This window comes from Schistocerca serialis, chromosome 3 (assembly GCF_023864345.2).
Source record: "Schistocerca serialis cubense isolate TAMUIC-IGC-003099 chromosome 3, iqSchSeri2.2, whole genome shotgun sequence".
Lineage (NCBI taxonomy): Eukaryota > Metazoa > Arthropoda > Insecta > Orthoptera > Acrididae > Schistocerca > Schistocerca serialis.
In genome coordinates this window covers 494,084,475-494,228,653 of record NC_064640.1, presented here as the reverse complement: position 1 = coordinate 494,228,653, position 144,179 = coordinate 494,084,475, and the positions used below count along the sequence as shown (strand labels likewise).

The 144,179-nt window shown below is 43.6% G+C and overlaps 1 protein-coding gene across 1 annotated transcript; it reads right to left on the bottom strand.

Moving 5' to 3' along the window:
• Positions 1 to 44,873: 44,873 nt before the first annotated feature.
• Positions 44,874 to 129,935, bottom strand: LOC126470945 (RYamide receptor). Its single transcript, XM_050098995.1, has 6 exons — positions 129,884 to 129,935; positions 122,281 to 122,385; positions 120,045 to 120,271; positions 104,377 to 104,639; positions 57,084 to 57,231; positions 44,874 to 44,879 (listed from the first exon to the last, which is right to left on the bottom strand). Exons 1-6 carry the CDS (start codon positions 129,933 to 129,935, stop codon positions 44,874 to 44,876), a joined length of 801 nt encoding a protein of 266 aa, XP_049954952.1.
• Between the last annotated feature and the right edge of the window lie 14,244 nt (positions 129,936 to 144,179).

Sequence of the window (144,179 nt, the reverse complement as noted above, 5' to 3'; positions counted from 1 at the left end):
CAGACCATGATGCACAAATTTTAACACTAAAAGGCTTTTTTACCCAAACAAATGTCTCGTACAATTACAGGAAAGTTAATCCAACGGCAATAGAGAGTTTTTTAAAACTCGTTCAGGAACAAGAGTGGCAGGATGTTTATAGTGCCGTTAACATAGATGACAAATATAATGCTTTCCTTAACACATTTCTCATGCTCTTTGAGAGTTGCTTTCCATTAGAACGTTCTAAACGGGGTAATAGCAGTAAAAGGCAGCCTTGGTGGCTGACTAGTGGGATATCATACAGAACAAAGCGCGAATTATATCAAAATGTTAGAAGTAGTCAGAATTAAGCTACAGTTGTCCATTACAAACAGTATTGAAAGGTGCTTAAAATGATATTAGGAAGGCAAAGAGTATGTAGTGCGCAAATAGAATAGCTAATTAACAGGATAACGTTAAAACTATATGGTCAGTTGTGAACGAAGTGTCTGGTCAGCAGCACAAGTTCGATGATATAAAGTCAGTTCGTAGTAAAAATATTTCTGTTACTGATAAATCAGATATCTTTACAGTATTTAACAATCATTTTCTGAGCATTGCTGGTGAATTAAATAAAAATTTAGTTTCTACAGGGACTCATATGACTCTCTCGGAAAATGCCTTTCCGAGATTGATGTCTGAAATACTTCTCTTTGATGCAGGCAAGAGGGAGACTGAGTCAATAATTAAATTACTGAATACTAAGGACTCTCATGGATATGATAGAGTGCCTAGCAGAATACTGAAGTACTGTGCTGCACACGTTAGCCCTGTACTTAGCCGTATTTGTAATTTTTCCTCTAGGAATGGTAAGTTTACTGAACGATTAAAGTACTCAGTTGTAAAGCCGCACTATAAAAAAGGAGAAAGGGATAATGTAGAGAATTTTAGACCTATTTCTATGCCATCAGTGTTTGCTAAAGTTATTCAAAAGGCTGTGTATGTAAGGATAATTGATCATTTTATATCACATATTTTCTATCAAATCTACAGTTCAGATTCAGAAGTGGTTGAACAACTGAAAATGCAATATTCTCTTTTCTCTGTGAGGTACTGGATGGGTTATTCTAAAGGCTTCGAACGCCAGGCACATTTTTTGATTTAACTAAGGCGTTTGATTGCGTTGATCATAACATATTGCTCCAGAAGTTGGTTCACCTCTTACTTTAACAACACACATCAAAAGGTCATTATTGACAGTGTTGAGAATGGCTATGATGTGGGGTCTGAGTGGGATATGGTCAAATGGGGGGTGCCCCAGGGATCAGTGTTGGGGCCTCTCCTGTTCCTTATTTGTATAAATGATATGCCCTCTACTATTACCGGTAACTCCAAAATATTTCTGTTTGCTGATGACACTAGCTTGGCAGTAAAGGATATTGTGTGCAACAGTGGCTCGGTTTCAAACAGTGCAGTTCATGACATAAGTTCATGGCTTGCAGAAAATAAACTAACGCTAAATCACAGTAAGACTCAGTTTTTACAGTTTCTAACACATAATTCAATAAAACCCGACGTTATAATTTCACAGAGTGGGCATATGGTTAGTGAAACTGAACAGTTTAAATTTCTAGGTGTTCAGGATCTTGTTCAAAGACTTAAAGCTGCCATTTTTACTATTCGAACTGTATTCGAAGTGAGTGATCATTGGACACGAAAATTAATCTACTCTCTTATTTTCATTAGCTTATGTTGTATGGTATTGTATTTTGGGGTAACTCTTCCCATTCTAAAAGGGTATTTTTGGCCCAGAAACGGGAGGTTCGGGCAATAAGTGGTATAAGTTCGCGAAACTCTTGTCGACCTCTGTTATTCCACTGCTTATTCCCAAGAATAAGCAGTGTTCACTCAGTTAATACTCGGCAGAAATCCAACCGCATTTGGATCAGACTTCCTTAACTTTTGTGCAGAAAGGTGTGCAGTATGTGCAGTATTCTGCTGCATCCATTTCCAATAAGCTACCACTCGAATTCAAAAATCTTAGCAAAAATCACGTGCTTTCAAATCGAAGCTGAAGAGTTTCCTCACGGGTCACTCCTTCTATTCTACTGAGGAGTTCCTTGAAAAATTAAGCTGATTCTTATGTTATATTGTTGACTGCGCTTACTGAAACTTACGGCTTGACTTTTTTGCTTCATAAATATTTTATTTTTATCTGTTATTACTTTTATGTTGTAATTTCATGTACTGACACTTTGCATGACCTTGGAGATTTGCTCCTCAATTTGGTTCTACGGAACTTGACGTGTAAATATAAAAAATAAATTCACTAAAATGTTTGCAGACTGTCTTACAGTTGGGACAGAAGCCCGTGTTCGGAAAAGTCTTCAAAAGATGCTACAGAGCGCCGAAGTTACAGGAACCAGCGTCTGTCACAAGGCCACCCCTTGGGCAGGAAACGTAACTTTGCACGCTGACAGACTGTAGGCAGAACGTCTCGCAATGTTGTTTATTGTTCAGTGATCACGACTGATTGTCACTGTTCCCAGTGGAGAAGATGGAGCTATCTGCTGTGTAGAAAGGACTTGTCTCCTATGAATGCGGTGCCCTGTTGCCTCAGTGGATGACGGTTTTTTTCGGTATACAGGAGAAAAATAAATTGCAGATGAAAACCCTTTTCTGAAACCATCATTCACCAAGGCAACAGAGTGTCGCATTCATAGGAGACAAGGCCTGTTGTGGACTGGCAAGACAGCCAATCCACTAGGAGAGGAAGCCGAAAGGCACGCGTTTAAGCTCACGCAGGCTGGCGTGAGGTCTGGAACTGTTAAAGGAATAGAGACTAGCAAAAAAGTACGTAGCTTCTGGAATACTTAACTTTAATCCACAATTGGTAAACATCGGTCTGACGGTACATGCATCACAAGATAAGTAGCAAATGATAATGGCGCCTTGCTAGGTCGTAGCAAATGTCGTAGCTGAAGGCTATGCTAACTATCGTATCGGCAAATTAGAGCGTAATTTGTCAGTTAACCATCGCTAGCAAAGTCGGCTGTACAACTGGGGCGAGTGCTAGGAAGTCTCTCTAGACCTGCCGTGTGGCGGCGCTCGGTCTGCTATCACTGATAGTGGCGACACGCGGGTCCGACGTATACTAACGGACCGCGGCCGATATAAAGGCTACCACCTAGCAAGTGTGGTGTCTGGCGGTGACACCACAAGGCCTGTCTACGCAGCAGCTAGCTCTGTCATCTTCTCTGGTAGTCGTAGCAATCATTCGCGATCATTTGAGTAACAAACAACATTGGGAGACGGAACGCCTACGGTCCGTCAGCATCTAAAGTTGCGTTTGCTGCCAAAAGGGTGGTCCAGTGGCAGGCGCCCGCGCCTGTAGCTTCTACACTCTGTACCTTCGTTGGATGATGTTTCCGGATTCGGGTTCCTATCCTCGATTTGTTCCTTAAGGCACCCTCTACAATCCCAAGAAGTTTGTCGCAGCATTTCTGGGGCACCCTGTGTACACTATTGAGCTAAGACATTGAGCACTATACATCGCGAGACTAAACGCTGCCTGCTTTCGTTCAGGGCACGTGACGCGGTAAGGAAATAATGTGGATCAGAAATGACTGAGGAATCACTCTGGCGATGGTAAGGGCCGCAAACGTGTCAATCTGCTGACATAAACGCCTTAGACAAATGGCAGAGTGTTAACACCCCGCACCTGAGAACAAGTATCTCAGAAAAGACGAAGCTGATCGGCTTTACACGTGCTACAGTCACGAGCATCTATGGACACTTGTTGAAAGACGGTGAAACCAGGAGTAGGCGACTTTGTGTTGGACATCCACGTCTCATCAGAGAACGTGGAGGTCGGAGGCTAGACCGCTCTGTAAAGTACACTACTGGCCATGAAAATTGCTACACCAAGAAGAAATGCAGATGATAAACGGCTATTCATTGGACAAATATATTATACTAGAACTGACATGTGATTACGTTTTCACGCAATTTGGGTGCATAGATACTGAGAAATTAGTACCCATAACAACCACCTCTGGCCGTAATAACGGCCTTGATACAACTCGGCGTATTGTGACGAGCCAGTTGCTCGGCCACCATTGACCAGACGTATTCAGTTGGTGAGAGATCTGGAGAATGTGCTGGCCACGGCAGCAGTCGAACATTTTCTGTATCCAGAAAGGCCCGTACAGGGCCTGCAACATGCGGTCGTGCATTATCCTGCTGAAATGTAGGGTTTTGCAGGGATCGAATGAAGGGTAGAGCCACGGGTCGTAACACATCTGAAATGTAACGTCCACTGTTCAAAGTGCCGTTAATGCGAACAAGAGGTGACCGAAACGTGTAACCAATGGCACCCCATACCATCATGCCGGGTGATACGCCAGTATGGCGATGACCAATACACGCTTCCAATATGTGTTCACACCGATGTCGCCAAACACGGATGTGGCCATCATGATGCTGTAAACAGAACCTGGATTCATCCGAAAAAATAACGTTTTGCCATTCGTGCACCCAGGTTCGTCGTTGAGTACACCGTCGCAGGCGCTCCTGTCTGTGATGCAGCGTCAAGGGTAACCGCAGCCATGGTCTCCGAGCTGATAGTCCATGGCGCTGTAAACGTCGTCGAACTGTTCGTGCAGATGGTTGTTGTCTTGCAAACGTCCCCATCTGTTGACTCAGGGATCGAGACGTGCCTGCACGATCCGTTACAACCTAGCGGATAAGATGCCTGTCATCTCGACTGCTAGTGATACGAGGCCGTTGGGATCCAGCACGGCGTTCCGTATTACCCTCCTGAACCCACCGAGTCCATATTCTGCTAACAGTCGTTGGATCTCGAACAACGCGAGCGGCAATGTCGCTATACGATAAACCGCAATCGCGATAGGCTACAATCCGACCATTATCAAAGTCGGAAACATGATGGTACGCATTTCTCCTCCTTACACGAGACATCACAACAACGTTTCACAAGGCAACGCCGGTCAACTGCTGTTTGTGTATGAGAAATCGGTTGGAAACTTTCCTCATTTCAGCACGTTGTAGGTGTCGCCACCGGCGCCAACCTTGCGTAAATGCCCTGAAAAGCTGATCATTTGCATCCTCTTCCTGTCGGTTAAATTTCGCGTCTTTGTGGTGTAACAATTTTAATGGCCAGTAGTGTAGTAGAGTGAAAGTAGTCTGTGACAGATCTGACCACAGTGTACAATGGCGGTGCAGATACCAGTGTTTCGAGATACATTTTTCAGCGCAAACTGTTGAAAATACTGCTCTGCGGCAGACGACAGCTACGTTTTCCCATGTGAACCCAACGACATCGTCAATTACAACAGTTGAGGACTCAGTGTCGTCGAGGTTGGACTGTGAGTCAACTGAGACGTGTAGACTGGTAGGATGAGTCACATTGTTGTTAGATCAGGTCGATGGTTGTGTCCTCTGCAGGCCAAGGACGCACGGACGCAGGAATTATGCAATGGGATACACTAACCTGGGTTCCACGAGACCTGTGGTAGTAACCGAACGCACAACTGCAGCTGTGGATTACCTGAACACTATTATGGCCACCACAGCTCTTAATTTCTGGTTACTTTCCGATGTAATACAGGATAACTGTCCGTGTCACAAGGCAAGTGATTTGAAGAGCATGATGAATTTAGCTTAATGTCTTGGTCTCCAGATTCACCCGATCTGAAGCCGATGCAACGCAACAGGGACACTATCGGGCGCTAGCTCTACGTCCACAAAGGACCGGCCCGTAATTTAGGAGTATTACTTGACCTGTGCGTAGACATTTGGTGCCACATATCTCCGAAAACCAACCAAGGACTTGTCGAAACCATGTTTCGCTGAACCGCTGCTGTATTGCTTTTCGTAGGTGCACCATCACGCTGTAAGCAGGTCGTCATAATGTTTTTGCTCGTCGGTATACCTCCATCGTAAAAGTTTTCCAGCTATGCGGATCGGTAAAAAAGCTGACACCTGAAGTTTGTCTCATACATTATCTGCTTGGGATCAGTTATCACCTGTCACACATGTAGCACTGTTCTGTCATTATCGCTGTGTCATTCTGAGCCATAGATTTCATCAGATGAAGTGCTCCCGCTCTCTATCATTAAACCATCACACGGGCTCCCGTATGGACGACATAGTAATAGGTATTTCTGGGGCAGAGAAAAAACTTTAAGGGTTGAAAGCAGATAAATTACCAGGTCCCGATGGATTCCCATTTCGGGTTTTCAAAGAGTACTCTTAGTCGTTGACCCCTTACTTAGCTTGCATCTATCACGAATCTTTTGCCAAGCGCCATGACCCAAGCGATTGGAAAAAAACGCAGATGATTCCTATATAATATGGGCAAAAGAACGGATCTGCAAACTTACAGACCAATGTCATTGGCATCGGTTTACTCCAGAATTCTAGAACGTGTTCTTAGTTCGAATACAATAATTTTCCTTGAGATCGAAAAGCTTCTGTCCCCCAATCAGCACTGTTTTAGAAAGGATCGCTAGTGCGAAACTCAGCTTGCTCTTTTCTCACATGATATACCACGAACTATGGTTGAAGGGCAATAGGTAGATTCCATATTTCTAGATTTTCGAAAAGCATTTGACACGGTACCCCACCGCAGATTGTTAAACAGGGTACGAGCATATGGAATAGGTTCCCAGTTATGTGATTGGCTCGAATACTTCGTAATAGAACCCAGTACGTTGACCACGACTGTGACTGGTCGTCAGAGGCAAGGGTATCGCCCAGAGTGCCCCAAAGAAGTGTGATTCGACCGCTGTTATTTTCTGTATAAATAAATGATATGGCGGAAAAAGTGGGCAGCAATCTGCCATTGTTTGCTGATGATGCTGTGGTGTACGGGAAGCTGTCGTAGTTGAGTGACTATAGGGGGACACAAGATGACGTAGACAAAATTTCTAGTAGATATGATGAACGGAATCTAGCACTAAATGTAGAAAAATGTAAATTAACGCAGATGAGTAGGAAAAACAACCCGTAAAGTTCAAATAGTGTGCTGCTTGACACAATTACATCGTTTAAATATCTGGGAACAGCGTTGCAAAGTGATCTGAAATGAACAAGTATATGAGGATTGTTGTAAGGAAGGCGTTTGGTCGACTTCGGTTTATTTGGTGACCTGTAAAGGAGGCCACATACAGGACGCTAGCGAGACCCAATCCTGAGTACTGCTCGAGTGTTTGGGATCCGTACCAGGTCTGATTAAAGGAAGACATCGAATCAGTTCGGAGGCGGGTTGCTATAATTGTTACCGGTAGGTTCGCACAACAAGCAAGTATTACGCAGATGCTACGAGAACTCAGATGGAAATCGCTGGAGGGGAGGCGAAGTTCTTTTCGAGGAACATTATTGTGAAAATTCAGAGAACAGGCATTTGGAGCTGACTGCAGAGTGATTTTACTGCCGCCAACATACATTTAGTGCAAGTATGACGAAGATAAGATCCGAGAAATTAGGGCTCATAAGGGACACACAGACAGTCGTTTTTCTTTCGGTGTCTTTGCGGGTGGGGCAGAAAATGAAATAACTAGTAGTGGTACAGGTTAGATTCCGGCACCGTTGTATGTTTGTAAATGTAGATGTAGCCCCTCCGGTCTCGGCTGCTCGTTTCTTAACACTCAGTGTAATCTGCCTGCCGCTGTTGAGAAGAGGAAAAGTCTCTCACTCTCCTTGCTATTCGTTAGCGTTTTCTGGTTATTAATTATCTCTGGCCTAACCAGATGGATCTTACATTTAGACACGACACATAAACTGTGTAAGTGCTAACTTGACTACCTAATTTGTTCATGATCCTCTGTTTCTGAGTCAAATCGAAATGAAAAGTTCTTATGTTTCCTTTCACTTTCTCATGGGAGTTCTTGCGAAGTTTTATGGCGTACTGACTCCATTTCACAGCATTCCCACATTTTCGTACTTGTTTTCATACCTTCTAAATATTTACAACTTCTTAATCTTTTAAAACATGGATGCATTTTCTTTTCGTTGGTTTTCTTTCTCCTTTCCCTCCTACGTGATGACCTAGATTTCATAGATCTGTATCGAGATCATCATCTTGAGGTATCTTTCGTCACACTTTCCATTTAAATAGACAAAATGTCGGATTTCATTCCACATTTCAGTGCACCAAATTTTACTACTGCATAATTAAATTAAACCGCTCTTGAACTCGGCAGCTGCAAATTATGTAATAGGTTTAGGAACGCAAGCCACAAATATGTAAGGAGATTAGTCATAAATGTTTGTTTGTAGAAGCAAGTAATGCCTTTGGACTACGGTTATTCAAATAAGTTTACAGATTACATGTATTCGTAGGAGAAGAAAATAATAAACTACTCGTTATCAATTACAAAATTTTCAGGGTCATTAGCAGGGTGTTCGTATTGTGGGTGCTGGCAGATAAACGAAACTGGCACTCAGACATAAATGAGAGCGACAGCTGAAGTGAATTTTACCGGGCGGTAGTCGTTTTGTTTCCGGCGAAGCTGCCGGCGCGCTGGGGTTGATTAGCAGCTTATCATAACAACGTTAAATGGATAAGTGGGTAAGCTGCAGACTGCGGCCTCTTCTCTCGCAGACTGGCGGCACGTGTGCGGCGGACATACCGAGTATGAAAATCTATGGAGTGGGCATTCGGATGCGCAAAACGAGAATTCTGCCCGCAGCATCTCCTGCAGCTCGAGCTATAATCACCCTCTACACTTCTGGTTAATAAGGTCGGGAACACTGTACTTATAGTTGTCTGGAAAATGCATATACTCCGCAGAACAAATTAAATCCGTGGAACGTAGTTGCAGTTATAATCGAATCGCCAGTGCTCAGTACTTGCAGCAATTTTCCTAACGTATTGAGCTGAAGACCATTAATTTTCATTAATTAACTGGTTAAATATATACCACTTTACAAATTTAACTAATCGCTGCAATTCCATCCAGCCCAGTTTCATATTCACTTTAACCGAGTTTTCATTTCTTGAAACTGTCTCATGCAGAAATACTTAGAAACCCACAAGAGTTTGAAAACCTGCATAACTTGAAGGAAATTAATTAGACTGCCATGTATAAATTTTATCTGTATATTAACGTAGCACCAATACGTATTCACTGACTTGTAGTTTACTCAAACACACTTGCAAATCTATGTAGCACTTGATTCGTAAACACAAGGGCATAAAATCGCAGAAATAATCTCTACAATACACGACTTTATAATACCGTGCCTCGATATTTTTCATCATATAAACTGCCGCATATCAATGTGACATTTACAACTATACATTTGTTGTACACACCTATGAAAAGTTAATAGTCCTTCTTTAACGTACTTCTCGACATCCGTAGCAACGACAATACTGAACCATAGATGTTACTAAAATTCAGACATGCAGAAACACATATCAAGCAAGGAGAATACGTGTAATATTCGTTTTACTATTACTGCAAATTGTAGAGAAGCAGCGTCGTCACAGAATCACGTGACTAGCCCGGCTTGATGTTGAGAACATACGCAGTAGGCTATGCTCACTCGATAGATACATATACTCTATGGACGGCAAGTGCATGTCTTTGGCTGCTACTGGCGCTGGGTGCGAGGCTCAGACGCCTAACAGGAATTATTGCTGTTGGCGTCTGGATCACAAGTGTTTCTCCAAGGTGATCTCTTTGCGTTCTCCAGAGCTATGTCCCTTGGCTTCGCCATAGATTCCGATGGACTGGGTCATATTCTTCTTCTGTCTAATCACATTTTTATTTACTGTCACTGTTCAACATTTTTGTACCGCCCACGACTTCTTAATTCTCCTGGTAAGAAGGGATGGCCACACGCCGACTTAATTGTTGATAGAACCCTTTACTAAATGGCTCTGAGCACTATGGGACTTAACATCTGAGGTCATCAGTCTCCTAGAACTTAGAACTACTTAAACCTAAATAACCTAAGGACATCACACACATCCATGCCCGAGGCAGGATTCGAACCTGCGACCGTAGCAGTCGCGCGGTTCCGGACTGAAGCGCTTAGAACCGCTCGGCCACAGTGGCCGGCGCGATGGTTCTAATAGCATGGTTATTCTGGCGAACGCGGAGGTAGAATGTACCAATATTAGGCTGTTTAACCTTCCGCCCGAAGTTGATGACTGTTACCTCAAGACTGTCCTGATTCTGTTCGGGGACATACGGAATAACCTCGGGAACGCTTGTCCGCTCAGTCTCATTTACGGGTTTATAGCGGTGTCCAATGCGTGGACATGGTGGTTCAAAAATGGTTCAAATGGCTCTGAGCACTATGGGACTCAACTGCTGAGGTCATCAGTCCCCTAGAACTTAGAACTACTTAAACCTAACTAACCTAAGGACATCACAAACATCCATGCCCGAGGCAGGATTCGAACCTGCGACCGTAGCGGTCTTGCGGTTCCAGACTGCAGCGCCTTTAACCGCACGGCCACTTTGGCCGGCACGGACATGGTGGTCAGACGGAATATTCCTTCTCATTACTAGCTAAGCTCCATGTCGCCAGTTAAGAACAGATATCCTGTGTTCCATTCATTTGTGACCTTCACCTTCCCCTCTGTTAAAGTTCCGTTACGATTTAGTGCGATGTTTCCCACACTGCCTCCCACCATGACAGCACACGCAAACACTACAAAGGCTTTTATAGGATGCATTCTTTCCCTTGGAAAACTGGATATTGCCCGTTTCAAATTAGTGTCTCATGTCCTGTGGAGGCATCCAACCGTCTCCTCCGGTCCTTGATCTGATACCGTGTCCCTTCTACTTAACAGTTCAATATCACAGAAAAATATTCTCGCTTACGATGGCGCTGATGTCCCGTGGGGGGAAGGGAGGGGGTCTCTCTCTCTCCTTCTCTCTTTCTCTCTCTTCTGTCCGTTGGCTGCCTGTCCGCCTCCCACAGAGAACTGAGGGTAGAGGTGGCTAGGCTGATACCCTCTGGTTCATTAGAATCAGGAATTTTAATTTGTTTTCATGTGTTTATAGCTTTGGCCGAAATGACAGAGCGGTTAATACACACGACACGTTCCCGATGGGATCAGAATCGAAATTTCAGCCTGTTCCTGCTGCTTTATATTCATCGTTGTTTCCTCCAATCACATCGAAGAAATGCGAAATGGTTTCTCGAACAAGACCGCGGGGATTTCGTTTTCAGTCTTGTCAAATACGACCCGGTGCTTCACTCCTGCGTCCTTATCATTGGCATAACCTTCAATCTTAGTCCTTTTTAACGTCCACTTTCTACTTTTTTTGTGTTCCGCACTATTTTCTACTTTCAGATTTTCTTCTAATGACAGGTGGAAGGTGCATCTGTATTTCAGCTTTTGGCCGCTCGGAACGTGAATAACGCAATGAACTAATGAAAATCTGTCCTCACAGATTCTAAGAACATGTAATATTCTCCTTCAATGTTGGATGGATGGAAGAACCACATCTATTAAAACGGACGAAGTATGACAAAAACACAAGCTTAGAGGTTGTCACTTTTTTTCGTGTGACGAACTAACAGTGTCAGTCTATACTCGTGGAAGTGTCCTTTCACCGAACACCGCACGGCGAATTAAACTAAATAAATCATGCTTTTATTCGTCATAATGATTGAAGACAATTTTCTCTGTCGTCATAAAATGTCATATCTGCAGGTAAAATATTCTGAAACTACAAAATGTGTTCTGTCATAGTTGCTGCTACTTTCATTAATACCTTCACGCTTGACAGTGATTATTTTCGTACTTCTCAATGGTTTTAGATATCCACGTGCTTCCGTTATTGTAGCCTGGCTCATCAGTTATTGTATCACTATTTTACAGTGGTGTAATATCGTTAGCTAATCTTCTGTTTCTTCCATATTTTCAATGGTCACTTCCGTCTAGTTGACATTATACTGGCTCTACAATTGCCCTCTTTCCGTTCCTCTCAGTTTTTCAAGTGCTCCATACATGTTTCGTCAGTCTCGTTTCACCAGTTTTAATCACTGGTCTCCTTTTATTTTATTCGGCGCCACCTCCGTTCCTCTAGTGACATTCTGCATTCTGGTATTCATATTATCTACCATGGTGTATAGAATTTTCCGTATTTCGGTTTTTCAAAAAAATAGTTCAAATGGCTCTGAGCACTATGGGACTTAACTTCTAAGGTCATCAGTCCCCTAGAACTTAGAACTACTTAAACCTAACTAACCTAAGGACATCACACACATCCATGCCCGAGGCGGGATTCGAACCTGCGACCGTAGCGGTCGCGCGGTTCCAGACTGTAGCGCCTAGAACCACTCGGCCACCCCGGACGGCTCGTTTTATTCACAATGCCGGGTTCTGAGCTGTGTGTCGTCAGTTCTTTATTTGTAACGTTCTTCGCAAATGTTTCCAGACCTCTGCTGAAGCCATAAGTTATTAAAAGTTATCATTCAAACGCTAACAATTTTTACTCATCTTCCTTCTTGAATGTTAGTGATTCACATACGTCCTAGTCTCTGAGTTGTATAGAAGTTTAATATGAATTTTGTATACTGCTATACAAAATAAGGAAGCACCCAGAAGACATAGTCGGTTGTCAGTTTAGCTTCGTACACTAACACAGCATCGGTGTTATGTATATCTACATCTTAATGCGTACTCTGTAATTCACACTTTAGTGCCTGGGAGAGTGTTGATGGAACCACCTTCAGCGCGTTTCTCTACCGTTCCACTCCCGAACAGCGTGCGGGCAAGACGAACACCCATCCCACGCTTTGGATGCCGTTAATGCCACAATAAAAACGGCTGCGTTTGTAGTGCTGCTGTGTCTGGGATGCACAGACAGCTGATGAAAGTACTGCACTCTGTTCAGCGATCTGCATTACCAGGGATGATCTCCGTCGGTGAGTACGACGATGACTTAGCGAGACGGCCCGTTCTTCCAATGTCTTTGAGAGGCACTGCAGTGTTACTCGTGGTGCTCTGAGCACTATGGGACTTAACATCTGTGGTCATCAGTCCCCTAGAACTTAGAACTACTTAAACCTAACTAACCTAAGGACATCACACACATCCATGCCCGATGCAGGATTCGAACCTGCGACCGTAGCAGTCCCGCGGTTCCGGACTGAGCGCCTAGAACCGCGGCCGGCTAGTGTTACTCGTGGCAACATAGTGTGGAGACCCATTGTGTATGACTTGCTAATGACTGAGGGAACTATGATGGAACAGATACGTGTTTAAGACATCCTACGTATGTGACAGTATTTTGATGCCATTTTCCAATAGGACAATGCGTGCCACTTATTGTACGTGTCTCTATGAACTGTGTCCATGACGCTGAGGCACTCCAGTGGCCAGCAAGTTCTGCCGACGGCAACCGGTGCTCCACGCGCTGCACGTTGCTACATGGGAGACGGCACAATGAAATCTGCCAGCACGTCACCAGCGAGCGGCGAGCTTGCTTTTCCGTCGCTCGCTATCTCCGATGGATGGGATAGGTGGGGGGGGGGGGGGGGGGAGCAGAACGCACACACACCACCAGAGAACGCTAAACGCGCGTGACCTCACTACCTGCGATCTTCTTAAGCAGCCACACTCAGAATTTCGACCTAGATTCAATGTGTCTTCAGACCTGTATTAATCTTAGTACCGAAAACTGCAGTGAAAAAATTACATCGACGTAGCACGATGCTACCAAGCATTACTACCTGTCAGTGACGTACCTGATCGCATGACCACTGCAGACTATTTGTTTCTCTCAAGAACAGTTCCCTCAGTTGTATATAAGACAACGTTGTAGAAGAATTCACACAATTTCAAGTTATGTATATTTCAATTTTTTAAGTACCTTGTGGTTAGTTGCGGGAGGGATGAAGGCAAAGGGAGAAAAACCCGAAAGAAAACCTGGGGCCCCAAAGAAGATTGGAAGGCGTACTACGTCCCCTCCCGGCAGCTCCTGCAACCGAAGTGATACCAGCCGTATTGGCTTGCCTTTCCTCTGGACATTATCATTTAGGTCGAGAAGGAGACCGTGATGCATGGGCGACTCACGTGTCTTCATATTTATCGCCTAGGTATGTAGCATCCTGGAGAGGACACTTCAGCGACGTCTAAAGACATCGGAACACCATGGGAAGAGGCAGTCACTGGTTATAAGTTCTGTCTGATTGAATAAGACTTGAGCGCCAGGGGCCACTTCCGACGGTGGGAGAGATCATTGCATTTCACTAGACAGCTACCACCTACCTCAAGCTGGGCAGCTCCCAGCCAATAAGGTGCTGTCCCGCCACTACCTGCCTGCTTCATAGGGTGTGTGGAGCTTAGAAGTATTCAACAAGCGGGTAAATAAGATACACCTACGAAAAATAAAAAGGAAATAATAAAGAAACCACCATTTCGTACTGCTACCTGGAATGTCAGGACCATGTGTCCAAGATACATTGACGATACCCAAGAGGTTGATTTCATTCGTAAGACTGCAGTTACTGATAGGGAGCACCATCGGTTGAATTTGGACATTGTGGGACTGCAGGAGACGCGGCTGCCAGACACGGGATCTATTAGAGAAGGACACGTTCTTCTGGCAGGGGAAGTCACAAGATGAGCCAAGACTTCACGGTGTAGGATTTGCGGTTAATAGTATTGTGCCACCATCTGTTGCAACAGAGCGGATTCCTACTTTATAAGTATGCTCTTCAAGTGGAATTTGGTTGTGTGTGTGAAATCTTATGGCACTTAACTGCTAACGTCATCAGTCCCTAAGCTTACACAATACTTAACCTAAATTATCGTAAGGACAAACACACACACCCATGCCCGAGGGAGGACTTGAACCTCTGCCGGGACCAGCCGCACAGTCCGCGAACTTGGTTCAAATGGCTCTACGCACTATGGGACTTTGAGGTCATCAGTCTCCTAGACTTAGAACTACTTAAACCTAACCAATCTAAGGAAATCACACACATCCATGTCCGAGGCAGGATCGAACCTGCGACCGTAGCAGCCGTGTGGTTCCGGACTGAAACGCCTAGAACCGCTCGGCCACTGCGACCGGCCAAGTGGAACTATCAACATCTTTAGTGTGTACGCTCCCACCTTATCATCCAGCGTAGATGAGAAGGATCTGTTTTACGATTTACAGAATAGCCAAAGTACCTGGCTCAGAGTCACTATATATTCTAGGCGACTTTAACGCTCGAGTTGTTTCAGATAATGACATGTGGTGGACTTGCCTGGGTCTTCATGGGGTGGGAAAAATAAATGATAATGGCCAGAGACTGCTAGAAGTGTGCTGCTTTCATGGTCTATGTATCACAAACACATATTTCCAACTTAAAGATCGATACAAGGTGACCAGGAGACATCCCCGCTCTCATCACTGGCACCAACTTGATTTTGTCATAGCTAGGAGTACAGCTCTAAAAAATGTCCTACTGACACGGAGTTATCATAGCGCTGACTACAACACTGACTATGCTTTGGTGGCGAGCAGACTGTGGCTCACCACTAAGAAATATCTCCATGCTAAACAGAGAGGTCAACCGCGGACCAACACATATCATGTCCATAGCTCGCATCGAAATCAAGAATTTGCCAGTAGTTTTGAAAGTGCTTTGTCAAGAAACCCAAGAACAGAAATGAATATTGATATCAAATGGGCACAACTTTCTGACGCCATCTAAAACTCGGCAGTATTGGCCTATGGGATGAAAGAGAATAGAAACAAGGACTGATACGAACAAAATCTGGAGCAGATGGAGCCATTCATTGAGGCAAAATGGAAAGCCCTGCTTGCTTAAGAAAGAAATCCAAATGGAAGAACTCTGTATAACTGGCTAGAAGCAAAGAACTGGGCACAACAAACACCTAGGAGATGCGCAAATAACTAATGGTGAAATATATGTGCAGATATACAGAAAGCTGCCGATTCTGGGGACATTAAGGCAATGTACGATGGTATTAAGAAAGCAGTTGGTCCAACTGTCAGAAACACAACTTCTCTGAAGAACGCAGACAGGAGAAGTTATTGCTGATGAAGACGAGCAGATGGAGCGCTGGGTTGAACACTAACCCGAGCTGTATTCAGCTGAAAATGAAGTATGCAAGGATGAACCTGATGCCATCAAACAAATGCCAGTTATTGAAGAGCTTGAGGCATGGACTTGGCAGAGCGATAGATTGCCTAGTTAATGGAAAGGCTCCAGGTGAAGATGGGATCCCTGCAGAGATTATTAAGTATAACAAGCCTGTCCTTCTACAGCACCTTCATTTACTTCTCACAACCATCTGGGAAGAAGGCTACGTCCCACTAAGTATGTGAAATTCAAAGATTGTTACTTTGTAGGAACACAAAGGAGACAGAAGTGATTGCAACAATTACCGAGGCATTTCACAGTTGAGTGTAGCTGGGAAGGCTTATGCAAGAGTCATCCTAATGCGATATCAATTCCTAGCATCTAGAATCTACCCAGAATCTCAATACGGCTTCAGACCTGGCCGATCGACGGTGTTCATGATTTTTTCTCTACAACTGCAAGAGAAGTGCCGTGAGCAGCAGAGACTACTGTATATTGCTTTTGTTGACCTCGTCAAAGCATTTGATTTAACGAGCACAATTGGGCTCTTCAAGATGCTGCAGAAGATTGGATGACCACCTAAACTACTACGAATAACTGTCTGTCTGCAAGCAACAGTCTGTTTCAACGGCAAAACATCAGAATCATTCCCTGTCAATAGCGGTGTAAAGCAGGGGTGTGTTAGCTCCTACTCGTTTCTCTCTTCTGCTGAGATTTGCTTTTGAAGACTATGAGGAGGGAGTGTATTTACATACAAGGTCTGATGGAAATCTCTTCAATATTGCTCGTCTCAAGGCCAAGACCAAAGTCAATACAATTGTTATTCGCGAGTTGTTATATGCACACAATGCAGCTCTGGTAGCAAACTCAGAGGATGATCTGCAGTATCTAATCAACAAGTTATCACAGGCATGTGGAAAATTTGGTCTTACCATCAGCCTCCAAAAGATTAAGATCATGACGCAGGGAACAAACAATCGTCCGTCCATCAGCACTGACGGCAATCCTCTCCAGGTAGTTGATGATTTTATTTACTTGGGATCTACAATATGCAGCAACTTGTCTGTGGACACTGAGATTACCAACATTTGCAAAAGCATCCGCTATCATGGGTAGACTGAAAAACATAGTATGGAAGAATGGACTACTCACATTTAAAACTAGGTTGCAGGTATATAACGATTGTGTTATCAACACCCTTTTGTATAGTTAAGAGACAAGGACAACTCTTGCTAAACGCGAATCTCGACTGAACTGCTTCCATATCAGTTGTCTCCGGAGGATGCTTCAGATCTCTTGGAAGGATAGAGTACCCAACACCGAAGTATTACGGCTCGCAAGCACAACCAGCATTCATGCACTCCTGAACCACCGACGTCTAAGGCGGCTGGGACATGTCAGGCACATGGATCCTGAGCGAATACCGAAAAAAGTGCTGTACGGAGAATTCCGAGATGGTGTGAGGCCAGCAGGAAGACGGCACCTTCGCTTCAAGGATGTCTGAAAGAGAGATCTGACCAAGGCCAGCATCGATCCAAGTCAATTGGAAAATACAGCTGGTGATCGTGTCAAATGACGACAAGCTGTGCGCAATGGGGTTGAGCTTGCAGAGAACGAACGCATACAAGAAGACAACAGCAAGAGTGCAAGACGGAAGGAGAGAGCGGCCTCTGGTGGAAGTCCTTCACATTTCAAGTGCAGAAACTGTTGTAGAGATTGCCACTCTCGAGTGGGACTTGTCAGCCATTGCAGATGTTGCAGAGTCTGAACCAACTATGCTACACCATCATCCTTCGAGTATGGACGGATGCCATTATTGTGAATACACTTAATGATATGGCACCTCAGTTACCGACACATCAGACATCCGTTGGTGATGAATGTGGTGCGTAAGTGTGGCAGTTGTCGAAAATTCGTAAGACTTAATTTTTTTGTGAGGAATATGGTTTGGAAAGTCTTAAATTTGAATATACAATGGCAGCCTCTTGAGATTGATCACGCTCTGCTCTTATCCAGTTTCAGTACCAACGAATCAATGCATTACTAACAACTACTGACAGATGCACAACAAACCCAGCAAACAACGACGATGACTGAAGTGCAGAATGCCAGCGGCCATGTGCCGTTGCCTCCATGCCGCTCTTTTGACGCAAACCAAGAGAAATGGACAGCTCGAGCAACATTTTGTAGCGTATCAGGTGAATCGTGACGTTCTTTCTTTTTTCCGTGTGAGTATTTTTTTAGTTACAGCCCCAAACTCTACCCCATGAAGACTTACTTATTACTTAATACGTTGGCCACATAACCTCAGTCGGGTTTTGGCCCTGCCAGTCTGCCTTCTCAACCGTCCTCGGTCCATGTTGTCTTCGCCAATTAGTCCTGTCGTACACATATCGTCTCTGATCCCGTGAAACCATCGAAGCCGTGGTCTTTCCATCGGTCTGTTGCCTCTGAAGACTACTTCAACCATCTGCCTGGTGATCTGGCTTTATGGACGCGTTATGTGCCACTACCACTTCAGCCTACTCCCTCTAATCACAGCCACTACGTCCAGCGACTTGAACAACTACTGCAAATCGCGATGTTTCCTTTTTTACAGTCGTCTCCATTCTTCATTGTCCCAAAAACCTGTCTCAGAACAGCATTTTCAAATGTCAGGAATTTTCTTTCTCTTTTTTGTGTCACAGTCCAGGTCTCTGTTCCGTATAGGACGACAAGTTGTATTACTCTCCTGTAGGTGTTAATCTTTCTAGATCTCAATAGAAGCCGGGTCTTCAGCAGCTTTCCGAGTGCACACCTGGACCTGTTTTCTGCCTAGATTCTTACCATTATTTCCTGGTCTATCTAATTGCTTTCACTGAGTACTGCCCGAAGATATCTTAACTCTTTTACTCTTTCAGTGATTTTACTATCTACATCTAACGGTCTGTCATCGTTCTATCTACTCACAACGAGGTATTTGGTCTTGTCGATATTCATCTTCGGAGCTGTTCTCATTGTGTCCTCCATCAACGCTCTTGCCATCCGAACCAGATCTTGCTTATTATGTGCCATAAAAACTACGTCATCCGCATAGGCCAGAGTGCTGATCCTTGTACCCAGCTGTATTCCTATCTCCAGGCTTGTTACGCTTCTCAGTGCTCTTTCCAGATCCATTTTAAAAAGAGGGGGCGAGAGGCAGTCTCTATGATGTACTCCAGTCTTCACCTTGAATTTTCCTGACATCTTTCCTTTCACATTAACCGCACATTCTTAGATAATTGGATGACTTCTTCGTAGCTCACATTCATGTACCTACTCTTTACAATCTTTTTTGTACGCGTCATCATAATAATCAGTGTTGCAAGGAAAGGATCGCTGAACTTAGGTGCATAATTTAACTGCTGTTGTGGAGCCTCATTTCAAGGCTAAATGATTTACGATGATGTTATTCAAAACCTTGCTGATAACTGAATATGGGCTGAGATTCTAGAGCAGATCTAGGCGTGTGAGTCGCCCGCGGGCACTGTGGGCATTTGTATCCCCGTGCGGGCACGATGCGCGTGCAGCTTGCATTCTCTTACTCGTGAATAGGATCAAAGACTGCCTACAACACACGATTGACAGCTGACGCTTTAATTTGTAGTCACGTTAGATTGTTGGAAGTATTTTTTTCATTATAGTTATTATAATAGGACAATACAACTATAACAGGTACATAGTATTTGCGGAAGCGTAGCCTCTCTTACGTTACACAAATGTACCATCGAATCAACAATTAACAACAATTTTGTCATGAAGAAAAGCAGATGAATTTATGCTAGTGTGCATGCTTTTACGCGGTACCTCGCCATTCATGTTGTTTTCATACGTTAGTCAATGAGGGGAGGGAAATTTAATTTTTCATTTTTTTCCTGTGCGATCAGCTCGTATTTGATGTTCCACTTTCTTCTGAGCTCGAATGTACCGTTCTCGCTACATTCGAAAAAACTGAAGGCAGGTACACGTTCAGATATCACCAGCATACAATAGGAAAACTATTGAACCTTGCAGCTTGACTGATGTAGAACGTAGCGACAAAGAAACAAAGAATAATGTTTTTACTTCCAAATGAACGCAGCAGCGCCGCAAAGTAATACACTGTTGCAAATATCCAGATTCTGTCGTTCTCTTCAGTGTAGAACGGGGGAAATGAGGGGTGTGGAGATGGCCCAGGGATAAAGCAAATGAGAATGAAGTATTACTATCACCGACAAAATTTCTAAGTCACAAATACAACACCGACACAAAGTAGTAAGCAGAGAACACTTGCTTTTTTATTAAACATCTGTTAAGTGAACGTGTGATCTTACTGAGAACTGTTAAGTTCGGATCAGCCACGCTTCGCCGCAAACGCGCCGGTAAACAAACGAGCGATGTTAGCTGAAGGGGTGCACGGGGGGGACTGCTGGCTGACAGCGCCCGGGGGCGGACAGTACGAGCGCCCGCGTTAGCGCATTTGCCCGCCCTATTGTTAAGCGTTGCAACCATACTCTCACAGACGTGCTTAAAGTAATCGAAGTTCAGAAAGTGTCAGACTTTGTTGACCTTGGCCTAAATGTGACTGCTGTTGTATTGATGACTGCTCACTGCGGCCCCAATTTTGCACAGTCCAGGACAACCGCAACAACAGGCGACAGCACAAACACAGCGAGATGTGCCCACCCGCTTCGTCGGCTGAAGTGCGCGTCATTTATGTTGGCGGCCGAGTTTAGGTTCGTTCTGCGCATCTGACGTCACAAAACACAGTCAGCCAGTGAACAGAGAACGACGTTGCCACATCTGGACTGCAGTGCAGAGCATGGACGAGTGTCTTCAGTTTTAGAAATGTTCAGTCATGAATAAAGTAATAGAACAAAAGCAATGTCTTGATAGCAGACATTCTTTTATAGAAAGTTTGGAAAAAGCATTCTTTATACCAGTTGCTTCATATTCTATTAATTAATTAAACCAAACAAGCAATAAGGCTCCTAATTCAGGCGATAGCAAGGGAAGGTGTTTGTATCACTCTCACGAACCGCTTTTTCGCAATAAAGAACAGCAGTAATTGTCTATTTCCTATTGTACTTCGACGAAGCGTGAGTAATTCATAGTCATACCAACAGTGTTTGTCAGTATTTTGCGTGACGTGTTATATTCCTCATGGCCTTACATAGTCAGACAAACTGCGTTAGCGTAATGGTTAAGGTGTTGGGCTAGTACGCGAAAGGTTATGAGTTCAAACCTGTGCAGTGTGTAATATTTTCATTATTTAAAAACAATATCGAAGTGCCTTACTTAACGAATTATATTCGTTTGAATGCAATTTTTTTGAAATTCTAGTACTGTGTCTCTTCATTAACCCTTTCGCTGCTGCAGACACGTGCTCGTCGCATTCCGCGCTGTGCGCGATTTTGTCATCACTGCACTGCTCGCCTGTGCAGGCACATGGTGTTCCCACTGCTTTGACACACTAACTATTTGGCCCAAAAATTTGATTTTTACACATCTTCTTGACTGATACCTTCCCCCCATAAATGGCTTAATTTTGTTTCGATGTTCAATGCAGTTATTATGCAGCGTTAAATGTAGTAAACTACTGCACAAAATTTTGAAGAGTTTGCAGAGGTAGAAGTCCATAGCGTATACTTTCCGTATGGTCGATTTTAGTTGCCACAATGTTGAGAATGAAATGTGGACAAGATACCTAAATTTCATATAAAATTTACTGTATAGCAATATCTCACTTAATTTAAGTAGGACATAGGTGTCATACGTAATATTGAGAAATATTCCGTCTTTCGCGACTGTAATAAAAGTATTATTTACACTGGACGTGTTTGGCTTTAATTTAAAGCACTTTAATCAAGGAAAGGTATGGCACATACACAATGGTACTCATGTTCTCTTTCTTGTTTTTGTTCCACAGTCGCAGTTTTACCAATGGTACTGAAATATATTCCTCTTCTGCAACTGTAATAAGGGACTTATTTAGGCCACACACGTTTCTCTCTTTTGAAGCATCTTCAGTGGACAGTATTTTGTCTCCTCCATTACCAAGTCACTTTTCGTAGTTTTGTGCTGCGGTAACACAATATTCAACATTTGTGTTGGCAGATCAGTGTTTTAGCAAATAAATGATGTTTGTGTGTGCCACACACAAAAATTATATTTGACATAGCTCAGAGCACTTCACTGATAGACGGTATATTCAAGTCCTAATGTTTTTGTAAGTCCACAGTTTTGTTTAATGTATTTTGTCTACTTCCTTTTGATTGATTGAAGTGCTTTAAAATAAAGCCAAACGTGCTCAGTGTAAATAAAACTTTTGTTAGAGTCGCGAAAGACGGAATATTTCTCAATATTACATACGACACCTATGTGGTACTTAAATGAGGTATTGTTATACAGTAAATTTTATATGAAATTTAGGTATCTTGTCCACATTTCATTCTAAACATTGTGGCAACTAAAATCGACCATACGGAAAGTATACTCTATGGACTTTTACCTCTGCAAACTCTTCAAAATTTCGTGCAATGGTTTACTATATTTAATGCTGCATAATAACTGCGTTGAACATCGAAACAAAATTAAGTCATTTATGGGGGCAAGGTATCAGTCAAGAAGATGTGTAAAAAATCTAATTTTTGGACCAAATAGTTTTAGTGGAATCGATTGATAAGAGTGTCAAAGCAGTCGGAACACCATGTGTCAGCACAGGCGAGCAGTGCAGTGACAAAATCGCGCACAGCGCGGAATGCAGGGAGCGCGTCTTTGTAGCAGCGAAAGGGTTAATGCGGCCGTGGTGGCTTTACTTCATGAACTGCCCGCTCCCCCCTAAACGTAAGCTTGCGAACTATGCTATACTATGGCGCTGCTTCTATTGGCGCGTGCGTCGTGTGCAACTGGCAACGCAGCAATCTCCCACGTCTGGGCGTGCATGCGCGAGCCGCCAAGATAAAAGAATTGAACTATAGTTAAAATCGTCCGCAGATTCTCGTGAAATGTTATGTAATGCATGACGGCGAATCCTTTACCACCACGCAGAATGCCGACATTACTGTAAATTAGGACACACGCGGCAAGTGTGCATGCAAAAGAAGAACAAAGCAGACACTGTTGCATACAAATCTTGACTCAAGAAAATGGAAATTAATACGATCTCTCATTCTGAATCTGTACCCACTTCTCCAGGCAATTAACAGGGGACTATGGATGAAAGCGACAATTGAACAGTGGAACATACAGAGCAGAATTTGCCTCATTCTAGCCAGCTCTCTTCTCATAGACGGACGACTGAACTCTTCGTCAATCACAATTCAGCCAGACAAGGACAGTTCTCCAGAAGTCAGAATAGATAGTCACCTTCAGGGCACAAACTGCAAACTATTCTTTTCTCTGTAGGTTTGCAATCAGTCTCTACAATTTCAACTAGATACTAACTTGTGCTTGATTAATCAAAACAGTTACGAGCAATCGGGATAGCCTTAATTACAAAAATCGAAATGCGTTCAATTCATTTAGTTTAGATATTCAGGGCACTGTGAATGCTACTGATATGCAACTTTCACGTAACAGTATTCATAAACTGTGTGAAAAATATGGACGTTTTATGGATGGCACACTTTGAAATGTGAAGAATTTTAATGCGCACAGTGCAAAACCTAAGGTTTATTTCGCTCGTCCGGTACCTCATGCCATTCGCGATGAAGTTGCATCTGGACTCAACAGATTAGAGCACATCAGGGTTTTGAAACCCATTTCTGCAAGTCAGTGGGAATCTACCCTTGTGATGTCAAGAGTTCTTGGTCTTGTGGCTTGTACTGCTGTCTCTCGATCTCGAAGGCCTGAGTTCGATTCCCGGACGGGACGTGGATTTTCTTCACACGGAGCTGCGTGTGCGTTGTCCTCATCATCGACGCGGAAGTCGCAGAAGTGGCATCAATTAAAAAGACTTGCACCAAATGGCCGGCCACAAATGCCATACGCACATTGTATTTTCCCCTTATGATCACAAGAAAAGTAACATGGCAAGATCAGACCTTTTGCTGGCTTTAAAACCACAGTTAATGCTCAAGCAGTCACCGATTGCTTCCTGCTCCTCGTATTGACGAACTTTTGGACGGACTAGCAGGTGGCTGATTCTTTTCAAAAATTGATTTAGCCAATGTTTATCTTTAACTTCACCCGGATAAGGGAACACGAAAAATTATATCAATAGCAGAGTCTTCCCTTCGGAAGTGCCTCTGGGCGTGTCTTACTTCAACGCTTTCTTGAACAAGCGGCATCGAAAGTTCCATCCTATTGGCATTACATAGATGACATAACTGATCCGGCTAACCACCGGAATAGCGTCTCAAACATTCGAAGTCTCTTCTCAAGTTTTAACTGATGCAGAACTCAAGTATAATTTACAGACACTCATTTTTCAATACTAAACTCGAATATTTGGAACATATCATTGGCATCCACAATGCCCGTCCCTTAACTAAGCTATTAGAGACCTTATGGAGATTGTCCGCAGCTCGTGGTCGTGCGGTAGCGTTCTCGCTTACCGCGCCCTGGTTCCCGGGTTCGATTCCCAGCGGGGTCAGGGATTTTCTCTGCCTCGTGAGGACTGGGTGTTATGTGATGTCCTTAGGTTATTTAGGTTTAAGTAGTTCTAAGTTCAAGGGGACTGATGACCATAGATGTTAAGTCCCATAGTGCTCAGAACCATTTGAACCCTTATGGAGTTTACCTTCTTCAACAAATGTATGGGAACTCCAAGCTTACCATGCTAAACTGACATACTCATTAAACTCATTCCGAACGCACCGCAAATTGTGGCTCCTTTGCGTCCCCTCTGGTGTAGAAATGTTCGTTTTGGAAAGACTGGTGAATGAAAACCATCTTTTCAGAAAATGAAACACGCATTGCTTAGTCATCAGTGTCTTATGCTTTTCGATTAGAAGAAAAAGCAGTAGTTCTTGCAGAGAACGTATCGTCACATGTTCTCTCTCAAAGGGTTGGCTACATGGAATTCCCCGTAGCTTTCACGTCTAAGACAGTGAACAAAGCCCAAGTCAACTACAGCAAGCTGTAAAAGGAAGCTTTAGTCACAATTTACGGTGACACAATATTTCGCCAGTATCTGGCTGGTAGAAATTTTTTCTTGTGACTGATCATAGCCGCTGACTGCTCTTCTCCATACAGCGAAAGATGTACCTGAAAGCTTAGCCTAGAAGCTGCTTGGCCACAGCTTCTTTCCAATTATATATATATAAAAAATGGCTCTGAGCACTATGGGACATAACATTTGAGGTCATCAGTCCCCTAGAACTTAGAACTACTTAAACCTAACTAACCTAAGGACATCACACACACCCATGCCCGAGGTAGGATTCGAACCTGCGACGGTAGCGGTCGCGCGGTTCCAGACTGTAGTGCCTAGAACCGCTCGGCCACACCGGCCGGCCTCCAATCATCAGTTTGAAATTATTTATCACCGTAAGGCACAACAAGCAGACAGGCACAGTCCTTGGCTTATTATTTATTTACTTATTTACACTTCAAGTTCCGTACAAACAGAGGAGCAGATCTCCAAGGTCATGGAACGTGTCAATACATGAAATTACATCATAAAAGGCTCACATGTCCAGACTCGGTGCTTGTTGTTTCTGAGCACCTTTCACACTATGGGAAATGTTCCGGAATTCGAGGCTTCAGAAGTTTCTTGTCTTCAAACTGATGATTCTGCATCTCAAGCAGTGCAAGCCTTTCGCAATGATTCTCGGCAGATCACAAAGGTTGTTGAACACAGTCAGTCACTATGATTGTCCAAGTACCACATTAGGATGGGTTGGCCTCATAATCTGAAATCAATCCCAGATACAGTAGTTTGTGCATATCATGCACAGCGCATTAGCATTTTTCTTCAGAATGGTGTAATTTTATTGCAGTCTCCTAATGAGCAATCATGAGCTCTCATTTCCACATTTGCAACGAATTGTGTTGAAGGTATTACATAAAGGTCACTGGGCAATCGTTAGAACTAAGCAGCTAGTGGTGCAGCATTGTCCGTGGCTTGGGCTTATAAACAAGTAGAAGGAATGACCGTCCGCTGTCACGCATGCGAGGGAAACTAGACAGCGCAGCGCCACGAATTTTTCAATTGGCCTCGAGCTGACGGATCTTGGCGACGTATTTATATTGATTTTATTGGCCCTTCCTCGAACACACGAAGAGTCATTCTCGTCAACGTATACAGCAAATATCCTTTTGTCATTCCATGCAGTCGACTACTAACGGTAATATTATTAAAGCACTTGCTCCTGTCTTTTGCTTAGAAGGTTAGCCACAAACAACTGTTTCTGACTATGGTGCGCAATTTTTTTCGTCGAAATTCCAACAATTTTAGTGGCCGAGCGATTCTAGGCGCTACAGTCTGGAACCGCGCAACCGCTACGGTCGCAGGTTCGAATCCTGCCTCGGGCATGGATGTGTGTGATGTCCTTAGGTTAGTTAGGTTTAAGTAGTTCTAAGTTCTAGGGGACTGATGACCTAAACAGTTAAGTCCCATAGTGCTCAGAGCCATTTGAACCAACAATTTAGCCAACAAAATGGAGTTTATGAAGTTCCTATATACCAGCCACTTGGTATGAAATTCAGTATATCCGAGCGACACCATTCTATCCTCAATCGTCCAATGAAGCCGAACATTTCGTTCATACTTTCATGGCCCACATGTTCAGACTCCGTGCTTGTTGTTTGTGAGCACCTATCGTACTATGCTTATTCACTACACTTCACGAGCAGAGCTCTTACATGCACTCTACTGTATTTCTTTCACCCTCGCCAATCTGTTTCCGGCGGTAACTCTACAACGAAGATCAGTGTGAAGGACCAAGTTTTCTATCATATCTATAAGAACCCTGACAACTGTGAATCCAGCTTCGTCATTCAGATGTCTGACTGTGCTCGTTATACCATTGAAGAAGCATCGGGCACCCATCGACGACTCCAGAACCAACTTCGTTTCCGTGACTATGATGATAGTGCTGCAGATCGTCCTTTTTCAGAAACGCTGCCTGCAACCCAGTTTACTGCTCCCAAGGAGCCCTTAGCTGTTCCTGACGTCCGGCTGCATAGGTCTACCGATGATTCTCCCATGGAGATCATCGACCCCTGCCCGCCTAAGCAGCCGACGCCATCTCTGAAGCTGCAGCCGCTGCACCCGTCGATATTCGCTGCCACGGCAGTAATTGGCATTGAGCCTGCATTAGCCGTACAGTCTTCTGCGTCCTCAGCAGCATCAATGCAGTACCCACCAGTGACGTTGGATGGTCTTCTTTCCTATGGTTTTTTCAGCCATGTTCCTGGTACTTTGTAAGACGAATGTCGGGACGCGGATTGGTTGGCACCATTTGTCATCGTGGCAGAACCAACCCCATCAGCAGCATGTCCATTATAATTATCCGGGCTGTTATGCCGTGGTCGGTTGGTGAATTCTGTGTCGATTCCCAACGTTTCGTCTCCGACTGCGGGAGACATCTTCAAGGGGGTCCGTAGCTCAATGAAAGGTGCAACACACCCACTGGCTCGCTACTGACTGCCGCTAAATTCCGTGTCCGCACGCTCCCACGCCGCGGCGTGACGTCACGTGTTTTGAAATCGTCAGTGCAATTAGCCACTGTCCGTCGCCGTCGATCGCCGTTGCCATCACCCAGTAGTGGGCGGGTGGTACACATCTTCTTTAACACCGGCATCCATATGCCGTTTAATTTCACACCCTCCTCCTTACAGTAAAATTATTTGGGTGTTTAGCGATTTCGATTGCCTCCCTGTAGAGCCTTTCGTAATATCCGCTTGTGGCCGCTAGTACTTGCGTCTCCTCGAAACGAATATTGTGGTTCCCTGGCTGATAAGCATGCTCCGCAACAGCTGATCGTTCCGTTTCTCCTCTTCTGCAATTTCCCTTATGCTCTTCCAAACGTTTAGAAACAGTTCTTTTAGTGGTACCTACATAAACATCACCACAGCTGCATGGGATCCTATACACTCCAGCTTTTTCCAGTGGTTTGCGAGCGTCCTTGGCAGGCTTAAGGTATTCCTGTATCTTCCTGGTGGGCTTGTACATTACGGTAATATTCCGCTTCGTCAAGATCCTCCCTATTCTTTCCGTTACATTTTTAACAAACGGCAGGAAAACCTTAGATTTTGCAGTAGCCTGTACGTCAGTATGATTTCTGCGTGGCTGCCTCAACGCACGTTTTATTTCCGTTCTTCATTAGTGCATTGTGGAGATGTTCCATCTCAGCGTCGAGCAACTCAGGTTCACAAATATTTCTAGCTCTGTCCGCTAACGTCTTGATAACACCCCGCTTCTGTTGTGGGTGGTGGTTCGAATCCCGGTGCAAATAACGGTCCGTGTGCGTGGGTTTGCGGTATACTGAGTGGCCCAAACTACCATTTTCGTTTCTAAAAAGAAGCACATCGAGGAAATGCAACTTGCCGTCTACCTCCTCCTCCATTGTAAACCGAATTCTCGAGTTAATACTGTTCAGATGTTCGTGGAACCGGCTTAGTTGCTCCCTACCATGTCTCCACAGCACAAACGTGTCATCCACGTATCGGAACCATACATTTGGTTTTTTGCTGGCAGTACCTAAGGCCTGTTCTTCGAATTTCTCCATAAAGAAGTTTGCAATTACGGGACTTACGGGGCTTCCCATAGCCACGCCATCCGTTTGCTCATAAACTGTTCATTCCACTTGAAGTATGTGGTCGTCAAACAACACTTAACCAGTTCTGAAATATCGGCAGGAAAAATTCGATCCAGCCGTTCCAATACATCATTAAGTGGAACCATGGTAAACAGCGATACCACATCGAAGCTGACCAATATGTCCTCCGGCTGGGCCACTATGCCATTCAATCTGCTGATGAAATGTGTCGAATTCTTTATATAAGAGTCCGAACGTCCCTCATGTGGTTTTAGCAGCGTAGTCAAAAACTTGGCTAACGAGTAAATACTATCGTCGCCATTCAGGAGTTTTAAAGCTCTTCTCTCACCCACAGTTATATTACTTTTCGGCGGTTTTGTAAGTTAATGTCTCTCCATATTACGATCAGTAATAAACTGTGCAGCGGTGACTGGGATAAAATTGATAGACTACTGCATGATACCATGGGGAAGCTTATGTTGACAACGTCTAGTAGACAGAAGAAGTAGTTTGATAATTTGCTACCTAATCAGACTGTTCGGCATTTAGACGTTTCTCGGACCGTTATCAATTTGTCCAAACGTTCGTTATCTGACGATGAGACATCTGTGCTTGCCAAGGGAGGAAATTTTGCTGTTAATACGCGTTTTGTGCCCACGGAAGAAATTGTAGTATTTTGGTTCTCCCAGCTGACAAAGGAAGCGCAACGGTGGTTATGGATGTGGCCGACTATCGGAGTAAAATTACTGATCTACTGGATCCGCAAGCATATAGGAAGCTGAATAAGGACCCCACTAACAGCGTTCTCAGAACTGTGTCGCGGTTAATAAAAAAGTCCTCCATTGAAGAGAGTGTACAGAAAGGTCTCTGCAATTCGGTTGCGCTATCACCGAGGCTTTATGGATTGCCCAAAATTCATAAAGAAAATGTGCCGTTAAGACCGATACTAAGTGCCATTGGTTCGCCCACCTACTCGTTAGCCAAGATTGTGACTACGCTGCTAAAACCACATGAGGGACGTTCGGACTCTTATATAAAGAATTCGACACATTTCATCAGCAGATTGAATGGCATAGTGGCCCAGCCGGAGGACATATTGGTCAGCTTCGATGTGGTATCGCTGTTTACCATGGTTCCACTTAATGATGTATTGGAACGGCTGGATCGAATTTTTCCTGCCGATATTTCAGAACTGTTTAAGTGTTGTTTGACGACCACATACTTCAAGTGGAATGAACAGTTTATGAGCAAACGGATGGCGTGGCTATGGGAAGCCCCGTAAGTCCCGTAATTGCAAACTTCTTTATGGAGAAATTCGAAGAACAGGCCTTAGGTACTGCCAGCAAAAAACCAAATGTATGGTTCCGATACGTGGATGACACGTTTGTGCTATGGAGACATGGTAGGGAGGAACTAAGCCGGTTCCACGAACATCTGAACAGTATTAACTCGAGAATTCGGTTTACAATAGAGGAGGAGGTAGACGGCAAGTTGCATTTCCTCGATGTGCTTGTTTTTAGAAACGAAAATGGTAGTTTGGGCCACTCAGTATACCGCAAACCCACGCACACGGACCGTTATTTGCACCGGGATTCGAACCACCACCCACAACAGAAGCGGGGTGTTATCAAGACGTTAGCGGACAGAGCTAGAAATATTTGTGAACCTGAGTTGCTCGACGCTGAGATGGAACATCTCCACAATGCACTAATGAAGAACGGAAATAAAACGTGCGTTGAGGCAGCCACGCAGAAATCATACTGACGTACAGGCTACTGCAAAATCTAAGGTTTTCCTGCCGTTTGTTAAAAATGTAACGGAAAGAATAGGGAGGATCTTGACGAAGCGGAATATTACCGTAATGTACAAGCCCACCAGGAAGATACAGGAATACCTTAAGCCTGCCAAGGACGCTCGCAAACCACTGGAAAAAGCTGGAGTGTATAGGATCCCATGCAGCTGTGGTGATGTTTATGTGGGTACCACTAAAAGAACTGTTTCTAAACGTTTGGAAGAGCATAAGGGAAATTGCAGAAGAGGAGAAACGGAACGATCAGCTGTTGCGGAGCATGCTTATCAGCCAGGGAACCACAATATTCGTTTCGAGGAGACGCAAGTACTAGCGGCCACAAGCGGATATTACGAAAGGCTCTACAGGGAGGCAATCGAAATCGCTAAACACCCAAATAATTTTACTGTAAGGAGGAGGGTGTGTAATTAAACGGCATATGGATGCCGGTATTAAAGAAGATGTGTACCACCCGCCCACTACTGGGTGATGGCAACGGCGATCGACGGCGACGGACAGTGGCCAATTGCACTGACGTTTTCAAAACACGTGACGTCACGCCGCGGCGTGGGAGCGCGCGGACACGGAATTTAGCGGCAGTCAGTAGCGAGCCAGTGGGTGTGTTGGACTTTCCATTGAGCTACGGACCCCCTTGAAGATGTCTCCCGCAGTCGGAGACGAAACGTTGGGAATCGACACAGAATTCACCAACCGACCACGGCATAACAGCCCGGATAATTATAATGGACATGATATTTCCGGCCGTAAAAGTCTACATTTTAGTACCCATCAGCAGCACCACGGCACAGACCTCCCCCTCGTAGTCGTTCGCACCCACACTAAGCGACGACGATGGGCAATTTTTGTGGGGAGGAATACGGTGTCGATGGCGTCTTCATCGTTTCATCGGCAGTATCCGGTGCGCCACATGCCACACGAAGCTACTAGAGAGACGGCACGTTTAAATGTCCCGTCAGTGTGCCGCCGACGGGCTCCCTGCTCGCTCTTCCATCACTTACTGTCTCCGATGGAGGGCACCACGCCACCAGAGGACACTGAAGTCACATGTCGTTACTGTCAGCGACTCTGTCTGGTCGGCGTACACAATCCGCAAGCTCCCATATGGGACGTGGCGGAGGGTACCCTGTACTACTGCTAGTCATTTCCTTTTCCGTTCCACTCGCAAATAAAAGGAGGGAGAAACGTCTGTCTATATGCCTCAGTACGAACCCGAATCTCTCTATACTTATCTTCATGGTCCTTACGCGGAATGTATGTTTGTGACAGTAGAATCGTTCTGATGTAAGCCTCAAATGCCAGTCCTCTAAATTTTCTCAATAGCGCTCCTTGAAAAGAACGTCGCCTTCCCTACAGTGATCCCCATTTGAGTTCTTGCAGCATATCCGTAATACTTGTGTGACGTTCGACCCTACCAGTAACAAATCTAGCAGCCTGCCTCTGAATTTCTAGGATATTTTCCCTTAATCCAAACAGGTGCAGATCCCAAACACTCGAACAGTACTCAACAGTGGGTCGCACTAATGTCCTATGTGTGGTCTTCTTTACAGACAAACCACACTTTCTCAAAATTCTCCCAGTAAACCGAAGTCGATCATTCGTCTTCCCTACTTCAGTCCTTACACGCTCACTCCATTCCATATTGCTTTGCAAAGTTACGTCTAGATACTTAATCGACGTGTCTGTGTCAAACATCACACTACTGGTATTGTATTCGAACATTGTGGGTTTGTTTTTCCCGCCGATCTGCATTACCTTACTTTTTTCTGCATTTGGAGCCAGCTGCCATCCATCACACCAACTAGAAATTGTTTCAAAGCTGTCTTGTATTCTCTTACAGTCACTCAACGACGGCACCTTGCTACACACCACAGCACCATCAGCAAACTACTACTTACCCTTCAGCAAGTCATTTATGTATACAGAGAATAACAGCAGTCCTATCACACCTTAGTACAGATGGCTCCAGTGAGAAATTACGTATCAGGATCCTACTAAGCAATCTTGTCAGTGAATTACCTGATTGCTTCAGAATTCAAGACTTAAGAATTCACAACATTTCAATTTTTAAGTGTACGTATTAGAAATAAGCTCAGTGACATATTATCTTTTTGTAGATGTCTGTCTTTCTTGGCCACCTCAGTTACCGACGCATCATCCAGATCAGTCCCCGATAGAGCGTGTGTTGAACCAAGTATGACTACACCTCTATCCGAGTCCCAGAATCCAGAATATCAACGACCAGTTAAAACAGTTTGTGCCAGCTTGCCTCAGGAGAGGGTGCAACTGCTTCTCAACCGGATCAGTACGTACACCAAGAGGGTGTGCATCGTCATAGAAGTCGGCTCATGTTGCCAGGTACTTTGTAAATTTGACTCGATTTTGTACCCACTGAATCAACATTACATAATGTGAAGATCCATCTGATATCATCCTTCCGTTCTGTCCGCCTCGATAGCTGAGTGGTAGCCTCCCGTAATAAAAAAACTGAGTTAATCGATCAACAACGAACTTAAATGGATGTCTTAAGACGTCCGCCCCGAGAAGATACAACGAACGAAAGCGAACAAAGCCGGCACGATAGCTCAGCGTGTTCGGTCAGAGAGCTGGTTGGCCTCTGTAATAAAAAACTGAGTGAAAGGATCAACAACGAACTTGAACGGATGTCATGTGACGTCCGCAACGACCAAACACAACGATCAACAAAGAACAAAATGAAAAAGAAAAAGAAAAAAAAGTGGTCAGCGTCACGGATTGCCGTCCTACGGGCCCGGGTTCGATTCCCGGCTGGGTCGGGGATTTTCTCCGCTGAGAGATTGGGTGTTGTGTTGTCTTCATCATCATTTCATCTCCATCCGGCGAGCAGGTCGCCCATTGTGGCGTCGAATGTAATAAGACCTGCACCAAGGCGGCCGGACCTGCCCCGTAAGGGGCCTCGCAGTCAATGACGCCAAACGCTCATTTTCATTTCCATCCTTCCGTTCTGGGTGCTTCACCTTATGGTCAGGATGTGTATTTAAACATCGATCAAATGATTTGTTTCTCAGTAGGCACAGATATGTGAGACTAAACCATTTTTATTCCTTTAAATTCGATCCCATATGCAAAAATTAAATGAAAGTTGCTTCCTAAGTTTCTTAAGTTGTCTATTCTTTTGAATGTTAGATGAAATTATTGCAGTAGTCTTCCATTTTCCACCTTCCATGTTCCACACTACAGATGATGATGATGATGATGATGCGCACTGTTTTCTTCTATATGATTTGTAATTATGATTCGTGTGAGATTATTCTGTGTATGTTAGTCAAATCAGTTAAGATCTGCCGGGCACCCTTATAGCCGCGCGGGATTAGCCGAGTGGTCTGCGGCGCTGCAGTCATGGACTGTGCCGCTGGTCCCGGCGGAGGTTCGAGTCCTCCCTCGGGCATGGGTGTGTATGTTAGTCCTTAAGATAATTTAGGTTAAGTAGTGTGTAAGCTTAGGGATTGATGACCTTAGCAGTTAAGCTCCATAAGATTTCACACACATTTGGAAATTTGGCACCCTTATTCGGCGAATATCGTCTGCTTAACTAAGGAAGGATACTATTATACTGCCTATTGTTACCCTCTTGGTTGGCTGTTTCAGAGAACCCTGGAAACAAGTTAAGATTATTTTTGCCTTTTGGTTATAAGTTCGCATCTGCCTACTATCGAATGGGGCCTCCGCGAGCAGGCAGAAGTACAGCAGTACGATGTGGCATCGCCTCGACTAATTTCTGAAGTAATGCTAGAGGGAACTGACACCATGAATTCTGCAGGACTGTCCATAAATCCGCAAGACTGCGAGGGGGTGGAGATCTATTCTGATACTATAATGTAGACTTTCACGGCCGGAAATATCATGTCCATTATAATTATCCGGGTTGTTATGCCGTGGTCGGTTGATGAATTCTGTGTCGATCCCCAACGTTTCGTCTCCGACTGCGGGAGACATCTTCAAGGGGGTCCGTAGCTCAATGGAAGGTCCAACACACCCACTCAGTAGCGAGCCAGTGGGTGTGTTGGACCTTCCATTGAGCTACGGACCCCCTTGAAGATGTCTCCCGCAATCGGAGACGAAACGTTGGGAATCGACACAGAATTCATCAACCGACCACGGCATAACAGCCCCGATAATTATAATGGACATGATCTATTCTGAACAGCGCGTCGCAAGACATCCCAGATATGCTCAATAATGTTCGTGTCTGGGGAGTTTGGTGGCCAGCAGAAGTGTTTAAACTCAGAAGACTGTTCCTTGTGCCACTCTGTAGCAATTCTGGAGGTGTGGGGTGTCGCATTGTCCTTCTGGAATTGCCCATTACGTCGGAATGCACAATGGACATGAATGGATGCAGGTGATCAGACAGGATGCTTACGTACGTGTCACCTGCCAGAGTAGTATCTAGACGTATCAGGGGTCCCATATCACTCCAACTGCACAGAACCATTACCAGGTTTACCCTGCTGACGTGCAGCGTCCATGTATTCATGAGATTGTCTCCATACCCAGACACGTCCATCGCTCAATAGAATTTGAAACGAGACTCGTCCAACCAGACAACATCTTTCCAGTCATCAAAAGTCCATTGCCGATGTTGACGGGCCCAGGGGAGGTGAAATGCTTTGTGTCGTGCAGTCATCAAGGGTACACGAGTGAACCTTCCGCTTCGAAAGCCCATATCGATGGTATTTCGTTGAATAGTTCGCACGCTGACGTTTGTTGATGGCCCAGTATTGAAATCTGCTGCAATTTGCCTAAGGGTTGCACTTCTGTCACGTTGAACGATTCTCTTCAGTCGTCGTTGGTCCTGTTCTCGGAGGATCTTTTTCCGGCAGCAGCGATGTCGGAGATTTGATGTTTTACCGGATTCCTGATATTCACGGCACATTCGGGAAATGGTCGTACGGGAAAATCCCCACTTCATCGCTACCTCGGAGATGCTGTGTCCCAGCGCTCGTGCGCCGACTGTAACACCACATTCAAAGTCACTTAAATCTTGATAACCTGCCATCGTAGCAGCAGTAACCGATCTAACAACTGAGACAGACATTTGTTGTCTTATATAAGCGTTGCCGATCGCTGTGCCGCATTCTGCCTGTTTAAATATCTCTGTATTCGAATACGCATGACTGTACCAGTTTCTTCGGTGCTTAGGTGTGTTTTTTAATCTATATGTAGCTGAACATCAGTTTTAGCCCTATTTTTTTTCCAGCAAGGTGTCTCATAAAAGGATGGAAAAACAAGAGGCTTCTGGCCTTCTGACCCATGACGCAACAGCAAGCAAGCAGCAAATAATAAGAGACCACACCACAGGTGGCTAAATTCATGAATTTATTGATAAAATCGTTGTTCTTTACTACAAAAACATTATACGTTCAATCCGGCCTAGAACAGTTTCGCTTCCGTGGCTGACAACAGAGTTACGTCTGATGGGGGTGGTTCTATCGGAAGTTTTTAGTCAAATCAAACGCCTGAACACAGCGAAGATTACAGGAAAGTGTGCGCTTTTTAGAAAGTTTGCACAGTATCCTCATTCGAAAACAATTGTTCCCTAATTTCATTGTATATTTGAGTGCATATATACGTGAATAAACACACATCGCTATTTTCAAGAATTTGTTGTGAGTGTTGCGCGTAACTTATTTCGTAGTATATTGATGTTTATGAATTACAGTTACCTAGGATCTCGTGTCACACTACTCTCTTCTTCTAACATTAGTATCTATTGTTAGTGTTTGTTGTAAATTAACGCTATTATCAAATTTGTTAGTGTCTATAACCTTAAAAACGTCTATGAGAAATAGTGAATTTTATACAAAGTTTTTCTGTTATCATAATAGGTACCTATTTTTGGTGTTAACCGCTTCAGCTCTTAAAAGCGACTAGAATACTTGCAGTATATGAGATCCGTAAATTAAAAGAGAATCAGAAAGCTTAGTTTAAAGTTATTTGTATTTTGTATAGACTTCTCTGTCTGTTCACCTAATACTTTTATAGTGCTCAGATCACACTCAACCTCACTCATATTCAATACACTGAGCACACATCTCTCTTACTCTATTCGTACTTTTTGTATAGACTTCTCTATCTGTTCACCTAATACTTTTACAGTGCTCAGATCACACTCAGCCTCACTCTCACTCAGTACACTGAGCACACATCTCCCCTGCTCTATTCGTACTATAGTTTCGACTGTATACACGCTTGATATTACACCTTGCCTTGGAATAATCATTTGTTTTCCTGCTACACATCATAAGGAATATAGAGACCTTTTCTTATGACATGAAACTCGATGTTTACCGTAACTTTCCTTGTTATTAGTAACTGCTGATCTACGGTTCCCAATTTGTCTACGGTATCATGCGTACCGGTGGCACTAGTACCGAAAAAGCGGGATGCCTTTTTAATATTGAAATATAGGTTTGTAACGGATTATAGAACGTTGAAAGAAATTTCAGTAAGGGAAGCCTTTCCTATCACCAACACAAGTGAGATATTAGACCAGCTAGGGAGAGCCACATATTTCTCCACTTTAGATTTAGCCAGTAGATACTACCAGATTTTAATGGAACCAATAGACAGATAAAAGACAGCATCAGTGAAAATTTTCAGCAATGTGAATGTAATGCTGTAAGGAATGTACCAAGTATATTTCGGAGAATAATGACTGTTGCTTTGACACGATTGCAAGGGACAAATTATTTAGAGGAGCTGGATGACATAATTAGCTATGGAAGTTTATTAAAGCAACAGAATAAGAAGTTGCATAAAATCTCGGCTAGATTGTGGGCACATAGTTTAAAGTTACAACTAGATAAGAGCGAATTTCTAAGGAGGTAAATTTTTAGGGTATAAAACAACGGATGAAGGTGTGTAGCCAGATGAGTGTGATGTGGAAAAGGTAAAGAACTTTTCAGTTCTAAAACCTATGAATGAATTAAGAGGGTACTTAGGGCTTGCTGGATACTACCGTCAGTTTATTCCATAGTTAAGTAAACTTGCGAATCCATTACATAAACTACAGAAGCCCGAAGTCCCATACGAATGGAAGGATGAGCAACAAGCTGAATTAGAGGAACTGAGAGAGAGATTAACGAATCCTCCCATATTGAGATACCCACATTTAGAGAAACCTTTTATAGTGAATACTTATGCCAACAGAGAAGTGTTGGAGCAATTATGTCATAGAGAAAGATAGGCTCAGATTTGCTAACTGCCTATGCTTCACAGCCATTCAATATGGCGTTAAGAAACTATTCTGCTGCTGAGTCAGAGAGCTTAGCGATTCTGTGGGTCACAAAGCACTTTTACCTTAGTAACTGATCACAAGTCACTGATGTTGATTTTCAGTGTCATCGTCAAGGTTACTAAAATAGAGGTTGAAACTGGAGAAGTATTCTTATAACATAGTGAATAAACCTCGAAAACTCAATCCAGTGCTGATGCGTTAAGTTAAATGTGGCCTGTGATGAAGACAATATAAGCCAATGTACAGGATACATAAGAGCGGTCAGGGAAAATGATGAACAGGAGGAAATTAGCGCAGAGGAAAACGATGAAATCATGAAGGATATCTATGATAATCTGTTAGACGGACATGAAAGGATGCACAGAATCTTAGACCGAATAAAAATTATAAGCTATGGAAAGGTATGAAAAGAGATGTAGAAGAATACATTACGAATTGTGACAAATGTCAAACGATTAAGTTCACGCAGAACAAGACAAAGATCAGTCCACAGAACACGATGGTGTCAGTGATTAATAAATGCAACATGGACCTTGTAGGTCAATTAGATACAACAACAAGTGGCAATCGATACATCTTTACATTCCAAGATGACGTGAGCAAGTTCACAAAAACGGTGCCAGTTGAAGGGCAGGACGCCAATACAGTAACGAAGAAATTTGTGGAAGAAATTGTGTTGAGGTACGGAATTACGTCAGTGCTGCTGAGCGACTAGAGGTCGACTATTTTAAGCGAAGTGTTCAAGAGGGTATGTAAATTACTAAAGATCCGGAAGGTGCAGACCACAGCGTTTCACTCATAGACAAATTGGACCCTCCGGAGAACACGCAGGGAAGGAGGGACAGAGGACCCACAGGGCAATAAGAAGCAGATCTACATCTACATCTACATCGATACTCTGCAAATCACATTTAAGTGCTTGGCAGAGAGTTCATAGAACCACCTACACAATTCTCTATTTTCCCAATGTCGTATAGCGTGAGGAAAGAACGAACACCTATATCTTTCCGTATGAGCTCTAATTTCCCTTATTTTATCATGGTGACTGTTTCTCCCTATGAGGGTCTGCGTCAACAAAATATTTTCGCGCTCGGAGGAGAAAGTTGGTGATTGAAATATCGTGAGAATTCCTCCGCAACGAAAAACACCTTTGTTTTAATGATGTCTATCCCAAATCCTGTATCATTTCAGTGACACTGTCTCCCCTATTTCGCAATAATACAGTACGTGCTGCCCTTCTTTGAACTTTTTCGATGTACTTCGTCAATCCTATCTGGTAAGAATCCCACACCGCGCAGCAGTATTCTAAAAGAGGACAGACAAGCGTAGTATAGGCAGTCTCCTTAGTAGATCAGTTGCATTTCCTAAGTGTCCTGCCAATAAAATGCAGTCTTTGGTTAGCCTACCCCACAACATTTTCTCTGTGTTCCTTCCAATTTCAGTTGTTGGTAATTGTAATTCCTAGGTATTTAGTTGAATTTGCGGCCTTTATATTTGACTGATTAATCTTGTAACCGAAGTTTAACGGATTCCCTTTAGCACTCATGTGGATGACTTCACACTTCTCGTTATTTAGGGTCAATTGCGAATATTCGCACCATACATATATCTTTTCCAAACCGTTTTGCAATTTCTTTTGATCTTCTGATGACTTTACTAGTCGATAAACGATAGTGTCATCTGCAAACAATCTCAGATTGTTTACCAAATCGTTTATATAGATAAGGAACTGCAAAGGGCCTATAACACTATCTTGGGGAACGCCAGAAATCACTTTTGTTTTACTCGCTGCCTTTCCATCAATTACTACGAACTGTGACCTCGCTGACAGGAAATCACGAATCCCGTCACATAACTGAGACGATATTCCATATGCACGCAATTTCACTACAAGCTTCTTGTGTGGTACAGTGTCAAAAGTCTTCCGGAAATCCAGAAATACGGGATCAACTTGAAATCCCTTGTCGATAGCACTCAACACTTCATGCGAGTAAAGAGCTAGCTAGATGTGTTTCACAAGAACGATGTTTTCTAAATCCGCATTGGCTGTGTGTCAATACACTGTTTCCTTCGAGGTAATGCATAATGTTCGAACACAGTATATGTTACAAAATCCTGCTGCATATCGACGTCAGTGATATGGGCCTGTAATTTAGTGGGTAACTCCTACTACCTTTCTTGAATGTGAGTGACCTGTGCAACTTCCCAGTCTTTGGGTACGGATCTTTCTTCGAGCGCACGGTTGTATAGGATTGTTAAGTATGGAGCTATTGCATCAGCATACTCTGAAAGGAACCGAATTGGTACACACTCTGGACCAGAAGACTTCCTTTTAGTATGTGATTTAAGTCGCCTCACTACTCCGAAGATATATACTTCTACGTTACTCATGTTGGCAGCTGTTCTTGATTCGAATTCTGGAATATTTAGTTCGTCGTCTTTTGTGAAGGCATTTCGGAAGACTGTTTAGTACCTCTGCTTTAACAGCGTTGCCTTCGATAGTATCTATCGCACAGAGAAGGCAGTAATTGTGTCTTACCGCTAGCATGCTTCACATACGACCAGAATCTCTTTGGATTTTCTGCCAGGCTTCTAGACAGTTTCGTTGCCCAAACTATTAAAACCATCTCGTATTGAAGTCCGCGTTAAATTTCGAGCTTCTGTAAAAGATCGCCAATCTTGGAGATTTTGCGTCTGCTTAAATTTGGCATGTTTCTTTCCATCTTTCTGCAACAGTCTTCTGACCCTTTTTGTGTACCAAGGAGGATCATCTCGGTCGTTTGTTAATTTATTTGGTATAAGTCTCTCAATTGCTGCCGATAATATTTCTTTGAATTCAAGCTTTATCTGGTCTGCACTTACATTGTTAATTTGGAAGAAGTGGAAATTGTCTCGAAGGAAGGCGTCAAGTGATCAACTTTTTTGAATGGGTATATTTTTCTTTATTTTTGGAAGATTTGGGTGTTACAATATTCAGTCTCACTACGACAACCCTGTGTTCACGAATTCCTGTATCCGTTTTGTTTGATGCTCGTTATTAACTCAGAATTATTTGTTGCTAAGAGGTCAAGTATGTTTTCGCAATCGTTTACTATTCGCGTGGGCTCATGAACTAACTGCTCGAAATAATTTTCAGAGAATGCGTTTAGCACAATTTCGGATGATGTTTTAAGCGTACCTACGGAATTAAACACATATTTTCGCCGACATATCGAGGGTAAATTAAAGTCACCACCAACTATAATTGTAGGAGTCGGGTACGTGTTTGAAATCAAACTCAAGTGTTCTTTGAACCTTTCAGCAATTGTATCATCTGAATTGTGAGGTCCGCAAAAGGATAAAATTACTATTTTATTCCGGTTGCCAACTATGACCTCTGCCCATACAAACTCACAGGAACTATCCACTTCAATTTTGTGACAAGATAAACTACTTCTAACCGCAACAAACACGCCACCGCTAACTGTGTTTAGTCTATCCTTTCGAAACACCATTAAGTTCTTCGCAAAAATTTCGGCTGAACTTATCTCCAGCTTTAGCCACCTTTCAGTGCCTATAACGTTTTGAGCACCAGTGTTTTCTATTAGCGCTTGCACTCTGGTACTTTCCCAACACAGCTGTGACAGTTTACGACTATTATACCGATGGTTCCTGTATCTACGTTCTTCCTGTGTTCGGCCTGCACCCTTTGTGACTGAAGCCATTTTTGTGTTTTGCCGAAATCCTCTAACGTCAAAAACCGCCCAGTCCAAGGCACACAGCCCCTGCTACCCGTGTAGCCGCCTCCTGCGTGTAGTCAACTCATAACCTATTCAGCGGAACCCGAAACCCAATCATCCTATGGCGTAAGTCGAGGAATCTGCTGCCTATACGGTCGGTGGTGTTGATGCAGATGGCAGTGGATGCATCGTGAGAGGATGGATTAAGAGATCTTGCTAAACACTGGGGTGAGGCAGATGGGGTGATATGAGGAGGTGTTAGTGGGGGGGGGGGTGTTTTTCGGTTTGAGGGAAAGCAGGATTTTGGAGGTTTTCCACAGGTCAGGATAGTACTACGTGGTTGAAATGGAGACGAGAAAGGAGATAGGGCATTCTTTGAGGTGGCGATAGGTAATACGGTCGTGACCAGGGGATGTGACGCGTTTTCTGTTCACTACTTTTTGTGTCCTGTGCTGGGATTGGGGCGTTTAATTCTGTTTCTGGTACGTTCTTCAAGTACCGGAAGCTGGGAGACAGGGGTGGGACTGTGGTATCTGTGCGTTCTTGAACGTCAGGGCCCTTGCGCTGCTTGCTTTTGTAGCGTGGCCACGGGGGGGGGGGGAGGAGCGTGGAGGGGGACCGCGGCTAGTGCTGAGGAGGCGACAGCAGCGGTCGCAAATATTAGGAGCGCCACCTAGTGGCTGTCTTCTAGGTCCATGCTTTCTGACGGCCTCTCAGACTCCTTGGGCCGGGGTACTAGTAAATTATAGGGAGTTGAAAGGTATGAGAAGAGACGTAGAAGAACACATTAGGAAGTGTGACAAATGTCAAAGGAATAAGTTCACGCAGAGCAAAACAAAGATGCCTCTAGTAATCAAAGATCGCGATGACAATAGCGTTTTATCCGTTAGATGCAACAACAACTGGCAATTTGTATCTAGCAACTCTTAAGGAAAAATTTGAGACAGCACACCAACTATCGACTGGGAAAACGGCACTGATAACCATTCGATAACATTTCTATTACCAACAGAACCCGAGGTAAGAGCCCCGAAAAAAATCTCGTTTTATGGCGGCGTTTCGGAACATATTCGTAGCGCCAGCTGTCGCATGTGTACCTATTTTGGCACAAACATCTAAATACTGAAAAAGTGTCTTTAAGAGAGGTCATCGAATACGCACGAAGGACAATATCAACAAACGGGACTGCAGATATAATCTCAGCAAGGCTTGGGAACCGGCACTGGGCCTGATTAAGAAGAGACTCTGCAAACACAGCGTTCCGTCGAAAAGGGCTGACGGATTAATTACACCCACGCCATCGCAGCCGGGCGGTACACTCACGCCATCGCAACAGGTGGGTGGGTGGATGGGCGGGGTAGGGGGTGGAGCGCCCAGTCGTGCGCCGCCGACCGCAGGCGCCGCCGCGATCTCCTCTGCAGCCGGCGACGAGCGCGACCGGCTGCGGACCACATACAAAACCTCTAGCGGAGGAGGGAATGTAGGACGGCCGTGCCTGATCGCCGAAATGTTGTGCCCCTGAGTCACTGTGAACGGTAGTACATCTCTGGACTGTTCGACGACATACTCTCTTTTCTCATGAAACTAGGATGCATTTATCAGGATACGTGAATGCGCGGAACAGTCGATGTTTTCACATAGTCCTATTTCCGCACACTGCAAAGACTGCTGGCCTCGTTGAGAAATTTGTAATAACTCTAAACACAAAGCAATAACCCTTACGCCATTGTATACCACACAGCTATTACAACGCGATCGAAATCCAGCTGAAACACACTGACGATAAAAAAAATCGCAACACCAAGAAGGAGTTGTGCGACATAAACGAAGCATGATAGGCGGTGTTTCTACATCTGGAAGATGACTATTCAATTTTAGCGCCAGTCGCGTAAGAGTGACGCTAGTAGCGCCACTATGAAGGTGTGAAACAGGTTTGCTTTAAATACACGCTGTAACGGTCGTTAGCGTTATTTACCTTTCAGGTTGGACGTGGTAAGTTTATGTTAGTCAAGAATGCCTTTAAGGCGACGAAGATGCCATTATCAATATCTTACTGAGTTTGAAAGAGGTCGTATAACAGGGCTCCGAGAAGCTGGATGTTGCTTCTGCGGTACTACTGAAAGATCTGGCAGGAATATAGCCACTGTACTTGAATGCTGGCAGCGGAGTCACGAGAATCTACCTTCGCACAAAGACAAGCCTCCAGACGGCCACGTGGCACTATCGAAAGACAAGACCGTCGTGTTCGGCGCATGGCTCTGACACTTCCTACTGCATCTGTAGTAGCAATCTAAGTAGCAGTTGCCACCACAATGACACAACGAATTGTTACAAATCGGCTACTTCATGGATAGCTTCGAGACAGACGCCCCATAACGTGCATTCCACTAACCCCAACCACTGCCGTCTGCGACTTCAGAGGTGTCAAGATAGATCTCATTGCAGGGCGGGGTGGAGGTCTGTTGTGTTTTCTGATGAAAGTTGGATCTGCCTCGGTGTCAGTGATGGCCGTGTGCTGGTTGGAAGGAGGCCAGTTGAGGGCCTGCGACCAGCCCGTCTGTGTGGTAGACACACTGGACCTACAATTGGAGGTATGATCTGGTGTGCAATTTCGAATGTTAGCAGGGGCATTCTCGTGGCTATCCCATGGACCCTGACTGCAAATCTGTATATCAACCTGGTGATTCTAAGGGTTGTGTTGCGATTCATGAAGAGCATTCAAGGGGGAGTTTTCCAACACGGTAACGCTCGCCCACATAACGCTGTTGTAACTCAGCATGCTCTACAGTGTGTCGACATGTTGCTTTAGCCTCCTCGACCACCAGATCTGTTTCCAATCGAACACATATGGCACATTATCGGACGACAACTTCAGTGTCATCCACAGACAGTATTAACCGTTCCTGTACTGACCGACCAAGTGCTACAAGCATGGAACCCCATCTCGTAGACTAAAATCCGGCACTTGTGTAACAAGACATGCACGTTTGCATGTTTGCATTGAACATTCTGCCGGCTGCACCGGTTGTTAATGTACCAGCATTTCACGTTTACAGTGGCTTATCTCCCTCTTATATTACCCTGTGCTCATGCAAGGTTACTTACATATGTTATCTATACAATTGTGATCTCGAAATTTCATTACTTTACATTAATTATATTTTAGTCTTGCGATTTTTTTCCCCGTCGGTGTAGATGTCATGAGAAGAACGAGTTGTATAGGACTTTAGAGTAACTTAATGTTGAAATGTGCAATCATTAGTCCTCTTTATGTTGATACATTAGTTTTTATATTGCATATGAAAAACAACTGATTACTCCTGTAAAATATATTAAATTATTTTAAAATTTTAGAATTCAACTTATGTATTTCTGCTTCTCTATGTACAGGGTGGCAATTGTTGAACATACGAAATAAAATCGTCATGACTTCTGAACGGTTTGCGTTAGGACGTTCAAACTGCAGGGTTTGCCGCGGGGCATGATGGGAATTGTATGGTCTGTTTTAGAGACGAAGCCACTTTCAACTGGTGGGTGGTCAAGAAAAAAAATTGGGCCATTTGGGGGACTGAGACTCCTTTTTTCGCGATCGAGAAGTCTCTCCACTCTCAACAGGTGACTGTGTGGTGTGCAATGTCCAATCACGAAGTAATCGGTGCGCTATTTCTTGATGACACGGTGACTACCGAATGGTATGGGAAGGTTTTGGAAGATGATTTCAACCCCCTTATCTAAAGTGACCCTTATTTTGACAAGACGTGGTTTATGCAAGAGCGAACTCGACGCCATTGAAGCAGGAGAGTGTGTGATGTCCTGTAGGAGCACTTTGGAGACTGCATTCTGGCTCTGGCGTACGCAGGGGCCACTGGCATGGGCCTCGATTGGCCGCCATATTCTTTGGATCTGAACACATGCGACTCCTTTTTTCGGGGCTATATTAAAGACAAGGTATACAGCAGTAACCCCTAAACCATTGAGCTGAAAACAGCCATTCCGGTGGTCATCGACACCACTGATGTTCCGACACTTCAGCTGATCATGCAGAGTTTTGCTATCGTCTCCGCCACATCTTCGCCAATGATGGCAGGCATATCGAACAGTCATAACCTAACTGTAGTGACGTTTACATGTTGAATAAAGTGCGTGCACGCTGTAGTTTGTAACTAATTTACGTTTCTCTTCATATAGTTCAATAATTATCACCCTGTGTATATTAGACGGCCGCGCGGTGTAGTCACGCGGTCTCATGCGCTTTGCCACAGTTCGCGCGGCTCCCCCCGTCGGAAGTTCGAGTCCTCCCTAGGCATGGATGTGTGTGTTGTCCTTAGCGTAAGTTAGTTTAAGTTGCATTAAGTAGTGTGTAAGCCTAGGGACCGATAACCTCAGCAGTTTGGTGCCACAGGAACTTACCACCTACCTACCTCTACATTAGACCGAAGTCGCCTCCTCGCGTTCGTCTGCATGTACAGCCTAATCTCAGAAACTTCTGTGGGGGTTTTGATCTGGTTTTGACTAACTGATGCACTGATTTACGAGGAAGGTTTCTGTGTATAATTTATAAGAATTTCGTACAAATTGTCTGAATTATGATGAATTAAAGTTTCGCTGTTAAAATGACGCCATTGCCACCTAGTGTACAGCCGTCATAATTCGGGAGAGGAGCATTTAAAATTACGTTGTCGTGTTGGAAGTCAGATCTGGAAGCTAGAGAGACCTGTAGAGATTGAATAAGAGTCCCTAACCGTTCTTTCCTCCAACCTGTCGTCTTCTAAAGTTGTGTCCCCAGCGCAGAAGACAGCTCGTCGGTGGTGGGATCTTCTTCAGCGGAGGTTGCTAGGCTGTCATCTCGAATTTGAACCTCTGATTGTGCTTTTTATGGGATGCCACTTGCCCAGGATAGTCTCTGTATCTACAGAGGGCAAGATTTGTAGTACTGACAATGATGGTAGGCGACACCTCTCATTAATGCATCCTGTTTGTTTATATTTTAAATTATCACTTTTTACACTGTCTTCTACAACACTTGACGTAACTTTCTCAATAGTACGATAACTTTTCCGACAACTTCCACATACAGTACGACATGTCCTTCCGAAACAGGAATACACGTCCGGCTCTGAAGAACGCCCGAAACAGTTTTGCGTGTCCGGCCCTCCGAACTTCCGAAACGCAGTTGGGTTACCGGACCTTCAGAACGCCCGAGACAGTCTGACTAGTGTAGCCGAAAGTACTTCGTCTCTCAGGCGCGCCAAACCTACCCGAAGGTGTCCGAAGCACTCTTGCGTTTCTCAAAACTAGTGAAATTTAATAAACGAAAACGGTGGACTCGTAGGGTAACTATGACAGACTGTCATACTGAAAACTGGGTTAAATACACTGGTAAGTATATAAATAATTAATAAGAGAAGTTAGACGATTTGGCGCCCAAGACTCGAATTTGCCGACCAATCAGAAGCAAGTTTGGTACAACTGGCGAATTCTCCCACGGAATGGTACATTTATACCATATGCTGCTTGTACCTCACTCCACTTTTGTACCATATGCTACTTCACGTGTATGAAGCTGCATCAAGGCGAGCTTCTAGCAAGATAGGCGGCCACAGCCAGGAATATCACAAGCAGCTACTTTGGGGAGCGGAAAGCGTAACACACTTCGCATCTGGAGTGATGATCTACTGGTCGCTGTCTGCCTTCGGCAGTGGTGAGATCCTTGGGATCATGCAAGACCAAAAGTATATGAAGTCTAACAGTTTATAGGGGACGAAATGCATCTCCCACCGCAAGATTTCTTCGGGATTCATTTTTCAATTACTAGTAGGACTGTGTATATCAAGGTAGCGAATAAAGAGCTGTGAGCCGGTGTTGTGCGGTGCCATGCTAACGGTCTCAGATTCTGATACTCTGATGGTCATATAGGAGCTATCGTGGTTGTTCATGCTGGTTTTGTTCTCTGAACGTTGAGGGTGTTCGAACTGCTGTTTGAGGTTCCGTCGGACTTAGTGGTAGCTGCCTTTAAAACTTAGCCGGCCGGAGTGGCCGAGCGGTTAAAGGCGCTACAGTCTGGAACCGCACGACCGCTACGGTCGCAGGTTCGAATCCTGCCTCGGGCTTGGATGTGTGTGATGCCCTTAGGTTAGTTAGGTTTAAGTAGTTCTAAGTTCTAGGGGACTTATGACCACAGCAGTTGAGTCCCATAGTGCTCAGAGCCATTTTCTTTAAAACTTACAGCAATGTCGTCAGTCACGTTGCTGAAATGTGGAAGACTTGACAACTACCATATTCTCAGTGGTATCTATCAGATAAAAATTGAACTGAGGAATCACATCCCTTTTTACTTGGTTATTGCTGGCTGCATGACTGTCGTCATGTACGATGGCCAGCTGCTCATTTTTTCAGGTTGTGGCCGGGAAGCTCATGCCCGTTTTGAATGTCTCCGATACAGATTGGTTCAGAAGCCGATCGGAGATGTCATTCTCCCTGAGGTGACCAGTGTGTTACCTCTATCGTACGTGTCCGCTGCGGGGCCGCCTACTACGCCCAGTTTATATCAGTTGGCACCACCTTTGACTCATTTCGATAAGTCTCTCCTACACGGCCGCTGGCGAAAGTACCAACGGACGATGGTTGTCATCAGCAACAAGACGTGTGTCCCGACCTTATGGTTGTTGATCATGAGGCTGTAACGACATCCTCTTTTCTGCCATCTGGCCACATGTCGGACGACTACCATCCGCCATCTGACATGTTAGGAAGCAACGGTCACGGAGGAAACGAAAGAGACAGCATCATATGCCTTCTGATGACTGCCTCCACCGGATGTGTGCATAAGATGATGGCCCTCCTATTGATGGTACACTGTCCTCCGACGTTCTGGCATCGGACAACGCGATGTCTTTTCTCGCCAACATATCCGGAATCCATTTACAGTCACCAAGGTCCCCCTCCTGCGTCTGACGCAGTTGCCCCCTTTCTGTGTCTGACGCTACCTGTGGGCACACCTCTGAAAGGGTTCCACTGAATTGGACCAATGAGACGTCTGTGTCCTGGAAGGACGACTTTGATGCAGAGGATGGACGTTCTGGAGACATACAGGGTGAAGGTGCCCCTTAGATAGAGGCGACTCCCTTCCTGTCAGTGATCTGCCCTTCCATAGAGGCCCAGTCAGGGGCTCCCCATACTTCCTCCTTGCCTGCATTGCCTGCCTAACTGGCGATGGTAGCTCTTCAAACTTATCGCATAGCCACGGTCAGCACCAATACCATTAACATGTGCCATAAACTGGCTTTACTCCATGAAATGCTACGTGTTGTGGACGTTGATGTTGCCCTCCTTCAGGAGATGCATATTGCAACCTTTTGTGTTCTTGGTGGCATTACGACACATGTCTCCCACGCTTCTCATACTGATAGTGGGGCGGTCATCTTCTAACGTGACGGTATCCTCGTTGATGGAGTTGCCTGTCTCCTGCATGCCCAAGGTGAGGCTTTCGCGTTTGGTGGCTTCAGGATAATCAACGTCTATGCGTCATCTGGTTCAGGCTGCCACCGCGAACGTTCCACTTTCTTCTCACAGGCAGTCACGCATCTCATCCTGGATCGGCAGGACCCACTGATTATAGCGACTTCAACTCCACCCAGGTGCACAAAGACCAACTGCCGCGTCACTGTCTGTGCCCAGCGCTAGCGGCGATTTTCCAGGGCTTCAGCCTTCTGGACTCTTGGGAACATGTTCATGGAGATTGTCTGGGGTCTATCCATTTCACTAGCCATTTATCCAGTCTCCTCGATTGTGTTTATATCTCCCGCGACATTGTTGGCGGGACGCAGGTTGCTGCAGTCTGGCTCGTTGTGTTCTCTGACTACGGCGCCTTCACCTGTGCCGTCAGTTTCTGCCGCCAAAAGGTGTCGTGTGGTTTGGAATCATTGAAACTGAGCACACTTTGTCTTACTTCAACAGACTGTCAGTTGTTCATCGATACCACATGGGTAGCCTATCGTCGACGCCGCGATGCATATCAATCTGTCCTGTGGGACCTCTGCACAAAGCCTGCTCTCTGCAAGGCATTGGTTGGTTACGAAAGGGAGGTCGCTTCGATGGGGCGTTGAACCTAGGATTTCTACTTCTCCGGGAATGTCCTTTGATGCCACATTCGTCAGAGAGTCAGGCGATGGTGAATCCTGCGAAGGCACTGCTGATGACCCTCTGTCGACGCCGCCTTGAAGGAGCTATGGTCAAGGTGGGCACACACTATGGGCTAATACTGGATCGTCCGTCTATGTATCACGTGATAGTGGAACAGCGACACCGTCAGAGACTAAGATTAATGTTTTTACGACTGATGATGGACGGCGTTTAGATACACAAGGTGTTGTAGGATCTGCCCTACATGCACATTATGCTACGCTGTTCTCTGCACAAAGTCACCACCCCGCCATCACTGCAGCGGTCTCCCAACTCTCTTTTGACACAGTTCCTGTGATTGCAAAGATGGATCCCCTAGCCGATGTCTCGGAGGACCAAGTCCATAGTGCTATCAAGGAGGGTTCTATGAGCAAGTCGTTCGGTTCTGACAGCCTCCCTCTAGAGTTTGATCGAGTTTTACAGAACATTTCGTCCCCTGCTGGCGCCAGTGTGGACGGAAATTCTTCGAGACCTTATATCGCCTATCGGGAAATATCCGACGGTTTCTCGTCATTCCCGTTCACAAGACTCGGGGTACATCGCGGATTTGCGATTATCGCCCTCTAATGTTGTTCAAAAGCGACACGGAAGTCTTTACTCGGATGTTGGGTGCATGGCTTAAACAGTCGACCAGTACGTAGTTTCCCTGGTCAAACTTTTTTGGGTGGTAGCAATAACATCCTCACTGCCCTCTGTCATTATGGAAACATAATTACTCTTGCTCAAGCTCATCGTATGCTGGGCTTTTGGCCGCTCTTGACTTCAACCAGGCGTTCGATCGAGTCGATCACGGCTACCTGGAAAGGATACTCTGCAACATGGGATATCCTGATACTAGCGTCGACGTCGTAATGCGTCTATTTCCCAGAGCGACGTCCCGTGTACTCTACAATGGCCATCTCTCTCCTCCCATCTTGATCTATGGTTTGTCAAGGCTGCCCGCTATATGCACTGTTGTATGCTTTCGACATGGAACCGTTGCTCTGCGGCCTCCGGCAACGCCTCTTTGGAATGTCTCCATGTGGCCATGTCTTTTGCTGCACTGTTTATGCGGACGGTCTCATCTTCGTTCTTTGTAGCAGTGTCAGGGAATCCTCGGCATGGGTTACAGCCTACGGCGAAGCTTCTGGTACCCGGCCGTAACGTCCACAAATCTAGCGCTATGGATATAGGTGCGGGGCTTCCTGAGGAGCGCGCTGCTTCAGTGCGTGTAGCTGCTACTATCCGATGCTTAGGATTCGATTTCACGGGTGATCGGCTGCGCACGACTGCTTTCAACTGCCGGCTCGTACGTTCACAATTACGAGCTGGGCTCCAAGATCATCGTTTACGAGCTCTCGATCTTCTGCAAAAGAATATGTTAATGTATATTGGGCTTCAGTTATTCCTCAATGCTACAGACACTCCACATTTCGCCATCCATGGCCCGCTTCATGCTACCGGCATTGGGTTCGTACGTTTTCCACTACTTGCTGTTCAAGATTCAGTACGAGACCATCTCCCTTCCGCGGTGCAGGGACGGTTTAATCTTGTATCATGTCCCTGACGGAGTGATAGCCCTTTTCGTCAGCTCTCAGATGGTGCTGCGGTGCCGTTGTCCCATGAGCCTCACCAGCCTGTTGCTGCAGACCCGTGCTCTACGGTCTCTCTCGGCCACTATCCAGATTTCAGATGTCCCTCCGCACTTCTTTTACTTCCGCTTTTTCTTCTCGCACTGAGCTACGTCCGTAATGCGCTATTGCAAACGTGCTTGGTGTTAAGGAGGGCGATGTATGGCTTTCTTCAGCAGAACAGTGCACCGAATGTGGGTGAGGGGAAGCATCCCCACGTCGACTCGAGTGCCGTCTCGCGATCGGTGTGCGCTCCTTATCTTGCCACTGGCGTCCAGTCTGGATGGTACCTTACGATCAATGGGAAGGAAGCATGCCGGTCACGCCTTCACAGGATTCACGCTCCACACACCCCAATGTGTATCACCTGTGATGTTCTGGAGACGGACGGGCATCGCCTCGTGTGCGGATGGGCTGAAGGTGTCTGGTTCTTGGTGCAATTGGTGATGGCCATTGTTACGCGTACAGCTCTTTATCAGATACCTCCTCACCTGCTCCTCTCTCCGGACTCGGGATATTTCACACAAACGGAGACGAACTCCCTGAAGTTGATTCGTGGAAACGCAATTCACTACATGTTTCCTGACGGCGAGAAAAATGCCCTTGATTTTTGGCACTTCCTTAATAAACGACATTGTCCAGATATTCGCATTCCCAAATACGGCAATTTTTCTCTAATTGTTCTGTCGTGTTCTCCTTACCCCACCCCGGAGCTGGGGTCTTTCAGTAATGAGCAGTTGATCCATGCATTTTCCTCTCTTAGTACCGATTATTCTCTGGTCCACTGGAACGTTCTTCTCCAAGGAACTATGCATCAATATTCCCACCGAGTGTGCGAACTGACGCTCCCTCCTCCTCGAGATATCGGTTTCCTGTTACACGTGGTGACGTTAAAAAGAATCTCATATGTAAGATCTGAACCTCTACTACTCCGCGTTCCCTACGCTGTCCTTGGTTCCTGATGGAGGGAACGGGACATGGTGGCCAGATTCCTGCCAATTTTGCCCCCATCTCTCCCTTTGGGTGCTGGGAAGGTTCCGCTGGAAAAAAAGTGCTAGCGTAACGGATAATTTCGTGGTTTATGGTGTCGACGGATGTAAGTTTGCATCCAGCTACACACAATTCTTTTTATCTTAGCATTATTAATAGATTATGGGATTTTCTTATGAATGTAATACAAGAAAAATAAAATAATAAACAAAAACTAAAAAGTGGTAAAGCGACTGGCTACAAATCGAAAAGCTGTAGTACCCAAAATCAGTTGGGTCACTTTTACTCATTCTGCATTTTAACCTAGCACTCACCTGTCACTCATGTGGAGATTCGCCAGAAGCGAAATGTAACTCGGATTCCACGATACGTAGCTCCCCATTTCCCGAATTGATAATTGGCTAGGGATGTGCATGTCACTTAAGTGACATCCAATTGATTGCAAAAAATGGCTCTGAGCACTATGGGACTTAACTGCAGTGGTCATCAGTCCTCTAGAACTTAGAACTACTTGAACCTAACTAACATAAGGACATCACACACATCCATATCCAAGGCAAGATTCGAACCTGCGACCGTAGCGGCCGCGCGGTTCGAGACTGTAGCGCCTAAAACCACTCGGCTACTCCGGCCGGCAATTGATTGCAATTGTTTCGGAACAACTGCATAGCGAAATTAACATGCGAATCCAAAACCTGAGGTTTTTATTCCTAATGCATAAAGCAAAACACGGAATGGGATGCAGCTTTGCTTCGTTTATGTAAAGGAAGTTTAACAGTAGTGCAGCATATGACTCAACGTTCAGCTTTCTACTTTTCATGACTCAAACGTAGATGCGAACACTATACTCCTCATCGTAGGCCAAAGTTGTTATTTATTAGGACACTTTAAAACTATGGAGAAGACCGGTAAACGAATCTCCACTAGCGACGCATTTCGAAATATGACGACAATTTCAGACAACGGGCTTCTGCTTCGCCCACGTTAGCAATTGCACTCTTAATTCACTGCAAATCCTTTGAACAACGGGCAGTGAGTTATCCAACTTTCAAGTATTCTAGTAAATATGGCCAATAACGAAAAGGTAACCACCTCATTATGTGATGCGCCACTTACAATTTGAAATAATCAAATATTTTTAACCAATGGATTAGCTGCAATCGTTTGAAAACGAGGATAGTGAAAATACATGCGAATCTAAAATGTGTGCTGTTTTATTGTTTATGCTCCAAGTAAAAATTATTTCGAAAAAATACTTGTTGTGTACATAGTTCCGCGTAGTCAGCGCGTACACAACTTTCCCAATAAAGCGCGCCCCGCTAAGCACAACGGCGCAGGTGCAGTGCTCGTCTGTCTCCGCACTACGAGATGGCGCTGTCTTAGAGACGGACCAAATTTTGCTTCCGCCGATCCGTGTATTAATATGTAACGCAGCCAATGAGATTGCTGCAAACGTAGAACCTTTTCTCCTCGCGGATCACACTCGCGCAGTGATACCTGAACGCTCAAGGTATTGTAACGAGTGTACAGACCTCCGATTAGTCAGTCTGCATTAGTCAGCATTAGTATATAGTCAAGTTTCAGTCTGCGCCTAATAAGGTACATAGCCATGAAGATAAATGTATAGACACTTTGTCAAGTATCAGAGATATGTGAGAATAAGATTAACGTACCAAGACCAAAGGAACTTCAGATCGTCAATTGTAAATAGCATCCAGAATCAAGTTAAGTAAGGTTTATGATTTTTATTATTTTAATAAATGTGTGTGAAAACTAATCAAGTTCTGTTTAAAGTTGGTCACCGTCAATCTGTACTCTAAGCGTGCAAGTGGCATTTGTATCGTCTGACCTAACGGCAGAAGACAAACACGCCACGATAAGACCACGAGACATATTGCTAACACTCGCCTATTTCGTTAGAGCGACAAGTCAAATAATCTAATGGTGTGTGTACCGAAGGTCTTACAGTACGCACACCACACTACTTCAGCAACCTAGCTTCATTTACATGCAGTACGTTATTTCAGCAGCGCAGGAGATAACTCAGCTTTCATTTTTCTGCTTGTCTTGAATCAAACCTAGGTGTGGACACCATTCTTTGCATGGCACGGCGAAGAAGTCTGCTGCAAAGAGTCTACGACAAAGAACTGCGGCAGTGATGCTCAACAATGCATAGCAATACGTACTGATCTTCACAAGAAGTGTGCTCTAACACACTTTTATTTGTGTCACATCAGCCTGAGGTACGTATTGAATCACTCCCACATGCACTGACACTCACAATATTTACATTGGTTGCAAACACGTTACTTACACCATGATGTGCTTCCATCATTGCTATGAGATACCACTTTGAACGCTAGTTCTATGTGGAACACGTAACATGCGTGCCTCTAGACAAGTTTCCTGCCGTGTGCTGCTTACATTGCGTAAGTTACGTGAAAGTAATGATATTCTCTTACTTAAAGTTGTTCTCTGAATAATTTTATCCTTGGCCCGCAAGCAAAGTACGTTACGCCAGCCAAGTCAACTGGCTCTAGGTACTGAATGCCACCCGTGCGAAGCCGGACTGGGTCTCTAGTAATTAATAAACTAATTGAGGAAGTGCTATAGCGACATATACAGGGTGGTCCATTGATAGTGACCGGGCCAAATATCTCACGAAATAAGCATCAAACGAAAAAACTACAAAGAACGAAACTCGTCTAACTTGAAGGGGGAAATCAGATGGCGCTATGGTTGGCCCGCTAGATGGCGCTGCCATAGGTCAAACGGATATCAACTGCGTTTTTTTTTAGATGGCAACCCCCATTTTCTATTACATATTCGTGTAGTACGTAAAGAAATATGAATGTTTTAGTTGGACCAATTTTTTCGCTTTGTGATTGATGACGATGTAATAGTCACAAACGTATAAGTACGTGGTATCACGTAACATTCCGCCAGTGCGGACGGTATTTGCTTCGTGATACATTACCCGTGTTTAAATAGACCGTTTACCAATTGCGGAAAAAGTCGATATCGTGTTGTTGTATGGCTATTGTGAACGAAATGCCCAACGGGCGTGTGTTATGTATGCTGCTCGGTATCCTGGACGACATCATCCAAGTGTCCGGCCCGTTCGCCGGATAGTTACGGTATTTAAGGAAACAGGTAAGTGTTCAGTCACATGTGAAACGTCAACCACGACCTGCAACAAATGAGGATGCCCAATTACGTGTTTTAGCTGCTGTCGCGGCTAATCCGCACATCAGTAGCAGACAAATTGCGCGAGAATCGGGAATCTCAGAAACGTCGGTGTTGAGAATGCTTCATCAACATCGACTGCACCCGTACCATATTTCTATGCACTAGGAATTGCATGACGACGACTTTGAACGTCGTGTACAAATGGTTCAAATGGCTCTGAGCACTATGGGACTTAACTTCTGAGGTCATCAGTCCCATAGAACATGGAACTACTTAAACCTAACTAACCTAAGGACATCACACACATCCATGCCCGAGGCAGGATTCGAACCTGCGACCGTATTGGTCGCGCGGTTCCAGACTGTTACAACCGCTCGGACACACAGGCCGGCCGTCGTGTACAGTTCTGCCACTGGGCCCAAGAGAAATTACGGGATGATGACAGATTTTTTTGCACGCGTTCTATTTAGCTACGAAAGGTCATTCACCAACAGCGGTAACTTAAACCGGCATAATATGCACTATTGGGCAACGGAAAATCCACGATGACTGCGACCTTGGCGGGTTAATGTATGGTGCGGCATTATGGGAGGAAGGATAATTGGCCCCCATTTTATCGATGGTAATCTAAATGGTGCAATGTATTGAGATTTCCTACGTAATGTTCTAACGATGTTACTACAAGACGTTTCATTGCATGACAGAATGGCGATGTACTTCCAATATGATGGATGTCCGGCACATAGCTCGCATGCAGTTGAAGCGGTATTGAATAGCATATTTCATGACAGGTGGATTGGTCGTCGAAGCACCATATCATGGCCCGCACGTTCACCGGATCCGACGTCCCCGGATTTCTTTCTGTGGGGAAAGTTGAAGGATATTTGCTATCGTGATCCACCGACAACGCCTGACAACATGCGTCAGTGCATTGTCAATGTATGTGTGAACATTACGGAAGGCGAACTACTCGCTGTTCAGAGGAATGTCGTTACACGTATTGCCAAATGCATTGAGGTTGAAGGATATCATTTTGATCATTTATTGCATTAATGTGGTATTTACAGATAATCACGCTGTAACAGCATGCGTTATCAGAAATGATAAGTTCACAAAGGTACCTGTATCACATTGGAACAACCGAAATAAAATGTTCAAATGTACCTACGTTGTGTATTTTAATTTAAAAAACATACCTGTTACCAACTGTCCGTCTAAAATTGTGAGCCATATGTTTGTGGTATTACAGAGCCATCTATCACAAAGCGAGCGGTCCAACTAAGTGGTCCAACTAAAACTTTCATATTTCTTTACGTACTACACGAATATGTTCGACCTATGGCAGCGCCATCTAGCGGGCCAACCATAGCGCTATCTGGTTTCCCCCTTCAAGCTAGACCAATTTCGCTCTTTGTAGTTTTTTCGTTTGACGATTATTTCGTGAGATATTTGGCCCGGTCACGATCAATGGACCACCTGTATAACTGAATATCAAGGAGAGTCACAGCAGGTATGAGCAAAAAGGTGTCTGAGCTGTCTAAAGTGGTTCCTTACCTTCCTTCGGGCGTTCAGCGCGCGTACTTCCCTAAGGTGGTATTCCTCACCAGGCTGGGCTCGATTCCACACCATGTACACAATCATAGTATACGTCACCAGCAGACATATTACTGGGAAAATGTATTGGAGTGTCAACAAAGTTATTCTGAAAAGAAAAAAGAAATATACAACTTAGAAAGCATAAAGAAAATAGATCCCGCTCAGAATTCTGCTACATTAGGCTCTGAGCACTATGTGACTTAACACCTATGGTCATCAGTCCCCTAGAACTTAGAACTACTTAAACCTAACTAACCTAAGGATATCACACAACACCCAGTCATCACGAGGCAGAGAAAATCCCTGACCCCGCCGGGAATCCAACCCGGGAACCAAGGGGGTGGGAAGCGAGAACGCTACCGCACGACCTGCTACATTAATTAGGCTGCGCCATGGCAGGAACTAGTAATAGTTAGCCAAAGTGCCAGTACCTTTAACGGTTAGCATGCTGAAAGTAAGCTAAAATTTAATGCTAGAAAAATAGTTTTTTAATAATAACAATGGTGACTGTTTAAAGTACTCTCATGAACAATTAGCTTGGCTGTAGCTGTTGGCTGTTGGGTGTTAGAGAGAGAGAGAGAGAGAGAGAGAGAGAGAGAGAGAGAGAGGGGGGGGGAGGGAGAGTGATTTGGGGGTCGAATGAGGGGGGAGGGAGACTGACAGAGAGAGCGCTTAAGCCGACATGGAAAGCAGAATAGTATGGCGTGTGAGGTGCTGTCATTTTTTCAGAACATGTGCTCACTGTATATGTGCATTCGAGCCCCGAATGAGCATGACGCGCGGTATCACCGAATTTCATCGCAGCCGAGTCGTGCAGACAGTCAGCGTTTCACGTGCCACAGTTAGGTAGTTAGTCAGTTAGTTAGTTACATATTCCATAGATCATTTTTATCGAAATTATGAGAAACAAGTCAGTTTATGGGATATGTATATATGACACTAAACTCCCCCGGAACAGGCCATGAAGACCCAACGGCACGTGCTCAGCACACCGCTCTCCCGGTCGCATGTCGGTTTACGAGACCGGAGCCGCTACTTCTCAATCAGATAGCTCCTCAGTTTGCATCACAAGTATCCCGCTTGCATATAGCACTGGACAGACTAGACGGTCACCCATCCAAGTGTTAGCCCAACTCGACAGCGCCTAACTTCGGTGATCTGATGGGAACGGGTGTTACCACTGCTGCCTGGACATACGATTAGCATCAACATTTTTAAATCCCATTCATGCAGCTACACTTAAAAACAATTCTTTTAAGTCTCTACCAGTTTTTGCAGGCTACCAAATTTTAATTAGAAATTCACCCATGGGATAGTAGGAGATGTCCAAGAGAAATGATTTTAGGTTACATTTAAAATTTGCGTTGGTACCTGTCAGACATTTTATGTTATTAGGCAAATGATCAAAGATTTTTGTTGCTAAATATTGAACTTCTATTTGTCAGCTTTAATAATGGGCAATAAAAGTCATATATCCCTCTAGTGATGTAGATGTGGACCTCATTGTTCTTCTTAGTATCGAGCTACAAAATGACACAGCCCATCGATACAGTTGAGTATCACGCGGTAATTCGTTTTCTGCTTTAGAAAGGGGACAGCGGTGCAACAATCCATGTTGTATTGTTGGAAGAGTACTACAACAATATTCCGTTATATGACACACCTCTTAGGTGGTGCAAGCGCTTGTAGTTAGGTCAGCAAGTCAAAATGACTAATAACGAAGTGGCAAACCATCTCTCTGTGATGAGCCAGGAATGACAAAGGAATTGAGGGCCCTCATGCTCAAAGACCGGCTTATCACAATCAAGTCTATAGTGGAAAAGGAGATCAGTTTTCAACAACATTCTTGACTTTTCTCGAGGTGACAATTAAAACTTCTTGATTACCCCTCGCATTATTACTCATGAGGGTTAAGCCTTATGAAGAGGTAATACGATTGCGCAACAGTTTCACAAACATGCAGACTATATAAGCAGCACAGATACATAATGAAGGATGTCCCATTTCAGTACAGTTATGATATTCTGCGATATCACGAAAAAACATTGATCTTTTCAAAGATAAACAAGGAAACAAAGCATTTAAGCGCATTTGATACAAATGCTAAATCTCCAGATCTACGTTTTAGGTTAACAAGTAAACAATTGTATGAGTCCGTCTTTCCACAAAAGTTTGGGTGGGACACTAATATCGATCCAAATCAAATGGATTTGTACGTAAGGAACTCAAAACATGGGCAGTTTAAGATGGTACAGCAACGAACTGTCATATCTTCCTCGAAATATCGGAAAAAGTAAAGGGGAGAGAACTTGAATCAAAAGAAAGTGTCCGCACATTAAGATAGCGAAATGGGGTCCCTTACGTGTATTGCCGAGGTCACCAGCACTACTAGGAATGGATTATGATGTTGACGACAATGTTTTTGCATTGGTGAGCTCAGTACAGGATGTTCAAACGATGGCAGCGCCAATAACAGTGAAATTTGTAGGAGTAAAGCGGTAAATATCTTGAAAGTAGAGACGCGGATGAACAGAAACTTCTATCAAGAGCGTTGTAGCGAACGGAGAAGTTTGATACTTTTATAATTATAGACAGATGAGTAAACAATTATTAAGAAGAGAAAGTAAAAACAGCACTGGGAAAAACTTAGAAAAGAACAATTTAGAGCATATAGTTGGTGTGTGTCCAGAGGAAACAGTGCTGGAGAAAATTAAGTTGACATGGTCTCGTCCGCGCTGGAAAAAAGATGGCAGTTCCAAGACATAACGATGAGAAAGTTCAACAGAAGTACTTGTGAAAACTTTGTTCCATGCTGGTAAGATTCAAGCATGTAACTTCTATAAAAGCGATGGCAACTTATGCGTAAGTCCTCTTAATCCTGACAGTAATAGACTTCAGTACGAACTTAGAGGGTAGTATTGATATGGTCCTACACTAGTGGCCATTAATGCTGCAGTACCAGGTAGGCTGGCCGAAAACGAAATTTAATGTTGTACTTACGAGTATACAGAATAGTAGGGAGAATGTGCGAGTGAGTTTGTAGGTGTACAGGATGCGGTGTTTAGTAATCAGAGCTGCCACCTCTAGCAACAACATTGGCGCCAAGCCGACTGTGCACCGTGTCGTATTGAACTAGGATAAGGGTACGTCATTCCTTACTACATCAACTCAATGCTAGACTTCATCAATCGAAGTGTGTGGTAAGTGCTGGTATGCCTGTCTCTCGGAAGCCCATGACCAGATGTTTTCAGTGGGTGAGAAAACTAGAGAAACTTTATCTTGTTGACAGATATCGCCACAGAGAGTTCAGAGCTACAGTATTGCCGTTAACACATAGGATATGTAATGGTTACTGTCCAAATTACCGGCGAAAACCCGTAATCTCGATGGACGACGGTACTGACGTTGTTGAATTCTGATCGTCGTGGTAACATTTCTCCGTCCTGCATAAGGCATAACACTATCTTCCCACGAACAAGAAACTTAAAACTCGATTTCTGAGTGAGAATCCAACTGCGTAATTTTTTCTTGTACGTGATGCTGCGCATATGAGATACGAAAGTAACTCGATCTTCAGACTTATATCCAAACGGTAAATTTCCGGATCTGATTCCTTATGCAAATTTTGTCTACTAAGGTCCCTCTATAACCCTTAGAAGCCTGAAATAGGAGTAGCTAAACCCCCTGCATACACAGTGTAGTGATTACTCCACCCTATTTTGTGATGTTGTGCTGAAATATTAACCATCCAGGCATATCAAGTTGAAGTTTGTTCCATGCTGCCTTCATAGCGTTGCAATTTTAATGGCCACCGGTGTAGATATAACTAAGTTCCTTCAACAACAGACTATATATAAGTAACTGCTCCCAAGATAGTCTTACTTAAATGAAAGCTGCCAAAAATTCGAAGTCATGCTGAGAGTGAGATGAGAGACAACCACGAAGAAAGAAATGAGAAGATATCTAGGCGCCCTGCTGGATGGAAAACAAAATTATCTCGATCAAATAGCCTAAATTTTCCAAAGGGCAACAAAGGTCACGAAAGAAATTTCCATATACTGATAAAATGTGTGACAACGTATCAAAATGGTATAGTTTTTTGCTACGCCGGTCTTGGAGCTATCACGTGGGCGCACAAGTTGGATAAAAAGGAAGAAAAAACCTCTGCATAGGGCGCAAAAACTAGTGTTTCTGAGGCCCATAGAGGTATACAGAACGTTTTTCGGTGACGTCAGGTCTGCTTGCTAAAACGCGTTGTGTATATGTATCATCTTACTGGTTAAGGAGGGCGTCATTCGGAGGTCAGCATCGTCTACAGCTAAAATCGAGAAACTTTTCACACTTTAATAGCATCACACATGGAAAATTCTAAACAAGGGAAGAAGAGTGAATCAACTTCCGCCAGCTGCACAAACAAGGCAAAGTGTGTCATGCATGGGTCCGATAGAACAAATGAAAGACTTCATTTTATGACATGGTCTATTTTTATATTACAGAGCGAGGTGAAACAGTGATAAAGGCAGTCAACACAGGTCGACAGGAGAGGGTTTAAAGATCTTGTCCAGCAACTCAAATTTAGGTGTGTCCATTAACTGAATGCTAGGATGATTTAGTTGTATAGGACATGAATGACTTCCTTCCCCTCACTTGTCCTATCACAGATTTGATCCGTCTTCAATGACCTCGTCGTGGACTGGACGCTAAACTCCACTTTATCTTCCTTCATTTTCATTTCCTACCTTATCTCCACGGAATACAGATAAAAGGCAACACTTTACGTGAATGTGGGGGAAACTGGGGCACCAGAGCACCAAATATGTGAGTGAAGTCAGAAACGAATCGCACAAGAATACTGTCTTCCAGGGAGGGAAATAACAATAGTTAAGTGCTATGAGAAGAATTACTTGAACTATTAGTGGATAAACATTCTTCACACCTGCCTGAGATCGGCAAGACTACGAAACAGAAGAAGTAGGTTGAAACGAGAAGAGTATGCTGATGCGATTGGGAGTGGAAGCTGCCGACACCTATTGTGAGAAGGTAGACGGAAGGTGGGAATGGAAAACACACTGACAGTAGCAACGAAAACCAGAATGAAAGCTAGGCAAGATGACACGTTTGCGTAATCACTAGAAGATGCCACAACAGTTAACAATGTACAAGTATATAACGTTTTTTGCTATTACAGATTGGTTGGTTGTTTGTAAGAAGAGACCAAACAGCGAGGTCATCGGTCTCATTGGTTTAGGGAAGGTTGGGGAAGGAAGTCGGCCGTGCCCTTTCAAAGGAACCATCCTAGCATTTTTGTTATTACACTAATTTCTCTCTATGTTATGTGCTTGTATCTGTTTAACAGCCAAAGCAGTAGTTAATTTCTCTTATGAAATTTTATTTTAAATTATAAATTTTTATTTCCCTTCAACCTCACCTTAATCAGTCAGAAATGGTTAGAGTTTCCATTTTGGGTAAATTATGAAAAAAACCTTCTTCTAACAGCGTGTACAGAATCTAACGTGCCACATGCTCTTCTGAAACTGTTTCTTTTTCCTGACCTGACAGAGGCTTAATGTTTTTCTCTCATATTATCTCATAAATACTACAAAGTTTAGAATTTAGGTGAGATGTCTACTGTAATTCTAGCACTGACAGATTATGAAAAGTGCTGGTACAGTCTTTTGTCGTATCACGATAGTTAAGAAGAGAGAAATGCTAACGTAACGTAATATGAGAAATAACAAACTAGTGTTTAGAGTTGTATTGTTCTAAAATGGCATTTTTAATCTCCGTGCCTGTGTTGTAAAATAAAATGGAAACTTTAAATTTCAAGCACAGTTTGCTACTGTAGGACACTTATCCTGAGAAGTATATACTTTACTGTTTATCGTCCCTGTATTTTATTTTCATATGAGACTACAAGGCCATGTAGCCTTTATGTGCTGCGTACTGTTATATTGCTAGAGAAGGCCGAAATGCACGCCATAAGCTCACGCAGGATGGCATGAGGTCTGAAACAGGATACGTAATGAATGCTATAAAGAAAAGTACGTAGCTTCTGGAATACTTAACTTTAATCCATCATTTGTATACATCGTTCTTGATGAGACATGCTTCATACGATAACTATCAATTGCTATGGCGCCTTGCTAGGTCGTAGCCATTGACTTAGCTGAAGGCTATTCTAACTCTCTTCTCTGCAAATAAGCGAGGCTTCGTCAGTGTTGCATCGCTAGCTAAGTCGTCCGTACAACTGGGGCGAGTGCTAGTAAGTCTCTCTAGACCTGCCGTGTGGTGGCGCTCGGTCTGCGATCACTGACAGTGGCGACACGCTGGTCCGACATGTACTAATGGACCGCGGCCGATTTAAAGCTACCACCTAGCAAGTGTGGTGTCTGGCGGTGACACCACACGTACAAAAACTGTTATTGCTAAAATCTTGACAAAATATAGTTTTCTCTTACAATTTGCATTGAAAATCTTCGAGTGTGTTTTTTGTTCTATGAAATGATGCTAAAAATTCGCTGCAGATTTAAAAATATCCGTAGTTATATCTATTTTTGCTCTGTAAGGGTTCTTACACTAACGACCAGGTCAGCCGTTTTAAATGAATACAGCAAACCGGTTTGATACGTTCGAAACTAAACGCATATTCAAACACAACCTTAATAATTGTTATGGCAGGCATATTATTGTTTGATGACTCAGAGTTGGAAACAACGAAAATGGAAATCTGGATGGCCGAGGTACCTGAGCCTCTCTCCTCCCGAATGAGAGTCCAGGGTCTTAACAGTAGTACTACCTTGCTCGGTATATACCCTTTAAGTAAATTTTTATTGTTTGTGTGTAGGGTATGGTGTAAAAACGGGGCAAGTTCTGTGGACGGATCGAGTGTTATATGTAAATATAGCTGCTAACAAGTTTTGAGACGATATGATGAGATTTTATCCCTCACGATGCGAAACAGTGTATTGCATATCGAACGCGCTCACGATTTTCGGTAAACAGCTTGCCGCTGTTTGGATATACTCGCCAGCCACCGAGTTCCTGGAACTTTCTCTTCCGCTTCTCCAACGTCGTGTGGGTAAAAATGAATTAAAGCAATCGCAGCGCCAGAGGTGCTGTAAGCACAGGAAGTAAGACACGTTGTTTGCTGTTCCAGGGATTCAGACTTCTGCTCACACGGGGCGAAGGCTCTGAGTTGAGTTGTTTATGACAGTAAACTAGAACAGAGGAGCAGAAATCAGGTCTAATCGAGACTACCGAAAATACGACGTCGTGTCCTCGCTTCTTTGTGCGTTCTTGTTACACTGAGTATTTACCGCGTAGTTCTTGAGACAGAAACGTAGCAACTTAAACAACAGGCAACCATTTTCAGAATTATTCGAGTCAGAGATATTCTAATAGCCTTCCATTGCTTTACGCCGTTAGTAGCCAGTTTCTCTTTGTCGTCGAGAATGTATTTTGATGTGCTGCCGCTGTGTAGACCTATGTTCACATCAACAGCAATGATTTGGGGAGACAGAAAGTATTACTTAGTTAAAACTGTAGTGCTGTACGAATCTACCACACAGAAATCGGTGGCGTTGCAATTTGATTGCTTCGTCTGTCCATAACACACAGCAGGATATTTTAGAGAACAGGTTTTGTTTTTGTAAGACCACACCTGCCCTTATTATAAAAAGTACGATAATATATAGGGTATCAGACGTAATGTGTGACTGGATTGAAGACTTCTTAGTAGGGAGCATGCATCATTTTATCTTAGATGGAGAGTCATAGAGAGCGAAGAGTGTTGCTGTTCATGTTTTACATTAATGATGTTGCGGACAATATTAATAGTGACCTCAGACTTTTCGCAGTTGCTGCAGTTATCTACAGCGAAGTACAGTCTGAACGAAGTTGTGCAAATATGGAGTCAGACTTTGATAAGATTTCAAAGAGGTACAATGATTGGCAAGTTACATTAAGTGTTCAAAAATGTGAAACTGCGCTCTTCACAAAACGAAAAAGAAACATAGAATCCTATTAATATAATGTTGTTGTGTCAGAGCTGGAATCTGTAAACTCATAAAAATACCTGGGTGTAACACGTAGTAGGAACTTGAAGTGGAACCATCACATAGACTCAATCGTGAGTAACGCAAGTAGAAGAGTTCGATTTATTGGTAGTATACTGGGGAAAAGCAGTCAATCTACAAAGGAGATTGCTTGCAAATTACTCGTGTGACCCATTGTAGAAAATTACTCAAGCGTGTGGGACCACTACCAAACAGGTCTAGCAGAAGGTATTGAGCGTATACAGAGAATGGCAGCACGAATGGTCACAGTTTTGTTTGATCCGCGGGAGAATGTCGCTGAGATGTTGAAAGAGCTGAACTGACAGTCTCTTGAAGGTAGGCGGAAACTGTCCCGAAAAAGTCGACTGGCAAAGTTTTAAGAACCGGCTTTAAATGATGACTCTAGGAAATATTACAACCTCCTATATATCGCTCCAATAGGGATCGTGAGGATAAGATCAGACTAGCTTCGGCACTCAGAGAGCTATCTAAAAAATCATTTTTCCAGCACTCCATACATGAATGAAACGGGAAAATCCCTAATAACTGGTACAGTGGAATGTACCCTCTACCACGCACTTCACAGTGCTTCGCAAAGTATAGATGTAGATGTAGATCGAGAGGAAATAACTTGTGTAGACAGTTTTTTGTTGAATGGTATCGAGTAATTATTTACAATATTTATGATAATGGAGGGCCATTGTCAAATTGCTGGCAGGTGAATCTGTCACAGTCGTTATACTTCCTTTTGTTCGTACTAGACATGGCAACAATTTCGAACAATAGATTTGGAATCTAGGTAAAGATAACGAAAGATCCTGACTAATAATTTTAGCTGTTACGAAAGAATAGGCTTGTAGCGTTGTTATTTGCTTTTGCTGCAAGTCCCAGAAGAACATTATGTTACTACTGGGATGCAGGACTTCATGTAGAGAGAGTTATACAAGACGACTAAGTTTGTGCCACTCCTCTTTCAAGAGAGGAGTTAGTTACTACAAAGGGTACGGTAACGTATACTGAGAACAGTTGACCGATAGGGGGCCGTTCTTTACACCAATCATTTTTCGTTTAGCTTACAAGCTGGCACTAACTTTTATTGTCTTGCTGAAGACCGTACCGCACTATCGTGTGTCAGTGGTGGGTGAAAGGTTTTCCATCTGATAAGAGCACTAGCAACGTCTACATCTACTCTTATTTCTACACCTACTTCTTTTACCACTATCTGTTTCCCCTTCCCCGTTCCATTCATGAATGGGACGTGGGAAGGGTGAATACCGTTGAACCTTGTATTAGCTCTAATTTCTCAGATTTTCTCGTTGTGGCAATTTCGCGGACGTGTGAAGGAGGAACTAATATGCCGTGCTGAGAGAATCTTTTGAAGAGAAGTGAAATTTTCTTCGAATGAGACTCATAGACACCAATGATGTTATATGTGTATACTTCAACATATTACACTGGTTGCCATATATACATGTAACCTCTATCGTAACGCAGTCAGGCAAACCAGTACAACCAATATGACAAATGATTATCATAGTTGTCATAGACACTATCCTTACGACAATCACACTTCGCTGTATGTGTTTTATTTTCACTCAGGATAGTCACATTAGTGATATTAATTATGCTAGATGGCAGTGACAACTCAGTTTTCTATATCTGAAACTTGCTTTGTGTTCGAATTTTACGTCTTAAAATGGAACTGCCTTTTTGTTAGTTTACACCATTTCATGTGTTATACATTTGTAGATGTTTCATTACTCTTTCCACATCGCTTTTCACGTTGCAGTAATTTTTCCATGAAATAAGAAAAGAAGTGCCATTTACTACCAAAATGCCTGGTATCGTATGACGCCATCCATGCCTTCGAAGAAATGTCTTTAAGTTAAGACATCAAATCAGAGAGTCGTTTTACCTGTTTTCGAGATATTAGCGTTTGAGACTTTCCTATTCGCGCCTACTGTTCGCTGGTTGTCACAGACGGAGGACGCTGCGAATCGCAGTGACGAACAACCGTGTTCATGTACGTTTTTAGAGGACAATATGTCGGAAAAATGGCCAAGATTAGAAGAAATTAGTATATGCGAAGAAGAATGCTAAAATCCAGTCAGTACGTTATACTTGCTTTTGCTGATATGCAGACTCGGACTGTGGAAAATGACTCTCCTGTGTGTAATTTTTCATACGAGGCATTTACTATTTGTGACAGTCTAGGTGGCGATCACAACTAATTATTAACCATATTCCTGTGTCATGTAAATCCCGAGACAGTTTTGGTACAGGATTACGTTACATTATGTGTTTTTGAGCCCTACACTGGACCAGCAACAGGGTTTTATACTGTTGGCTGCTATGGGTTATCATGGAAGATCAGAACAGCTACTAGTATTGGTATGATTCATAACCTAAGGAACAATATACACTTCTTCTGTTGGGTACGAAGTCGAATGCCAGGGCGCTGGCGGGAGCTCAGTTTCAAATTCAAATGACTGAGCACTATGGGACTTAACATCTGAGGTCATCAGTCCCCTAGACTTAGAACTACCTAAACCTAACTAACCTAAGGACATCACACACATCCAAGTCCGAGGAAGGATTCGAACCTGCGACCGTAGCAGTCACGCGGTTCTGGACTGAAGCGCCTAGAACCGCTCGGCCACAGCGGCCGGCTAGCTCAGTTTCAGCCTTAGTTTTTGCTCCAATCTCCTCAATGCCACCTGCATCCAGCCCCCCCCCCCCCCTATCGCGTCGTCGTTCGCTGAACTTCACTACATGACGATCGAGAGAAAATTCGGAGGGGGGGGGGGGGGGAGGTGCTAGGGATGTGTTACGACGTATCGATACCATCCTGTCGGCGCATCATAATTGGCAACGGAATCGCAAGTTTCCGTCCTACACCAATAGTGCTCGTGTGGGATCCGGCAGACCCAATGGAGCCCGGCTGCTGAGCAATGGCTCCCGTGGCTTTGGACTACGAGCGCTCTGCCACCATAACGTAGGCCTGCGGCAGCGCTTGAAGCCACTAGGCTACGACACCTTCGACTGTGCTTCTTCCTTATGACATTAATAGTTGGACTCTACTTCTTGTTGCATCATTTGTAATGAGTCTTCGTACGTGAAGTAAATCTTCTGTTTGGTGTGTCAGTTGTTTACTAAACATTTCTGCACCAGTCCAGATTTACTACGACAGTTGCCACACACCTCTGTGGCCCTCCTCTCCTTACCGTTGTGTATGAAGTCGTACACAACATCTGCCGGTAAAATCCAACCACACGTCACTCATTCAACACGTCTTCTGTGGAGATAAAAAGATGGAGATCCTTCCTTGAAAGATTCGTTTGCCGCGATATACTATGTAGCAGTCCTCGTAATGTGTTAGACGCCTCGCTTGAGAGGGATGTCGCTCCCTAGGATGAGAACAGGCGGCGCCTCATGATGTGTTCTCGGTGTTGGAAGTTTTGAGACGGAGTACGGGCTGTATGCATAACACAGGTCTTCCAGGTGCTACCGCGGTAATCACCTTGTCTGTCGGGGACGAGTATGGGTAAAATTGCATCTCCAGCGCAGAGAAGCCTGCTGTGACTGTTCTGAAGTCTGAAACGACTTTTAAGGTAACCCTGTAGCGGTCCGTACCAGCACACTTGACGGTGAAGGTCTTGTTGCCGACGAGTTGTATGAGGAACCTGTGGAGCTCGTCATCATCCTTCTCATATGTAACGACAATCGGCCCAGGTCGTGCTTCCTTTGCCGCGACTTCTGGTTCCATGTCTAACGCTTGGGAGCGATTTGTGAGCCTCGCCGGAGAGAGTGCCTCGCCTACTGGTTTTCTTCGCTTTGATGAAGCCGTCTGCATCTGGAACAGGGTTTGTTTCGCTCTCTTCACCCTGGTTGAACCCCGGACGCTTTGAATTGATGTGGTCGCCTCTCTCTTGTGTAGATACGACGTATCGGATGTAGGATGTTGTGGCGAGGCATCTTCCGTAGAATCGGGTAACGGTCATCGACAGCATTAATTTTAGCAGTTGTGTCTATTCTCGAGGCTTGTCATTGACCTGGGACACGGCGTCGGTCGTCAAAGTGGGAGGCCGGATGGGGCAGCCGACAAACTTGGCTCTGCCGCTTCGACATCTCGGCGCGGACTTGAGAGCACACTCACTTTCCTGCGTGAACTGGGACGGATTATGGGACTACTGCCAACGCAATATTTCTCCCCTAAGCAAATATCGAGATAGTTACTTTGAGAGGAGACAGCACGCCGATCTCCTCCATTATCCTCCCTAAATTGAACTCGTGCTGCTCCTCTAACGATCTCGTTGTCGACGAGACGTTAAATTATAATCTTCCTTCCTTCCTGCTTTCCTTCCTTTGATATTCGTGTGTCTGCCTCTCGTTCAGTTGAAGGTGCCCCTGTGCATGTGAAGATGTAACTGATTGAACTGCAAGGTAATTCCAGTTTTAATTACAAATATTTGTACGTTAAAACTGTCCAGGAAGTGTACATCGCTTTTCTCAAGTACAATTTTCGAAGTCTCCATAATGAGGCTCCAAGAGTGCTAACATTTCGATCAACATATTTGTATGATAGACCATTTTTCAGTTATGAAACTAAATAAGTCACTATTGCGTAGCAAATGGATTGTGAAACTGAGAAATTGTCTGCGTCTGTGCGAATGCCGACAGTTTGTACTAGACAAAAACTATATTCTATCGTTTGCGCGCCAAAAATAATTAATTAGTACTGAAAACTTGTTTGTGATCTATCTTGTTGAGAAATGTGAACTACAAAACCAAGTCGTATGCAGTACGACTGCACTGTCGTTTAAATGCGGTGCTTTCGCTGTTTTCCCCTCTTCCCTCTCCACGCGCCCAGACAGCGCGGAATGGCGCCGGGGGGGGGGGGGGGGGAGGGGGGGGGAATGTGAAGCAAGGCTGAGCGCTTAGGTACTCGGGCTGCGGCATGGCCCGCGAGCCGAAATCTTGGCCACACCTAACGTAAAGCTTTCCGTGCGATTTCTGATTTATCTTATTTCATTGCGATAGCCGTCTCCCCGTGAGTATGTGAGAGTCAGCAAAATACTTTGGCATTCGGAGGAGATAGATTATGATTTAAATTTCGTGAAAAGATTTAGTTCTTTGTGTTACCAACTGCCAATACAGCTCACGTATCATATCGGTTATACTTCCTCCCCTTTTCCGCGATAAGATAAAACTAGCTGCCTTTCTTTGAACTTTTTCGATATTCTCTTTCAATCCTATGTGGTAAAGATCCAAAACCATGCAGCAATACTCCAGAACAGAATGGAGAAGTATAGTGTAGGCAGTTTCTTTAGCAGGTTTTTCACAACGTTGCGCGTGTGTGTGTGTGTGTGTGTGTGTGTGTGTGTGTGTGTGTGTGTGTGTGTGTGTGCGTGTGTGTGTGTGTGCGCGTATGTATGTATGTGTGTATGACTGGACAAGTACGACTGATGCTATTGCGCAAAACTCTTATTGTTATTCAGCAGTAAGTGATAATGAAACATACACTTTTATAGAAGTAGACAGTACATAAAAGCATTTTCCATATTGAGACCTACATTATGTTCAAAATGGTTCAAATGGCTCTGAGCACTAAGGGACTTAACATCTGTGGTCATCAGTCCCGTAGAACTTAGAACGACTTAAACCTAACTAACCTAAGGACATCACACACATCCATGCCCGAGGCAGGATTCGAACCTGCGACCGTAGCAGTCCCGCGGTTCCGGACTGAGTGCCTAGAACCGCTAGACCACCGCGGCCGGCCTACACTATGTGATCAAAAGTATAGACACCCTAAAAACATACGTTTTTCATATTAGGTACATTGAGCTGCCACCTACTGCCAGGTACTCAATATCAGCGACCTCAGTAGTCATTAGACATCATGAGAGGGCAGAATGGGGAGCTCAGCGGAACTCGCGAACTTCGAACGTTGTCAAGTGATTGGGTGTCACTTATCTCATATGTCTGTACGCGAGATTTCCACACTCCTAAACATCCCTAGGTCCACTGTTTCCGATGTGATAGTGAAGTGGGAACGTGAAGGGAGACGTACAGCACAAAAGCGTACAGGCCGACCTCGTCTGCTGACTGACACAGACCACCGACAGTTGAAGAAGGGTCGTAATGAGTAATAGACAGGTATCTATGCAGACAATCATACAGGAATTCCAAACTGTATCAGGATCCACTGCAAGTATTATGACAGGCGGGAGGTGAGAAAACTTGGATTTCATGGTAGAGCGGCTGCGCCACCCATCACACATCAGGCCGGTAAATGTCAAACGACGTCTCGCTTGGTGTAAGGAGCGTAAACATTGGACGATTGAACAGTGGAAAAACGTTGTGCGTAGTGACAAATCACGGTACACAATGTGGGCATCCGATGGCAGGGTGTGGGTATGGCGAATGCCCGGTGAACGTCATCTACCAGCGTGTGTAGTGCCAATAGCAGGCGGTGGTGTTATAGTGTGGTCGTGTTTTTCATGGAGGGGGCCTGTGGCGGACTGGTTACACGACAATAACATCCCTGCAATGGACTGGCCTGCACAGAGTCCTGACGTGAATTCTATAGAACACCTTTGGGATATTTTGGAACACCGACTTCGTGCAAGGCCTCACCGACCGACATCGATTCCTCTCCTCAGTGCAGCATTCCGTGAAGAATGGGCTGCCATTCCCAAAGAAACCTTCCAGCACTTGATCGAACGTTTGCTTGCGAGAGTGGAAGCTGTCATCAAGGCTAAGTGTGGGCCAACACTATACCGATGGAGAGCGCCACGAAATTGTAAGTAATTTTCAGCCGTGTGTCCGGATACTTTTAATCACATAGTGTATATTAACTATTCATTTGTCAATGATTATTTCATGGTGTTGCACTTTTCTTTAGCTTATGACACATCTTATCTTAAGGTCCTAAGTCGATCAACACCCATTTGTATAATTGCTTATCTTTATTCTTCATTTTATTTAATATTTAATTTAATATTTAATCATAGAGTTTTTAATTCTGCAGTTACAATGGTTCATGCATTTCTGTTGTGAATAATTGACAGGTTTACAACTTGACGTTCTTGCAGACGTGAGTAGTTTTCAGGGTGTTTCAGAATTATATTGGGCAATTTTCGCATAAAACAGTCAAGCCATATCATCAAGGAATAATAATACTGACTACTTTGAGCCTCTTCCGTGAAAGGAATGGTGGAATATGTCAGTAGTCTACATATTTTTCTCTGCAGTGGATTGTTTGTTATTATGAACATCTGGAGCGATTACAACTGAGCGAACAGATACACGAATCTGATCCGTTATGATTTGCGTACAACGCACTTGTGATAATTTCGTCAAATTGACTTGCTATGCAGAATTTATGTCGAAAAAGCTTTTGGCGTAAATATGTTAACATAAGATAACGGTTGCAGTAGTAGTAAATTATTAACAAGGAGTACTTTACTTACATTGCATACTACATAGATATCACCATCTGTAATCATCGCGGGTGCAGGAAAAGCAAACATCAATTAAGAGTTTGGCATTATGGTTGATAGATTAGTGTGTTTCTCCACCATTTAGCGTTACTGCAATGGAATGATGAGGATGAAAACTCAATTTTGAGAATTTTCGTCGTCTGTCATGATTCTAAGCCATTAAACAGTGTGGCGAAAGCCTGATGAATATGGAAGGTAGTCCAGTGAGAAATAACGCGGAAAAACAAATAACAGATGGTTTTGTAAAGGAAGAATCAGCCCAGTAAGGGTAATGCATAGAGCAACCATGTGAGTAGTAGTACTTCGTCGATATCTCGCAGCATACTCCTCCTGAACTGTGAGATGTTGAGGAAGCCTAAGGGATATTCTTTAGTGGCAAGTGAATCTGAAAGATGTTTCAGTTGTCTAGCGGTGTGCTGTGAAATTAGGCTCAGTGAGTCAGTGTTCAAATAGCAGCCTTTTTTGTTACTGATCTTGTCGAGGCCGGTGAGCCAGCCAGCCTGGATGAGGTTTTTAGGCGATTATCCACCTTCAACTACTTGAATACCGGGCTGGTAACCGTGCCCCACCATAGATACATGATACGTGTACATTTAGAAAACGTTTTCTCGCTTGAACATGAGATTTAATCTCGATACAGACAGATGGAATACACAGGTCTCGGTCTAGTTCTGGCGTCAGGAGGCATCTGGCCAGCAACTGTCACTAAAGTTGCCGATCCTGCAGAGTAATGGGAAAAGGCAGAGAAAAAGAAGAAGAAGGCCTAGCACATTTCTAATTCGTTTTGTCGTTTTGCAAAGGAGCTTCACATTTGACACAGCGAGATGGCGCAGCAGTTAGCACACTGGATCCACATTCAGGAGGACAAGTGTTTAAATCCACGCCCGGTCATCCCGATTTAGATTTTCCGTGATTTTCATTAATGCGTGCATGGTTCATCTGAAAGTGCTCAGCCGATTTTCATTCTCAACCTTGAATCAATCCGAGATTCTTCTCCATCTCAAATGACGATGTCGACAGGATGTCAAACTTTAATTTTCCCTCCTTCTCCCTTCCTTTTTTCCTCATCTTGATTTAGTATTCAACAACTCAATAGTGAGTCACTGGCTTTCTTAGAAACCTGGGGCTCTCACATTCGTCCCAAATTCAGTGTTTCTCCCTCGTTTGACCAGGTTTGTCCAAGTACGAAAGATTGTTACTCTCCACGACGCTCGGAGGGTTATATTCTTGCTTTCATACTCCGCTCAAAGATGTAACATCTTGCATGGCAATCTACTTGTTTGTATGAAGTACCACTGTCCCACCATTTTGAATGAAAGGCGTGTCTGATATTCCACTGCGAAGCGTAGCTCGGTCACGATGTCGTGTTCCCGTGGCCACAGGGCGCGGGCATAACTTCCCTCATTTCCAGATGCCGTTATTGAGCTTCTCTCGCTGCTATTCCCTGGGCCCTTCTGAAATCGGTGTATGTCTGTAGCTTGCTCTGTAATAGCCTTCGTGTTGAGTAGTTTACTGTGGTCCGTGGAATACAAAGTATTCTAGCGTGACGCTTCTAGTTAAATTTTCCCTTGTGCTTCATTATAGTATACTTCATTTCTGCACAGAAAAAGCATGATTTTCCGGATGAACATTGAATAATTTTCCCATAACGTGTTGTGCTCATTATACTTTGAGTTTCTAGTCATTCCACATACTAAGGCGGTGATACAGTATTGTGTTCAGTTTCCTTACACTAGGGAATAGTGTATGAGAATCTTACCAGTTAGCGCTAGGTTTAATACAAGATGTTTTACGTATGTCGCAAGCACTGAGTCAAGATTTGCGCAGGAACAAATATCGAAAAGGCAGGCTGCTATCGTTGTATACGACAGGGCCCGTTACTTGGAATCTGGTTGGTGGCGTATCGGTTTTAGCTGAACTACTGGAGTTAGAAGCGGCCTTAGAACGAATTAAGACGAAATTATTACACCATTTAGTTCTTAAGGTCGTTTTGTCATTAGCATTTTGTCACAGAGCCATACATAAACTCAAATGGAAACCTTACAAAGTAAAGGTAGTGCATAGACTGGCAAATTCTGATACTCTTCCTTGACGTCAGTATCGCAACTGATTATTTCGGTCTGTGCATGATGAAGGCTTTGATCCCAAAATTATCCTGTTTCCGACAAAGAATGGGTAAATTTATCGGGTAGGTGAATTGGTAGAACAATGACGTAGGACATTGCATCAATTACTTCAAGAGTCTCTGCATGATGTGAAAACAGGAGCATGATGTACAGTTAGTGCAACAATGATTATTCGACCGATTTATTTCATTCAGATTATATCTGATAGATACGTTAACTACATACGCGACCTTTTTTCAAGGAACTAACAAGGATATTTGCTGTCTTCATAAACAACTCGTATGAAACAACCCCATTTACGCGTCACATGCACTCTGTTCCCCTAGGAAACACTTCCTTTGTGTTTTGCACGCGTATCAATTGTTTAGGGGAGTTACTATTGTCTATCCGATAGCAGCGGTAGAGACATCCGCATCCGAGATCATCGCAGTATCGCCTGAACCTCTGGTTTATTTTCCGCTCTGTTCCAAGCAAGAGACTACGATCGATTCCGAGAACGATGCTGCTTTAGTGAACCATAGTTCCTCCCCGTGATTGGGGATAGCTGTCTTCACCAATCCATCTAACCATACAAAGCAACAGAGAATTGTTTCAAAACCCAAACGGCAAGCGTCGTTCGTGCCGATATGAACTAATATTTCCAACGGGTTGCATCCATTCCTTTCAAAAACCGTCGGAAAACCTCTTTTCCAAATCTGACGGGACCTTCCGACAAATATACCAAGTGCACACTCGCCTGCTTTCCCGTTCTGCCCGCTTTTTCGGTGAAGGTTCAAATGGCTCTGAGCACTATGCGACTTAACTTCTGAGGTTATCAGTCGCCTAGAACTTAGAACTAATTAAACCTAACTAACCTAAGGACATCGCAAACATCCATGCCCAAGGCAGGACTCGAACCTGCGACCGGAGCGGTCGCTCGGCTCCAGACTGTAGCGCCTAGAACCGCACGGCCACTCCGGCCGGCTTCGGTGAAGGGCTCTATTACACGTCTACGTTTGAGGTCCCAGTGACCAACACATCCAGCCGCTGAAATTGTCTGGACGCCGCAAGTAAATCGGCCACTGTCCAAAAGACGCAGCACCTTGCGCTAGCTCAAATGTGTTGTCAACATTTGGCAGCACTTCATTCCTATTACCGAGCGAGATGGAGCAGTGTTCTCGTATGCGGGAAGACGTCAGTCCACATCCCCGTCCGGCAATCTGGTGTCAGATTTAACATCATAAAAACAAACTGCTTAGGGCGGCAGTCTGAAAGCTGTAGGCCATGCCCGATGGAGCTACTAACTGTTTCCAGCCAGTAATCAAATCCCTTTGTGTCTGCGCGAAACAAGACCAGTCACACAAAAAATTTGAATATTGTCTCACTGAGTCTAATTTCACAGCACACCGCTAGACAACAGAAACATCTTTCAAATTCACATGCCACTAAAGAATAGCCCTTAGGCTTTCTCATACATCTCAAAGTTCAGGAGGAGTATGCTGCGAGATATCGACCAAGTACTACTACTCACATGTTTGCTCTATGTATCACCATTCCTGGGCTGATTCTTCCTTTACAAAACCACCTGTCTTATGTTTTTCCCTGTTATTTGTCATTGTACTATCTTCATTTTCATCAGGCTTTCGCCACATTATTTAATGGCTCAGAATCATGATAGACGACGAGAATTCTCAAAATTAAGTTTTCACCCTCATTTCAGTAACGCATATTGTGGCAAGCTCATCTCCCAGAATCCCGAAAGTGGCGCGTTAACGAGTTCGGCTTCTCTGACAGGCCGCCAAATGTACTAGACTAGATTAGCGCCTGCTGCTTCGTTTGCGTAGTCTGTATGGTCTGTACACACTTTCTGTTTTTCTTTAATAGAACCTATATGTTGTTATGGTCATTGCTCATGAGTAAATCTACATACTGTGCAAACAGCGTATTTAGTCTACGGAAACAAAGCTGCAGACAGTATATTAGAATTTAATTAAGCAGTTCTTCGTATATGATTTGCATATTTTTTAAAAATTTAACTGAATTTATATATTCTTACACACATTGTTCATGTAAATATCAACAATCTAGAAACAGTTTGCCTGGTCACATCAAACGAATGTTCCTGTACATGGAGTCGTTTTGTCATGAGTAGCGCTTAGTTTGCGAAGTAATTACTACAAAACTAATTTTATAAACACACAATAGGCCTAATGAAAAATTATTGCATTCAAATCCGTATCTTTTTCTATGCCATTCTGACAAAGCCGATTTGTCATTGTGACTGCTAAATAGCTTTCTTCGCTTTCGTTCACAAATTGCAACACCTTCTAAACTTTTCACTATAATTAATGCCACAGAAGCATTGTCTTTTGCGAATGTACTTCTAACCGAAAAGCGACTCTGGTAGCTAGGACCGAAGGTTTTTGTTAATCACTACTTTTGCGTTCTTTTGGTGATATTTCCATAGAAACCTTCATCCCCAGGACATACTTCTTTATTTCTGACCGAGAAAAAAAAAAAAAGTTCAAATGTGTGTGAAATCCTATGGGACTTAACTGCTAAGGCCATCAGTCCGTAAGCTTACACACTACTTAACCTAAATTATCCTAAGGACAAACACACACACACACCCATGCCCGAGGGAGGACTCGAAGCTCCGCTGGGACCAGCCGCACAGTCCTTGACTGCCTGACCGAGAAGTCACACACCAATTTCCATAGATTTCGCTTTTTAACAATGCTATCAAAATGAAATATTTTTATAAAACTTTGCATTCCCTATTTTACCTCTTAGAGGTTGAATTTCCAGAAACGCTGAAATATGTAGTTTTTAAATTTCTGCCCAAGAAACCAAATACCAATTTTCGTTGTTCTAGCTTCAAAATTGCCTTAATAGCGACGTGTTTCCAAAAAACCTTTCATCCCCTATTTTACCCTCTTATGGGTGGAATTTCGAAAAATACATTGTTAAACTATGTCTGCAGTATAAGATCAACACCCTCTCCAAATTTCAAATTTCTATCCGTAGCGGTTTTGGCTGGATGATGGTCAGTCAGTGAATCAGTCAGGAAATTCCCTTTTTTATATGGAGATTTCCGTCTTTAAACACCAATTTTGCCTTCCAGCACTCCACTAGCTCTTCATTGTCACCGTTATGTGTATGATTTCTTTTCGATGATATTTTTAGACATTTCCGTTTTTTGCCTTTTGGGAAAATTTATATTAAGAAACTCATTTTACATTCGGGAGGAGGAGTCATCTACAGATTAAGTTAGTTTAAAAAGACAATAAAGGGGTGATATTTTACTACAGATTATGTATTTTGGCCCGAATTCATTTATAAATTTCAGAACGCAGATACATGTCAGATGTAACTGAAACCCTCTGGTCTGGATACCAAGACCTTGCTAGTTATGATGATATCATTTTTTAAAAGGGATAGATCGAAAAAATTGTTGTTCATGGTTTTATAATAATAATAATAATTCACTTAAATCTACAAACCGGATGGACAGGTGTTCTCAGGTAGGCATGGAATGGCAGAGAATATTAGAGAACACACTATATAATAAATAAGAAAACTGATGTGATACGTTTTCTACCTTTCTGGTTCTCTGTAAAACCACGGATGATCTTCTTCTTTGCTTCTCAGGAAGCCTTCCATCTCTCTGTCCTTCTCTCCGACTATTCTTCTGAGTTCATCAGCATGCTCTCCTCTTGTCTGCTCCTTGGTTGAATCACTACCATTTTTCCTTATCCTTCTGTGTCCTTGAGCTGTGGCACAGCGGTTACAGCATATTTACCTTTGCAATTGCCCTTTCTGGCTTCCTCTCACAATCTTCTGGTCGTCCCATACGTTTTCATTCTGATCGTATAACTATCAAATCTAACCGCTTTTCGTCTGACAGTGTCAACATAATGTGATATAGTTTTTATTTGAGCTTCACTCTCACCTATCCCCACCTATTTTTACGCTGAGTATCTTCTAATGGTTTCTTTTCTGTTGTTTTTACTGTATGTGACGTGAAAAGCTCTCCCGAGTGCCTGGTGCGACCAGCAGTAGAGGGGATGTGGCAAAGCCGTCTAAAGCTGTCAATGCGGCTCCTGGCTGGCCATTGTAGAGGTGACAAGGGGCCACACAAAAATGCTAAGTAATGGCACACCCGGAACTTCCGCCACCCTGGTCATCTGAGTATGTGTGATGGCAGCGTGTTACTTAGCTGTCTGTTCAGCGCCAGCCATGCGAGATACAGAGAACCATGATACATCATTTTAAAGAGGATGACACGTTGATCATTTTGAGACAATTACAACGAAGATCGTATTAACCGATAAATCTTTGAAAACCTATAATTATTTAACCAAGACTGGTACAGTAGCAATCAAGCTGTCAGTTTAAAGAACTTGGCAAGATGCATCTTCTGAGATAGGCCTACCTAATTTTGTTGACAACTTCATACTGTGCCAATAAAATATATTTTATTTAACAGATAGTCTGTTTAATTAATCAAAGAAAACAGCTTCACCTAACAGCAGTCATACACACAGTTCCTGGTTGAATACATGTTTTACATAATTTATAAAGATACTTTCAGACAACTTATGTTTGAGTGATTAAATTCATTTTTAATTGAAATTCTGTTAAATATACAAGGAAACGAATTTCATTGAAAGAAATGACAGGCAGTTTTCCATTACGTTGGTCTCCTGTTTTGTTTGTCAGCAATACATTTTAAATCCTATTAGTAATACACTATAATTGCGCAGTTGTGCAAATTACGTTTTTATTAATGAAAGGAGATTTATCAACTGCGACACTTAGTGCGACATCTTGAATTAATCAGCAGAACAGTGTGTGTCCTTCTATATGATTAGACTATAAGTAACACTAAGGACATAGACATTATAATTTTGTGCTTTAACAAATTCTAAGTCTGATAATAGGTAGTTACAGAAATTCAGCCTGACGGTATTGGAGGGTCAGCTTGACGCTAGAGAATCATGTGAAGTTATTCTAAGTGCCTTATCCGAGAAGTATCTTAAGCAGTTAATCAGAGAACCAACTCGTGAAGATAACGTCTAAGGCTTGCTGGTGACAACAGATCCCAACTTTTCGACTCAGAGTAGGGGATCATACATAGAGGTGACAAAAGTCATGAGATAGTTATATGTACATGGTACACAACATATAAAAGGGCAGTGAATTGGTGGAGCTGTCATTTGTACTCAGGTGATTCATGTGAAAAGGTTTCCGACGTGATTATGGCCGCACGACTGGAATTAACAAACTTTGAATGCGGAATGGTAGTTGGAGCTAGATGCATGGAACATTCCATTTCGGAAATCGTTAGGGAATTCAATATGCCGAGATCCACAGCGTCAAGAATATGTTGAGAATTCCAAATTTCAGGCACTACCTCTCATCACGGACAATTCAGTGGCTGACGGCCTCAACTTAACGACCGAGGGCAGTGGCGTTTGCGTAGTGTTGACAGTGCTAACAGCCAAGCAACACTGCGTGATATAACCGCAGAAATCAATGTGGGACATACGACAAACGTATCCCTTAGGACAATGCGGCGAAATCTGGCGTTAATGGACTATGGCAGCAGACAACCGACGAGAGTGCCTTTGCTAACAGCACGACGTCGCCTCTAGCGCCTCTCCGGGGCTCGTGACCATATTGCTTGGACTCTAGCCGACTAGGAAACCGTGGCCTGGTTTGATGAATCCATTCAGCTGGTAAGAGCTGATGGTAGGGTTAGAGTGTGGCGCAGACCCCACGAAGCCATGGACCCAAGTTTTCAATAAGGTACTCCGCAAGCTGGTCGTGACTGATGTGTTTACGTGGAATAGATTGGGTACTCTGGTCCAACTCAACAGATTAATGATTGGAAATGGCTATGTTCGTCTAGCTGGAGACCATTTGCAGGCTTTCGCCGATTTGATGTTATGGAGCACAATGAGTCATGTCACAGGGCCACTACCGTTCACGAGTGGGCTGAAGAACATTCTGAACAATTTTCACGAATGATTTGGCCGCCCAGATCGCCCGACATGAATCCCATCGAATGTTTATGGGATATAATCGAGAGGTCAGTTTGCGTACAAAATCCTGCACCAGCAACACTTTCTCAATTATGGACGGATGTAAAGGCAACATGACTCAGTTTTCTGCAGGGGATTTCCAACGACTTGAGTCCATGCCACGTCGAGCTGCTGCACTACGCCGGGCGAAACGAGGTTGGAGGACCACCACATCAACTGGAACTCGCCACTGTATTCCTCGAACCACTCCATCACACTCCTGGCCTTATGACACGGCACATTATCTTGTTAAAAATTGCCACTGCAGTCGGGAAACATGATCGTCATAAAGGGGAATACGAGTCTTTAACCAGTGTACGATACTCCTTGACCGTCATGGTGCCTTGCACGAGCTCCACTGGGCTCACGGACGCCTACGTGATTGTTCTCCAGTGGTGTCAAGAAGCTGTTTCCCTGGAAGACGACGGATTCAGGGGATCCCATCGGGATGCTGAAGAAGGTATCGGAATTCATCAGACCATCCAATGCTCTGCCACTGCGGCAACGTTCAGTGTCGATGGTCACGTGTCCGTTTCAGTCGTAGTTGCCAATGTCGTGGTGTTAACATTGGCGACTGGGTGGGTCGTCGGCTGCGGAGGCCATTTTTAGGAGTGTTCGGTGCACTGTGTGTTGAGACACATTTGTAATCTGCCCAGAATTAAAGTCTGGTGTTAGTTCCGCCACAGTTCGCCACCTGTGCTATTTTACCAGTCTGTCCAATTTACGACGTCCGATACCTGTGATTGTTGTTGGCCGCTCAACACCATGACGTCTGGACGTGGTTTCGCCTTGGTTTCGCCATGTGTTCAAGACACTCGCCACAGCTCTCCTCGAACACCCGACAAATCGTGCAGTTTCCGAAATGCTCGTGCCCAGACTCCGAGCCATCACAATCAGCCCTCGGGCAAACTCAGATAGGTCGTGCTCCTTCCCCATTCTACACACGGACAGCACACTCACTGATACTACATGCACCGTGCGTGTGCCTGACTAGCAGTCATTCCTCGCCAGGTGATGCTGCTATCGCCTAGACTGGTTTATATCGATAGTAGGTTGGTCATAATATTCTGACTGATCAGTGTATGTGTCATTTATAAATTCATTTCGTGGACATCCATTCGAATCGCGTCGACATTTCGTTCGAAATTGTAAATCAGCACTAAATAACTTGGACAATTTCATGAATTGTAATTCGAACGATGATTGTTTTGCTAATTAAAGCCCAGAACGAAAATAAACTGCCTTCCGACCCAAAGAAAACTTATGCAGTGACAGTTTTCAGTGACAAAGAAAAAGACTGTACCGTAAATTTCTAGTTAAATAAATGGAGGGGGAGGAAGCTTAAGCAGTGTGCAAAGCCTGTTTCGTTTAGTAAAATCTGAACATGAATCGTATAAATGGAAGAAAGATTTACATGAAGTAGGAAATATGTGCCAAAAGAAATGGCGCAAAAGTGTGGAAGAAAGTTTATTCGAAAGATTTAGACCTGCTCGTGAGAGTCAATGCACTGTACCAGGGGAGATGTATGAGACAGGGCGCTCTGAATTACAAGTGAGATGAACGTTACTGATTTCCAGGCTTTTTCGACATGGTTAAACAGATTAAGAAAATTATTTGAAGAGGGAGTTACAACATTATTAAGTTTACCTCAAGTAAACGTAGAGAGGAGATGGCATTAATGGGTAATACTAAACTCTCTCATAGCTGATGTTAAAGCGAAATTTCTTTTTTTTCCGTGAAGTGCTATGTACAATGCCAGTCACTCAGGATTCGTGCAAGAACTGTGTGTAAACAACACTTCATCATTTAGAGCGAAAAGACTGTAGAGTCCCTTGTGTAGTAGATAAATGCTATAATACATGCATAGAAAATATACCAGTGTTAAGTACCGGTACATTATTGGTTCCACAGATCTATTTCTGTCTTCAGGAACATCAAGGAAAGTTACGACCAAAACGAAAACGAGTGTTTACTTTCAAAAGTTTTGCAATCTATGTAGCAAAATCGCGAAAAATGGGAGACAATAATTTTCAATGTTACATCTGAAACGTTCCTACTATTTGGAGAAAATAATTCATTCCTCTTGTTGCACTCTTGGTCTGAACATAAAGATACTCTGTCTTTGGAAAGACGACGGAAAGACTGCTAATACGCACATCAATAAAAGTTTTGCATCACCTCGTTTCCGAGAGTTCCGGAACCTGTACAGGAAATTGGAATAGAAAATAATGGTTCAAATGGCTCTGAGCACTATGGGACTTAACATCTATGGTCATCAGTCCCCTAGAACTTAGAACTACGTAAACTTAACTAACCTAAGGACATCACACGACACCCAGTCATCACGAGGCAGAGAAAATCCCTGACCCCGCCGGGAATCGAACCCGGGAACCCGGGCGTGGGAAGCGAGAACGCTACCGCACGACCACGAGCTGCGGACAATTGGAATAGAGATCAACATAAACATCATTTCCGCTCTTTTTATTGCTCATGAAAACCACACATTGTATGTTGTACCACCATACAGCGAGACCTTCACGTGTGGTGGTCCAGATTGCTGTACACACCGGTACCTCTAATACCTAGTAGCACATTCTCTTGCATTGATGCATGCCTGTATTCGTCGTGGCGTACTATCCACAAGTTCATCAAGGCACTGTTGATCCATATTGTCCCACTCCTCAACGGCGATTCGGCGTAGATCCCTCAGAGTGGTTGGTGGTTCACGTCGTCCATAAACAGCCCTTTTCAATCTATCCCAGGCATGTTCGATAAGGTTCATGTCTCGAGAACATGCTGGCCACTCTAGTCGAGCGATGTAGTTATCCCTAAGGAAGTCATTCACAAGATGTGCATGATGGGCACGCGAATTGTCGTCCATGAAGACGAATGCCACGTCAATATGCTGCCGATATGGTTGCACTATCGATCGGGGAATAGCATTCACTTATCGTACGTCCTGTGGCTGCACGAAAAGTGTTATTTAACATGGTGGCGTTGCTGTCAGGAAAGGAACTGTTGTTGGGCTTCCACCTCTCAAGCAGGTAAGATATTGCAATGCCTGTTTTATTAAGAAGAACTGTGCACAGTTCCCTCGGAAATACATGCATGTCCGAAGGAATAGGCTTTGCGGCGTCTACAGCTGTTATGAAATACATGAAATGTATTCGCAGTTGCGAATATGAACAACCATCAGCTGTATGAGGGAAATGAGGACAATGAAAATTTGTGCTAGAGCGGGACTCGAACCCAGATTTCCTGCTTTTCGTGATCGGTCGCCTTTTTTTTGTATTTGGTCGTAGCGGATGTTACATGCCATCCGTTGAAGTTCGTTGGTGACCTTTTCACTCAGTTTTTTATTACAGAGGCCAGCCAGCTCTCTGAACGAACACGATGAGCTACTGAGCCGGAATCTTAAAGACTTCGGCTATCCGTACATGACTCACGGCCAGACCCAAACTTCCATACGTCGTCGTTCTCGTGTTGTCATTTCCCTACACATCTGATGGTTGCTGGTATTAGCACTGAGACTACATTTAATACATTTCGCAAAGGCTGTATTGCCGCAGTGCCTGTTCCTACGGATAAGAATACACGCCCGAAACAATATTGCATCGTTCTTTTTAACAACACACGTGCTGCAACATCGTATTTACCCGCTGATGGCAGGCAGCGATTTTCCAATTAAAATGTCCTTCCTTGTACAGAAATTACATAACGTGTGTACGAATTTAAGTTGCGACGTAGGAACGAAGACATTGGAAATTTTGGTCTGGCCGTGAGTCGTGCGCGGATAGCCAAAACGGCGGTGTGTCTTCGGCAGGTGAACGGCGGGGATGTGTTGTCTGCGTCCCGTCCGCAGAGTCGCGAGTGCGCGTAGTTGGTTGCTCCCTCGCCGCAACTAGTACTCGAATCCGTTGACATTGCGTCACTGTGACTCACTCTTGCAAAAAAACCACCATAAGATCAGCTTCTAACCCGACCACACAAGACCACGAGTCTTCGAAATCGAACGCTTTATCTATGACGAGGTTCTAATAGAACCACAGCACGTCGTGAGCAGATTTGTGAACACTCTCACGTTCAAAAGCTCCAATGGCCACATTGGGGCAGTTACCACTGTCCATGCAGGGCTAGGATAACGCACACTAAAAGTCTTCGAAGTAACGTTCGAAATGCCGCCAGATGTAGCCACCGTGGCTTTCCGACCATATGGAACGGTAATTTGGCACGTGACAGAAAAATGGAACACGTTCGACACGTAACTAGTCCTCAAAGGCATACCCCAAGTTAAGATTGAATTAATAAAACACGTGCCGTCCTACCTATTCATAGGTGGTTGTCGGGCGATCGTGATATACGATGGTCAGCCACGTACTTCTTCTGGTTGCGGGCAGGAAGGTCCTGTACGTTCGGCGTGTATTCAACATCAGCTTACACAAATTCCGTTAGATATATCGGCGCCACCTCTTACGATGACGGCTCTCCCCATTAATTACGCAGAGGTGACACTGTCAACCATCACGACAGACAGAGGACCACTTGGAAGACGGGGAACGTCAGAGTGCACACCTGTAACAAGTTTAGGATTGACTGACACCATGACAGAGTCGTCACAGATTGAGGGAGGTCACCCATCGACTCCGCAGGGAGATTCGGGCGAGCAATGGGACCTCGACACTAGGTCTGTGCCGACCTCTGCTTTTCTCCCTGAGAGGTGAAGGAACTACACACTCATTCAGACACGGAAACCCATTCCCTCAAGCAGAGGATACACTTCGTCAATATTTACTTATCATCATGCATTTCATATAAAGAACATGCACTCTCAATACCGTTACTGATGGGCCGACGTATATTAGCGGCATTTGGTGACTACGTCAGTATAGGCATGCTCTTCAAAATCAGGTCACCAGATCGCACCTCCACAAGGTACATATGGCGGACTCGTCTCTATGTGCCGAATGCGGAGTACCAGACACGGACGAGCACCGTCTCAGATGTAGCGCAGCACGAGACGTATGGCGCTTGGTGCGACAAATTTTTGCGCACTTTCTACGAGGGATCCCGGACCATATCTCACCTCGGCTTTTACTTTTTTCTAATGAACTATACTTCCCGCACATCAGAACTATAGCAGTCCGTGGGAAAGCGGTGAACTGTTGATTTCACGATGGACCGAAATATGTCTTCGGCTTTTGGAACTACCAACAAGAACGTCACCGTAAGATCTTACGAAACTCAAAGTACATGCAATATTTATCTAATTAGTTAGGGAGTGCCCTGTGCGACCATCCACGCAAGTGATGCATCAACAGGTGGGAGAAGACTGAGTGACTGAGCGGACGAGAGCACCACTGATTATAGATGGAATAACCTGTGACATGAGTGAAGATGTACCTGGATGGTCAAGCGTAAAGAGAGGTACGGCGCACCCTTCTGGATCGTGCTACGAAGGACATCTATTTATTCATACATATTGCCCGGCGTAGTAAAGTTCCGGGATTATTTATTTTGTTTACTTGGAGCAGGATGCGGTGCTAACTGCACGTATTCTAGCTGCGGTAAGAAAAATAAATAAATAAAAATAAAAAATAATAGAAAATAGAAGATAGATCCCACTATTGATTTCCCCTCACCACTCATAATCCCTTGACTGCGCGGGCGACACCGTGGACAGGCCTCGGGTTACGACCCATGCCTGCTCTGCCCTCTCCACCCTCCCTTCCATTTCCTCATTCCTGACAGAAAAAATGATTGGTACAGCACCAATAATAAAAAGAATTTGAAAAAAAGAAAATGGTTGAGGCAACCGCTCGCGTAACGCGGGAAATCCGGCTTCGTGTGCCCGCCCGGCACAAATTTTCATTGCCGACATTCCCTTATACAGCTGATGGCTTTTCGTATTCACAACTGCGAATATATTTCACGTATCTCAGGAGGATCATCGACCTAATCACTATTCATTCGAGTTAAATACAAATCAACCTCATCGGTATATTCTGCATGTTGCCCACAGGCTAGTCAATCCGAAAATAGAGACTGCATTCTTTCGCTGGTGAGTAAGTCTGACATTCTCCCAGCGGTCCTAAATAAACAGCTACAGACATCCCAAAAACAGAGTAAGACGTTACTGTCACATTGCAGTTTTGTGCTAGCTTACCTTGAACTGGTATTTCATCACAAATTAACGCACAGTATTTAACGTCCCATCTTTATCAAAAACGGATGTAATGATTATTAATTGGTAGGGCGACCACAGAAATGTTACTATTCTGTGAGACGCAAACAGCACTCATAGTATCTACAGTTCGTTGGCAATAATAAAACAGTTGTTGTGTATTCACAAAATACGATTGATACTGAAAATGTCGCTTTGGATTTACGTACGATTTTCTTTTGCTGGAAATGCAGCTTGTGTATCAAACAAGAAACTGTACCTCTGTATCTTCAGACCATGTGTTACAACGACTTTTCAGTTTATACACCTATAAAAAAATACTGAACTGTAGCATACTTATCGCCTTCCAGGATTTCTGTTGTGTCTTTTAATGGCTCTAAAAATGTCTCGAGATCTTTTGTAGCATTCTTGTTGTAACCGGTAAGTTTTTCAGAGTCGCTCTTCTCCTCAAGCAGTTCCATGATTTTATCTACTGCATAATTGCAGACTGTAGTATTCTGAACATGTAGCTTAGTTAGTATCCGTTTCTTGCTTCAAGCTTATCTTTAATGAATTCACGACAACAGTTTTCTTTATCAAACAGACAGTGTCGTTGGCAACATAAATCGTGGAACAAGCTAATGAATTCTTAGTTTTCAAGTAACTGTCATTGAAGGTGTATTTCAGGACTGTGTTCACAGCCTGTGGAATTGTGAATTGATTGCAATGCCCTAAATATATTTGCGCCTCGGTCAGTGGCAAATGAAATCTTGTTAACATATTCCTAAGTTAAGTAACGTTTCCTCAATGTGCTCCTTAATAAATTCTCCATATTTTTCTTGACAGATAAGTAAGTAGTCACCAGTACCATATTTTGCTGTGCCTACTCTTGATTAACAAAGTGCGCTGTAATAGATAGGTAACACTTTTTCCGATATGTTTCGGCCCATATTTCCATTGTACATGTACGTGAATTCAAGCCTAAGTCCTCGACAGTGATAGGCCTTGTATTCGCTTTTCAAGCCTTTCATCAGCTCCTCTCTCAATATTTCGTGCTACTTACGTAGAACGAGGAGAAATGTAGGAAATAGCCACACGTTCCAAATCCGAACCAAGTTTTACAAGCTACTTACATAAATGGCTGAATTCTCCACTTTATTTTAATATAAATGAACTAAGATCTCTGGCACCATTTCCACGCACTTCTTAGTTACCATAGCTTTTATTGAAACTGGAAATTTTTCAAACTCACATTTCGTTGTGTTCTTTAAACATGTGCCTTCATGAATGTGGTGATGGACCTGTAAGACAGGAAAGCGGAGTATCTGAGACATAGTAGGCATTATTTCCGTCCTAGTCACTCACTGATGAAAATCTCTCTCAAACACTGTTACGACCACCGTCTTTCGCAATGACGGTGTATGCTTTCTGATCAACTTATCAAGTTTCGCTTTCACACTCTCCTTTGTCTCGCGTTCACGCGGCTCGATCTTGCAGCGGGCGACTGAGCGGGGAGTGTGTAACTAAACGGTCGGGCCATTCGACCCATTCAGTTATTCTCCGCGTCCAAAGCGGCTGTACTGACATCTGTAGGATTTTCGCGGAACTGCGTGCACCGAGCAATTCCAGCGAGCTTAAGCTCTAGATGCAGACCGAAGAGTTCTGTCGCCTGGCTGCACTACTGCCCCACTATCACGCCTCGCTGTCTGAGCAGCAAGAGAAAGAAACTGTGAACGCACTACATTTAGGGGCCAATGCAAGGAACACTGAGGATCCTGCATGCGGCTTAATTCCATATTTCGTAACAAAACGGATAATAAACAGAAAGATTACAGCACTATTTTATTATTTTTGGAGCGCTGAAGACATAATAAAATTTATATCTGGTACAAACTGTCGGCATACAGACAGACATACAGACAATTTCGTAGAATTAAGTCACATGGTTTGCCACGTAATCGTGACTCAATTAGTTTACTAATCGAAGAAAGCCTATCACACACATATGCTGATTTAAACATTGCATCACGTTTTGAACCTTATATAAACCGAGTTATTGCAGATCTATCGGTTCCATGTGCATAAGTGCAGGAGCACTTTCATCTGGAATGGCAATTGGTCTTTAAAACAGCTCAAAAACTGTTGTAAGATTGGCAGTCTCCTCGAAACGCTTAGAAAACTTTTCCTGTAATTCTTTCAACGCCGCAATGAATTCTTCAAAATTCGCGGTTTCTTAAAGGCTAGTGAGCTCAGGGAAAAAGACACTTTCATGGTAAAAAAAAAAAAAATGGCTCTGAGCACTATGGGACTTAACTTCTGAGGTCATCAGTCCCCTAGAACTTAGAACTAACCTAAGGACATCACACACATCCATGCCCGAGGCAGGATTCGAACCTGCGACCGTAGCGGTCGCGCGGTTCCAGACTGTAGCGCCTAGAACCGCTCGGCCATCCCGGACGACTTTTCATGGTCAGAAACTGATCCTCCCACAATGCCATTTTCTTCTTAAATGCATCATCACCACCAAGTCATAAATAACTGTTTCTTGCTTTGCAACGTCTGACTGTGGGTAGTCTACAGCAAAGTCCACTTCAGAAGAGAGGGCTGTAATCCATTATGGATGTTCAAATTTTCGTTCCTGCTTTCCTTTTTCCTTTAGAAACTGAACAACAGCTGGTCTTAAATCGAAAAATCTTTCTGGTCGTATCCCCTGACATAACCAAGGTTCTTTTCAGTAACATGCGTACTAAATCTCCATACTCTTCGTTCAGTTCCATCGAAAACTGTAACAAGGACGACGTAATAATTGATGCGACTTCAAGAAGTTACTGTTTGCACCATCAATTTCACTACGTGATCCCTACCTGATAATTTAGCATAAAGTGCTTCCTGATGTACAAAACAATGAACCCCATACAAATCGTCAGTCGATCATTGTAATTTTTCCTGTTTCATCGTCAACAAAATCTTTAAATTACTTCTGCGTGGTGTTGTAATGCCGTTCGATAACAAATCTGCGGTATCCGTCGATTGTACGACTACATAATAGATATTGAGAATTCTCATCCTTCCCGTCTGTGACTCCGATACAGTTTTAAAGGCAGGGCCGATAGATCGGTAGACTAACCCTTTCTCTGTAAACAACCACAGGACCTGCGAACTTCCTTTATATCACGAATAGGTGGCGAAAGACAAAAAGCGCTGACACCACGATTCCGCGAAACTCACAAAAGTCGTACCAACCGCACAATGCCGGAAGAAACCGTTTCACTTCGCATTGATAAATACTATGTCGCACTGTGCAGAGTAGTTCCGGGAAGGACCGAGAAAATCCGAGATGTAACAGGCACATCACCTGCCACGGTACTCCTGCCCCCCCCCCCCCTCCCACTTCCGGCAACCCTGTAACGGAGTGTTTTTGGGAAAACTGCGCGTGTCATATCGCGGCGCTTCGACATAGAATTCATCGTAGTGCCAATCAAAAATGAGCAGATTTGCTGACTAGAGTATCACCATCTAATGAATGAAGGAATTAATGGGTCCATAACGAAAGAAAACCAAACGTAATGCATATATTACATATTAAGCAAAATGGGTGGAAAAACTGTCAGATTATGGACTCCAGAGCTGTCAGGGAAAATAAAAGAAGACACTGAAAGGATTTCACTCATTCTTAGAGGAGGTACTCCCAATAGCAAAACAAACACACACACACACACACACACACACACACACACACACACACATGCAGGAAAGTGTGAGCGACATTAATGTCACTTTTGAGAGTGAGATAGTAGATTACTCTTATCTCCTACACTTTACCTCTTGATTTATTTCGTAGTAAATACGTTATTTACGTCTTTTGACCTGCTGCAATTTTCGGCCATAATTTCTGTTGTACGTGTGTATTTTGAGGTTAGTTACTCGGTGAAAAATTATCACGTTACACGATAAGTGCAGAAGATAGCTTAATGGCAAAAATCATAATTCGTACCCATATTATAAGTATTTTCTGTCATTATGGTTTCTTTGAGAGACTGAGAATGTGCAGAGTTTGTTTTGCGCATTATTTAGATGAGATCGCTGGCTTCAGTTTCGTAAAGAAAACTCGAAATGAGTACACTCAGCATTCATAGAATTTGCTGCACCGGACGTTTCATTAAATAAGCAGAATTAATGTTTTTAATAATGTCACTATATGTGAGCCTGGGTTCTCTGATATCCCATTATTGAAAAAAATCACAGATTGAATTTGAAGACAAAATACCTCACAACAGAGTTTCAGCAGAGGTTCTAGCGAAGGTGGTAGTAATTAAAGAATATGCTGTTTCCTACTTCTTTGGACTCCAGTAGCTACAAAACATACCATAGTTGTCGGTCACTGTGGCCGAGTGGTTCTAGGTGCTTCTGTCTGGAAACGCGCTGCTGCTATGGTCGCAGGTTCGAGTCCTGCCTCGGGCATGGATGTGTGTGGTGTCCTTAGGTTGGTTAGGTTTCAGTAGTTCTAAGTCTAGGGGGCTGGTGACTTCAGGATAAGTCCCATAGTGGTTAGAGTCATTTGAACCATACCATAACTGCCTTTGAGCGCACTCTTAAGGAATTTATACACCAAGACAGGCATTCAAATAGCTGTCTCCTGATACGAGCATCTAGTTTTATTCATGCTCCATCAATGATGGACTTAGCACAGTTTTCAACGGAAATAATTACAGAGTGTGTGAGTCTGACGTTACAAATTGTTAAGATTACGCTACGTGTGTTACGAATAAAAGTCATAGAAAGAAATGGCTAGACTTCTATGACCCGTCGATATTGAGGGGCGAGTTACTGTAAATGTTATCATTCTATTTCTGACAATTCCGTACTGTACTACAAAAGTGTACAAGGAATGTTAGAATAATGTCTTCTTCTTATTCTCCTACTTTCACATATTCCTGTTTCTTCTACGGGGTTGGCATTGTTACGTAGATTAAGGCAATGGTAGTATTTTTTGGTGGCCGGATGCCCTCCTTGACGCCAGAATATTAGAATAGTGCCCTGCTGTAAACTGCAGACCTGGGTATGAAACTTCCATAACATACCAGGAGGGCAACAGACAGAATCCACATTCCCAGATTTTCGGAAAGTGTTTGAACTACTGCAGACTGTTGACGAAGGCCCGAGCATATGGTTTAGAATCTCAGATATATGAGTAGCTCCAAGACTTTTTATGTAATAGAACCCAGTACGTTGTCGTCGACAGAGAGTGTTCAATATAGACAATGGTTTCGTCAGGAGTGCCTCAGGGAAGTGTGATAGAACCGTTCTTATTATCTATATACATAAATGATGTAATGGACAGGGTGAGCAGCAGCTGATGCTGTTTGAGATGACACTGTCGTGTATGGAAAGGTGTCGTCGTTGAGTGACTGTGGAAGTATGCAAGATAACACACAGGTCGCTACAGACGAAGCACACGCTCGTAATGTTTCATGGATGGGGAAGGAAGACGACCGTACCCTTTCAAAGGTTCCATCCTGGCATTTGCAAGGAGCGTTTTAGGGAAATAACCGACAACCTAAATCTGGATGGCCGGACGAGGACTTGAACCGAGCACAGTGTGCTAACCACGACGCCACCACGTTCGGTAAACGACTTGGAAGAGCAGTTGAACGGAATGTATAGTGTCCTGAAAGGAGCTTATAAAATGAATATCAACAAAAGAAAACCAAGGGTGATGGAATATAGGGGTTGCTGAGAGAATTAGATTAGGATATGAGACACTAAAAGACGTAGATGAGTTTTGCTATTTAGGCAGCAAAGTTGACAGGATATAAAATGCAGACTGGCTATATCACGAAAGGTATTCCTGAAATATAACAATTTGTTAACATCTAATATCAAATGGCTCTGAGCACTATGGGACTTAACTTCTGAGGTCATCAGTCCCCTAGAACTTAGAACTACTTAAACCTAACTAACCTAAGGACATCACACACATCCATGCCCGAGGCAGGATTCGAACCTGCGACCGTAGCGGTCGCGTGGTTCCAGACTGTAGCGCCTAGAGCCGCTCGGCCACTCTGGCCGGCTAACATCTAATATCAATTTAGGTGTTAGGGAATCTTTTCCGAAGGTGTTTGTAGTGTAGCCTTGTATGGAGATGGAATGTGGATAATAAGCACTTCAGGCAAGAAGAGAACAGAAGCTTTTGAAATGTGGTTCTATGGAGGAATGCTGAAAACTAGATGGATATATCAATTAACAGATGAGGAATTACTGAATCCAACTGGGGAAAAAGAAATTTAAGGCACAATTCGACAAAAAGAGAGGATAGGCTAATGGGACGAATCCTGAGACATCAGGGAATTATTACTTTGGTAATGGCGGGAACCTATGGGGGGATCGTGGGTAAAAATTGTAGGAGACCAAGCTTGTAAACAGTAAGCAGGTTCAGATGCACGTAGGTAGCGGAAGTTATGCAGAGATGAGCAGCTTGCGCAAACTAGACTAGCATGAAGAGCTACATCAAAGTAGTCTTCGGACTGAAGACCACCACAAAAAACAAAAGTACTTGTGCATACACTGTGCTCACAAAAGTCATGGGATAGCTACATGCACGTATACAGATGGTGGTACTATCGCGTACACAAGATATTAAAGGGCAGTGCACTGGCGGAGCTGTCCTTTGTATTCAGGTGACTCATGTGAAAATGTTTACGATGAGATTATGGCCTCACGATGGGAATTAACCGACTCTTAACGCGGTATGGTAGGCGGAGTTAGACGCATGGGGCATTCCATTTCGGAAATCCTTAAGGAATTCAGTATTCCCTGATCCACAGGAGTGTGCCGAGGATATAAAATTTCAGGAATTATCTCTCACAACGGAGAACGCAGAGCTCGAGGGTCTTCACATAATGACCGAAAGTAGCAGCGTTTGTGTAGAGCTGTCAGTGCTAAGAGACACGCAACACTGAATAAAATAACCGCAGACATCAATGTGCGACGTACGACGAACGTATCTGTTAGGACAGTTAGACGAAATTTGGTGTTGATGGGGTATGGCAGCAGACGACCGACGCCAGTGCCTTTGCTAACAGCACGACATCGCCTGCAGCGCCTCCCCTGGGCTCGTGAGCATGTCGATTGGACCACAGACAACTGGAAGACCGTGGCCTGGTAAGATGAGTCCCGATTTCAATTGGTGAGAACTGATGGTAGGGTTCGAGTGTGACACAGACTCCAAGAAGACAACGACCCAAGTTGCCAATAAGGCAGTGTGCAAGCTGGTGGTGGCTTCATAATAGTGTGGGCTGTGTTTACATGGACGTACTGGGTACTGAATCGATCATTGGCTGGAAATGGTTATGTTCGGCTTGGAGAACATTTGCAGCCATTCATGGACTTCGTGTTCCGGTGGATGACAGTGCACCATGTCACTGGGTCACAATTTTTCTCGACTGGTTTGAAGGACATTGTGAACAATTAGAGCGAATGATCTGACCACCCATCGAACATTTGTGGGACGTAATTGAGAGGTCAATTCGTGCACAACATCCTGCACCGGCAAACTTACGCACTTATGGACGACTATAGAGGCAGCATAGTTCAGTAATTCTGCAGAGGACTTTCAAAGACTTGTTGAGTGCTTGTCAAGTAGAGTTACTGCACTACGCCGGGCAAAAGGAGATCCGACGCCATATTAGGAATTATATCATCACTTTTGTCACCACGCCGGCCGGAGTGGCCGAGCGGTTAAAGGCGCTACAGTCTGGAACCGCACGACCGCTACGGTCGCAGGTTCGAATCCTGCCTCGGGCATGGATGTGTGTGATGTCTTTAGGTTAGTTAGGTTTAAGTAGTTCTAAGTTCTAGGGGACTTATGACCACAGCAGTTGAGTCCCATAGTGCTCAGAGCCATTTGAACCATTTTTTGTCACCACAGTGTATTCATAGTTGTTCAAATGTGTGTGAAATCTTATGGGACTTAACTGCTAAGGTCATCAGCCCCTAAGCTTACACACTACTTAACCTAAACTATCCTAAGGACAAATACACACAACCATGCCCGAGGGAGGACTCGAACCTCCGTCGGGATCAGCCGCACAGTCCATGACTGCAGCGCCCGAGACCGCTCGGCTAATCCCTCGCGGCGTATTCATAGTATTTGTATGATCAATAGTGCCTGCGTTCATCAAATGGATGAATATCACGCAAGTTTTGGTATCAACTGCATGTGCTGTGCACTGAGGTCTCTGGAAGACAAGATCTGTCTTAAGAGGCGAAGTACAATTTCGAAATGGGGAAAGACGAGGAAGAAAAATAGCTGAGTCATTGTCAGAGAAACCGTTCCGCTATGTGTTAAGCAATTTAGGGGAATCTAAATCTGGACGATCGAAAGGGATCATCTTTCGTGTCAAGGGCTCTGGAAATGAATTCAACAAATCTGGTCTCGGATGCACTACTATGCGTGCCCAGTAATGGTTGTGACAGCAGCGGATAGAGGTCTTGAACTAACTTACAGCCATCATGCCATTTCACTGTGAACAATGTATATCAGATGGAAGTAACTATATTCTCTATTATCTATGGCGTTGTTATAGTGCAGAATTTGCTGAAAATTATTTAATTACGTGCTTTAAACTCTGTTGTCTATCAAATGGCCTCTCATTAACTTTTATCTCGTTCTTCCAACATCCAGTTCAAAAAACATGCTCTCATTTCTCGAGTGTGCTTCGCTGTTGGACACCAGTGTACTACCGCTTAACTTGTTTTTTAATAGTCTGAGTTTTAGGCTGTGAAGAGTTTGACTGTTAATTCCATTACCCTATGTCACGTTATTCTTGTCACCAAATGTTGCGAAAAGTATGATTGATAATTCTCCGTTCGACTAAACTTAAGGCTGACCTTTCACTCACTGAGAGAGGAACACTGACGGTCACTCAGTAGATGAATGTTGTATACAATGATGTGGCCACAGCGTGAATAGTTTTGGTCAAGAAAATTGTCAGAGAGGTATTTTCAAGACATATGATGGGATTGTCAACACTAAAAGTATCAAATAAGTGATGTTATGAATTAATTTCGCTGAAATATTGGATAGTTCGATTGGGGTGAAGTCACTGTTAATGTAATGACACCAAATATGTCAGTGCAAACCGTTCGGATATTGTGAACGTGCGGTATAATGAATATGTAGAGACCACTGAAAATTGGTACAGACCATACCTCGCCCCCGTATTTCCTACTTGTCACAAGATACCGCCTGAACCTTTTTCTTTAATTTTTCTTAATTTGGGAGTACTTACACCCCTTCAGCCCAGAATCACACAAACCGCAATCGCCTTCTTCGACGTTAATTGAAGCTAAGGGAATGTTTTTCTCTAAAAATTTTCCCACTGATGTTTAAACCTGATGAAATTCCCCTACACTAAGGATTTTCTTAATATTGAAATATTCGAAAAACTTGTTGAACAGAAATACTTCTGGTAAAATAAAGTCCTCTTGGAAGTTAAAGACAAAACAATGTACCATCTACTCTGACTACGAAAGAAATTTGGATATGAAATTCTATGGTGGAGGTAGAAATAATAGAATGAGTATCAGATAGAACAACGGTTAATAGAGCATCGCTTCTGGTTTACACCTCGATAAAATAAAAATCATAAAATAGTTTAATTTCTTGACTGCCGTCGATAAATACTCGCGTGGTGGTCACTGGATGATGCTTTTCAAACATAAAGCTTCCCATCCTCGTGCATTAAGCATATGAGGGTACAAGGATTGTGTAGCTTCCTTGTATTGAGTGCATGTAGTTCAATCTGTCTTTAAGTATTTTATCTGCTTTGTGAAGCAAAGTGAAGTGAGGATTAGTCTTTGGAGCGCTATTCATAATGGCGTCTGCTCACGTCCTCCTAAGAGGGAGTAATTTTTCTGATGACTCTAAGTGACTGAGATATCAAGGACTGTAGGGGTCTCAGCTACTTGTTCTAGAACAATGTCGTCGGCAACGGCTACATTTAAATAATTAGGAAAATTGTTTATAATCGCTTTCCGTTTTGTTCCTAGCATTCCAGTGCTGTAAGTGCAAATCTTAAAGGTATAATTGTATAGTTGCCCTCAGGAATGTAATTGTGTAATGGGTCACGCTTACTGGTATCCGAACGTTAGCTGTATGCTTTGGAGGCGAAGACGTTGATGATAACTGTGTGAGGTGTATTCGGATTATGGGACAGATTTTTCTGGTCCAGTTCCCAATAGGGGCGCTCTGCTTTCATAAAAATGTATAAGCAATGGTTCCTACCAAACTGTATTTATCGCAAATCATTATTCGGATTACATTTTCCAAGTGTTTTTTTTTTCAAAGACGTATATGTTTATATGCCAAAATCTGACCATATTGCTCTCACGTGTGGCTCAAATTGGCATTCGGGTATTTCACGAGCAAGAAACGTGCTGGAATATCATGATAGAGATAGTGGTATATACGGAACATCGGCTGTTGCAGAATGTTTTGATTGGTATAGCTAAACTCCAAATAATAAATTCTAATAGAACTTGGCACAGAACGCCCTGCATCGCATTTACTGGCGACGAATGTTGAGCGATATTTCTCTTATGTTGCCTTTATTGTTACTAAGAAATCTATAAGTCTTTTCAAAAATATGACCATTCAATATTTACACGTTTTGTGCAAACCAAGCCCATCTTTATGACAGGTGGTGCCGGTTCCGAGAGAAATTAAACTGAATATATGTAGACTCCTGAAGTACCACGGCATAGATGCCACGATCAGTCTTGCATAATTCCCTGGCATAGATAAGATGGTGGCGGTGTGATTGAGTTTTGCAAAAATAAGTGTTTACGTAATAATTCCTTTGCAATCTATCCAAGTTGCACAGATGCCGTTCATTTAGCGAAACATTAATTAGTCGCACTTATCCTCTTCAGTTTTGTTCTATCGTGTGTTGTGGTTTGACTATAACGGCAATAGGCAGCTTGAAACTGGAACCTACTGCATTCAGCCAGCTGCCATCTGGTTATGGGACTACAGAGCAGCTCAAAATTCTTTTGCGCGTACCAGCGTCGCGATTATAAGGCCGTCAGCCATTTCAGTACTATTTCCGTTCCTGTGATGCCGTCTTACTATATGTCTATATCTTTTCTCAGACAGGGTCCGTAAGACAGATACCCTGCTGACATCCTGGCTTGTTTGTAGGACATCGATTATGACGTGTCAAACTTTACTTATTTTACAAAACTTATTTGTCTTAACTAATTTTAGAGCCCAATTCTGGCTGTGGCCTCAACTTCTTTCAAAATTGTCTTTTATAGAATTGTGGGTATTGTGGAGAAGGTTACCCAGTGCCAGGATGGTACGCTGTCCATGTGGAGAGTCGTCAGGTACCCGCACGATGGTAGCCCCCAGATCACACAGGAAATGCGCTATTGATACTCCCATCAACGAAGACGTGCGGGCCCATACGCCTGTCTAGCACAAGGATTTCACTGCCGCCATAGTTGCCTCTTCCCATAGTGCTTACTATTTAACAGCAAAACTTGTCAATCGGATTCTGTTACAGTTATTGTTCAAGGCGACTGACAAATATCTCTCTCAGAATTCTAAACCGGGAAATGTACACTATTTGGTAACACTGTAGGGAACGGAAGTTTTTAGAAGAAAAATCTATTCCATTAGAGCTGTCAAACTCTGAATCTCTAGCGACGCAGAGCGTGTGATTTAAACACGAAGTGCAATGTTTGAGGCTACTCATTGCGAAATATTTTTATACGACACTTTGTCTCAGTGCTAAAAGTATATCTATGCACGCAAGTATTTATTTCGCTTTCTGACTCCCAATAATAACAGCCCATGCCGAAACTGCTCTGGTGAAATAATTCCTGGCTGACCGTCCATAACTGAAAACAGGTGCGCAACGCGGCGAGCGCTGACCACTCGCTGCTGCCGCCTGTTGATTTCGCATCGTACTGATCGCGTTAGCAAATACGAAGTTATCGACTGATACAGTTTGAGTATCCCTCTAAAATGCCTCTGATAAACTGATTAAACACCGTAAAGTGGACGTCCGATGGAAACGCAAACATTCCGCCCGTTTTGACTTACATAATTGCCGTCACAGAAAACCTGACCTAAGCAACAGTGATACTGCATAATTATGTATTATTTATTTGTTACGTTGTAACCTGTCATCTATAATTAAACACAGACAATATTAATTATTACTAAAAAAACTACTATCTACATTTAATACTTTAATCCTGCATGTCGGAAATTAATTATAGTAAATATACTACGGGGTCCGTTCAATAAGTAATGCAACACATTTTTTTCTTCTGATAGCAGGTTGGTTTTAGTCAGGAGTCCTACAAACCATATTGTTCCCCACTCTTTTAGCTAAAGAACCCTATTTTTCAACATTATCTCCGTTAAATGCGACGGCCGTACGCCATATTACTGGGAAGGCCTGTATGCCAGCATGGTACCTCTCCACTGGTCACCTTTCTGCATCAGTAACCTCCACATCATCAGCGTACTGCTTCCCGTGGAGTGCTTCCTTCATGGGTCCAAGCAGATGGAAGTCGGAAGGCCCGAGATCCGGGCTGTAGAGTGGATAAGGAAGAACAGTCCAATGAAATGGCTCTGAGAACTATGGGACTCAACATCTGAGGTCATCAGTCCCCTAGAACTTAGAACTACTTAAACCTAACTAACCTAAGGACATCACACACATCCATGCCCGAGGGAGGATTCGAACCTGCGACGGCTGCGGTCGCGCGGTTCCAAACTGCAGCGCCTAGAACCGCTCGGCCACACCGGCCGGCAGTCCAATGAAGTTTTGTGAGTTCCTCTCGGGTGCGCAGACTTGTTTGAGGCCTAGCGTTGTAATGGAGAAAGAGAAGCTGGTTTGCATTTTCATGGAGACGAACACGATGAAGCCGTTTCTTCAAATTTCTGCGGTAGCACAATACACTTCAGAGTTGATCGTTCCACCATGATGGAGGTCATCAAACAGAATAATCCTTTCAGAATCGCAAAAGACCGTCACCATGCATCTACAGGCTGAGGGTGCGGTTTTGAACTTTTTCTTCGAAGGAGAGGTGGTATGGGGCCATTCCATGGATTGCCGTTTTATTTCCGGTTCGAAGTGATGAATCCATGCTTCACCGCCTATGACGATATTCGATAAAAAGTTGGCACGTCCAGCGCAAGCAATCCCGTACAGATGGTGCTTCATTGCTCTTTATTGTCTTCCGGTAGGCTGCGAGGGACCTTTCAGTACCCAAACTGGTGGACAAGTGTATCAGCACTACCTTCACAGGCTTCCAGTTGTGCAGCGAGATGTTTGATTGTCACCTGTTGATCAGCTCGGATGAGAATGTTCGTATGTTCCAACATTGCAGGAGCAGGAGCTGTGTGCGACCTGCCGGCTCGCAGGAGATCGAACAGGTTTGCGTGACCTTGTTGCGATGATGACACAAGCTTCGCCCCACAACTCATCGTGCTTTTGTTCAGACAAGCCTCCGTAGACATTCTGCAAGCACCTATGGATATTTGTAGTGCTGTGGTCTTCGGTCAAAAGAAACTCAATGACAGCTGCTTTGGTTGAAACACACCTCTTTTACAGACCCATTTGAAACCTACGTATGGCGCCGCCACCTTTCGGAACTTCATGAAATTATAGGGGGTGAAGCGGGCTTATTCCACGTCGTTCCCGTAACAAATTCCACATTTTTTGGCGAGAACACTAATATGTTGCACTACTTATTGAATGCCCCTCGTGTTACAGCTGGCACCATACTACTAGCCATCACCATAATTATTTCTACTGTTAATGGAGACCACACCCTTTGCCACATGTAACTTCATCTATCATAATTATTGACCTACAACCAGTTTTCTTTCAATCCGTCACTACCATACACTATACCTAATAGACAGACAATATGAGCATTAGTAACAAAATATTGTGCCTTCCAGTTTCTATCACGCTCCAAGCCAGCGAGCTCAGCATGGCAGTTCCTTGGGAATTGCAGAGAGTGTTTTGATGGAATCTGCCTCTGCTGTTATCTGCCGGCCGACTGCTTGCAGCGAATGTACTCCCTTGTTCCGTGGGAGCATCGTTGTTGCCGGAGAGGAGCGCCTGTGCATGCTGGCCCGCGTCACTCCTCTTGTAGCTGCTTGATTGGCCAGCCACGGGCTCATTGCAGCACTTCCGCTCTGATGTTACAGTTATGTTCCCAGAACGCACGATGTTTGCTGTCCGCTTATTGTAGCTGATAGCCTCAGTTGCCTTCGCTGCATTGTGTCTCGGTCTTGCGTCGGATCCTCACGTAGTGCAATGGACAGCGGTTGGTGGATTGATTATGTGACGGGCCACCCAAACCTTTCTTGAAACGACGTCGGCGTTATTGCCCAGAATCTGTCATGTCTCTAAGTGTAGTATCTCCTAGACACCGGGTCTTCTGTACCTATTCAGCTGTGACCAGTCGGTATCCACAACACTGGCCTACTTAGAGAGCATTCGACAGTACTGTCAATCGTGTCTTCTTCACCAGAGCCACCTTAAAAAGGTTTTTCTTTTCTCAGTTCGATACCAGTAAGTGATTAGGCTCAGAACTCGCCAAGAAGTGTGTTAGTCGTCTCGGGGGATTCAGGTTCCCCATTCTCAGCCTCTATGTTATGTTTGACCGCGCAATGTGGCGCAGTGCTCAGCATACTGGACTCGCATTTGGGAGGACGATAGTTCAAGTCTGCCTTCGGCCATCCAGATCTAGGTTTTCCGTGATTTCCCCAAATTGCTCCAAGTAAATTCCAGGATGGTTCCTTTGAAAGTGCACGGCCAATTTCCTTCCCTGTCATTGACACAATGGCCTCGATGTCGACGGGACCCTTTATATTTGAATGGCATCACTTAGTCATAAAACTATAAATCCAAGAAGAAACTGCTCTCTGCACATGAACAAAGTGCAAACGCGACTGAAAAATATTATATCTGCTGCACTACTTCTCATATCAAATCACAGTCCTATTCAAAAGAAGGCATCCTCCTTCCTGGCACAGGTAGCACCACCAAGGCTTGTAGCGCAAACTTGAATGTCGATAAGGATTTAATAAATATATCTGACATTGTCAGAAAAGGAGAAAGCGATCGTAAACACCTAATAAAATGTAAAATTATGCGAGTTTTGAAAACTTTCTATAAAACATTTTAAAACGTTCAAAAATTTTCTGCATATTGTCTCAATTGCATTTAACATTAATTTTTTTTAACAAAGTGATGACCAGTTACGATAGCTTCACCACCATCGTAAGATCATATGTAGTATTATAAATGCAACTGCAGTGTACAAGATAGCGGCATCGCGCGTAATGTTTTTATTCTAGATCAAGTAAAATGCGCTAAGTACAACCAAGCTATCTGTGACAACAAGTGAAACAAAAAGCCTGTAGAATGCCGTAAAAATTTTTATGCCTTGAAACGCCCATACAATTACTTCCGTTACAGTCAGTAACTGCAAGCATCACATACATAAGATATTGTAGTCGTGTGAGGAAAGGCTTCAAATGTGATTATGACCGCCGGAATTAAGACTTGAAACGCGGAATGGTACGTGGAGCTAGACACATAGGACTTCCGTTTCGGAAATCGCTGGGGAATTCCATATTCCGAGACCCACAATGTCAAGAGCGTGCCGAGAATTCAGGCATTATTTGTCACTGCGGACAACGCCGTGGCCAACGGCCTTCACTTAACGACCGAGATCTGCGACGCCTGAGTAGAGCTGTTAGTGCTGGTAGACATGCAACACTGTGTGAAATAACTGCAGAAATCGATGTGTGACGTATGACGGACGTATTCGTTAGGACAGTGTGGCGAAATTTGTCGTTAATGGGCTCTGGTAGCAGAAGACCGACGATAGTGCGTTTGCTAAACAGCACGACATCACCTACATTACCTCTCCTGGGCTCGTGAGCATATCGGTTGGACCCTAGATGACTGGAAAAGCCGGTCAGGCTGGCGGAGCGGTTCTAGGCGCTACAGTCTGGAACCGCGCTACCGCGACGGTCGCAGGTTCGAGTCCTGCCTCGGACATGGATGTATGTGATGTCCTTAGGTTAGTTAGGTTTAAGTAGTTCTAAGTTCTAGGGGACTGATGACCTGAGAAGTTAAGTCCCATAGTGCTCAGAGCCATTTTTTTTTTACTGGAAAATCGTGGCCTGGTCAGATGAGTCCCGATTTCATTTGATGAGACTTGACGGTATGGGTCGAGTGTGGCACGACCATGGATCCTAGTTGTCGACAATGCACTGTGCAAGCTGGTGGTGGCTCGATGGAGTGGATTGGGTACCCTGGTACAACAGAACCAATCACTGACTGCAAATGCTGATGTTCGGGTAGTTGGAAACCATCTACAACCATTCATGGACTTCCCGTTCCGAAACAAGTATGGAACTTTTATGGATGATAGTGCATCATGTCACTAAGCACAATTGTTCGCCATTGGGTTGAAGAAAATTCTGGAGGATTCAAGCGAATGATTTGGCCATCCAGATCGCCCATCGAACGTTTACGGGGCATGATCGAGATGTCAGTTCGTGGACAAAATCATGCACAGGCAACGCTTTTGCAGTTACGGACAACTATAGATGCAGCATGACTCAATATTTCTGCAGGGGACTTGTCGAATCGACACCTGCTGGACTGTGCCGGGCAAAAGAAGGTCCGACACGCAATTAGAATGTATGCCATGGCTTTTGTTACTGTGTTTTTTTGTTTCTATATTTATAAATTTTTATGTATATGTATATATACTTTATGTTTTACGTTTGACTTCAAGTGCAGCTTACATGGTAAATCTCTGCTTGCAGTTCCTACTGTAACGGAAATAATTATATCGACGTTTCAATGTTTAAAATTTTTTATGACGCTATACAAGCTTTTTGTTTCAACTGCTGTCACAGATAGCGTGTCTATACGTAGCATATTGTACCTTAGGTACTAAAATGGGAACCTTATGGACGATGCAACTGTATTGTACACTGCAAGTGCATTTATAATACTACGAGTGATCTGAAGATAGTATACTAGCTACTGAAACTGGTCATCACTTTGTAAAAAAAAAATTAATGTTAAATGCGATCAAGATACTATATTGAAAATTTTTTAAAGTTATATAAATTTTGATAGAAAGATTTTAAAAGTTTCATAATTTTACGTTTGATTATCGATTAATGTTTATTGTTCATCTTCTCTCCCTATCTTCATTTTGCTCTTTTCTCGACCGGACGTAACGTTTACACAAAAGTGCAAGAAGCGGGCGAGGCGCAGTGACTTACGTGTAGGCGTAGCGGTGACTCTCGTTGGCCCACTCCTCGCGGCACATAAACCGGCTACAGGTCTGATGCCACTCGGTCGGCTGCGAGAGCTGAGACGTGATGCCGATGGGCGCAGCTGTGATGGCGGCGGCCAACCAGATGCAGACCATGAAACGCAGCGCACCGCGAACCTCAAGCCGCGCGCGCAGTGGCCAGCGTAGAGCCCGGTAGCGGTCCCCGCTCACTGCGATCAGCGTGTACGCGCTCACCAGCACGCCGATACCCTGCGCAGAAAACACCGCGGTCTCTTCTCTCCACCTGTAGGGCCAGTGCCTCTACTCCCAAACCACTTGAACGGAAGCGCCACGAAGACCGTCATACACACGGTGAATCACCTGAAACTTGCGCCGCAAGTATTGCGGAAATGGAGAGGGCTATTGATGTGCGGTTATCGCAGAACGGATTGGTAGTCAGGGGCTCGTATTGTTAGCCAATAAACAGACCGTAATAACACTTAGAAAATATATTTTTTATCTAAACATACACTTTGCTTATTGACATAAACAAACTAAAAGTAGGTTAAAGTAGAATGTCAGTGGTGTTTGTTGCAGGAATCTACTGCGAGTCGTTTACAAGACGTATTTTGAAAAGTTTGCACTCCGACACTTGCTTGTGTCATTCATCCCGCATAGTTGCTAGGTACGATGTTGTTATGTTTGGTTGCAGTATGCCTGTGTGTGCCTTTAGTGCACTGCGACTTGCTAGTCAATTAGTGTGTGACAGTCCAAGCCATAGTTCGTGATTGCACGGTGGGATTTACCAGTGCAGATAAACCCGATATGCTCATGATGTATGGAGAGTGTAGTAACAATAGATGTCAACCATATCGGCAGTTATTTATCAGCGTCTTCAACCAGTGTTAGTGTAACACCAAAACGACGTAACAGAAGGAAACGATTGACGGCGGAAGCGGGCTAATTAATGTTCTTGCTGCTGTTGCAGTTGATCTCCACGTTGGCTGTCCTACACATTCTCCATAGACATAGTTTATCACCATTACATCTTTGTCTATCAAGAACTACACGGAAACGGTTATGCGAATCGTGTTAGCTTCTGTACATAGGCATTATGGCAGGATAATCCAGATGTATCCACATCTTCATCTAGGTGATTACTCTGATATTAACAGTAAAGTGCCTGGCAGAGGGTTCAATGAACCACCTTCAAGCTGTCTCTCTACCGTCACACTCTCGAACGGCGCGCGGCAAAAACGAGCATTTAAATTTTTGTGTACGAGTCCTGATTTCTCTTATTTTATCGTGATGACAATTTCTCCCTATGGAGGTGGGTGCCAACAGAATGTTTTCGCTATCGGAGGAGAAAATTGGTGATTGAAATTTCATGAGAAGATACCTTCGCAACGTAAAACGCCATTATTTTAATGATAACTACTCCTATTCACGTATCATGTCTGTGGCACTATATCCATGGTTCACGATAATACAAAGCGAGCTGCCCTTCTTTGTACTTTTTCGATGTCATCCGTCAGTCCCATCTGACGCGGATCCCACACCGCACAGCAATACGCTAGAATATGGCGGACAAGCGTGGTGTAAGCAGTCTCTTTAGTAGACCTATTGCACCTTCTAAATGTTCTGCCAATGAATCGCAGTCTTTGGTTAGCTCTACCCACATTATCTATGTGATCGTTCCAATTTAGGGTATTTGTAATTGTAATCCCTAACTATTTAGTTAAATTTGCAGCCTTCAGATTTGTGTGACTTATCGCGTAATCTAAATTTAGCGGATTTCTTTTAGTACTCATTTGAGTAACTTCACACTTTTCTTTATTCAGAGTCAATTGCCACTTTTCGCACCATACAGATAACTTATGTAAATAATTTTGCAATTCGTTTTGGCCCTCTGATGACTTTACAAGACAGTAAATGACAGCATCATATGCAAACAATCTAATCGTTAATGTAGATCAGGAACAATAGAAGGCCTATAACACTTCCTTGGGGAACGCCGGATATTATTTCTGTTTTACTCTACGACTTTCCGTCTATTACTACGAACTGTGACCTTTATGATAGGAAATCACGATCCAGTCGCACAACTGAGGCGATATTCCATAGGCACGCAGTTTGGTTAGAAGACGCTTGTGAGGAACGGTGTCGAAAGCCTTCTGGAAATGCAAAAATATGGAATCAATTTGACATCCCCTGTCGATAGGACCCATTACTTCATGAGTATAAACGGCTAGTTGTGTTTCACAAGAACGATATTTTCTGAATCAGTGCTGACTACGTGTCAATAAATCGTTTTCGTCGAGGTACTTCATAATGTTCGAATACAGTATATGTTCCAAAACCCTACTGCAAATCACCGAGCGAGGTGGCGCAGTGGTTAGCACACTGGACTCGCGTTCGGGAGGACGATGGTTCAATCCCGCGTCCGGCTATCCTGATTTAGGTTTTCCGTGATTTCCCTAAATCGCTTCAGGTAAATGCCAGCATGCTTCCTTTAAAAGGACAAGGCCGACTTCCTTCCCCATCCTTCCCTAATCTGATGAGACCGATGACCTCGCCGTTTGGTCTCTTCCTCCCAAATCAACCCAACGCTACTGCAAATCGACGTTAGTGATACGGACCTGCAATTCGACGGATTATTTCTACTTCCCTTTTTGGGTATTGGTGTGACTTGAGCAATTTTCCAGTCTTTAGGTACGGATCTTTCCGTGAGCGAGCGGTTGTATATAATTGCGAAATATGGAGCTATTGTATCAGCATACTCTGAGAGAAACCTGACTGGTATACGATATGGACAGGAAGCCTTGCTTTTGTTAAGTAATTTAAGCTGCTTTGCAACACCGAGGATATCTATTTATATGTTTCTCATTGTAGCAGTTGTTCTTGATTGGAATTCACAAATATTTACTTCGTCTTCTTTGGTGAAGGAGTTTCGGAAAATCGTGTTTAATAACTCTGCTTTAGAGGCACTGTCATCAGTGACTTCACCGTTGTTATCGCGCAGTGGAGATATTGATTGCGCCTTGCCACTGGTGTGCTTTACGTATGACCAGAATCTGTTTGGGCTTTCTGCCCGATTTTGAGGCAGAGTTTCGTTGTGGAAATTATTGAAGGGATCTCGCATTGAAGTACGCGCTATATTTCGAACTGCTGCAATACTTTGCCAGTCTGCGGGATTTTGCGTTCTTTTAAATTTGGCATGCTTTTTCTGCTGCTTCTTTAACAGCGATCTGACCCGTTTTGTATACCATGGGGGGTCAGTACCATCACTTATTGATTTATGTGGTATATATCTCCTAATTGCTGTCGATACTATCTTTATGAAATCATTCCACAACTTTTCTATGCTCACATGATCAGATCGGAAGGAGTGCAGACTGTCTCTTAAAACGGTGTTAAGAGCATTTTTATCAGCTTTTTTAAATAGATATACTTTGCGTTTCTTTTTGATGGTTGTAGGAGTTACGGTATTCAGCCTAGCAGCTACTGCGTTGTGGTCGCTAATCCCTGTATTCGTCACGATACTCACTATTTGTCCAAGATTATTTGTTGCTAAGAGGTCAAGTATGCTTTCGCAAACATTTATGTTTCGAGTGGGCTCATGGACTAATTGTTCAAAATAATTTTCTGAGAATGCATACAGTACAATTTCGGATGACGTTTTATGCCTGCCGCCGTCTTTAAACGTATAATTTTTTCAGCATATCGAGGGCAGATTAAAGTCACCACCGACTATAATTGTATGAATGGGGTACCTATTTGCAACGAGACTCAAGTTTTCTTTGAACTGTACAGCAACTATATCTTCTGAGTCGGGCGGCCGGTAAAACGACCCAATTAATAGTTTAATCTGATTGTCAAGTATAAACTCAACCCATACTATTTCGCAAGAACTATCTACTTCAATTTCACCAGAAGGCAAACTACTTCTGACAGCAATAAATACTCCACCACCAATTGTATTTAATCTGTCCTTTCTGAACACTGAAAAAATTTCTGCTGAACTTACTTCCTCCGGCCACCGTCACCAAGCGGTTCTAGGCGCTTCAGTCCAGAACCGCGCTGCTGCTATGGACGCAGGTTCGAATCTAGCCTTGGGCATGGATGTGTGTGATGTCTTTAGGTTAGTTAGGTTTAAGTAGTTCTAAGTCTAGGGGACTTAGTCCCACAGTGCTTAGGGCCCTTTGAACCCCTCTTTGAACTTACTTCCGGCTTTAGCCAGCTTTCTGTACCTATAACTATTTGAGCTTCAGTGCTTTCTATTAGGGATTGGAGCACTGGTTCTTTCCCAACACAGCTACGACAATTTACAACTACAATACCGATCGTTTCTACAACTAACTTGCTGTGTTTTACGTGCCCCCTTTTAGACGGACGCCCTTTCTATGGTTCCCTGAGGCCCTCAGCCTACACAGTCACAGAACCACCTGAGCCTCTGATTCAGACCCTCCACTCGGATCTGCAGCAAAGGACCACATCCGGAATGACTCCCCCCGGTATGCACACGGACTGCACAATGGCTTCCTTCCCCTCGTTGGCAGCCATGTTCCTAAGGGGCCCTATTACGCGCCTAACGTTGGAGCTCCCAACTACCAGCAAACCAACCGTCTGTGAACGCCCAGACTTTGTGGGCTGAGAAGCTTTCTCTGGAACAGGGTGGACGACTGCATCTGGCTCAGGGACAGCGTCAGCCACAGATAACGCCTGTAACCTGTTCGTCAAATGAACCGGGGAGGCCCTACGATCGGCCCCTCGGAAAGTTTTTCGCTGCCTGCCAGACTTTGTAATGATCACCCACTCGACCACGGGTGAGGGGTCAACCTCAGTGCAGGCAGTACCCTGGGCGGCCACAGCAGCGGACCGAACAGGGGACACGGGACACGGGGGACGTGCTCGACGTCTCTCACATCCATGGGTCCGACCCCCACAGTGATGCCCCTTGGCAGCAGCCTCAAGCTGTGTGGCAGAAGCCAATGCAGCCTGGAGCTGTGAGCGAAGGATCACCACCTCAGCTCGCATCTGTACACAGCAATCACAGTTCCTATCCATTACTGGAGTCGCTCCCGTTTGAAGCTCATAAAAATATACAAAAAACAAACAGTGTACTCACTTTATTAGCAGCAGGAATTCTAAGTGCTCTCTCACTAATGGTCTAAACGACACTGAGCTATACTAACCAAAACAAACAAAAGCCTGTAAGATCTAAGGGTCGATATAAGGGTCGATAGCAACAACTGTACAGTATGCTACACTGTTATTAAAGTAAAAGGTTGTACCTAGCAGGCACTCGAACACTCAAGAAATTACAAAAATGGTCTAGTAACTACACAGGTATCGGTAAATAAATAAATATCTTTTTGAGTGATGAAGCCATATCTACCAACCACAGCCGGGAAAACCGCCGAAACATGCACAACTGGTCTGTTGACAATCCCAGCTAGCTTCGTCAGGTAGAATGCCAGCGTCCATGGACTGTAAACATGTGGGGTGGGATAGTGAACCGTTAGCTCATAGGCCAGTTTTTCATAGACAAGACGGAACACGCGCATGTATCGCAGCCTCCTAACAGACCGTCTTCCAAGCATGTTAGAAGACGTTCCTCTACACACAAAGATGGCTGCCAAGCCCACAGTGCATGAAGTACTACAGCATGTCTTCAGAAATTGTTTCCAAACCGTTGGATTGGACGTACTACAGACCTATATCATTGACGTCGGTTTGCAGTAGGGTTTTGGAGCATATACTGTATTCAAACATTATGAATCACCTTGAAGGGAACGATCTATTGATACGCAATCAGCATGGTTTCAGAAAACATCGTTCTTGTGCAACGCAGCTACCTCTTTATTCGCACAAAGTAATGGCCGCTATCGACAGGGGATCTCAAGCTGATTCCGTATTTCTAGATTTCCGGAAAGCTTTTGACACCATTCCTCACAAGCGACTTCTAATCCAGCTGCGGGCCTGTGGGGTATCGTCTCAGTTGTGCTACTGGATTCGTGATTTCCTGTCAGGAAGGTCGCAGCTCGTAGTAATGGACGGCATATCGTCGAGTAAAATTGAAGTGATATCAGATGTTCCCCAGGGAAGCGTCCTGGGACCTCTGCTGTTCCTGATCTATATAAATGACCTGGGTGATAAATTTGAGCAGTTCTCTTAGGTTGTTCGCAGATGATACTGTAATTTACCGTCTAGTAAGGTCATCCGAAGACCAGTATCAGTTTGCAAAGCGATTTAGAAAAGATTGCTGTATGGTGTGGCAGGTGGCATTTGACGCTAAGTAACGAAAAGTGTGAGGTAATCCACATGAGTTCCAAAAGAAATCCGATGGAATTCGATTATTCGATAAATAGTACAATTCTCAAGGCTGTCAATTCAACTAAGTACCTCGGTGTTAAAATTACGAGCAACTTCAGTTGGAAAGACCACATAGATAATACTTGGGGAAGGCGAGCCAAAGGTTGCGTTTCATTGGCAGGACACTTAGAAGATGCAACAAGTCCACTAAAGAGACAGCTTACATTACACTCGTTCGTCCTCTGTTAGAATATTGCTGCGCGGTGTGGGATCCTCACCAGGTGGGATTGACGGAGGACCTCGAAAGGGTGCAAAAACGGGCAGCTCGTTTTGTATCATCTCGTAATAGGGGAGAGAGTGAGGCAGATATGATACGTGACGTTTTTCGTCGCAGCGATATCTATTTACGAATTTTCAGTCACCAACTTTCTCTTCCGAATGCGAAAATATTTTGTTTAGCCCAACCTACATAGGTAGGAATGATCATCAAAATAAAATAAATCAGAGCTCAAACAGAAAGGCTTAGGTGTTTGTTCTTCCCGCGCTTTTCGGGAGTGGAATAGTAGAGAGATAGTATGATTGTGGTTCGATGAACCCTCTGCCAAGCACTTAAATGTGAATTCCAGAGTAATCATGTAGATGTAGACAGCCTGTACCTTGGCTGGCCCGTTTCCCGAATTTCACTCTTGTAGCCTTATTTCTGTGGTGAAGCTGAAAGACGCTGTCTACAAGGACATTCCAACTACACCCGATGATATGCAAGGACGTATTTGTGCAGCCTGTTCTGACGTCTTCGGTGAAATGCTAGCACATGTGCAGCAATCGTTCCATACCAGACACGGAGTGTGTACTGCCGCTGCCGATGGTCATTATGGACACATCCTGTGATGGTCAGTTGTGTTGTTACTGGTCAGAATCCACATAACTTGCGTATGCATTTGTGTTGTTATCTAGTGTGTGGGAACTTTTCAAAATATGATATCTCGTAAACGACTCTCACTAGAATCCTGCAACTAACACCACTTACATTCTAATTTACCCTAATTTTGGTCTGCTAATGCCAGTAGGCACTGTTCCGTTTAAAAAAGTGTATATTTGTACAAAAATACTGGTTCTGAGGACTATAACAATTTGCTGATTGGCTAACAATATGAGCCCATGACTACCAATACATTCTGTGAAAATCGCACATCAATAGCATTTCCCATTTCCGTAACATTTGCGGTGTATGGTTTGTGTCATTCACCTTGTATACGTTTGACATTGTGTCAACTGTTGGGGGGCGATCTGAATTGTTATATTATTCTTAAAAAATCAGGTTTGCCAAAATTACCTGTAAATCTCTTTATTGATCAATGGTTTCGACAGATCTGTGCTGTCATCACCGGATCTTGTAACATATTAACACAAGTTAATGATCTTTGCAAACCTGAATAGCACGCTAGCTCAGTTGCTATTGTAAAGTTACGTGAACGAGTGTGGTAGAACATCAGTACAATATGATTTGTGTTTTATATTTGTAATATTTTATGTTTGACTTACTGATGGTCCTTGGTACCTTTTACTGTCAAATGACGCAACATCACTTTGTGTTAACCATACTGCTTCGATGTTGTAGTGGTTAGCCCATCTACCTAGTGAGAGGGAGACCTGCGTTAAAGTCCCGGCTGCGGCACATATGTTAATTCGTTTCTCCAGATTCTATCATTCTGTTAAAATGTTACAAGATCAATGTTGACATCACAGGTCTGTCGAAACCTGTAATCAATAAAAAGTAATAAAAATGGAGCGGTAGACTGATAAAGTGAAGTACATGCGTGAGGCAGCTATAAAATTATAATGATCACTTCTTTGATCATGTAACTTTATTTTTTCAGGGTCGTAATAAAAACTTTATGGACTGCCACCTGTAAGTACCGGCACCCACAGATTAGGCGAGTTAAAACGACATGTAAAGATACGACCAGTAGCTGGGCCCAGGACCTCATTTAATTATGTTGCGTCCCTCTGTTCCTTAATTATTTGTGCAGTAGATTATGTGTGCATCGTGGTTACACATACTGACAGAAATTCAAAATGTTATACTATGAAAACCTTGACTAAACGCTACCATACTGATAATACAGTATTTACCAGCCGGCTGTACTTCAAATATGGCAGTGAAACTGGGTAGATATTCTAATGCACTATTGAGGAACCGATTTACACTGGGTTGAAATTAGTTGCAAGTTTGACCACAAGTTGCAAATCTGGTACTGTGAATGCAAGAAAGACGCACAGGTCTGTTTCCATATGTAATGAAATAGGAACGGGACGTGACCAAAAAAGGTCAAACAAGTGAGAAAGACATAATGTTAAATTTATTATTAACCACCTCTTAAAAAATTGTTCAATATGAGCACTGGAGACGTCGATGAGATGCTGTACGACGCCTCATTTGCACCAAATGGCCAACATTGGAACTAATTTTTTTCCACCGTAATACGGTTCAGCATTAGCATATCTACCAAGTTTTGCTGTCATATCATAATTACAACGCACACTGGACCTCTCTGAATAGCTGAACTTTAATTATGGCCACCTGGTATAAACCTTTGGATTGGAATATGGCCATTAAAATGTAATCCTTATAAGAACGTGCTTTCACTAGAGAAAAAAAGCCTTTCCTATAGATTAACAACGGCCTGAATGTTTGATGGCTGTTGGGTGTGTCTAACATTACTGGAAATTTTCAGTTGGAGACGGGTATATAGCAAGCGCAGAGCATGATCATGAGGATGAGCACGAATGTGAGCAGAGCTTAACGCTATCTTTTGGATTTTGAAGTAGATAGAATCACTAACACGATGGACGTGATAGCATCATACCAACGGATCGCACAGATAGCTTGTTTTAATACAGTGACTGCAGAATGAGTGGTGATGAAATGGCATCAGGACAACGATGTGACAAGAGAAGTATGTATGTCTCCTTCCAAAAGAACTACACCATTAGAAGATCTTAGCACTGTTCGAAGGACTGTGAGGTATAGACGGACAGCAATAGCCGAAATCCGGGCAGAGGACACTACAAAACATCGGGAAGAGATTACGGGAAGCCGGGTTGAGATATAAAATTTTAATGTGCCATTTAACGCTACCACTATTCCACAGACAGCAGAGACTTGCACAATATAGAGTCGGCGTCTACTGGGACATCGAGTATCATTCTGTGGGTTTCGCCGATGAGACTCACTTCTGTTTTGAGGCCGTCAGATCGACGCTGAAGTCCCCCTTAAACGCCATGGGGAAAGCGTACAAGAAGCAGAGATTCTCGAGACCCATATATTTTCAACTCCTGGAATCATGGTTTGGGGAGCTTTTGGGTATGACTACACCACTGATTTGGTAATTTTTAAAGGGAGACTGAGTTATCACCGGTCTGTGTCAAGACTGCTAAAAGCTTCTGCCTTGAAGACTGTAAAGATCTATGATGTATATAAGCAGACTGAAGCAACGAATGAAAATTTGTCCCACGGCCGGGATTGTTTGAGACTGATAGATGTTTATAGATGTCGGAAAGTTGAAAGGTCTCTGGAACCATATAGTTCCATTTGATTGTAACGATCCTTCACTGCCCTGCCCAGTTCCCTGAACTGTCACCCATAGAACATGTCTCAGATTCGTTCAGAAAACGAATGCTCTCACACCAGTCATCAGCCAAAAGTCTTCATTAAATCACACAATATGCGGATTAGGCATGACAAGAAATTTCTCAATATGACTTTTGAGGGCTGTTTATTCTATGCCACAACAAATGCGAGAGTGTATTGGTGTGCGTGGGACTCACATCTCATACTGATGATGTTGATGGGTTATCAGCTACGAACGGAATGACAGTTTAATCATTTAATACACGTAGTTTGATGAATATCTCTACAACGGTTGATAAATATTGGATGGTGCTCCATGGTGCTGCGCCGACCAAACATTTAGTATGGAAGTACATACAGTAGTTAAGTCCCTGGCACTTAGAAGCTGTTTACAGACGACACCGTCAAATAACTGGATAACGTTTAGGAAATGCAACAAATCCACTAAAGAGACTCTTAAAATGGTTCAAATGGCTCTAAGCACTATGAGACTTAACATCTGAGGTCATCAGTCCCATAGACATAGAAGTACTTAAACCTGACTAACCTAAGAACATCACACACATCCATGCCCGAGGCAGGATTCGAACCTGCGACCGTAGCACCAGCGCGGTTCCCGACCGAAGCGCCTAGAACCGCTCGGCCACAGTGGCCGGCAAAGAGACTGCTTCCACTACGCTTTTAGTAGGATAGGATTGACAGAGGACATCGAAAAAGTTCAAAGCAGGGCAGCTTGTTTTGTACTGTCATGAAATAGAGGAATTTGTCGTGAATGTGATACGCGAGTTGGAGTGTAAATTATTAAAACAAAGGAGTTTTATGATGTGCTGAGATCTCTTCACGAAATTTCAGTCTCCAGCTTTCTGCTCCAACAGTGACACTTACAAAGACAATTCAGTGTTCCCTTTTCCCGAGCGCTGTTCGAGAGTGGAACGCTAAAGAACTAGTGAGAAAGGGGTTGGATGAACCTTCTGCCAGTATCTTAACTAAATTAGGAAGGAAGGGAGATTGGGTTTAACGTCCCGTCAACATCGATGTCATTACAGTCGGAGCACAAGCTCGGACTGTGTCAAGGATGGGTAAGGAAATCAGCTGTGCGATTTCAAAGGAACCATCCCCGGATTCGCACGAAGCGATTAAGGAAAATCACGGAAAACGTAAATCGTGTGTATGTAGAAATATAGGAACAACATGAAATACAATGCGCGTAAATGAGAGTAAAGAGCCGATTTTTGATGCATTGCACCATCGCTAACCTATGTTTGGTAGCTATTACAACTGTCATAGGCCGGCCAGAGTGGCCGTGCGGTTCTGGGCGCTACAGTCTGGAACCGAGCGACCGCTACGGTCGCAGGTTCGAATCCTGCCTCGGGCATGGATGTGTGTGATGTCCTTAGGTTAGTTAGGTTTAATTAGTTCTAAGTTCTAGGCGACTGATGACCTCAGAAGTTACGTCGCATAGTGCTCAGAGCCATTTGAACCATTTTGAACAACTGTCACACAACTAGAACATCTATTAGGAACGTTTTGTAGTGACACAACCACATAACAGTTGGTGGGCAGAAGACTCACAAACAAGTAAATGTAGTGAGAATTTAAGTAAGACACTTTAGAATCTTTCAGTTTGACGGCAGTTACTCTGTTTTCAAGTGACTGTAGCTGATTGTTAGTGCAAGTAGCTTCACTGTTCGGGTTACCGAGAAAGATCGTATTAAAATTTCTCGAATCCGAAACCAAGGCCACTAACGCATTTTTGTACGCTGGTGTACAACTCAGAGATAGTGACTTCAAATAATGGTGGCAGAAGGAAATTTCACCGCCAATATTTGGCCGATGAAGAGAGTAGAGGCAGTAACGTAAAGTTCGTCATTGCCAAATTCCGCGCAAGTGTCCTGTGTTAAATTACAAAGCTCGCCGTTACGCTCATGGAGAGAGGAAAAACCGCTGACGAAGACCCGTCCGTCGGACGACGTCGTTGAGATCGAGAGGTATACCCATTGTGCAGATAACAGTTTTCACCCTCTACCTCGTTTATTCTCACCACTGTTACCAACGCCGCCACCACCACCACCACTAAGAACACAAACACAACACTATATTACGCAGGCTCTCATCAGTCAGGTGTACTAAAAGTGTTAGACTTACAGAAGAACGCTCACTTTTCACTATGAAAAGGTTCGCAATGGATTCAAATAAAGACAGAATTTCCGTTTAAGGTCGCTTAACCCCTAGGTTATTTCCCAGCAGACAAAGTTATACGACAATTAGTCTATCTAATTACACCACCCCACCATAGAAAATTCCGAGGCTGTCACTGGAGTAGAACCCAGGATCTCCGTACCGGTAGCTCTCTTTTGTCAAAATAGTTCCTAATCAGAATAAATATTTCCCATACCATCAGACAACTGTCGTTAGAGTCACATGAACAGAAAGGTAAATGTAAAGAACGGAAAAGTAAATGAAAACAATAGTAAACCAGAGAAATAAGCTGTACAATGTATGAAAAACAAATGAGACACAATCAAAATTTAATTATAACATTTATAGGTTGAAGAGCGAAGAAACTCTTGTACCGTTGCTTAGAATAACAGTTTCAGATCTATGAGCAGAAACAAACACTGAATTTTCTTATGTATTAATTCATCTCGTTAATCGAGTTTCACGTACCAGGGAAAAACTGACAAGGGGTATAGCTGGTGAAATACTTTGAATAAGACAGCCTAAATATGAGTTAAAAAAAAGAGTGGAAAAAGGTATTATTCTAATGTAGCAATAAAATACTAAAAGATTTTAAAGTAAAAGAATACATAAAGTGAAAAGTGTAGGAAGGAAGGTGCACAGATAACATAAATTACTTTAAAACTGTTAAAACTGGCCACAAGTAAGCTGAAAATTATAACTAAATAATGACTTTATGAATTTTCTCTCTGCATGTACATGTGATTTTTCATATTTATCCATGTGTTTTCCTGCAACATATAATAATATGTTTGATGGTAACGGCCTCGCTTCAGCCTGGAACCGCGCGACCGCTACGGTCGCAGGTTCGAATCCTGCCTCGTGCATGGCTGTGTGTGATGTCCTTAGGTTAGTTAGGTTTAAGTAGATCTAAGTTCTAGGGGACTGATGACCTCAGATGTTAAGTCCCATAGTGCTCAGAGCCGATTGAATCATTTGGTAACGGCTCCAAAATGAAGAACGGTACTCAAGAATCAGTGATTAGAGAGTTTTGTAATCGATCTCGTTGTAGTTGAATAATATATCATTGTTTTTCGTTTTAAGTCAAATAATCAGTCTTTGTATTAAGCACTAATCACCTGTAGGTCTTCCTGCATTTGGTGGACCTTTCTGGTCTACTACCAGGCAATTTTATACGTAAAAGGCTTTAGCATTGCTGTTATTTTATATACAAATTCGTTGTTTTAGTATAATTTTTTGTGTGAAATCACGTACACAAATCTCAGAGTAGCGCATGAATGTTGCTGCAGTGGACTGCTTGTCCACCACTGGTGCTTCAATCGATTTCTAGAACATTTCCCTCGGTCTTAATACAAATTTTTAAGTCGTAAAGCAGTCGCACATTAATAAACTACGTATGTCCTTCAGTAAGTCAAGCAGTTTCGTTACTTTTGGGTCCAGGTCGTGCTTATATTGTGAACGGACATGTCATGGATATTGTTCAATATTTTTGCTAATTTCTTCTTTTAGGCAGCATATTAAGGTAATAAACTTGCTCATTTTTCAGTCATCTATATTGCCAGAAAAAAAAAAAAAATGGAACACCCTCAAGCACAAGGTGATTTTATCGACAAGTGAGGTGAAAGGTAGTTCGTCGTTGTAGGAGTATATATTAAGGAATTCAGATCGAATGAAACACACAGATAACGGAAAAGGATGCCCAGACAGTAGCATCAATATACAGTGTACTCTGTTTGACGGCAACACGCCCGTGTACTTTCGCATTCAGACCATCATAAACGTTGTGAATAAATAAAATGTCTTGTGACTAGGGCCTTCCGTCGGGTAGACCGTTCGACGGGTGCAATCCTTTCGATTTGACGCCACTTCGGCGACTTGCGCGTCGATAGGAATGAAATGATGATGATTAGGACACACAACACCCAGTCCCTGAGCTGAGAAAATCTCCGACCCAGCCGGGAATCGAACCCGAGCCCTTAGGACTGACATTCTGTCGCGCTGACCACTCAGCTAGCGGGGGCGGACAGGTTGTGAATGGCACCCTGCGATGGATCGTCCCATGTATCTTCCGTCTTCTGTGTCAACTGAGGTCGAGTAATTTCCCAATTCAATGTGTCCCTTAAACGTCCAGTTGTCGAGAGATCTGGTGATCTTGCTGGCCAGGGCAGTTGTGGACGACGAAGAGAATGTTGCGTCGCTGCAGCCATATGTGGATGTGCACTGGGCTGCTGAAAAGAAATGCCATCTTCCTGTCGAAAAAGTGTAGAACGGGGATAGCAGCCTGTTCAATGTAGCGGACACTGCTCTGCCTACTCTACCCTGCAGAAACACCAGATATGACCGTAAGTTGTAACTGAATGGCCTCCAACACCATGAGGTCTGGGATAGGAGGTGAAAGCACTCTGGAGTAGGCATCTCACCCGTTCTACGTTACACGCGTATAGGTCCATCACTCGCATGCAGGCAGAAACTACTCTCATCACCGAAGAACACAGAGCGCCATTCCACTCTCCACTTGACTGTTTTACGACACCAGAGTGGCCACGCTTGGCGGTGTCATGGTGTCAGTAGTAGCCTGCCGCGAGGCACACGTCATCTTAACCCTGCTGCCGGCAGGAGCTTCCCAATCATCGATTCGCTGAGATTTCGTCGGTAGATGATGTTCGGTTGGCCAACATCGATCTTGACGTGTATCTGTACTATGCAGACGTCCATAACGTGGTCTACAGGTATGAGAATGTTCCACAGACTTCTGTTGAAAGCAGCGACACACCGCCGATACATTGTGCTCAACACGTGTAGCAATCTGTCGGTATGTCCATCCAACTTTCCGCAGGCACGCAGTGCGACACCGTTCAATTGACTGAAGCTGTCCAATAGGTGTACATACTCGTTGATGGGCCGTGGTTGACCCCTAGAATGAATGTTGCTAACACTGTTTATATCTAAACTCAGCACAGTTACTGCCTGCAGAGTCAGAATAGAGGGTGCACGGACAGTCCTCTGAGCGCCATCTGATCGCCGATGACTGTGAAAAATAAATCACTAACACTACAACCTCTTCGTATGCGCATATTATACCGTGGTGTCACTGAACACAGTTCTGGAGGTTGTTGCATTTTTTCGCGGTTGTGTGTTTCTGCAAACAGAAAATGAAAGACCAATAGCACTGGTATCGTACGCAAACTATCAGAAGATTTAAATGAAGGTGGCGATGATTCTGGAATATAGAAGCTTTGTAATGAACTTAAAATTAGGAAATTTTACTGTAAATGTTGGGCTTGTTATTAATTTAGGAAAACCCGAGGAAGGGAGGAGTAGTTTTATTTCAAGATAGACTATTAGAACACTTTATGTCCTCGCAGCTCAGTAATATCACGAAGTACCTTAACGTTTGAAATCTTAATATACGTAGTAGAGGAAAAGTTGGTGTGCCTATAATTTTGAATTCCTGAATGGACAGTCGCTTCTGGACTCCCTAATCTGATGCGGAAGCAATTAGTTTGGAAAGGAGCTGGAAGAGATGGTACCTGGACGCAGCTGACTAGCTGACACAGCAGCAGGCCGAAGGGCCAGTGCTGCAAGATGAGCACCGGCAGCGCGACGAAGGGAATGCACACGAGCGTAAGCAGCAGGTCGCCCAGCGCGAGGTTCAGCAGCAGCAGGTTGGTGACTGTGCGCATTGCTCTGTTCCCCGTGATGGTGTACACGACGAGCCCGTTGCCCACCACCGACCCCAGCATTATGACGCCGTACAACACGACAACGAGCGCCACAAACGGTGTCGACGACAGTGCTGCGGACCCTGGCATTTCGCACATGTTCGTCGTGGAATTGGTCAAGCTGTCATCGTCCGCCGTGACGGTCTCCGTGTCGTAATAATCCACGTCTGAGCTCGCCATCTTGTAAGAGTTGTCCATGGGTACTGTTACAGGTGTATATAAACGTGTATAAATATATATTGCTACTTACAGAAGAAATAGAATTACTGAAGTCGAAACTCACTGTTTTTCTTTCTCGAGAAGTATTGTGAAACGGTGTCCGTTCACGATTCAGATCGGTGACCGTTCACAGTGAAGACTCTCGCAGGACCTCAGTTCTGACGACAGCATGCATCTCGTACGCCTGACATTGTTCGTGTACACCTGACTCTTCAGGATTCCAACAAACGGGACAGATGTTGTCAGTAGTATTCCTCTCTTCCGTCTGATTAAACCTCGATTCAGGGAAGTCCTCTGTTTCGTTTCGTTGACTTCTTAGCCTATTTATCCAAACGATGAAGTACGCACAAAAGCACATTTGTATGGGAGATGGTTCTTAAATCTTCTTAATTTTTCCTACACATCTCGCGATAACAGATCTGGATGATTCTGAAAAAGAAAGAAAAGAAACCATTACTATCATTATTGAACCTGCATAAAGCATTATTCCTGCAAGAAAAACAAGACTAGTCATAACCAGATTATTGATACGATGTGAAAAGTATGTAAGCCAAAAGCAAATTATTGTTAACTAAAAAAATATAGAGAACCGCGTGACGGCAGCATTTAATGAGGGATTGTGTAGTCTGTTTCTGTGTAGCTGTTAGTTCATTTACGTATTATGTATTTCAAACGGATGTGATACATCATTATAGTTTTTTTTTTAAATTGGACTAGAATTCTACTTAAAACTGTGCAATATGATTAGTTTTTGAGATTTTCGTTGTTTAATGCTTGGCGTGCTATCTATCCTTCTCTTGTTCACAACTATTTCTCGCACACAAGCTGTGTTGTACAGTCAGTGCAGAATAGTCTGACGTCGTAAGTGCTATTAATGGAAAGAGAAAATCGAGAAGCGGCTCAGTTATTATGGAATTTGTAATGACTCTATACCGGGGATGGCTCAGTAAGAGAGCTGTATTGGCAGCCATTCTGTGTGAAGGTTCAGGATTCTCCATTGTGGGCTTCAGGTTTTCCTTGGAAATGCAATAGCCTGGAGAGTGCTGATTGTTAAAGAGAAATGCAAAAATGTGACTAAATCGAATCAGAGTCATAAAATTTTATGATTCCATGAACTATCGTATCCAGCATGACATTATTAGTAATACACGAGAAATATTTGATTCCAGAAGGGGAGATCCAGGTCATTACACAGGATACCGTAACGAAATATTTGAGAGGTATTAAAAACGATGAGTCTCTGATAATGAAAGAATTCGCCCAGCTCTAAAATATTTCGTAACAAAAGTTTATACCTATGAAATTACAGGTATAACCTGGCTAACCACAGTGAAACAGATCCCTGGAAGAGGTCCGATGGGTATAAATGGAAAAGTGAGAGCTTTTGTTATGTACTTCACAATTTTCACTACAGGCGTCATGCAGATTTTTTTTTTGTTTGTTCTGGGATCTACTAATGGAAAAAGTCCGTTCCAGATTTGTGTCGCAGAGTCCGAACACTTTTGATAGAGAAGCATTTGGTACAGAACATTACGATAAGGACTTCGATGGGAGGTACGGATAATGGGAAAATGTAGCCAATACGGTTGCTGTCGAAAAATAATTCAGGACGCAACAGTTGCAGCAGGACGTCTACGGTGTGCAGTGATTTGACCTGCAAACATCAATAATGTAGCCTGCCATGTTCAGAAAGTATGTCACAAAGCCAGACAGATTCATATAACATGGTTGAGTGGTACTCATTTATTTGAATAATTTCGCCAATATAATTAAAAGTTGTTTCGCATAACACATACGAAATGAAACTTTATTTTTCCTCACTGGACCACAGCCCAGACTATCAAACGTCTCCACAAACTAGTTCTGGTACGTGAACATTCAAAATGATATCTAGCGCATGTAATCACAATTTTATATTTTATTGCCGTTGCTGAAATAAAGTGCATATTTTTAAATAATTAGGCGAAATAAAAATGGTGAGCAACAATGTATCAACGACTGATTCATTGTTACAGCGCATAAGGACAGGCTTCTAAACTTCCTGTGACTATTCTGATTAAGGATTTGCTTGACTTCCGCAAATCATTTCATACTAAAACTTGAAAGTTTCTTTCAAGAAGGTTATGACAGAATTCCTGTCCCATCTCAGCCCGATTCAGACAATGCTCCGTCTCTAATGACCTCAATGTGGATGAAACGTTAATCATTAATATTCAATCCATTCTTAATCAGCATCTGTGTTAAAAGTGACGTTAACATCCTATGATTTCGTGTCAGGGAGACGTAAGACGTGTAGTGTTGGCATACTTAACTCCATACTGGAAAATATGACAACACGAACAACGCTTAAGGGAATGAAAATAAAGTTTATAGCGTAATGGATGGGCTTTTTAATGTTGCACTGAAAGAAAAATTTTTCTCATATTTGTAACATAAAAATTATTAAAAAGTACCACAGTTCACAGTTTTCTTTTCTGGTCCCGTCTGTGCACTTTGAATATCCCGAAATATGTCTACATCTGAGAGCGATCAGCACGCTCGCGAAATCAGTTTTTGACGTCGTCTCGTCTGGTAAGGCTCTGTTGATGCACTTTGTCTGTAACGCGTGGTGGTCAGGTCACTGGCCCACCTGGCCGAAGAGGAAAATATCATATAAGGCAAGCCTGGCTACTCAGAAAATTTTTTTCTGAACATTCATCTTACTGCTTTGACATTAGGAACGTGTTGCTAGCGGAACGTCTTGTAGCAACTCTGTCAGTGCAATATTTCGACAAATTTTGCGGTACCGCTCATCATTTAACAGTGAATTAAAACTCGTACAACATCGTGGATGCGTCAACACCAAGTATTTAGGCAGCAGTCGTGATGACTACCTTGCTGATATAATCAGCGAAGATTTTCTTCTGGCATATAGTAAGTATTGTGGTTCATCTCACCATTAGATCTGAAAGTGGCTTCATAAATCCACAGTTGGTAGTAGTAAAGCCCAATTTTTGATTCAGAAACCAGGTACAGAAGACGATTCTTGTGTGGTAACCATTATAGGTTAATTTCCGACAAATATTCATGTGATTTGGCCGCAAACAACTATGACGTAGAATTCTGCAGACTGTACTTCTACTCAAGCTAGAATTCCATGCAATTCTTCGTGTAGAAATATGTGGTTCAAGATTTATTGCGATGAGACTTATTTCTCATTTTTTACTATTGAGGGACGGTTTCACATGGCCATTGTTGCGAATCAGTGGTTGCAATCACTGGAAAACATGTTGCGATCGGCGTGGATGGTCCTGATATCTCTCCGCATAAACCCGCTCTGCTTTTAAATAATTATGATGACATTCTCATAGTATCATAAGCATATAAAATGCCTGTTCGTTAGAATATACTGTTACTAAACGAATGACAAACACACTGAAGGTCATTGCACAAACGTTTGGCAATGCACCGCCAAAAGACCTCTTGTCTTGGATTGTGTGGCGTGACCACATTTTTTTTTTTTTTTTTTTTTTTTTGACGATGTCACTGAAACACCCAAAATAAAAAAAAGCTTTCTAGAGCCTAGAACTGTAAATTTTAAGTCTTGAGAACTCTTCTGAATGGCACAAATTTTTTCCCGTATTTCCACTTGAACTTCTGAATCTGAGTTCAATTTCTCCATTTTTCAGTAGCTTGCAACCAGTGTGAGGTTTACTGTTCTATTGACCCTTACTCGTTCGGCTTGCTAAATTCCGTTTTACCGTACAATCCGGTCAGATGAATCGTTTCCGAGATAAGTGCCAATACGAATGGTATGAAGCCCCCCTGCATTCGTACACACGCACGGTGCATGTAGTGCCAGTGAGCGTGCTGTCCGTGTATAGAATGGGGAAGGTGCGTGATCTATCTGAGTTTGACCGAGGGCAGATTGTGATGATCTGGAAGCTCGGCACTAGCATTTCGGAAACTGAACGACATGTCGGGTGTTCGAGGGGTGCTGTGGCAAGTGTCTTCAACATGTGGCGAAACCAAGGTGAAAACACGTCCAGACGTCGTGGTGTTGGGCGGCCACCCCTCATTACAGATGTCGGACGTCGTACCATGGGCAGACTGGTAAAACAGGACAGGCGGCAAACGGTGGCGGAACTAACATCAGACTTCAATGCTGAGCAGAGTATAAGTTTGTCGGAACACACAGCCCATCTTAACGATGGGCCTCCGTAGCCGACGACCCATGCATGGGCCACGACATCGGCAACTATGACTGAAATGGGCACTTTGACATCAGCACTGGACGTTGGCGCACTGGCAGAGCGTTGGATGGTCTGCTGAATCCTGATACCTTCTTCATCATGCCGATGGGAGGGCGCGAATCCGTCGTCCTCCAGGGAGACGTCTTCTTTAAACTTGTAATGTGCGACGGAGTCAAGCTGGCGGCGGCTCCATTATGCTCTGGGGAACATTCACGTGTTAATCCATGGGTCCAGAGGAGCTCGTGTAAGGTACCATGACGGCCAAGGGATATCGTACACTGGTTGCAGACCACGTAGACCCGCTCATGACGATAATGTTTCTCAATGGCCGTGTAATTTTTCAACTAGATAATGCGCCACGTCACAAGGCCAGGAGAGTGTTAGAGTGTTTCTAGGAACACAGTTCTAATTGATGTGCTGGCCCCCAACTCGCCAGATCTGATCCCGATAGACCACATCTGGGATGTAACTGAACACGGCGTCAGAGCTCATCGCTCCATCCCCGGAATTTACGGGAATTAAGTGGCTTGTGTGGGCAGATGTGATGCCACGATGCATCGCCGCTGTTACCTGTGCCAAAGGTGAACTTACAAGCTATTAGGTAGGTGGTCACAACGTTCTCGCTGACCAATGTATACCTGAAACTGAGGGAAAAGTAGGCCGAAAAATAAAGAAGACAACATCTACAAACTATATCAAGTTTGCTACGATGGCTTGTTTAAACCAGGGCTTCATCCGTTTGTATTTCATTACAAAAATTGTGTTAAAGGGCAAAACTAATTTGTTGGCATCGTTTGTTTGCTAATTCTGACGAAAGCAGTAGAACTGAATTTAAACGGGTAAACAAGACACAGAGTCGGAGTATGAGGTATATCTAGAACTGGCGAACTTCATAATGACCTCAACACTGTTACGTTATTCTAGATTGTTCATTGTGAATACCCTAAAGAATGACTGGTATATCCTAAATAATGGCAGGTATAATTCTCAAATAGATGTTGTAGGGTGCATATCTACACGTATCACAGACTCATAGATTGTGGGATTTGTAGGAATGTGGCAAAGCCGGCCGCTGTGACCGAGCGGTTCTAGGCGCTTCAGTGCGGAACCGCGCTGCTGCTGCGATCGCAGGTTCGAATCCTGCCTTGGGCATGGATGTTTGTGATGTCCTTAGGTTGGTTAGGTTTAAGTAGTTCTAAGTCTAGGGGACTGATGATCTCAGATGTTAAGTCCCATAGTGCTTAGAGCCATGTAGGAATGTGGTATAAACAGTACACTCTTTCCTTAGTGCTGGGACTTTACCGAAACGAACCTATGTAAATGATTCAGCCGGCAACCTCGAAGATTTTGGATGCCTCTTGTACTGAGACCTGCACAGAATGTTCAGAGTGCTGCCTCGTCTGAGAGTTTCGTTGTTGGTGGGTCACTAAGTAGTAATGTTAATTAATCAAATGTGGAAGGGGAGGAGGTGGAATCAGTAAGAAGCAAAATTTATGAAAAAATACACGTTTCCTGTTTGTATAAAGGATGTAACGTTGTTTATTTTGATTAATGCTAGGGAATATCCGGTCAAGGCAGATCATGTTTAATAGCAATTGTTTTCTTGCGGAGACCGAGTCAGCTCACGAAAGGACTGACATACCACCTACGTTTGAGAGAAAAATAACATTTGATAGGTCTGATTCAGTTGTTGCAGGTGGGATGCGAACTAGAGTTCTTGACCCTAAAGAATTAGGCACATCCAAACGTTATGTTTGTCTTATACGAGGCGTATTCCAAAACTGAGGTCCGGCGACCAGTATTTAACTGATGGTAGGCCTGAATGAAGTTTCACGCGTGCAGCGCTGCCTACCGGCAGCATTGTTGATTTGATTCAGTAGTCGTTTGGCAGTCGGTGAGTGCAGATCGCAATGGTGGATCCCGCCATTTGTGAAGTACGCGGTGTGCTGGCAAAAGGGTCTTCTGCCGCCGAAATCCATCGTGAATTATGCATAGTGTCTGGACGTGAAATAATGAGTGACAAACATGTTCGAAAAGTTCGAAAATGGTGTCGAGAATTTAAAAATGGCCTCGAAAATGTTTGCGATGGACAGTGGAGTGGCAGGTCCAGTATTCGGAGCGACGACATCGTTGATCAAGTGAACCAAAAACTTTGAAGTGATCGGCGACTGATGGTTAGTGGTCTGGCTGACAAATACTAAAATGTTGCTCGAACTCAATTTACAGGAATGCATCGAACATCTTGGATATTACGAACTGTGTGCGAAGTGGGATCAAAAAATGCTCACCGATCAGCACAAAGAACAAAGAATGCGTAGTACACGACAGTTTTTGGAGGGCTTTAGAAAAGATGGAGATGATTTTCTTCTCACGTTGTTACAGGCGACGAGATGTGGATGTCGTACACCAACACAGAATCGAAAGAACAGTCAATGCAGAGGCGTCATTCAAGTTCATCCACATCAAAAAACTTTAAGCAGTCTCCGATCTCGAATCAAAAAAATGATGGCTACAGTTTTTTTTTTTTGGACGAAAAGTGTGTCCTTTTTATTGATTTCAACGACGTGGTTCAACAAGTAGAGGTGACATATGACGTATACTGTGAAATGCTAACCAAACTGAGACGTGCAACCCAAAATGAACACCATGGGAACCCGTTGTCTGGCATAATCCTCCTTCGCGACAACGTTCACCATCATACTGCTGCCGAAACCAAGGAGAAGACTCACGATTTCAGTTGACAACTTTCTGAGCACCATCCATACAGTCCCGACCTTACACCAAGTGACTGTTTCCTCTTCGTGCATTTGAAAATGTGGCTGGGTGCACAGCGATTTCAAAACGATGATGAAACCCGAGACTGGCGGTACCAACTTGTTTAGTTTCTAGGCTGCAGACTTCTATGCAGAGTTGTTAAAGAAACTGGTGCAGCACTACAGAAAGTATATAGATATGAACGGCGATTATGTGGAAAAGTGAAATAGATGTATACTAAAATATTTATTGTCAACAAAAACATTTTCTCATTAGCTTATTTTTTATGACCTAACGGAACTTTGTTTTGGATTTCACCTCGTAATACGCGTGGGCAAACCATTTAATACCTAGAAAGAGCGAAATTTGCTCGTTGACGTAACCAAAACGAAGATAAAACCGTATATCGTTACACGGAAAAATGTGATATAATGTGGGATTTGTAAGGTAACTAATATTTAGTTGTTACGAAATTTGGATCGTGTAAGTAAAGTAAGTGTCGGCTCTTAGGATGTAGTTATTGCCTCAAACGAGTAAACATTGTTACCCAGACATGTTGACATGTAAGTAGATACAATCTTATATTTTATTTTCCTGTACTGTGTGTATCTCAACTAAGGCTTTCTCCTGGAATTACGTATTCTGTACACCTCTGACGTGTTCACATAATGCTCTATCTATTTGGTGCGAAATGAAACCGTTTTAGGATTCAGGAATCCACGTTGCGATCCTGATGGAGTTGCATTTCCACTGCCTACTGTGTGCTAAGGAAAAGCAGCCACAGTAGAATTTTGGAGCGTCAAAAGACCTAGGCTAGGAAGGCAATTGATTTCTTACTGATAAAAGTATACCGCCGAGTGATCAAAGAAGCTGGGAACACTGGACGTTTTCAAAGGAATTGGACTTCGAATCTCTGTTAAGTCGCTCAGAACTTGTTTATTTGAAGGAACAGGCTTTAAAGCAGTTTTTAAACCCCAGAATTTAAATAATGTCTTCAAACAAATCTTGAATTATAGTTCAGACGAGATATATTCCACGATTCTTGTCTGACATGATTTTCTTACTATTATTTGTGGATTCTTTCACTACTTTCAGAAGACATCAAGAAAAATACAGCTCTATAAATTAGAGGTAGGAGGGTCTGTATACGATGACGGCATGCTGTTTCTGATGTTTGTTCGAGTAGTGTCTTCATTATCACTTCTGCTGTTTACTACTTGTGCCTGCTGAGAAAATGAGTCGTTTACGTCCGATTGTAAAATTCAAATAAACAAACATCTAATGCGTTAGCAGAGTGTCGAATGAATTACAGGAATATTATCGTAATGGCAAAGCTGGGCGATGTTTACTCCTCACTTCTTCTGCGATTTATCATGTGAGACACATCGTTCCAACAAACGCTAACCCCGAATTGAGGCTAAAATAAGCTGCTAAAATAAGCGAACGTTTGATTCCGTTTATATTTTGGTTAGGTCTTCTAGGGCGGGAGAGATATACCACATTCCTTCAAACTCAAAAACTCGCATTTATAAGCTGAATTTGTACCATAGTTTCTCGTAACAGAGTATTAGTGCTGAATGACACTTCGATTTTGTTGTTAGTACCTGACCACCGAAATTAATTGAAATGCATTGCAGTAATTTGGCGGAAAACGTTAATTAACTTGATCTTTTGTGCTGTAGGCACAGGGCCATTGCATTTTATGCGAAATGTATAGGCCAACTGAGCCACAAGTCAAATGTGCCATGTTTTTATTTGGAATCCATCGCTACATTAATTTCCATCAGGCCATGAAAAAGGTTGTAATATAAGCCCTGACATGATATGTCGATTCTGTTTTGTCTGACGCCTTCTCTTGATACGAAGCGAGTCACTCAATTCCCTTTAGGAAGATATTGTGAATAATGTGAATAATTACATGTAACTCGCTACTTCTTATTGGGTTACTTATTTGTATATTTATATTATTTTTGTAACTCTTTTGCCAACAAGTACAGTTACTTATTCGCACAAGGAAATTCCCGAGCAGTAGTACTACAATGTGACCTCCCAAAAAATAGAGTATCTCGGGGATATTAAGAAACAGCCAGACAGATCTCACAGAGAGGTACGATTAAGACATTGTACGCGTATTCAGTGCAGAGCAGCTACGACATTCCATCTCCCAGCCATCATCACTAGAACAAACATGATAAATCTGACACAGCTTCGTTGCATTGTCCAGAAAAACCATTAGATATGTTGCCGATCCAGAACCAAACCTATTTAAATGACCTCTTGAAGCCAAATCTCCTACACTCATCCAGTGAGTTTATAGGTTCACAGAAGAGATGAATTACACCTGAGCAAATGTTTCAGCATGTGCAACAATATCTCTCTAAACAGCTCAGTAATATTACGACCTTCTGGTAAAGTAGTGCTTCTGATTATGCTTTGTATAACCTGCATCCACCTCCGGCAGCAAACCTCCCATCCCTTTGAAATACCAATTCATGTGGACTAAGTGACCAGTAGCGGAAAATTTCATTCCTTTATTTATCCTGGTCTGATTAGAAACATCAGATCCTCTCTTACTTCAGACCAATGTTTCACACATACAATATATATTACATCATAGTTACCTACGAAAATAATAACCTAGTAATAATAACAATGATAATAATAATAATAATAATACTGTCTATAACTGCGACATTTATAACAATAATGATAGTGGCAGTTAAAAGAAGAATTTATAGGTCTACAGAACAGATGTTTCCCGATATCACGAATACTGCGAGAAGGACAGTTAAGGAGAGTACATCGCTAAGAGTACTCGGAAATGAGTAAGATGATGTTGGAAAGAGTGATGTAGACGGGCAACGAGTGCGTGCAGGGACAATGGTAACTTTATTGTTACTTTAATACATGTTATTATCTGTCTTTTGAAGCTGAAGATGTTATTTAGTTCTCGAATATCAAGCAGGAGGTCGTCTGCGAGTGGGATTCATGCTACTGAGATGGACTTCGAGAAAGTGGCTGAACGATGGAGCGTGACAGAAAAGATTTTACTCTGACGGGTATGAGTGTTTCTGCCGTGTTGTTCAGACAAGAGTGCTAAGATCGAGGAGAGATATGAGGGACAATGTTCATTGATAAGACAGTAAAGAAGACAGAGAGCCAGCCGGAGTGCCCGAGCAGTTCTAGGCTCTACAGTCTGGAACCGCGCGACCTCTACGGTCGCAGGTTCGAATCCTGCCTCGGGCATGGATGTGTGTGATGTCCTTAGGTTAGTTAGGTTTAAGTAGTTCTAAGTTCTAGGGGACTGATGACCTCAGAAGTTAAGTCCCATAGTGCTCAGAGCCATTTGAACCATTTTTGAAAGAAGACAGAAGCTCTGCGCTTGTCTGCACAAAGCCAGGATAGCTGTGCATATGGTGGTGAAATGTTATCAAAGAGTTGAACATCAGAGATATAATGAACACAGGGATTCATATCTAGTTACAGGCGCCGTGAGCTTTCCTGAGAAAGGTCTTGCAGGATAACATCGCTGCAATCAATAATTGGAAGTATAAATGTTTGTGCAAGATTCTTTTGCAGGCAAGGAGGGGAAGAGCTTTTTCTGTTTGGTTAATTAAATAAGAATGAAATAAGAAACTGCCTGGTAAACAAGGAGGGCTACCAAGCAGTTAAGCTAGAGCACTGAACAGCTTGGTGCCAATGCTTTTAAACGATTTTATAGGAGAGTAGTGCCGTCATTGTGCTGAAATGTGGTATGGCACCTGTGGCAGGGATTTTCCTTTTGGGGAATTCGGCCATCTGGAGCAGATCTTTTTATTTGATGTCACATCGGCTACTTCCGCGTTGATGTTGATGAAATGAGGTTGAGGACAACACACACAACCACCCTCGAGCGGAGAAAATCTCTAAGCCTCCAGGGAATCAAACCCGGGCCACCGTAATCGAAAGTCTGCAACGCTAACCACACTAACACGAGCTGCTGATGTCATTGTGGTGACCATGCACTATGAAGTAAGAAGATGTATTCAGAGCGCAAGAGTGCATATTTCAAGGAAGCTAGCAAAACAGAAGTAGCCAGCCAGCGCCTCTGAAAGCTGAAGTTGGGCAATACTACAGCTCTAACTAGACTTCTTCACGAGCTGAATGACAAGAGAGCAGAACGAATGAAGACATCGCCACCCAGTGGCTACATCCGGCTGCTATGGCCTGTTGTTTCTTCTTCCAGGTTGGAGGTGCTGCTATTGAAGAAGTACCCTGGCTAGCAGCCTCTCGCAAATATCTCCCCCCACCCCCTTCATCAAATCAGTCTTTCATCCTGAGACGTACTTAGATGTTCTCAGATGCTCACTGAAGTTCTCTTTGCATGATCAAGCCGATGTGAGTATGTTATGCCAGCCACGGCTCTCTTTGAGGCGGCGAGTACTTCAGTGCAAGATAAGTATCCAGTAATATATCAAGGACTTTGTCTCCCTCCAGTAGTGGCAGGAAACCACCTGTGCTGTGAACTGTATGCAGACGACTTAGTGCCTTTGCCTAGATGGGTTCCCTTGAAGTGAGTACTTCCTGCTCTAGTGGAATGCCTGTTAGTGTCTGGGCTGGGCGCAGCCAGGTCTCTCTGTCACTTTACATCAACTCTGAATTATCGCCCGTCATTCTGGTGGCTACAGTGTGAGTACCAGCGTCCCATGTGCTGTATTCCATAGCCAGAGGCGAGTCAACAGCCTGGATAGGGCTGTCATACGCAGGGTGTTACCGTAAGAGCTTGCAAAAATTTAACAGGACATAGAGGATGCCCCACTAAACAATTTGAGGTAGGGAACGTGGGGTCGGAGAAGTCAGCTTAAGGATATAATAGGAATAAATTCACATTACTGTACTTTCTTATATACATTTGTTATAGTTAATTGCAAATACCATCACTGACACAATGAACGTACCATCTATACTGTATCTTACAAAATGTGCTGAAACTGACAGCCATCAACAAGATTGTGACAAATATACCTGGTGTGTTTCGAATCACATCACAGTCAGCTACAATTATGGTAACTAATTCCACCTCCGTACCCATTGGGGTTACATACATAAGTGACTTTAGACATCCCCATAGCAAATAATCAAGGGGATTCAGGTGAGGTGACCTTTCAGATCGTGGAATAGGACCTCACACTCCAATCCAGCGACCAGGCAATACAACATTGATATGGCTGCGGACATCCACACACCGAAGAGAGACAGTGCACCGTTATGTTGTATCCGCATCCTCTAACGAACACACAAGGGTACCTTTCGCAACAACTCAAGTAGAACTCTTTGCACGAACCTCAGTACAGGTGACCATTCAGACGGCCGAGTAGAAGATATTGCCCAATGAGATTATCCCCTACAATGCCGGCCCATATATTCACAGCAAAACGTACTTGATGGTGTGGTTCTACTACAGCGTGAGGGTTTTCCTCATCCTACACATGCTGTTCGAAATACCATCACGGTCAAATGAGCCCTCGTCAGTAAACAGCACGATTTAGAGGAAATATGGTCAATCAATCCATTGTTGGAGCAGAGCCAGTCACAAGTATTGCATGAAATTGGATGAACTCGTTGTGGGTAATATGGGTGTAATTGTTGTTCGTGGAGTACTCGCCACACACTAATATGTGCAGCGCCCGTTTCACGAGCAGAATGACTGAAACGTGTCCTGGCAAGCCAGCTCTAAGTAAAGAAGCGAAAGGTGGAAGGAATACATAGACGAGCTGTACAAAGGAAACAGACATGAAAGCAATATTATGGAAAGTGAAGAGGAAGCGGATGAAGATGAGATGGGAGCTGTGATAATACAAACAAATATGACAATTCAATGATAGACCAAAATCGATACACGGCACCAGAAGTAATCGACATTCCGTCAGAATTATTGAAGTCTTTTGGAGATCCAACCGTGACAAACCTGTTCCACCTGGTATCTGAGGTACTATGACGAAATACCCTCGGGCTTCAAGAAGACTCACAATTCTAAAGAAGACTGGAGCTGAACTGTGTGAATCATTAATACATAATGATCATAAAACAAAAGCATTAATTATTTAGAGAAGATGGAAAAAATTGGAAGAAGCCAATCTCTGGGAAACTCATTTTGCGTTCCGGAGAGATTTAGGAATACGGGGGGAAATGTGGAGACTTCACGTACTTACTTCACTGAAGAAAGGTGAACTTACATTTACGGAGTATATATAAACATACAGAAATGTTCCGAGAATATTGAATGGATCACAGTCTTTTAAATTCTGGAAGTATCAGGGTTAAAATACAGAGATCGGAATTATTTTCTACAACTTGTACAGAATTAGTCTACAGTTACAAGAGTCGAAGGATATGAAATTGAAGCGGAGCTTGAGAAGAAAATGAGACAGGTTTGTATCGTACTCCCCATTTTTTCAATCTATAGGATGAGCAAGTACTAAATGAAGCCAAAGATTGTAAATGTAAATGGAATTAATGATGAGGAAGAAGAAATAGAAACTCAAAGGCTTAACGGTAATACTGTCATTCCGTCAGCGATTGGCGTAGAGCTGAATGTTCAGTTCAACAGAATGGATAGTGTCTTGAAAAGAGGCTGTAAGATGATCATTAGCTACTGTTAATGAAGGGTAAAGCAGTATAGCCAAATAAGTCAGGCGATGAAATGAAGTACCATTGTCACCAAATTTTACCACAATTCTGCCCAGCGCTGGCGTGGACGTTTCACACGACTGAAAGGTCGTCATACGCCCTCTTACCCACATTTCAACCCATTCTTTTGACACACGACTGAAAGGTCGTCATACGCCTTCTTACCCACATTTCAACCCATTCTTTTGACGCCTCTGCAATGGAGGTCAGAACCGCGCACCCAGCGTTGAAATCACGCGGTTTTCTTATGGGTGGGCGAGGAAAAAAATTCAGACACACCGCAGCTCAGAATCGATATGAAAAGAGCTCATAATGTGGCATAAAGGGCGTCAGTGAAACCACCCCCTTCCTTGGGGCGTTAATTCTAGCACATTTTGCTTGCGAAAACTGCACTTCGCAGTGCGATGAGCAGCGTTCTTGACAACCTATTAATATGCTTACACCCTCCGGGGGCTTCAACCCTGCCCTGAGGATTCACCACCTGCTGATCACATGACTGAATCATTCGTGACCATTGGCAGTCCTCTCAAGAAGATCAACTCACATGCTTCTTAGATTTTCCTTCTGCCCAGTTGTGAGTTTTTTCGGCACCATTTTGGCACAAACATTTCGAGTGTGCAAAAATTGGGTCGAAATTTGATGTACCGTGAAAGTGTTTAACATCTCACCCGTCATCGTTATTGTTAAACGCCGGTCTGATCTCACAACAGCACTCACACTTTCGACGTTTTCGTCGGTTTTTGAGTGAGGTTCATCTTCAACGGGTTCTCGGCCTTCTAAACATGAACTATTTATAAGGAATGTTCCCCACAGGCCTGCTTCAGCTTTCCAAAGATTGAAAAGACGCTGCATTTTATGTGACAGTTATATCACAGATGTACCGTCTCCCCCCTAAAGGGCCCACGACCACAGTGATGTCCAGGTACGTTCAAACTGTCGTGGGGTGAATATTGTTTTAGAGATATTGCTGACCTCCTATCGATTTGATGTTGTGGGAGGACATGAAGCGATTGGTGTACGAGACACCGACAGACACTCCAACATAACTGGTTCCCCTTTAGATGAAGCTGCACCCATTATTCTTGAATCACCTCGTTGTTTTGAGCATGTTAGACTATCATTATCATGTAGATGCTAGTTGTATATTAATGTAAACGGCTGACATTTTGAGCAATATCTCTAAAACATTGTTCACCAAACGGCAATTTGAACTCCGTCTCTGAACATCACTAGCATCAAACTTTCGTGGACCCCGAGTGGGGCAACTGTGCACCTGTGGGATTTTCTTCACATAAGGAAGTGTTTTTATCTTATATAGAGGTGAAAAGTCGTGGGATAGCGATATGCACACATCTAAATGGGGTTAGCATCACGTGCACAAGATATAAAAGGGGCAGTTCATTGGCGGATCTTTTATTTGATCTCAGATTATTCATGTGAAAAGGTCTCACGACGGGAATTGACACACTCTGACCGGGAAACGGTAGTTGGAGTTAAACGCATTGGAAATCGTTAGAAAATTCAATATTCCGGGATCCACTGTGTCAAGAGTGTGCCAAGAATACCAAATTTCATGCATTTCCTCTCACCACGGACAACGAAGTGGCCAACTACCTTCAAATAATGACGGGGAGCTGCGGCGTTTGCGTAGAATTGTCAGTGCTAACAGACAATAACACTGCACCAGAAATCAATGTTGGACGTACGACGAATGTACTCATTAGGACAGTGGAGTGAAATCTGGCGTTAATGGGCTATGGCAGTAGACGACCGACGTGAGTGTCTTTGCTAAGAACACAACATCGCCTGCAGCGCATCTCCTGGGCACGTGACCATATCGGTTGAACCTTAGGCAACGCCGGCCGGAGTGGCCGTGCGGTTCTAGGCGCTACAGTCTGGAGCCAAGCGACCGCTACGGTCGCAGGTTCGAATCCTGCCTCGGGCATGGATGTGTGTGATGTCCTTAGGTTAGTTAGGTTTAATTAGTTCTAAGTTCTAGGGGACTGATGACCTCAGAAGTTAAGTCCCAGAGTGCTCAGAGCCATTTGAACCTTAGGCAACTGGAAAACCGTGGCCAGGTCGGATGAGTACCGAATTCAGCTAATAAGAGCTGATGGTAGGGTTAGAGTGTGGCGCAGACCCCATGGACCCAAGTTCTCAACAAGGCACTGTGCAAACTGGTGGTGGCTCCATAATGGTGCGGGCTGTGTTTACATGGAATATGGACTAGGCCCTCTGGTCCATCTGAAGCGAGCATTGACTGGAAATGGTTATGTTCAGTTAGTTGGAGACCATTTGCAGCAAACGACGATGGAATTTTTATAAATGAGACTGTGCCTTGTCACTTGGACACAATTTTTCGCGATTGGTTTGAGAAAATTCTGGAGAATTCGAGCGAACGATCTGGCTACGCACACGCCCGACATGAATCCCATCGAATATTTATGGAACATAATCGACAGGTCAGTTCATGTACAAAATTGTTCACCGGCAACATTTTCACAGTTATGGACGGCTATAGATGCAGCATTGCTCAGCATTTCTGCAGGGGCTTCCAACGACTTGTTGAACCCATGCCACATCGAGTTACTGTACCACCCTGGGCAAAAGGAGATCTAACACGATCCGATGGCTTTTGGCACTTCAGTTTAAATCGTAAAAACATGCTAAAATTTTGTATACATAGGTTTGTTACACCTTGTATATTTTCTTTACCGTGTCACGTACCAGCAACGCAGCCAGGCAGCGGCATTTTAACTCTTGGTGGGTAGTGGTCATAATGCTTTGGTTCAACGGCGTTTAACTTTCTTAGTATGTGTAATCAACTGGTGCGCATTATGTGAAACAGAAATCTTTTTACCACGTTTTTATTAGCTCGCTTTCTTGTTTATATGTCAACGTTGAGCTATCGCCACTTTTTGATCATTTGCAGTTTTCCTGTTCTATCTTTAACGTGCAAAGTGCTCGGTGGAAACGTTACAAATGTCACACGATTGTAAAGACAAACTTCCTTCGTTGCAATTAAAATATTTTCAAGCGAGGCAGAGGACTTTAGGATGTTAGTTTAACAACGAGGGCTAGTGCTAATCTCGTTTGTATAATATACTGAAGCGCCAAAGAAACTGGCACAGGCATACGTATTCAAATACAGAGATATATATAAACAGGCAGAATACGGCGCTACGGTCGGCATCGTCTATATAAGACAACAAGAGTCTGGCGCAGTTGTTAGGTCAGTTACTGCTGCTACAATGGGAGGTTATCAAGATTTAAGTGAGTTTGAACGCTGTGTTAGAGTCGGCGCACGAGCAATGGGACATAGCATCTCCGAGGTAGCAATGAAGTGGGGATTATCCCCTACGACCATTTCACAAGTATGCCGTGAATATCAGGAAACCGATAAAACATCAAATCTCCGACATCGCTGCCGCCGGGAAAGGGTCCTGCAAGAACAGGACCAACACAGAAACAACCAGCTGCGTCAACAACTCTATTGCCACCCGGAAAAACTCTCTTTTGGAGGACAGTGGACAACACGGGAATATGCTGTCATTGTGTACACTTTAAGCATGTCGTACGCTACTGCAGAGAAGGAAGAAAAGTGATCAACGACTATTATGCCGTAAGACGTCAAACGACATAGCATTTCTATGAACGCCAAGCACCTGGGATGATTACAGCCGACCTGTGGGACGAAGCTGACTGCCGTACTGTGGTGTAGTGGTATAGGTCTCTCTGCAACGTGCCGCAGTCGTGCCCGTCACCATACAGTGACTGAAGCTTTCATGCAGTTGCCAAAATCAGAAAAAACTAAACGAGGGATGTCGGTCTGGTTGAAAATCCTCCGCGAATTACAGTTGCCAAGAAGTCGTGAAATCACATCGACGTCATTATCGACGGGCAACCCGTCCAGGGACTACTCGGTTCTGCGGCATCATTTTCTGTGATATCATACGTTTATCGTCGGCAGCTAAAGAAGATTATTTCCTAATTAAAATGCCACAGTTGGGAAAATTGCAAATGAAAAATGTGTCCAACCGACAGCGATCTGTGTTGTGAAAATAGCTACCACCGGCAGAACGCGGCATGACCAAGGAACAATATCGGCGAGTGTTGTTCACAGGCCGAGCGGTTATAGGCGCTACAGTATGGATCCCCGAGACCGTTACGGTCGCAGGTTCGAATCCTGCCTCGGGCATGGATGTGTGTGATGTCCTTAGGTTAGTTAGGTTTAAGTAGTTCTAAGTTCTAGGGGACTGATGACCTTAGAAGTTAAGTCCCATAGTGCTCAGAGCCATTTGAACCATTTTTTGTTGGTCACATTGCATCAGGTTTCTAGTGTATTCGTGTCTCGAGTGACGATAAGGCAAACCAGTCGACCCAGTGTTAAGCATGGTATCAATACTAGGGATCATCCTCCCATCACTCAGGCTTCAAATAAGGTCTTTCCAGATAAATAACGGATAATTCCAAACGAAGAGGAGACGATGCTGTGAGATGCCATCAGGCAGCCACTTGAGTCCTTGGTCCTCCACTTTAGTCCCCTAGTAAAGCATAAAGATGGCATAAAGCGGATATACATCTATTACCGGAGGCAGAAGAAAATCACCAAAAAGGATGAATACCACTTTGGAATTTCGGACGGAAGAAAAATATTTATCTACTTTGTATATCCTAAATGGCTTCTGACAGAATGGGAAAAGACCGGTTTTATAAAACCGTAAGAGTTCAAAATTATGTCGTTCGGTCTGTGAAATTTTCCAGACACCCTTGAACGCATGATGGACAAAGTGCTTCTATGTCTTAAATGGATGCTACTTGGGTGACGTTCTTGTTGTTTTCCAAGTGACATTTGAAGACCATATAAACCACTAAATGATTGTATTGACGTGTATCCATGGCGCAGGTCTTTGTCTGAATCTGAAAAGGTACCTCTTCGGTGACCAAGAAATAAAACTATTGGAGCACCTAGTTAACGGCAGTAGAGTCCTTCTTGATTCAGAATAGCCATAACAGATTTTCGCTCTTTCCGGAACGTTCATGGTGTAAGAGACTTCTGTGTCCTCAAAGAGTCGATGATATATTCACCAATCCTGCCTTTTTTTGTTTTTTACTTTTGGTAAGAATGCTGGGAAAGAACTGCACGCTGACGTTAGCTGATGTGGAGTACATCTGCTTCTAGCGAAAATCAAGGAAGACGCTGAAAGACTCATTGATAACATCCTCGCGTACTCTTTAAGTCTGATGACTGAGAAAGAACACTTTGCAGCTGTTGGGAAATCAGAAAGTTTCGACTTTATTTTTATGTTGGATATTTCACCGTTGTGACTGAGCGCCATTCTTTATGCTGGATAAAAAGCTTGAAGGATCCCGTCAGGGAGATTGGCAAAATGGCCACCGAAGCTTCAGGAATACGACGTCACTGTAGTATCCAACAATGGGTACTACAATGGAGATGCTTCGTACTTTTTGTGGAATCCATAGGAGGAACATTACAGTGTCCCCTGAACAAAGGGAATATCCAGCATAAGTGAAGAGCATAGAGAAACTATGTAGCATAGAAAACTATGCATATTATTGTATTACATAGATATTCCGACCTCGACTACCTGCTTAAATGATGCTGTTTAGCTAAATTTCAGAATAAAAGCTTCAGCTACATCTTATACAGTATAGTGAAGTATTGTAACTTGGTCTGTTTTCAATTGCACCAAAGGGTGTAACATAGCACTTGAAGAAGGAGGGAGGGGGCAAGCGAGACATAGGTGGAGTCTTTATGTGGAGATGGGAAAAGGCTGCCCTTTTGGTAATTCTGTTGTAAACACACGTGAAACATATGGCCAGAAAGTTAGGTCAAGTATCAGATGTGATGGAAGCTGGGAGTTTCCAGAACATTCTAGAAGCTTTGTGAGTTATATTCAACTGCTGTAGTGTGGGAGATCCTAGGGGTGATGCAGATATAGCGAAGTCCCATTATGCTACACTGTGAGGTATGGACAGACCTCATGACATCACCGAAGAGTGCTTTTGTTTAGTTAACTCTTCAAATTAACATTTGAGTAATCCAACAGTAAACCAAGAAATGGGGAAAAGGGCCGTCGAAAGATCGTCTGCACTTAGACAGTTAATTTCAGTTTTGTCCTTTCTGTGTGAGCACCTGTGCGTTGCCTCGTGGAGGCACATGTAGGGGCGAGGATACGACTAGTAGATCTTACATACGCTGGCTGTTAGCAATCGATGGCTAGCTATCACAGACAACGGACATATTGGGAAACGCTCCAGATAAAACTTGCCTCGGTACTGTCTATGTTTAGCCAGGGAGACACCCAACGCTCGGGTGCTCTCAGGAATTATTATAGAGTTCTCTACGCTCTCTCGCCGAGGATTTCAGTAATTACAAAATACTTACACCGATTTATTGCCAGTTATTAGGGGAATATGCACCTCACCAGTAAAAAATTGTCTTGTTCACTGATGTCAGCTACATCATTCAGTGGCTAACTATTTCCTTTGCTTACCTGGTCTTTTGGAGCATTTGCTTAACTCCAATTATAAGATGTATAAGCGATACGGAGCTGCGGGTCTACCACTTGTTTCCATATTAACGGTAAGTGCAAGTCCGTCGGTGATAATGCTCTCACAGAACACTGACTACAATGACAGGCCAGTTAGCATGCTGCATTCATTGACAGCCAAGATAACAAGGCACAATAGTATCCAAGTTATTGCTACGTAAAACATAGCAAAAGTAAAACAGCAGTCTTTGTCATGCAGTAACAGTGATAATTTGAAAATCCAGCTGCGTGCCAGATACAGAGGGAAGGAGCTATCAAAGGGGAATTAATATTAACGAATGGAACCTTGTATGAAAGGACTTATGACCGAATGGACCTAAAATGGCAGTTCGTCATCACGGCTTGTTTACAGTCACCCACACTAACATATTTTCACGATGCTCTTACATAAGATCATATGAGATTTGCAAAAACCGTTTGTAGATTCAGAAGCAGTCATCATAAACAGACTTGGAAGAGTCACAACACTTCATAAAGGCGTTGCTTAGTGCTATGAGGAATCACTGAGTAACCGTGAATTGAGAGATATCTTGTTATGGCATACAGAGAGTGGAATTTGTAGGTCTCATTGTTTCAGTTGAAGGAATTACATCGAACTCAAAAAGCTAGAGATGATCACGTAGTTCCAGGCACCTCGCACCAGAAAAGATTTAAGAGGATTTTTTGGAGTAATAAATTTTTACAAAAATTCATCAGAATAGAAACTTTAGCAGTTTAGAAACTCTGTGCATTAGCGGGAAAAAGACACGATGGGCAGTGGGTCTTTTCTTTGTAAGAATTCAACTTTACAATCACATACGTGCTAGACAAAACAATAGCTAACGCACTGTCACGTACACCAGTGGACTCGAGGGAAGAGTTAGCAGAGGATACGGAAGATGCACACTTTAGTTTATTCTATCTGACGAACGTGGCCTTTGAGAATTTTATGACCAGGTCATTGCAAGGTGTGGTTAACGAACAGGACAAGGATCCTACGCTCTAATGGCTGAAGGACAGAAAGCGCAATAGAGGAGGAGACAATATCATACTATTTTATTTCGTTAGGAAGGAAGTCTTATTCCACTGTCGGAACGTGACTGAGTCACTGTGGGTCCTTTGTATTCCAAAAGAGCTAATGAATAAAGTAATCTGGTATACACACCTCAGCTACGCGATTTTGGGCGGAAGCAATGTTTCCTGAAATTACAGAATTTGTGCCACTTCATTAACTTGGAGCGGAGTACAAGGAAGATCCTCTCTGTTTGAAAAACATGCTAAAAGGTGAAATGAAGTACACAGACGATGCGGGCAACGCTCTATCCTATTGTAACCAGTAAGTTGTGTCACATCACGGCACCAGACTTAACGGGATCACTGCCTGCGACCCGGCGCCTGCTTTCACTATAGAGTACAACCTCGATATCCACCCTTCGTTCTCCCCTTTGGCTGAGTGGTCGCTGGCACGGTAGCTCAACTTTTACGGTCCGACGACGGGTTCTATAATAAAAACGAAACTGAGTTAAGAAATCAACGATGAACTTGAACGGTTGTCACGTGATTTCCCCTCAGACAAAATGCCAGAAGAAAAAAGATGGTCGGTTTGTCTGACTGCCATGCAGAGGGACTAGATCTGATTCTGGACCGGGTCGGAGACTTTCTCCGCTCGAGGACTGCATGTTATGTTGCCCTCATTATTATCGACACGCAAGTCACCCAGTGTGGCGACAACTGGAAAGACATGCAACTCGGCGGTTGAACTTCCCCCAGTGGGGACTCCAGGCCGTCAATGCCACAAAATCATTTCATTTTTATCCACCCTTCCGTTCACTGACTCCTCCGATTATCTGACCATGTGTTCGACCATCCATATGCGCAGTGTGTCAGCGTTATCGATCAGTCTTATTCCTGTCACAACAATTGTCCATCTGAGTCATGCTCCTCCCACATGCTCAGCTGACAGACTACTGTACTGACAGACTGTTCGCTTTACTGTGCTATTGAAACTGCTGGTTTACTAGTACATTTTTTAAGTACATTACTGTATTTCTTTCAATCTGAAAGTTGCAATGTAGTCTTACAGTTTATTAAGTTACGATTCAGATGTTTAAGGGATTCTGCAAGACTAAAAATGGCTACAAATCAAACCCATCTTACATTTCTAACCACGCCTGCGACTGCGTGTGATTGTCTTGCGCTTGGCTTGTGCACAACAGCGCTTGCAGTCTTGTTGAAGGGGGGCAGGGGGGGGGGGGGCGGGAGAGAGAGGTTAACTCATCAATTAGTCAGTTACCTCAGCAAGGAGTTCACGTGTTTAGTATACTTGGGTCAATGTTGTCATACGTATAAAGCCATAATGAAAGAAACATTAATGTTTGGAACGTTTTAAATATTTCAGCATCCAAGTTAAGGAGGCGTTATCCAACGGAAGGCAGTGTAGGACAGGACGATTGCACTTTCGCAATGTTTTTGGTGGATCTAGTTATTCAGCGACATGAATATTCATTTGACTGTTCACCTGAAATTACATTGGATAGGACAGTGGTCGAAGAAAACTACTTTATACATAATAAAGCGATTAATTATGTTCAAGATGTAGTGCTAGTGGAAGTGGTGGAAACAATACTCCTCAAAGAAATGCTAATAGTTCCGGTGACTACGTACCTCCAGCAGGACAGAAACCCAGCAGTGCTAGTACTTAAACAGAATTTACGTAAAAACGTCTTGAACGCATTTATGATAATTGTCATACACTTCGACGTAAAGTTAAGACCTAAAGTCATATAAAAAACGCACATCGAACATCAAAGTAATATTTGGTTACATTGAAAAAAAAAATGATGTAATCCATTTCATGGAAAAAAGACAATCAAGGAACTGCAGATAAAAAACACATTCTATCTCAATTTGAAACAGCAAGGAATGAAAGAAAATGTGTCCATTACTGGCACCTGAAATTTTGGGCAGTGTAAAAAGCAAGAAAAATTGGTCACTCAAAGTTTAAATTTTCTGCATCCTTCATAGCACGTCTCAAGTTAGAATGCAAAATGTGCCGTAGACACATCACTGCTTTCACGACAGTCAGAGATGTACAAGAAGACCAGATAGTCGACAGTTTGAGGCACAGTTTGTCGAAAAAGTTAACCCAAAACAGCCGCTCGAGTTAGCCGCGCGGTCTGAGGCGCCTTGTCACAGACCGCGCGGCTCCCCCCGTCGGAGGTTCGAGTCCTCCCTCGGGTATGGGTGTGTGTGTTGTCCTTAGCGTAATTTAGTTTAAGTAGAGCGTAAGCTTAGGGACCGATGACCTCAGCAGTTTGGTCCCATAAGACCTTACCACAAAATTTAACCAATAACTGCGTTTCCAGATACAGCCGCACTGCATTTCGAACACTGATCAAAGTGAATTTAATTGTGAACTAACTTCTGGTGCGACACTATCTAAAAAAAGGGAAAATCAGCATTTTCCCTGGTCCAGTCTGCACACAATACAACTCATAGTTATATAATAGATGTTG

Excerpts from the sequence above, each read along its gene's own strand:
- LOC126470945 (XM_050098995.1), bottom strand. The coding sequence starts at position 129,935 with ATGAATTGGTATTTCAAAGGGATGGGAGGTTTGCTGCCGGAGGTGGAT. Across the intron at positions 122,386-129,883 it reads GCTGCCGGAGGTGGATGCAG|CAACGGCAATAAAATATAAA; the intron begins GTTATACAAAGC and ends ACTTTATTTCAG. Across the intron at positions 104,640-120,044 it reads AGCTAGTCAGCTGCGTCCAG|GGTATCGGCGTGCTGGTGAG; the intron begins GTACCATCTCTT and ends TTTTCTGCGCAG.